The sequence below is a fragment of the Pinus tabuliformis genome, chromosome 7 (genome assembly GCF_031772625.1).
Source record: "Pinus tabuliformis cultivar Carrire ecotype Pingquan chromosome 7, CPIR1, whole genome shotgun sequence".
Taxonomy (NCBI): domain Eukaryota; kingdom Viridiplantae; phylum Streptophyta; class Pinopsida; order Pinales; family Pinaceae; genus Pinus; species Pinus tabuliformis.
The window spans coordinates 1,140,433,266-1,140,577,444 of record NC_142293.1 but is presented as its reverse complement, the minus strand read 5'-3'; the positions used below and the strand labels follow the sequence as shown (position 1 = coordinate 1,140,577,444).

General features: G+C 35.5%; 1 pseudogene; it reads left to right on the top strand.

Annotated features, from left to right (window-relative positions):
• The first annotated feature begins 6,686 nt into the window (after positions 1 to 6,686).
• On the top strand, positions 6,687 to 7,608 carry LOC149251538 (F-box protein At4g05010-like; annotated as a pseudogene).
• The last annotated feature ends 136,571 nt before the right edge of the window (positions 7,609 to 144,179 follow it).

Below are 144,179 nucleotides of genomic sequence, written 5' to 3'. Positions count from 1 at the left end.
TTGACCTTACATACTTTAATTTGCAATCCATTTGGTTCTCAATCATAGCTTCAAAGATCTTAAACTTTTCAATTTAATGATAATTCTCCTTTAAAAATGCAACTGGTCATAATCAAATATAGCTCACTACTTGGAGTTTTAGTTCTTTTGGTCCCACAAAAAATTGTGTGAACTATCTGTGGTGGACCGGGGATGAATTTCTTTGGTTTTGAAGGGAACTTATATTAGCTTACCATTTTGACATGATTTACACATCGTATTTTTAGGCTTGTAACTTTTTGGAAAGTCATGTATTGCTCTGATCTTTACCTCTTCCATTCTCCAAACTCATCATATCACTTCTTGTTTATAGAATCTCCTCTTCTTGAACTTATTTTTCTTCTTTCCTTTCACATATTTCTTCCTCTCTTTATAGTCATAGTGATTCATTCCTTTCTAATATGGACATTTTGATGCATAATCACCTACTTTTCCACTTTTAAAATTGAAAGGTAACTAACCTTTGTACTTCCCATATCATATTTATTATTTTCTAAATAACTTTTCCTCATATTCATCAAATTCATAGTTCAAGTCTTCTAGATTTTCTTTCTCTTTTTGTTAGCTTGAAGGAAGCCTCCCTTGATGTAGATTTTCCTTTTGAAGTTTTCTTTACATAGGTTATCATTATTCCATGTAGCCAATCCAATGTCAATGTGTTGATATCATGCAACTCCTCAATGGCTGATACTTTTGCATCAAATCTAGCTGTAAAAAATCTCAACACCTTTTGAACTATAAAGGAATCATCCATCATTTCAGCAAGCCCTTTGATGATGTTTACTATCTTGTTCACTTGAAGAAATAATTTTTTTATATCCTCATCTTCTTTCATTCTTAATCCTTCAAATTGCATCATGAAACCTTGGAGTTTGTCTTTCTTTACTTTGTTGTCACCTTCATAGAAAATTATCAACTTATCCCATATATCTTTGACTATTGTATAATGCATGACTTTAAATAACTGAAACTTTGGCAAATGAATCATGATTGCATTAAATTATTTAGTATTGTTAGTGAAATCAAACTTCCCATCCTTACTAATCAATACATACATAATTTTATAGCCATTTTGTATTGTATTCCAGGCATCTTAACTAAGACACATTATGTAAGTTCTCATATATACCTTCCATAATGCATAATTTGTTCCAGTGAACATGGGGGCTTCATTGGTGGAATATCCATCCTAATTATCCATTGTCTCGGATCTACCTCCCAGTTGTTAGACTATTCCTAAAGGAATTTCCTCTTATATTAATTGTTAGAAACCAGAAAAATACTAAAAGTTGGGGGGGGGGGGGGGAATGAATATGTATTATATCCAATTTTAACAATTGTAAACAACAACCAATATTTCAATTTATTCAAAAATCAATCATACAAGAAACACATAGAAACTCATAGAGACACTAGATGTACGTAGAAACCCATAAAGGGGCAAAATCATGAAACATATATCTGAATACTGTTGTTGCATCAAATTTTCTAGCTCCAACCAAAAGGAGACACTCATCCCCTGAATTTACAAGCACCTAATTGAAGGAAGCACAAACTCCCTGATATTTATAGGCCCTAGCCTGAAAGAAGCACCAAATCCTTGATGTTATAGAGGCTCCAACCAGAAGGAAGCACCAACTCTCTAATGTTTTACTGGATCCAACACCTAGCAAGTCCTTCTTTCATAAAATTTTCAAAATTAGATCCATGGGTGTTATTTATATATCTTTGTTTTGTACAATTACCCTATTTTATGATTCAATTTCGATTCCAGGTCCATCGCTTGGCTTCATGAACATTATCTTCACAATTTTTTGCAATTACACGCCTCCAACAAACTTCATTTCACTCCTTTATTCCTTTGTGCCACAGAATATCATAGATAATCATTTTCATAGACTTCACATATGATTGAAGATTGCTCACTCACTAAAAACCTCCAATCTCTTTCTCTTATTTATATTCTACAATATCAATCAAATAGGGTAGGGTTGACAAGCAAGCTTGTGACTTGTATTAGTTTTTGCTTTTCCTTGTTGGAAATCTGGCCTGGATTACCTGAATATAACTTGATTCCTTGGATATTTGGCGCTTAGATACAAAACCATATGAGATAATTGTATTCTAGGAAATCTAGATCCAAGACCTTATGAGCATTGAAAATTATAGTACACTTGGATTATTTTTTACCTTGGTTACAACCTTTAGCATGAAAAAACATTATTTACCCCATAGAACCAGGAGCTAGGACCACTGGCTAAAACACCCTTATTTCGCTTCAGGATCTGAGTCCATCAATAAAATTCTATACTCCTAGATCATTGAATATCCATATGGAACAATATACAAAACCATGACATCTTGGAGCTTTGTCATGGCATCTAACTAAATCTAGATCTTAAAAAAATAAATGTGTTGATATCACTCACCCCTATATTTCTTGAAACCCTATATATCTTTGAAACCCTAGCTATCCAAACATCTTCTTAGTCCAAACGCATTTTGTAGTGTTGTTATGGATTTACTCATCAACTACTGCTGACTTTCCCAAATCGTTCCCCAGGTCCCCAAGTGAGCTCACTAAACCAACCTCACAAAACATCTAGGGTCATGATGTCAGGGATTAAGTCTAATCCCTAATTAGGTTAGTTTAATCTTTATTTAAACAAATCATCGGGTAATCCAATAACACACCAGTCCAAGGAAAAATTCAATAGATGACATTGTCATGTCATGTGTACCTCCTACATTATGTCCATGTCACGACTGTGTAGATAACCACGTTACTCTATGATCTAGATCTTTAACTACTGCTCATCGCTCGTCATTGGTTGACATGTTCTATTCATGGGTCAATGTGTGGTGACTAATGGTTAGGACCATCATTTGATGGCCTTGCACTTCAAGGTTTTCTATCTAGTGCTTATCACTCGCCACTCTACTTCCTATCATCATTCAAAATGCTTGTTTCCATGAAAATCATTATTACTAAAAATATTTCCAAAACTTCTCCTTGGTGCAAATCTTAGGGTTCTACCACATCACCTACTACATCACAATATGTCATATGTCAATCCATATCAACCAATCAGAGTGTGCCATGAGTTCACTATAGACACTTACCTTCCACTATACTGCCACATGTCACTTTCCAACTGTTCATTTAGCCATCCAAAAACACAAAATTCACCTACCACATGTCGCAAGAACATCTTTCCATGTCACTATCTATGCCACCTGTCAGGCCACCTAGCATTTATGTGGAAACGCTACTTGTCCTTCCACATGTGTCAACCACCACTTGTTGCTCACTACAATGTTGAGTGTAATTTATTTTTTCACCCGGAAGGTTGATAAGCACCTTGGTGCATAGGTCAAGCACCCTATAACTAGAGGCTATGATAGGACTCAATGGTTCGATAAGCGTTTAAGTGCTTTATCCTAGCTCCCTATGAATAGGGCCTAGGACCAGCAGGTTACCGCTCTACCATCTACTACAAATCCTCTTCCTCCTAAGCTTCATTCTATATTTTGGCACTGATCTAGTGAGGAGGGTCCCATGCTAGAACCATGAACCTTGGAACCCTACTAAAACTTCAAAGTGTGATAAGTCCTTATCCCTTAGAAGTTATACCAAGTGTCATATACCATTGTAAAAGTCTCTAAGAGGATTTTTTAACTAAGGACTTGACATCTAATTCTGAATATGGAATATGTAAACAAATTTCCTTCAAAGATAGACTACACAACCAATTGACACAATGAGCATCATGCATGAAATCTCAACGAACTCCCCCTAAACTTCACATCACTTGTTGACATCAATGACCAAATTTGATATTACTCACAACAATGGTCAGCATGATCAACACATTTTTCTTAGATGGGAGTTTGAATAGGTTTTGATATTATATTAATGAATAACTGATTTGATTGGTTAAAAAAATTATGTGTAATGTGCATGCTTGATATTAGTTGTTTTATTTTTCTTTCACTAAACAATTTATGTTAAGATCCTAGTGGTGCTTTTATTCAGTAGAATTGTAATCTACTAGGAATTAAATATAAAATTTATTGGGTCCAAGGAAATTTAATAGACTTCACCATTGAGTTGGTTGAGTAGTGGATGTACACCAACAGTGATGATACAACTAGCTTCACCCATGTTCATGAGATTAATAAGTGTGTATGTTTATAGTTGAAAGGTCTACGTGGACACATAGAGAACAATGCATGGGAGTAAATATCAATGAATCTATAACCTTGTATTAAAGGTTGGGGTTCAAACCTCTGGTATAAATATGACCCCTCTCCCCTTGTTATATCATTTCCTAATGTAATGCTTCATATCAACTAATTATCCATTTTACTATCTAATTGTTACAATATTACATTGCCTTTAAAACAAGACTTTACTTTTTTAACATCTCAAATGACAAAGTTTCCTATCTAATTTGAATATGATAGATATGATAAATTGATCCCTATAATACATTCTTTTAAAATTTAAAATGCCACCTTATTATAAATAAAAATATAACTTGCATCTCATTATATTGGATTACTTTTCATCTTTAATAAATTTAAAATTAAAAAGAAAATGGATATGCACTGATTTATAGTATCATAAATTATATGATATTACATCATATCCTCGTAAACAAACTAACAAACTAATGGTTGTACATAATGGTGTTGTGATATTTTGAAATCATAACTTCCGCAGTTCATAAGATGGGATTATGAAATTGATAATGCAGGCGTTTTATTTCAAAAACAATTAACAATTAACTATTAACTTTTTATTTCATAAACAACAAATTGATTCTTATTGGCTATGAATTAGAATCTAATGCAAACAAAAAAATCTCATAATCATACACTTGAAATTTAATACGATTTCCTTATTGAGTGGATATTGTACACGTGCCCACCCTTTTAAGTTACATGATTCAGATATGAAATTGAGTTGGACGATTTTCATTCATTAAAACAATTCACACAAACATTTTTAAAAATAAAATTGGACATAAATTCGTTAAAATTTAATAATAAAATGAAAATATAGATAATTAAATATGTATACATGTGAACATAAAACATAACATTAAAATCTTTTGTACCATTTGCATTTAAAAAGAAAATTGAAATAGGAATACAAGTTTTAATTGTGATACTTTTATGGGTCACTTTTTACATTAAAAAGCTTTATATCATCGAGAGCCCTTGTACTAGTGAAACCTCTAAAAGCATCATTATCACTAGATTGAGGATTAGCTTTATTACTTTCAATGTGTAATGCCCCACTTAAATCTTATTCTACAAATTTTGTTAATGTTTACATTATCTAAAAATATTGAGAAATATTGGTCTAATATAAAATTCATGATTTCCATTATTCAAATTCCCCACTTACCTTCTCAAATTGAATATTAGGTAGGATATGGTCTCCTTCCCTTATTTCAAAATATATGTATTCATTTCACATTCCCCAATGTACCCTCACATTTACTAAGGAGAAGACATGGTCCTCTCCATGTAATTACATCTCACATTCCCCAATGTACCATCACATTTACATGGGAGAAGACATAGTCCTCTCCATCTTATTATCAATATATATATATATATATATATATATATATATTCATTTCACATTCCCCAATGTACCCTCACATTTACTAAGGAGAAGACATGGTCCTCTCCATGTAATTACACCTCACATTCCCAAATGTACTTTTCAGATTTACTTGGGAGAAGACATGATCCTTTCCCATTAAATTCTCAATTTTATATTCATGTCACAATTCCAAATGTACTCCTAGCTTACTTGGGAGAAGAGAAGTCAACTAAGGATGGATGAGAAGTTAATGACATTAATGAGAGGTGGTTGAGGAAAGAGGGTATAAAAAGGGAAGGGGGAAGGAAGAAAAGGGGAGGGGGGTTGGAGTCTTGCTTAGGATTGTGGGGGGGGTTGGTTGTGATTGTTTGGCCTTGTTATGATTTTGGGAGACCTTGGAAACCTGTGGAGGTTTCTTGGGTTTGAGAGGAGGAAAGTATCATTATCTAGTCTTGCACATTCTTCTTGAGGACACACTATATCTGGTTGGACTTGGGCACGGAGGGCTAGGGAACCTCTGGAGGTTTCCTGGGCTAGGAATTTATTTCCTAGTTGGCTGGGAGGTAAATCCGGTTGGGTCGGTGATAAGGAGCGTTCAGCTGGAGCTATAAGACAAAGGTATCAACATCAACCACCGGAACAGGTATTTTTCCATGGACTACTCTTGTTAAGTTGATATCAATGGAATGTTCACCTTAATGTGTGTTGCTTATGATAAAATGATAAGATGCTAAATGTTTAAAGCTATGTAAGAAGGTCAGTAAGCTCATTTTATTACTTTTAAATCAGCAGGAAAATAGATCTGTTAGTGTATAATAGATTGAGGCTCTAATAATAGGAATCGGGCCCTTACACTTGGTATCAGAGCCAGGTTCAAACACTGAGACCTATGAACCAATCCACTTCTATAATTTTTAGGTTGATGTTGGATTTTATTTATAAAAAAAAACCAGGAAAAAAAAAAGGGGGCAATTCAGATGTTTAGAAGGAAACGCTAGTGCAAAGGCTCAGTGAAAGAAGTGAGACACAGATTTTCATCGTTTTCTTGATTTGAATTCGGGTTCGAAGCCTCTGGAGCGTTATAGAATTGTGTTTTTGAGTCGGACGGCGGGGGTTATAAGCACCGTGACCGCACCTTTAGGATTCATTCCATTGTTCGTTCGTTTCTTTGTATCGCAATAATTCGTGTGATTCTGTAGTAAAGCGAGAAGGGGCTTCTGTCGAAAATGTGTTGCAAAGAGGATAGTAAGGTGCGTCAATACAAGAACAAGGCTGATTAGGTCGATGCCCCTGACATGAAGGAATCAGGGGAGTGTTTGACACTCAGAAGCAAGATGGGAAGAAAGAGGAATGCGATGTCGGTAGTGGAGGATTGGCAGAAAGAAGAATGTGCTATCGATGACAGTCGGGTTAAATTTGGCTTTTCGGAAGATCGTTCTGGAACTGGGAGAGTCTTGCGCCGGAAGCCTAACGAGGAGGAAGTTTGTGTTACTCCGCTGAAACCCTCCCCTGTACTCGCTGCTAATAAAAATGAGAATTCGCCCGGAAAGAACCTGACGTCTTTACCTTTAGATGTCTTGGTAGAGGTAGTTTGTAACTTTGGGCACCACGAACTAGAGCCGTTGTGTTACGTTTCAAAGGATTTCAAAGAAGCTATTAAAGTTGCAAAGGAAACGCATTTCGCTTTTAAAACCCCGGAGCAGGGGTGGTGACATAAACGTTCGTTATTTCAAAGTATGAGCCCTGCACATTCTTCTTCCGTAAATGATAGTCAAGTGAGATTGCCTGTAACGCCTAAGGCTCCGAAACGTGTAGAGAAGCATCGAAATCCTCTGTTAAATGATAAAGATCCGGCTGAATTAAGCAGAGTGCTCTTTCTGGAAAGCAACAAGTCATCCAGCGCTAAACCCCTTTTCTCTGGTTTCTTCTTCAATTATTTGTCAGCATAGTAGAATTTCCAAGTTGTTCTAACATTTGAGAAACGAAGCTGTTTTTTTTAGCCTTAGAAAGTGTCTTCAAGGCCTGCCGCAATCTCTCCATTTCTTCTTTAGACAATATTTCTCTGCAAATAAAAACTTCATGTGCCCTTCTTCAGGCACCTTGTAACTTCCTGCAACGATATCAGTTATTAATGTTGCTAACTGTGACATCAGGGCAAGTGGTTCTACCCCTGCTTCCATAAATTCCCTTAAACACTTCACCGTCTTTACAGTGTCTGCAGACAATGCCAAATCAAGTAGATCTACCAAATTCTCATCTGGAATCAATCCAACAAGTTCCTGAACCAATGGAAGAGATATTCTCTGTCCCAAAAGACTCAATTGATCAAGTGTCACTTCAGCATCCTGCAAAGACCCATCAGACCTTGATGCTATAAGTTTTAATGCATCCTTATCTATTTCCAATTCTTCTTGTAATGCTATTGCCTGCAATTTGTTTATGATGTCAACATCCCTCAATTTGTTAAAGAAAAATTTGTGGCACCTGGTTATAATTGTATGAGGTAGCTGATCCAGATTTGTCATAATAAGAATGAAAACTACATGTCGAGGAACTTGATCAAGAATCCTTGAGATGGTATTCCAAGCTTCACTTGTCAAAGTATCACAATCATAATATCCATGTATCTGTATAGATTCGGCGAACTTAGCTATAATTTTCCTCTTCGTTCACTTGACAAGCAAAACTGATTGATGCCATTGAAATTCTGTTAACTGGTTACATAAATACATTATCTAAAGAAATTGTACAGCCATAGGTGCATAGGCATAAGAAAATAGGAACTCTTGGATTTCTTCTTAAAATCTATGTATTGAAATACTACATCAAACTCACTGGTGGTTCTTGAAATCTCCCAAAAGGGTTTCTTTTGACAAAATAGCTAAATAGAGCATGTTGGCAAAAACAACGTTACATATTCATTCACTTATAGCAGTTAAGTTAGTAGCTGGAGTCGGTTTTCACCTTGCTGTCATCCTTCAGGGAAAACTTCTTTTGCTTCAAGGGTGCCATCAGCCTGCAGGATTGTAGTCACATACGCACTATAAATTGGGGTATGCACTATATAGGCCACATTGCCCAGAAGACAGGAAAACTTTGGTCTGCCCGGGTGCGTTTCTGAATTTCTCACTGAGTGAGTAAGTAGATCCAGCCTTGTTTCAGCGAAACCTGTTATGGTTCGGGGTTTTCTTGGCTTTTGCCTTTTCATTCCTTGTTTTTGTCATGCGGAAAGAGTCAATTTTGCGGACAAAACCGACCTCCCTAGAAAACAAGGCTTTTCTAGTGACAAACAAAACAATCAAGCACTATCTTTCCCTAAATATGCATTTAAAATAAAAGCAACCAGGTGTTTAAGGCTTACCTCTAGTCCAACGCTGTTTGTAGCAGCCAAGCCTCTCCGATCCAGATGAGCTCCTTCTCCTTGAAGCCTGCATTCACTAACAAGCAAACGATTACATAGCACCTGAATAACTCATATCATAAAACATATTCATCATAAAGACCAAGGAGTTTATGAAACAAATTATATATAACAACTTGTTGAGAAAAATGAGCTTAATTGTATTAATTGGAAACAAAAGAAACCATTACAACCAGTGCCTTGGTGTTGTGCAGGTCCCTCCCAGGGTCCAGCAAGAGTTCTCCTCTACTTTGATCAGCTCACCCACTTCCAAATGAAGCTAGGAAAGGATTGGAATCTCTCCTCTCAAGCTCTATAAGGGAGTCCTAATTTCAGCAGCATCTACCCTTAGGAATGTTCAACTTTCAACCTCCCCTCCCTCTGGCCCAATGCCTGTATTTATAGTGCTTTGGAGGAAGTTAATCAGGTCCACCATCAATGGGATAAGCCCCTCTTTCAAAGGGATAGCTCCCCTCTTCATGGGATAAGTTCCTCTTTCATAGGGATGCATGAACCATCTAGAGGCGCTCAATCCATGTCAAACCATCTTCTAGAATGCTCTAGAATCGACCACAAGTAAGTTTTTTGAAGTAAAACTTGCGCCTTTTTACCTTTACAGGAGTACGCACCCACCCCTTTACAGACAGAGCGTACAAGTACGCAGGTATTGTGAACTTGAGGTGCGTACATGCAGGTAAGGGTAAGAGAAACTGCGTAACCAGAGTTATATTGAATTTTAAAGACTTTCTCTCTTTTTTGGAGTTTGACATGAGGAGCAGAGGTATAAGACTTGCCAAGGAGGACAATATGACTATTGATGGAGCCATACTGACTGCAAATAGTCATGGTGATAAATTTTAGTGTAACAGTTTCCTTGGATTCGAACTTGAGAGCTCCTGAATATGATGGCCCAGGAGAGCTGAAACCAGGCTATCTCGAATCCAGTGTTTTGGGTTTCTATTTCTGTCTAGGAGCTATGGTATAAATGTACATTGAAGTTAAAATGCATAAGAAAATTCGATGCAAATTCATATGATTTGTGGCCATTTTTAAGCCAAAAATCCTAAGAACTGAGTACGCCCATGCAACCGTGCCAGAGCTTTCAGCTCGTGCCTTGATTGCAACTGCATGCTTATTAGGCATCTAAATTATCATTTTGTTGAAGGTGTGCATTTGCTGCTTACAAAGAATCAGTTATCATAGTCTATCCATTTATATTTTGCTCATAACTGTCTTTGTGATCCAGGGGCTCTCCAAATCACTCCCAAAAGGATCCAACAAAGCTTCCTGAAAGAAAGTGTGAATGGTAAGAGCCCACTATTATATCTCTGCATAGCCTGAAGAGAGGGCAGATTCGTGAAATGCATATATGTTGGAAAAGTAACTTTTGAAAGAGATCGATCCCAATTTTGTACTTATGTCAGTCATGTTTTGCTTTGACCCATGTTCTACTGTTTTGTCATATTAGCGTGATAGCTAAAGATATTGGTAACTGATTTGCTTCCAAAATTTACAGTGGACATGTAACTAAACCGTGAGAAAGTATTGTGTGCGGGCGTGGCTACCATGTATGTTGCAAGCTTTGATGGAGTATTTTCTAAGCATATATGAATATAAATCACAGTTCTTCTTAGCATCCTGGTTGACTCCAGTCATTGCAGCATTTTGAAACATGCCACTCTGAATAAATTGACTTTTCAAAAAACCATAACACTAGCTTAATTGTCGGTATGTCTATATAGTATAGTTGTATATCCAATATTTACATCTGGCAAGAAACATAAGTTGTTTCAAACTGTTTCCTATCTTGCTATGGTTATCATATCACCAGGGACACGCTAATATCTTTACCTGTGTCTTGCTATATTTCTTTTGTGGGTAGTGACAATCATAACATTGTCAAATGAAAAGATGGAAATTCCAATTTGACTTCCATTCTTGGCTAGCAATATTAGATGAATCAGCAACTGGGCCGGTCCCATACTTGTGTGATATGGGGTCGATTCCTACCCTACTACTACCACTATAACAGCTACCATTATAACTGCTGGGTGAACAGGGCCACCCCCAGCAGGTGTTCACAGGTAAATAATAGGGGATTGAACATAAGACCTTTGTACTCACATTTACTTTACATTTTTACAAGCTTGGTAAGTGAACAACTAACAGTGTTTACAAATGAAGAATTCCAAGAGTGAACCTTTTCTTTTGTCTAAGCCATCCTTGACCTTGTTGGTTCAAGTAATATTTCATGGTTTGATTTTCTGTACCAATTTCTAGTTGTATTGGTATCAACTTAATTTCATCCATAATAGTGCCTTAGGTACGCATGTAGTTGAGATTGTGAGTGATCGAACAATAATCATGCCCTTAAAGTATAACATGAAGAACTACAACCAACAGTTAATATATCTCCCCTACAGATATAATGTGGTTGGAGGGATCTTCTTAAGGTTTACCATTAGTTTTAGGAATGACTAAGGGTAGATTAGTTGGCATATTGGCCAATTTGGATAATTATGGATAGGAACATTAATATTATCTGAGGAGATTCAAACCTGCCATATATGTAGAAGGCACTGGTTGGCATTATATCCTATATTATATCTAGCATTGGTTCTAGCCATGATAATGACTAGTGAGGAATTTAGATTAGAGAAGGATGAATTAGATGAACTAGAACTAGTTCCAAAACTAGATGAACCAACTATCCTGGAGGGGGATGAGGATTCATAATTCAATGAAGATGAACTTCCCAAACCCAAGATGCAGGTAGTGAAGGCTCGAGCGAGGAGTAAATCAAACTCAACAAGTACACATAAAGAATCCAATAATTAAAAAAGAAAAAGTTCAAAGGTCTTGTAGCCTTGTAGCCACCCACTTATTACTGTCATGTGATTATAACAATCCAAGTATTAATGAAGTTATTTTCAACTAAAAAAAAATTGGAGGCCATATACTATATGCACTGTTAAAGCATGCACAGCACAGCTCAACATGATCTTTGACCATTCCTGATCTCTTTGTTTTGCCAAGCGTTCAATTTATAAATGAGATTGAAAAAAAAAAAATTCATAATCTCCTCTCAATTTGACTTGAGGTTTATTTAATTTGGTAATCCAAGTTACATGTTCGATTATACAGATGTGAAAGTCACAGAGCCAAGTTGGAGGCTATTTCTGTTGGATTTGATCTGGTATTATACTATTTTATACAATCGATATCTTACTAGCTTGGCATATTATGAAAGAAACCAAGCAAAACACCTATTTTACATCCGGAACAGTAACAAATATCATGACCCAAACAATGGTTTAGATATGTAATCATTCCACTCATCGGGCATCCTTTCTCTATACTTTAGCAGCTTGTAATTTGCATACGTTAAAGGTATACCCCACGCATCATGATCTTTAGGTTCCTACATGGTCACTTACATCCCGTTAGAAACCTTTTCTGCCATGCATCAAAACTAACTGCAAAATGCTTCTAAGAAATAACAACCAAATAGTTCAACAGAAAGGGAATCTTAAAAACCTTAGGAGTCCTAATCAGTTTCATTTCTGCCTCCTCCAGGGTTTTGCGGCCTTTCTTTGAATTGCATTCGTTGCAAGCAGTAACCTGGTCAATAGATAAACAGGAGTCCAGGCAGAATTAAACATAACTAGAAATACAAATATGATAAGCATGAATCCAGGCACACTAACTTCAATTGATAGTCGAAATATAAATGTAATTGTTCAATTCAGTCAATAAAACTTGTCGTAACATCAATGAAACTCATCTGAAAAACATTCAAATGATATACTTTCTTCAATAATTACTTTGTTGGTGACAATCTTGAAAGCAGTAACCCAATATTTAACTCGCATATACCTCTATTATTTAAAAATAGCCTGGCTCAAAATCACCATCAAACCAAGCAATTTATAAAGTATGAAGCAGTCAAACCAGATTATTTTTTTCAACCATTTGTTATGTTTATGAAGCTAAGCAAGTAGTGACCTTTCTTGCTAATACAGCTGTAGTTGTTTTAGCACTGTACAAAACCAAAATGCTTAACAGATGGGGGATAGAGAAAATTATGGGTATGCTCTACGTGAATGACCAAATAATTTTCCATAAGTTTATCACTTAAAGATGGATTAATATGCCTGCTGCAGATTGAAATTCCTGTCCAGACTATTAGTTCAAAAGCTTTTCCATTTTATAATTTATATAACAAACCAAGCATATAGAAATATCAGTTGTTCTATGCTTTCGACCTATCTATTGCAACCCAGGTTATTTCTTGTATATTATATCAAAAAGTAAGTGCTTTAACCGACAAATAGGTCAATCCCAATTCATTAAGTTTTGTAGCCAGAGCTTGTGTTCATCTCGACTGGTTTGTTGTACAATTTCTTTTGCCTTTAGAGGCGATTACTTAAAATCAGGATTACTGCTTCATGTTTCCTACATATATGATTCAACTGAATCCCTTTTTTTTACACCTGTTGTATTTTAAGGAAGATCATTTATACTATAATTCAACCGTCTTTGAACTGTAGCCATGTGTTGTATGAATGCATGAAATACCTCCATATGATTTCCTATTTTGGTCACTGGTTTATCCTTTACCAGTCATTAATTACTGGACTGAACCCAAATTGCCCTACTCCAAATTCAGCATTCCTCAGGGATGCCTATGAGAATTACATTCCAGACCACATAATTCTCTCAAGGTTTGGGTAGGTGAGGTTCGCTGGGATCTAACTATTCATATCGTAATGCGCTATACCTGTGTTCAGTCCTGTAATATCCTCTTTCAGCCTAATTTAATGAAACCTCTGTTCTATCGTCCATATCAATGCATGTATATGTACTCCGTTAAAATGATTCTGTCTGCTGTGAGTTACTGGCATTTTCATCATTGAGGATTTGGTTTGTAAGTTAGTACCACAATCATCTTATGCAGGTAAGGAGAAACACTCAATTTCAGACCACTGTTATGTCCTTAAATATTCTGGGTCTGAAACTTTTCATGGTAAATTTTCAAGTCTAAGAAGGCGGACCAGAAGCATTTGATAATTTGCAAACTCAACAAAAGGAAACGAACCGTCTGTATTTATAACGAAGAGACAATGGCCGTCATTAATACATTGGGCAATGGATAGAGGGAAAAAAAAAATGAGCAACTAAATTCACTTGCAGAAACTAAAAAGGGGGAAAAAGTAAAAAAACTGCAGTACATTAAGTTTATACATTAACCAAATTAATTTTCAGTAGACCGAAATAGGTAATTAAGGATCAACCTCTTTATTTTGAATTCATAAAGGAGAAAAAAAGGCTATAACGTTGTAGTTTGTGGCTTCTAGAAGTTTATACATCAACCAAATTAACTTTCAGTGGACAGTTAATTGAGTTTCACCCTCTTTAATTTGAACTCATTAAGGAGAAGAGAAGCCATAACGTTGTAGCTTGTCGCTTGCCTGGAAGGCACAACATAGTTCATGTGTGTTCCACAAATATGGAACAACCAGATGTACATGATGACTGAGATAGTTAAGCTAACGAATAAATCAAACCCTTACATTTAGCAACTTTGCTGACTTCAATACCTCTTCCCAACTTTATGAGATTCGTTTCTTTAACATTTAGATTCTGAAAGAAGATTGTTTGAACATGGTGATTCAAAAATAGTTAACATCATGGATATTGTCATGGAAGCTGGAAGCTGAGCCAATTTGGATCACCAAGCACAAAGATTGCAGCATTAGTTAATGCCTGAATACCTTGTCAAAAGAAACAGATGGTCTATGCAATTGTAACCAAGGGAAAGCACTAGTACTATCATGACAATCTGGAACAACACTTTCGAATAAATATACAGTTAAATACTCCTTGTTGTAAGTTTGGCTCTATAACGGTGGTAAATCAGTAAGCCAGTTGTTGCTAATTTTGAGCTCTTTACATATTCTGAAGGTCTTTATTTCTTTCAGAATTATCATGTGACAGCAAAACCAATCTCCCGTTGCCAGAGAAGTACCTTTAAAGTTTACAAAGTTTTCATTGCTTGCAAGCTAAAATCACGCATGCAACCTGCAAATGGTCAATCATAGTTGTTGCTAATTCTGATGATGGCTAAATTTTTGGATCTACAAAATTATCACTTCTTTCTTAAAACTGAATTAGTATTTACAATTGTTTTTTTTTACAATTTCATGAGCAGAAACATTACAGGTTTATGATTAATGCTTGTTTATATTGTTCACCTTTAATATGGTGTTTTTCTCTCTCCTCGCTTCTTATATGCGAAACCTCCAAACTTCGTTCTCACACCGTTCTTGTTTCCCGTTCCGTTTCCCGTTTCTCGTTTTTGGTAACATAGGTGTCATTTATAGTTTGAACAAAACAACATTGATTCTTGGACCTTAGTTTTATCAAATCAAATTTTAACCTTATGAAATTAAGTGTCATCTCTTGTCAGTGGCATTTATGTACTGCGGTATCTTAGTGATATTGTATACGTTATGTGTTGTGGCCATGCATCACATTATGGTGAAGATTTTATAAATTCATCTTCTCTTCTCCACAAACATTAATATGCATAAAATGCATAGATTTGTTGGATGGTGAATATTGTGGAATCATATTGATCTTATTCCAAAAATCTGTTTATGTTCAGTTTATGCTAATGTCTTCTTGGTTCTTGCATTAAAATAACCATGTAACCCCTTAGTTGTTTGGAAACATGGCTTATTATTATATAAATATAAACACAAAAATTTCAAAATCAACTCTACTTTAAAAACATCTTTAATATAGGCAATTATTCCATTTGTTTAATTATTTCTCATTTGACAGCTCATATTGTGAGCTGCATTATATATCATGAAATTGTTTTAATACTAGTAAACAATGATTTAAAAAAAAAAATTAAATTGAACCTTTGATATGTAAAGGACATTTCTCTCAAATTACAAAAAAAAAGAGTATGAAAATCATGCTGGAAACAATTTTTGAAGTTTTGAGTCTTTTATTTTCAAGATTAACTAATTGGTTTGGGAAAAAAAACCAACAAATTGGAAGAATGGGACTTTTATATTCACTAAGGTATTAAAGAAATTATATGCATGAAACTTATACTAGCACCTTCTAGTGGAATTGATAGTGCACTAATCCGTTGCTTGCCATTATTTTGGTTTGGTACCACCTTATAGGATATTCGGGTTCAAATGCTATTTTCCATGACGGATAGTTGAATCTATTTCAACTCTAATTGTTATTGAAGGGTTCCACAAGGATGTCACATGAGCATTTATGATGCCCCCTTTTAACGTAGATAGCCACCTACGTTAAGGTTCTTCCATGTTGTTATTTATGAACATTATACACATTTGGTTGGACACGTGAAGATCAATTGATGGATTTGGTATTGATGATGGAAATGTTGGATGTATGACCAAATGTGTGACTTACTTGGTTACAATTTATCTAGTGCATAACTTGTCAGAGTTATTGTTGCATCGTATAGGCTTATATAGATATGATTTATCTAATCAATGACTTAGTGGAATTATGATTTATCTGATGTAAGATTTATTTCCAATATGAACAACAAAAATTGACACGTGGATACTGGGCTTAATAAACATGATGTTTAAGATCATGTATCTATATCTATTTTGTGGTTGTATATATGCATGGATGAGAACTAAACTACAGGTTGGAAAGAACTGTATGATGACCAAGATCTACTATTCCATTGGGGAAGGTTGAGATGACCAATGAGGAAAGGTACGATGTACATTGTTCTATTACATTTGGTATCTACTTGATATGCACTCTTATGACATGAGTAAAATGCAAATGACAGGTGGCAAGATGACCTGACTGGATTATTCGATGACAAGTCCAACCAGCTCTGTAGTGTGGTTCGTGCTCTGAAGGAGGGGTGGAGGTGTTTCCCACCGTGTATCCTCCGAAACCTGGAATCGTGGGGAGGACAGCTGAACACTCCCCCTAGACGTGTGATGACGATTGCCAGATGCCTGTTGGGGAAAGTTCGGTCGAGGTATTCGACGCTTCCACCATGTCGGTTTTATCAGTGGTTAGTATGGCCATTGCCACTGATAGAGCAGCAGAGGATGGATAGGGTGGCAACGGAAGTAGGTCAGGATGGATAGGAGGAAATAGATCAGTTGGAGACTCTTGATGGGAAGTAATGTCATTGTCTCACTTATCAAATTTTAATGCTATAACTCTCTCTGGTTTGCTATGCTTTCAAACTCCTTGTATCTTTTCATTCTAACTTCGGGACGAAGTTTTCTGAAGGAGGGGTATATGTAATGCCCCACTTAAATCCTATCCTACAAATTTTGTTAATGTTTACATTATCTAAAAATATTGAGAAATATTGGTCTAATATAAAATTCATGATTTCCATTATTCAAATTCCCCACTTACCTTCTCAAATTGAATATTAGGTAGGATATGGTCTCCTTCCATTATTTTAAAATATATGTATTCATTTCACATTCCCCAATGTACCCTCACATTTACTAAGGAGAAGACATGGTCCTCTCCATGTAATTACATCTCACATTCCCCAATGTACCATCACATTTACTTGGGAGAAGACATAGTCTTCTCCATCTTATTACCAATATATATATATATATATATATATATATATATATATATATCATTTCACATTCCCCAATGTACCCTCACATTTACTAAGGAGAAGACATGGTCCTCTCCATGTAATTACACCTCACATTCCCAAATGTACTTTTCAGATTTACTTGGGAGAAGACATGATCCTTTCCCATTAAATTCTCAATTTTATATTCATGTCACAATTCCAAATGTACTCCTAGCTTACTTGGGAGAAGAGAAGTCAACTAAGGATGGGTGAGAAGTTAATGACATTAATGAGAGGTGGTTGAGGAAAGAGGGTATAAAAAGGGAAGGGGGAAGGAAGAAAAGGGGAGGGGGGTTGGAGTCTTGCTTAGGATTGTGGGGGGGGGTTGGTTGTGATTGTTTGGCCTTGTTATGATTTTGGGAGACCTTGGAAACCTGTGGAGGTTTCTTGGGTTTGAGAGGAGGAAAGTATCATTATCTAGTCTTGCACATTCTTCTTGAGGACACACTATATCTGGTTGGACTTGGGCACGGAGGGCTAGGGAACTTGTGGAGGTTTCCTGGGCTAGGAATTTATTTCCTAGTTGGCTGGGAGGTAAATCCGGTTGGGTCGGTGATAAGGAGCATTCAGCTGGAGCTATAAGACAAAGGTATCATCATCAACCACCGGAACATGTATTTTTCCATGGACTACTCTTGTTAAGTTGATATCAATGGAATGCTCACCTTAATATATGTTGCTTATGATAAAATGATAAGATGTTAAATGTTTAAAGCTATGTAAGAAGGTCAGTAAGCTCATTTTATTACTTTTAAATCAGCAGGAAAATAGATCTGTTAGTGTATAATAGATTGAGGCTCTAATAATAGGAATCAGGCCCTTACACAATGTCAAGATCATGTTCATTTTTTTATGCATTTGGACGAGGGTTGGAACATGGAATAGAAGAATTATATGACCTTTTAGCCACATTACTTAGAGGCAATTGCAAGTTATTGTAAATATAAATTTCAATATCTTCTAATTTTCTAGATAACAATCTATTATTTTTTTGGAATGAATATGGTCAAAGGAATAATAATTCCTTTCATAAACTAATGCACTTGATCCTTACCCTAAGGCACAAGTTGCAAATGTTTGTAATTCTAGGGTCCTTGATGCATCAAAATCACACCATACTACTAGAGCACTTTTGACCCTATCATACTTTGCTACTTTAGTTCTAAATATCTCTTCTAACTTGTATTCGCTAATTTGTGTTCTCACCAAAGATACAATTGATGGATATGGAATTAGCATGTCAGTTGCCTCATAAATTTCACTCATGACTTCATATTGATTTCTTGATACCCCAAATAATATAGCGTCCAAATAGCACGTTGTTGCTAGTAAAGGGATACATATCATCTTCCATTTTGAATCAATTACCTCCCAAATCTCCTGGCAATAACTTCCATATTTTCAAAAACACTTGCAATGGCTTTCATACAACCATCCATGCCCTCATAAATAAAACCCATATGAGGTTGGTTACCTTCAAACATGCATATCACATCAACAATTGTGTTGTAGATGAATTTATCCTATAGCTATGGGGGACTATTAACATATTGAAATCAAAGAAATATGAACTTTAATTTATAAGATTAGCCTACATTATACATTATATAACTACCATTTGGCAATAAGGAGGACCTACCTAGTCTTTATGGCTACTTAAAGACAAGTTCCTTGATGTTGATCATTTCTTTACTTCTCCTCGATCCAATTCAAGCTTCAATACTTTCACATGCGACGATAGTGACATGAAGGGCCTATATCAAGTGATAACCCAACAAATGATATCGACCATTAATGTGGGAATCTGGAGGTAAGGTTTTCAACATGATGAGGATGTATGAGGCTTACCTATTGGATGTAGACTATATAGACTCCCCATCTTAAGGAGGATGAAATTCCATTGGTGCCAAAATGAAACAAGGGTTACTGGGCAAGGAAATCCATGTGAAGAAAGTTATTATAGCCAAGCAATGGTAAATGAAAGAGCGGTTAGGTTCAACCACTTTCCAAAATGGGGTGGATCTTATGCAAAATTCGAAGGGTAGGAAAAGATAAAATACAATGCTAGAAAATGACACACACATACCTAAATGCCATTATAGAGAATATATCTACTAGGGAACCACCAACAATGTGTGAGAAATGATGTAGTTGATAGTGCCTTCCACACATGCAAACATAACATAGGGGATAAAAAATTCTTAAATCTAAATAAAAAATATCCATATGGTATACAAGGGTCCTACTCTAATGTGATTAGAAGAGATCTCATACTAGTGTTACCTTAACCCATCAATTGAAGTAGGCCATGGGGCTCATAATTAGGTGACATTAGGGAACATGGGACGTGAGTGAGTGTCATGGGAATTTCCACAAAGAGCACAATCTGCGTCTAGTTTAAGTCACAAGCTAGGTTGTATGGGACCAATCTAGGCAAGAGCATTGCCCTAAACATCCTTGGAGGTAGATTGAGGGAATAGTTGATGCCAAATACCAAAGGTATGAAAAGAGGTATTTTAAGGCTAGGCATCCATAGAAGAGGATATGATTTCTTGAGATTGTATAGCATTTGTGTTAAAGGTTACGGAAATAAACTCATTGTTAATATCTCATGTGGTAGAAAGATCAATGGAATTTGGGTTGGGGATAAAGCCCAAAGAATCTTGGTCAAAAATAAGAGGTGGGCTAAGTTGAGAGGGAGGAAAAATAGTGTCCGTGGAGATGGAATCAAAGGGTCTATTGATAGAGTGGGTGGGCCCTTGCATAAAATCAATGGGAAAATTCATGACCTCAAAGAATTCTTCATCATCGAGGAAGAGTGTCGCTAGTACAAACAAGTCACCTTAGCACGAGAAAGGAGCATCGAGAATAATGGTGTACAAACAATCTGACTGGGCATAAATTAGATCATATTGTTGGGATTTTTGAATGGCTTCCTCTCAGTTTTAGGCATGCTCATGGTGACGAGGTTGGTGATAGGAGGAAATAAGGACTTCAAGAACCAATTCATGAGGAATTGGTCATTATTTCCAATCTTACACGAACAATGTTGCCTAGGCCATTCATGACTATGATCAATGATATGGGTAGTAGTAGTTTGACAAGAAATGGTAACTATTTCAATTCCTATGTAATCACAAACTAGTCATTGAAAAAGGTCAAGAATAGTTGGGAATCGAATTAGAAGTTATATGGGTATTAGCAAGCTGATCAATATACCATATAGCGATGACACCCATGAGAGTGCATTGAAACAACCTAAGGCTAATTGAATCATATATAACAATATTTAATGAGCATCAAATGTAAAACAAAATAATGTGATTGTAAGAGAATCTCTAACACAACTCTCTAATTTTTTAAAAAATATTTTGGAAATGGAATCAAAATTTCTATAGATATTAGCCAGCTAATCAATATACCATACAATGACAATACCTATGAGAATGCATTGAAACAACCTAATGCTAATTAAACCATGATCATCAAATGTTAAACAATGAAAAGATTCTCTAACACAACTCTTAAAAAATATCATATAGAAACACCTCTATGCCACTAATAAATTAGAATTACAAAACATAACCTAATCACAAATTTCAGCATCTTCCTAATAACCCATAATCTCGTCCATCTATCATTTCATGTTAATGACCATTCAAATATTTTGACCCACAAGTGCAAGTTTGATTTGGCCCACATGTGTAAGGTTGTGATTAAGTGTGACTCAATATTTAATTTTGACAATGTGGAGTTATAGCATCACATGCACTTAGGTGGAAAAACTATATGCTTTTGAAGCGTTGGAAAGATTCTAAGAATAAGAAGAAGAATACAAGTGGGGTACCCACCCGTAGACTACCCACAAGTTAGAAAATAGGCTTATTGAATTTATATAATCTCTTAGATGCTTCGAGAAATGGAAAAATAAACGCGTAACCCATAACCTTTAATGAAAGTGATGGGTGATCTTAAATTTAAATAACTAGGAGCGGAAATAGCCGCATTGTAAGTACATATAGATAATCATGTGAAAATAAATAATCATTTTAATTAAAAAATGACCAGATTTATAAAGTACATAGAAAAACTGAAAACATAAACGAGACCTGAATAACAATATGTTTGGAGAAATTTCATTTTCACTACGCGAAAAGTAAATTATAATGATATTATAATGGTTAATTTAATTTATTAATTAATTGTTGAAGGTTTTTTATTTTAATTTAAGGTGGATGAGGATTTTTTGATTTTATTTTTAATTTTTTAATTGATGGGTTAGATTGATTCTCAAGGGAATATGCTCAACATATGTTTAGTCTCAATGCTTATCAACGACTATAGTGTATTGAAGAGTTTGTTAAGTTGCATTGACTTTTAATAAAATTAAAAAATTAGATTTGTGTCACATGGTTCCTCACCCATCAATTTCCTAGGGATTTGAGATTATTCCATTCTAATAAGTTTCTCATTATTATTTATAACATTCATTTATATAAACGAATTTTATTTAACAAAATGGTCCATTACTTTTAATAAATTTTAAAAATTATATTTGTGCCATGTGGCTCCCTGCCCACCAATTTCCTAGGGATTTGAGATTATTCCAATTCTAATAAGTTCCTCCATGATAAGTTCCTCATTATTATTTATAACATTAATTTATAATTCCTTTTTTTCTTAAGTTAAAGTTGACCCATAACCTTTTTATACATGGTTAATCAAGTAAATGTGTGCATTAGTAAGACATTCTTTGTGTTGCAATAGGTTTTTTGGTTAGGTTATGAAGCTTTCAGCTATATCTTTTCTTCTTCTTCTTCTTCTTTTTTTTCAGTCAAAGAAACTTCATTATATTATCATAGCATCAAATTCAACAAAATACATCATCGCCACAACATCAAAATACATCACTACTGCCTCACAAGGCTATGTTGCAGGCTTAAGAGCTGGCACGGGCCTTGCTCTGAACAATATGAAGCTTGAAAAGAAGCCAAGACAACCCGTGTCATTGGTTATTGCCAATACAAAAGGAGAACAAAAACATTTCTCAGGAATACACATTAAGGAGGGGTGTTGGGCGGAAACGTGGGAGAAGCAGTAAATAACACAACCCACTCATGCGTATGATAGTTTATGTGTTCCACCTGAGTCTCCAAGGCATAAAGATGGTCGTTTGTGTGCTGGAGCTATCGTTGAAGGCCTTCTATGGAGTTTAGGATCTCATTTTGCATATGTTGGAGGTCATTAATATAAGCCACCAGTTCATTCCTGTCATCATACCTCTGCTCCCTCAGAGTTTCCATGCTGAGCTGGATGTTGTTCAGCTGGGCCGCAATGGACTCCAGGGTGTCCGAAGCCTCGACATGGCCCGGGGAGCGGCCTAGGGACATGGCAATGTCTGCATCAAAATGGCGGTTCTCAGTCGACTCTAAGTCTGAGCTAGGCTCTCCATGGTGCAGACGTTCATCCATATGATGGTTGGCACCCCCCTTCGGGCGCATCCTCTCTGTCTAGGCATGCAGCCAACACCACCACCACCAGTCACACCACCACGGGGAGGATACTGCTTGTCCTATGAAGCCCACCACACAAGTCGAATTTGAACTAAACACAATAAAACTTCACTTATCGTTCCTGAGCTGGGGAGCCCTAAGCAGCAAATGCGAGCACCATGACCATAATCTGCCAGGGAGTAGGGAGGTGTGTCGTTGTTCCCAGAATTGGGCAAGCCATTCCAGCGAAGGTGCCAAAACCCGTGCTCCCCACCACATTGACTCTCTAGAGGAGATGCGACGAACCATAGATATATCCAAACTGAGAATGGCATGACATTTTCTCCCCACCCACATTCTCCAACCCCAAAATGGTACCACCTATCACACCAGCTAGAGAAGTCCTTCCCCAGATCCCATGGCCAAATTGTCTACAAGTTCTAGTTCTCCACACGCCCACATGCGACGAACTCGCCCTGAACTGTCGCCCTAAGCCACAGCTTGAGCCAGGACACCAACAACCTGCAGCTTTGTCTCACCCAACACTCTCTCCTCAACGCCCAACATTTACAACTAGCCACCCTCCTACCTCTACACTGCATTATGTAATACTCGCAGGGAGAAGTGTCCGGGTCATGGGGGCTTCACTCAATGAACCTGTAACATAGCACGTGCGTTCATGGCATACTAAACAATACCCTTAATTTGACTACATATTGGAAAATACCTCTAAAAGTCACATTATTTAACCCCTTAACAATATGAACCCAATACACCTTCCCAATTTAAAAATCCCCTACTTTCACTAGATATTGTAGGTTTCCAATATTTCATTAGCATTTTTTATACCCCTTTATATTTTTTCATTAACTTTGAGCTCCATTTTTTATACCTGTCAATATTAAAACCCTTTACCCCCTATTATATGTTCAATATATTGTGTCATTTTTTCCTCAATATATATCCCCCAATATGAACCCATGTGGTATGATATTTCTCCCCCAATGAAGCCCCTGTGGTACGGGTCCCAACGGCCCACTAATTCGTTCGTACAACACTTGGAGGCCCATTTGGCTCCACTATCCAATGCGTCGCCATCTATCTCTCGTCGTAAGAAGCCTCCGACTATATCGATCACATTAATAGTTTTATGGAAAATTTAATTTATCAATTAATAATAAATTTAACTTTAAGATTATGATTAAGTTAAATATCAAACTAATGTATAAATTTCTTTTGTTATAAGATAAATAACTTTATTTTAAGTGATGATATGATAATTAAAATTTTATAAATATATATTTTATCTAAATTCATAAATGTTAAAAAAAATAATATATATATAATTAATTAAAATATATCTATATTGATTATTTTTTGGGGGAAAAATTTGTAAAACAAAAAATTAGACACTTTTTAGCATTTGCATATTCTACCCAATGCAAACCGTCAGTACCCATTATAACATATAATGTGACGAGGACAATAACTCACGGATCTCCCAAAGGTAGATAGCTCAACTACTCAAACACAAACACGAGAGCTTGCAATTTTTCAATAACTCACGGATCTCCCAAAAGGTAGATAGCTCAACTACCCAAACACAAACACTAGAGGCATTTTTCAATTTTCTTTCTTATATTATGATTTTTAAAATGTTTTAACATTTTCATTAATAAATTTGCATATAATACACATTTCATCCATACTACGTTGTAAAGTGAAATTTTTTTCTCTCAATGTTATAAGGAATTAATAAATGACCAAGAAAATGCAAGTATGATGTTATAAACAATATTAATGACTTTATTTACAATGTTAACAATAAAATTGTTTCATTAACAACATTATTTATTACTCCTGATTATTAACCAGACATGTATTTATATAATAATTTACACAAAAAGTAATTCGCTTGAAAAGAAAATGCAAAAATAAAATATCGTAAGAAACTCATGTTTAAAGGTAGAAATTTTGTCATATGAGTTATAAAAACAAATAAAATCTTATTTTAAAGGTTTCATACACAATAAAATGACAAGCATGCTAATGCAAAACATCACATTAAGTAACAATGAAACATCAAGAGAAGGCAATAATGTTTATCATTAGGGGGTCGACACCATATATTTAATTGGAGGTTATAAATTTACTAATATCTATTTTTTTATACGATTCTCTCTATAGTAAGTTTAGTGATCCAAAATGTATCATGACACAATTTGTCATCTATTTTTGCACTTTATAGGTGGAAAAACTTGAGTTATTAGTTTATATATTAGAAATACGAGAATGAGTATGAGTCAAATATAAGCGGTTCTAAACTAACTAATAGTACAAAGTGGCATGTAATTTGATTTTAGTATAGATGGTCGCAGGTTTGACTGCAAAATAGAAGGAATATGAGGCTAATTTATGATCTTCCATGTGAAAATAGAAAAACCAATCACATGCATACTTAGATTGGGAAAGATAAATTACTTGTCTAGTTTATTATACTTGGAAGCCAAGAAAATAATGCAAAGAACCTCAATCTACTATTTCAAATTTATTCTTAAGGTTAGATTTCAAATGGTTAGAGAGTTTAGGGTTAGTACCAGTGAGGATAGGGTCATCAACATAAAAAGAAAAAAAGTATTATGAGACATTGTTGTACTTTCCTAGTATATACATTGGGGTAATCACATCTAGAAAACAAAGTCTCAAGAAGAAAGTCATCCTTCTTAGTATACCAAGCCTGAGAGTTTGCTTATGACCATAGAGATAGTTCTTAAGCTAATAAAGAAGTTTGGATTCATATTGAATGTATCCAGGGGCTTGTTCCATGTAAATTTCCTCTTACAACTTCCCATACAAGAAGCTACATTTAAGATTTATTTGATGGGCATCCCATTATGTGAAGCAATAAGGGTTAAAACAATATGAATATAATTCATTTTGGATACATGAGAAAATGTTATGTTCAACTTGAGAGAATCCTTTGGTAACTAATTAGGCCTTACGTATTTCAACATTTCCATCTAATGTGTACTGAGTTCGATACACCCATTTAAACTGACAAGTTTTATTCCTATTAGAAGATGTACAAGATGCCAAGTATCATTTAGAATTAAGGAATTATATTCTTCATTTGTTGTTATGTCCCAATCTATATGGCGAAATATAGATCATGAGTTTTGAAACTTGTTCCAAAAGAGATCAGGCTCTTGGATTTGTGAACATGTGCATCATTGATATGTAGGATCATTGGCAAGATCATCGGCTATTTCTCATGTTGAGTCAATATATCTAAGAAGTTATGGTGTTGGTATGAGTTCATGTTCAATGGAATCAACTGGAGGAAGGTGAATAGGAAAAGGTGGATTTCCATCTTCACTATCATCATTTAAGGAAGAAACTAGAATAGGACTAGAAGGTAATACAAATGCCAAATATGGCTTGTGGGATGAAGATGGCACAAACATCAAAGTTTGTAGGTTGAGATATTTTCATCAAACTTACATCTCTTTTGATATTAGTTTCATTGGAATGGGGTTGAAGAATTCTGAAACATTTTATATCTATAGAATATATAGAAAAAAAACACTTCTCACTTTTAGGTTGTAATGCTTTCCTTTTCTCGCTAGGAAAGTGAACCCAAGCTTCACTAACAAACACAAGCATGTGGCTCATATTTTTCTTAATTTTAGTCCATGCTTATTTTAATGTTATATCCTATAAATCCTTTGTGGGAATGAAATTAATTATGTCATTGACACAACTTATAGCTTCTACATAATAGGGAAGACATAATCCCTTATATTGGATCATATAATTTATCATTTCCTTTAAGGTTTAGTTCTTTCTCTTAGCGACACCATTTTTGTATGATGGGTATCGAATAGTATGTTGCATTTGAGTGCCTAATTTAATGCAATGAGTTGTAAATTTGTTGTTAACATATCACTTCCATTCTTTTTTATTAACCTTTGCAATTGTTGTCTATATTGTTTTTCTACAAGGGGCTTGTAGGCAAAAAATATGCCAAAATATTTATTCTTAAGTTTTAATAAGTAAACCTAAGTGTATATGGGTAAGTCATCAATGAAAATTAAGAATTACTTACACCCAATGAAAGAAGAAAAATAATTGAGACAACCTAAATCACTAAGAACAAGCTACATTGGGGACAATACATGCCAAGGGACACATTTGTCAAAATTGTCATAGTGATCCTTGCCAAGAACACAACCAACAAAAATTTCATCTCTACAACAAACAAGAGGACATAAAGTCACCATATTTTGATTACTTACAATAAACAATAGTTTATAAGAATAACCACTTATGCCAAAGTTTACTCAAGCTGTCACTATGAGCAACACAAACTATTATAAAAATGATGACCCAAAGTTGTCAAATCAGTACAACCTTGCAATATCTTCAGTAATATCAATTTCTAGAATATGTTTAGGATGTTTTAAATATTTCATTGCAACTTAGTTAAATGAAAACTATACTATTTTAATTCACCTAAATGAACAATTTGATATACTTATAGAAGGTTGCAAGAGAGGCTTGGAACACCATAAGTACATACCATGTACACAAACATGACCGTAGAGAAGAACTCTAAGATAGATAAGAGAGATAAATTACACAATAACTCCTTAAATAATAAGAGAAATATATCCAAATACCCAAATATATACATACATCCAAATCATGTGTCCTCAATAATGACTACCTGATCCCTATATATACATATTTAAACATTGCATATGTGACCCCTTCATCACTATGGTGACCCTATTATAGATACATTTACATGTTACATGTACGTTTAACTCGACATATACCCTCCCTTGGCGTCATACCATAGACATTTAACCAAATATATTTCCCCTCTGGGGGTGATAACATAGTACCCTCTTTCAAAAATCTTTGTCCTCAAAGATTTGCAGTTATGCATGTTACATGCGATGAAACCAAATAATAAAATTTCCCTTACAAATAAAATACATAAAATACCAAAAGTGCGCACCATATATGCAAATGTGAGCATGGAGCACAATTCCAAGATAGACCAGAGAGTTAAGTTACATAATAACTCATTAAGGAATAGGAGAAATACCTCTAAATACCCAAATAAATTCATATTACTAAATCACATGTCCTCAATAATGACTACATGGTCTCTTTGTATACCTATTCAAAGTTACACATGTATCCCCTTCATTACTATGGTAACCCTATAACATACACATTTAACCACTTATATGCCTCCCACCTTGGGTTCATATCATATAAATTTAAACCAATAGATTCCCCCTTTGGGGTGATAACATAGTGCTCTCCATAAAAAAATGTGTCCTCAATTCTTTGTAGTTAAGGGTGTTACATGTGATGAAACCAAATAATAGGATTTCCTTATATTCCCACATTCATCTTGCCATTAATGATGATCAAACCATCAAAGCTCATTTTTTTTGTCTTAATCCTTGAGGGTTGGTTATTGCATAATTTTATTTCCTTTGATTCCATGTTGTGTTGTTGTGACTTCCCCGATTTGTAGTAATTGTTAGTATTTTATAATATTCTATCGAATAATAAATTTTTGATGCATTTCATGGATATTTATGAGTATTCCAACTTATTCCCTCATAATGTTGATATTGATCTTTTTTTCTCCCATGAAATCTTTCATGGTAGTGAGGATATTGATATGTTTTCACACTTGATTATTATGTTTCATTCGGGATACCCATTTCATTTGTCTTCCTTTTAGATATAATGGCCTTCTCTATCCTCTTTGACTGGTCTTTGATTACTCTATCCTTTGAGATAATACTATCATATTTGACACACACATTCTCTAGACAGAGTTAAACTTCTTTAGTTATCTTTTAGTTTCCTTCTTGAATCTTGTCATGTTTCTTTCTTTTGAAGCTGCAATGTGACCCCATATATCAAATACCAACAATTTCTTCAATTATAGAATGCATTTTTTATTTTATCTCATCCATGTCTAGGGCTTCTTCAATATTCTTGTAAATTTCCTATTCAAGTCCTTTGGCAGTCTCTTCATCAAACATCCTTGTTTCTTCTTGAATTTGGCAAATGTTTCTTTTGTTCTTTCAATCTCGTGACATCATGATCGATTAAATTTCAATTTTGGTTTCATAATCAACATATTTCTTCATCTTTCTTTTTCTAATTTACCTTTGAATTGTTCCCTTTTCAATTCCCCTTGTTACTCTTTTCCTACTTTAATTTTCAATCACATTAATGAATGCATCATTAAGGTTTTGTAAGTTATAGCTTATCGTGATTTATCCTTATTATTGATATATGTTTTCTATTCTTTTAACTCATCTTGAATGTTATGCATCTCCTCAATTTTTATTTCCTTGATCCATTTATCCAAGAAGAGTTTCCAAATACTTCTCATGTGCTATTTAGTGTATTATCTTTATTAATACTCATCCACTACTTCAAAGCTTTGAAGACAAGGATAATTTATTTTCCTTGAAGGATTCATACTATTTTCATTCATCATCCTTAAACATTCCTCAATATTGATTTCATCTTTATCTTCATCTCTTCTAAATCCAGTTATTTCCATTTATTCTTAATTGAGGTCTAACTGAAACCCTCAACTTACAAATTCAATATATTAATAATAGTGATATCAAATACTTATGTTACTCTTTTATTTTTTCTCTTTGCAGTGGAATTTATATCACCTCAATTAGACATACCAATAAAAAATCGTGATAGTGTTAATTTAGCATACCTTTTAAAACTGTGTTCTAGAGTTTATCCTTCTAGTTGATTTTTCATATGATCTTTCTTTGTAAACTAGACCCTTCTAAGTCTAAAATTTTGTTCTATAGTACTTTGATATGTTTTCTATACAATTACACATGTTTGACTAAGATTTGATGTGCAAAGAGAAAGTTATGATAATTTTCCCAAAACTTGTTTATTTTTGGGCCTCTCTGGAGAATATACTTTTACTTCATGACATATCTCAAAATTTTCAAATATGATTCTCAATTTTTTATTTTAGGTACTTCAAAATGTCTCCTAAGAGTCTTCAAAATTTCACAATTTTAAACTTCTATGAAACAAAATTACATCAAAAATACTAATATGGCTCATTTGAAATTGAATTCTAGACTAGTTACCAAATGTTATGCTCACATTTTTCTTTTGCATTAATATATTTCCTCGAATGGTCATGTTAGTTGGGGCCATCGACTATTTATATGTTTAATGTTTTTAACAACATAAAAACACTATTGTGTTGATATTTAATATGGTTGTGTGAGTGGTTGTGTAAGGTGGTCATTCTATGTGGAAATATCGTATTTTGTCAAACATGGTATCAAAGACCATTTGAAGACTTACTCCCATTATTGATTGGGATCTTGAACCTATGCTACTTCATGTATCAAAGTATTTGTGAGTTCTACTATTTCTAAGAATTTGTAGGCTAAGTAGATTCTTCCATTATTTTCAAAATGCTACTTTTAGGTGGAAACATTTTTTGTTCCACTCAGAATGGTTTCCGTTTGCCTAAGCTATGACCATTTTTGTTATAAGTGGAGGTATAAATTTTGATTTTTCCCTTTTAAAAGAAATTCTAAGTTAATATTTTAGTTGTATTATTTATTCCTAATGGGCTACTCTTTTGAATTTCAGTATGTGTCTTGTCATATGCTCTATGTGATATCAATAAATAAAAAAAGAAAGTGGAAAGCGTTTTGTTTTGTTGCATATGCTCTTTCATCTATACTTTACGCAAGCTCAACAATTCAAGAACATAGAAAAAACTTGCATTTTCAAGACAATTTAACCAATATCTAACTGTATTATTGTAAAATTTATTTTATTAATATTATTATTTTCTGAATAACTTTTTTGTCTTCAGGTGGCCTTATTGAAGCATTTTTTGAGCAAAACACGGGTTTTGGGGTAAACATATACTTTTTTTTTTAACCAGAGGAATCAACAATTGGGCCAATCTTGTACTCACGTGACAGGGTCAATTCCAGCCACTACCACTATAACGTCTAAGTGAACAACATCGCCCCTAGCATGTGGCCCACAGGTAAATTTGGGGATTTGAACTTGGAATATCTTCTAACATAATACTTCATTTACAAAGAGATCGTGAGTTGACCTACCCCGAGGGGCTTGGGTAAACATATACACTTAGAGAAAAAAAGTAAAATAAATAAATAATCTTACTTATTTTTCATAACCGTTGTTCTATATTTAATATTCATTCATTTAACTGAAAGTTGTTTTATTAAATAAAAAGCCTTCTCTTCAAATCTTCTTCTTCTTTTCAGTGTGTTTTTAAAAAAATCATTCAATGTTGAGTTATTTGATAAGTGAGACTTTATTGTAAAGTACATTTCACTTAATTTATAAAAATGAATGATTAATTTATTTTCTAAATTTTTGTATTGAAATTTAATTAATAAAGTAACTTTATTGTAAAAATGGATTTTATTTTATAAAAGTGGGGCACTTCATAAATACCTTATTTATAAAAGTGAGCTTATAACAAAAATTAAATTTCATTTAAGCTATAAAAATGAATCACTATAAAAGAAAAACTTTATTGTTCTTTTTCAATGTACTTTTACACGCAACATTAATTTATAAGGCAATTTCATTATTTTTTAAGTTAAAAATCCATTCCTTAACTATTGTGACAAAAAAGGCCTTGTAAACCAATAACTAAGGGAAACTAGTGAAAACTACAAAGATATAGGAGACTAGGAAAACTTAAAAGCTAAGCAACATAACATAATTGACTAATAGTACTTGGAAGTTAGGTCGAAAAAGAAGCATCCAAGTCAATGGGATGGTTGGCCTATTTTTTGTAGATAGACATTGTTTGGCCTAAAGGTGAGCCCAAATCCAAGCATTGCAGCCTTACTTTGTCATCAAGAAGAAGCTCCTTCATGTCATCCATTTTTTCATATTGTTGTCCCTGGACTCATGCCTGTCCACCAATACTTTTCCCATAGAGATATTTATATGCCGATATAAATAAACTATGTAGATATATTGATTTTGACACCCTCTGGTATTTCCCATGTTTGGGATCCACGTATCCAAATTGCCCATCACTTCCAATTCTGGGTTTCTTTGCCTCTCTTGTCTAACACTTTCTACTACTAACCAATTTCATCCTAGATATCCATTGGTGGGTACGAGTGATAGCTTTGGATCGAGGCTTAAGCTATAAAATGTGCTTGGGATCCCCCCAACTTCCCTCTTCCTCTGCCACCTCACCTACATTGAGATTTCTAGTGAGACAATGTAGCAAGAGGTAGAAACACTCACGCAAAATAGAAGTGAATCAAGGTTGAGGGCTAGAGAAAATGTAGGATAAGAAACCAAAGAATACCATCTAACGAGGCACTATGTGAGCTAGAAAAATAAACATAGAGATCCTCATCTAAATCTATCGTAGGTAAGGGACATATAAATTCCCAAGGAAAATTCTCTACCATCAAGTTATACACCATGAATCCGCAGGAAAAAACCACGATAGTCTAAGGAAGAAGCTAAGGAGCAGTTTCTAAAATGTAAATGACAAGATTTTCGAGGATCCTAGTTGGGAAAAATCACACGATCATTCTAGAAACATATCCTGCATAAGCACATCAATATGATAATCCATATAGGGTGGAAAGTTAGATATCTAATACAATCCTTTAATGAGTGACATGACGGATATGATGGTGGCAACCTTGGCACGTAGCCTAGGCTTATCGTCTAGTTGTCACCTCACTCTGTTGTGTTAGCGCCCTAATTTAGGTTAAAGTAATTTCAGTATAAAAATTCTCTATTATTTTATAAAAGTGGTAACTTCATAAATAACTTATTTACAAAAATGAGCTTATAGATAAAGTTAAAGAATGAAGGTATTTTTTTGCCTTAACTCATCAAAAGTGTTATCCATTTTTTAAGTTTCTTTTTATATGCAACTTACATTTATAAAGTAATTTCATTTTAAAAATGATTGTCACTTATTTTATGATCACGATAATGATTAACATTCAATAATACCAATATAGTTTATTGGAACTTAAGAAAACCACTTTATAGATCACTTATCTATAGATGTAAGATTAGAGCCTAAATTAATTTCACTTAAATTATAAAAATGAATCACTATAAAAGAAAAAATTTATTGTTTATGTTTTAAATTAGTTTTACATGTAATTTTAAATATCTTGGCATGCATGTTATGTTACATGCACGCCATCCCATATTCACTCTAACTAAATGCATTTTGTTTGGTGGGCGGTTAGTCATACTTGCACGGGTCCTTTATTATTACTTACATGTAATTTTATTAGTCTCTAGGTAAAATTAACACCTAATGTCTTCCTATTACTCGCTTATTTTCGCTCACAAAGGGTCCAAGTCTTATCCTACTGTCATTCACACTCATCTTCCCTGGTATTTATGTCTTTGTTGATAGTGCTCGACCTACCAACATTCAAGGGGTCTCCCCGATATTTGGTCCCAATTAGACCTCACATCGTTCGGGATAGGAGCCTCATTAAAAATATGGCCTGGTTTTCAGTTTCTTAAATATTTTCCGTGGCTCTAACTGTTAGTAAGAGAGAGGAATGCAAATGTGCCTTCGAAAAGCGAGTGTGCCTAGTGAGTGTTTGGTTATAAGTGTTTCAAGGTTCTTCTACTATGGAGGGAGAAAACAAATTTACTGTCTAAGAGAGAGGTAATAGTACCACCCTAGTAGAGACATACGTAACCAAGAAGTATCCATCTAACATCTAATAGAATAGTCCACAAAGATGCGACGATCATTATAACAACCAATCAACCAAAGAGATTTGTCTAATATCTAGCATAATAGTCCACAAGGATGTGACAACAATAATAACCATTACAACACATTCTCAATATGATAAGTACTAAAATAACCAAAATAGTTCAACTACTTTAGCACAGACGAAAGAAAACATGAATTACAAATATCCACAGAATAGTCTTACAAATATTCATAATCCATGCATGAAGAATGTGGTTTCCATGAGACTTCTGATATTAAGTAAAAGTTCAAAGAAGCATGTATACAATGAACACCACTAGCTCCAATAGTGGAGTGTTGGAGCCACTCCTTGATCCTCAAAAGAACTAGCTTCTCTCTTTAATGCCTTGCAGAAGGAGCAAAGGTAAAAAGTATTTTGCTCATACAATGAGGGTGTATATATAAACAATGAGGTGATGTTTCACCTTCCTTGTGACTCTTTAAATATGCTCATGATTGTTTGAATTCCTATGACTTTTTAGCTATACATGACTCTTCATATTCTGAATGTGTCCTTTGGACTTCCACTTTACAATATATTTTGAATAGATAATTACATAATCCATAGTAATGATGTGGCATATTAAAGCTCATGACATGGCATGGCATGACATGACACTGTTGACATTGACTGCTTGATGACATGGAAATGTCAAGCCACTTCTATTTCTTCTTGCTACATGTCTTCTTGAGGATGCCCTTCTATCCACCTCCTTATGGCTTAGAGGTAAGGAGTCTTCAACAATATCAAGTCTTGAGTTGTGGTCACAAACTGGTGTCCCTTTTGTCTTCTCTTGTTTGATCAGCTTGTTTAATCAACTACAAAGATGTAATTTAGCATGTTTCCCTTCTTCATCTCCTCCATCAGCATCCTGTCATGGTATGGTAAGATAGTTGCATCTGTAATTCACTCATGACGAGACGACATCAGTATGATAAACCCCTAGTCTAATATGGTACAAGTTGATCCAATGACTGAGCCAAAACCAGATGGAAGCCTGAGAGAGAAACTTAGTGACTATACAATTACGTAGCTTAGGTAGTTAGGGGTGGAGCTTGAGCCTTGAGACTACGCAATGCGTAGTTCAGGTTGGACTAAGGAGGGAAACTACGCAATTTGGGAGGTCAAGGTGACAGGCTGAGGGGATGGGCATTGGTTCACCCTATTGCACAATTCTGGAAGGTAAAGGAGGTTAGGTAACTACACAATTGCATAGCTTGGGAGCTCAAGGGCTGAGCTTGAGCTCAAAGACTGCGCAATGTGCAATTAAGGCCAGGCTAGAGGGCTGGATTGCTCAATTCTAGGGGCTAAGGTCCAGGTTTTAGCAATGGAACTACACAGTGTGTAGTCCTGGGAGGTAGGAACTACGCATTGCGCAATTTCAAGGGACAAGGTTGTAGGTTGAGGGTTGCAACTGTGCAATTTGTAGTTGGGAAAGGCTGGATCAAGCTCAGTTGCTAGGAAATTTCTGAAATTTGGCTAAGTGTGGGGTTAGTGAACTGATGTGATCAGTGAAATGACTTTACTCTGACCACAAACCTTGAGAACTTGACGATAAAATAACATAGATCACCCATGATACATGAACCAAACATTTCCCTTAGTGTAACAACTTTGTGATGACTTACGACAAGCGTCACAACAAAGATACACTTTGCGACAAAAGTGACAACACTTGTGTGACAGTCCTTAAAAATTTGGGAATGAGTGTGATGGATGTTTGAATTGTTAGATCAAATAATTCAGACAAATATAACCCTTGAAACCACAAAAATAAGCTTATACACATTATGTGACAACTAAAATGCGAAAAGATGACATTTTGGCTTTCTTGCAAAAGGGACCAAAACACTTACAGAAAACACATGGAATGGACTGATCCAGATCTTGAGGGGAGGCCCCCAAGATCTAAAAGATTGAAATGGATCTTGGGGGAAAGACCCCAAGATCTGAAAAAAAATTGAAATGCCAGAAGAAAAAAAGAGAGGAGAATGCCCAATAAACAAAAACGATAAAGAAACTTTTTATTAAAACCAATAATAATTGTAAAGGCTACATTGTGCGGACAATCTGTCCTTTTACAAAATGTGACTTGTTACTCATAGTATTTTTCAGTTACAATACCACGGGTCAATTCCATGGGTGAATGAATACCATGGGTGGATTTTACAATACCACGGGCAGATGCGATTTACAATACCATGGGTAAATTCCATGGGTGAATGAATACCATGGGTGGATTTTACAATACCATGGGCAGATGCCATTTACAATACCATGGGTAAATTCCATGGGTCAATGAATAAAATGGGTGGATGAGTACCATGGGTTGATGCCATTTTCCATTTGGATCATTCCTCCCTCCTTAAGAAGCAATGGTCCCCATTACGTAAAGTTCCCTCCTGTGAAGCCTTTGTTGAATATGAAGAGCCACTGAAGATAAGGGTTTGATGTGGTTAACCAAAAACCCTGATAAAAAAAGATCCGAGGATAGAGATACCCTGTAATGCTTGTGACCAACTGTGATTCTGACAGTGTGCGGCCTAGCAAATGGACTTCAATGACAAGGATTTTATGCAGTTGACCCGTAACCATGATGTTGGTTGCTGATGAAGTAGCAAGTGTCTACATAGCCTGGGGTGGGAGGGAACGTCTCCAAATAACCCAAGCCGAATGCTGCTATGTTGAAACTGATGAATGTGAAGCAGGTGCCTACTAAAGTGGGGTGGGAGAGCACGTCTCTAATGGAAACCCACTCCAAATGCTGCTCTAGAATTAAAATGGACATAACTCGGCCAATATAACTTAGAATATTTATTATAACCTGTTTTTTGAAGCAGAAGGATCATTTTTCATCTTCCCATGAGTTGGAAATCCTTATCTGGACACTCTAAGATCTCAGATTCGCACTGCAACAGTTCCGCTGTCACAAAAGTTGTGATAAAATAGTTGATTTTAAATCAACGATATCTCCCACATACGAACTCCGATTCGACCCATTTTTTTTGAAATTGGGTGATTTTTTGAGAGGAATCCAGATCTGGTATTTGTTTTTGTAAATTTTGTACCAAATGTTTCAGATCTGATCTGCAAAGTCACTGCCCAAAAAAATTCCTGCAAAAAAATGAGAAAAGAAAAATTCTTCTTGCTTGACCCAAGAAAGTGCTCTGTGGGGGTTGTAGCACATGCCTGAAGTTTGTTGAATATTGCTGCAAAATTTGAAACTGAAATATGCATCAAACCCTCATTCCCATGGAATCATAACCTGCTCTGATACCACTGATCCAGATCTTGAGGGGAGGCCCCCAAGATCTAAAAGATTGAAATGGATCTTGGGGGAAAGACCCCAAGATCTGAAAAAAATTGAAATGCCAGAAGAAAAAAAGAGATGATAATGCCCAATAAACAAAAACCATAAAGAATCTTTTTATTAAAACCGATAATAACTGTAAAGGCTACATTGTGGCGGACAATCTGTCATTTTACAAAATGTGACTTGTTACTTATAGTATTTTTCAGTTACAATACCACGGGTCAATTCCATGGGTGAATGAATACCATGGGTGAATTTTACAATACCACGAGAAGATGCCATTTACAATACCATGGGTAAATTCCATGGGTGAATGAATACCATGGGTGGATTTTAGAATACCACGGGAAGATGCCATTTACAATACCATGGGTCAATGAATAATATGGGTGTATGAGTACCATGGGTTGATGCCATTTTCCATTTGGATCATGGACTTCAATGTTTGTGACGATAATATGCAAGACCAAGGTAGGATCCAAAAATTTTTTGTGGGCAAAAAATTTGGAGGGTGTTGTAGCAGCGACAACACTGGGAAACACACTGGTGGAATTCTGATTTCTTCGTCTTAGTTAACTCTTTTGTGCAGGGTCTTAGTTCTTGAGGGAGTATTGATTCATCATGTAGATCACTTTGGCTTCCCTACTTACCCTATGAATAAAAATCATCCCCTTTGTGCCTTTCTCGGTTGAACACAAGCATAAGACTCAGTAATATCGCAATGTTTTGAATCAGAAAGGGTAGTGGATTTCACAAGCTTGAGATTTTCAAAGTATAGTTTTTTCATCTTAAGTGTTGCTCCACTTCTAGCAGGCTTGGATAGTACCCCGGCGAAGTCACTACAGGAACACAAACATTGTTCCACTACTAGTGAGCTTGGATAGTACCCTGACAGATTTTGCTTTCTTCACCTCTCTGTGTAGGAAGCTTTTCTCTTCTTTAACCTTTATTTATATATTTAAGAGGATTGTGCATTGGCACTTATTAATTTTATGGGTGGAAGAGGGATCTCGACTTATTGAGAGAAGGAGAGGTTGTTCCTTCAAAGAATCATATAGAGAATTGTGATTTAGTTTTGTTCGTTTAGATTTTTCCCCTTTTCCTCATCTACTGATTGGATAAGCATGAAAATCCTGAAACAAAAGAACTAATTGTGGCATAACATTTCCAGAATAGACGCAAGATCATGGTTCGACCAAAACTCTCCTTATGGATGGATCATATTTTTTTTTTCAGAACTTCATCAACCAAAATATGTGACACAGAAAAAAGGAGGAAGAAAGTTAGCCAAATGTTGTGGTGTCACAAGACTTTTTTCAATTTAGCCACAAGAAAATAAGTTGGAAAACATGTTCAAACACTATGCTTATTCACACAAATGAAAACAAAACAAGACCAACAAAAAAATAAGAAAGAAAAGAAACTATGTACATAGGGTAGGGAAAAACCCCATATTTTCATTGAAAATAATGTTTTAGGCATTTTCCATTAACAAGAAGAGACTCAATCCTCTGATCTAGTGATTGCAGACGATATGTGTGTTGGCCAAGATTTTCATGTATGATGAATGGTCGGATCCACAGGGATTGGAACTTATTATTTTTTCCTTTGTCCTCATGGGATTTGTCCCACTTCAAGACTAAGTCACCCACACTGAATTCATTCTTCCCAACAGACTTCTTGTCGAACCACCTTTTGATACGACTCTCGTGAATTGAATTTTTTTAGTTTCATTGCTTCCTGCAGCTTGTGAAGAGTGCCTATCCTACCCTGAATCAATAAGCATGGATTGCCCTGGGATTCTTTTGAAATTTGAGGGCTAGGAAAGTAGATGTTCGGGTGTAGGAATGCTTCTTTTCCGTACACTAGGAAATAAGGAGACATGTTCTGAGAAGGTTTTGGCATGGCTCAGACAACCCATAAATAATTCACCAAAGCGAAGTGCCAGTTCCTCTGCTCAAAGAAAATGTTCTTCTTGATAATGCGGATGAAGTTTTTATTTGTATACTTCGAAAGACAATTTCCCTATAGATAGTAGTTAAATGAATGTTTCAATACGATTCCATTTTACAATGCAAAATCATATAATTTTAATGATTAGAAATACATTTCATTGTAAAATACAATTGAAGTTGGAATGCCGAACCTAGAGATGATGTTTTGTTTAAAGAACTTGATGAATTCCTGGTCATTCACTTGTTTGAGTGGAACTACTATTGTCCACTGTGTAAAGTAGTATATGGCAGTTAGAATGTAGTTGTGTTTCTTTGACGAGTGTGGAAAGATTTCACCAATCACATCTAAGCCCCATTGTTGAGATGGTCCTTCCACTACAATAGTCTGCAATGGGGTGGCTGGCTTCTTTTCTCTGCCAACACACTTTTGGTAGACTGGACACTTGTGGGCATAGGCGTGAGAATATTTGAATAATGTGGGCCAATAGAAACTAACCCACATAACCTTATGCATATTTTTGTTACCCGTAAATTATCCCCGGCTGGTTCATCATGAAGATCACACAATACTTTCTCTGAGCCATGCACTTCCAAGCATTTGAGAAAAACTTTGTTATGGTGCTTCCCGAAAAGCACCCCATGCACCAACTGATAAGATAATGATTTGGGTTTGAGTGCCCTCTTCTTCTGTGTGGATAAGTGATAGGTAAAGGTTCTATTCTCAAGATATTGGCATACATCTATGTACCAATTGCGATGGTAGTAGGGGAGGCTCACTCAACATTATACATTTCGATTTCATGCTCCCAACCGAACAGATATTATTCTTTCACATCTATTGCTTTTGCTACTAGTTGACATAGGCCATGTACCTTGATTGTATGAACTGGATTTAATTCTAAGTCATACTCATGTAACCAATCATCCAATTCACTCTTCTCTCACATAGCATTTGCTAAACAAATAGTGATATCACCATTGGGAGTGGCACAAAGATAATGCAATGGTTCTTTAAGAGATAGGGTCAGAAGTGCGTCACTACCTTATAAATTATGTATTCCTTCTTATCAATGGTAGGGTAGTTGATTTTGGGTCCCTAAAGTTTGGCACTTATGAAAGATATTGGTTGCTCATTATTCTGATCATCCTTTTGGGTAAGCACTGCGACAAGAGAAGTATCAGAACCAAAAGTGATGGCAGAAAATATTTGCTGAAATATAGGCTATACAAAGTGGGTTCTCCTTCAATAGCTTACTTGATATGGGAAAACGTGTCAGTTTCCCTTTTATCCGATTTGTATATCGCATCCTTATTCACCATCTCATGCATGGGTATAACTATTTGATCATAATCAGAGATGAATTTGCAGAGAAAATTGATCTTTCCTATGAAGGACTACATAGTTTTATTGTTCATTGGAAAGGGAATATATGTAATGGCTTTGACCCTTTCTAAGTCTACTTTAATCCCACTCTTTTCGGGTCTACTTTAATCCCACTCTTTGGATCACCCTAAATGGTTTCACCAAGCTGTGGCCCTCATTCGTTAAGGGCATCATTGTAGGAGATGCACTTCCAATTTATAGGCTATGGGATGATTTCATATAGGAGGATGTTTTGGAGGAATCTCTAGTAGACCAACATAATGGTGATGATGAAAACCTTTACCTTACCAACTAGGGAAAAAGGGGAAAAGTGAAGGTAAACAAGAATATATTGGAGAGATGACTCCATGGTTTTGGAAGAAGAAGGATTTGAGAAAAATAAATTGTTTTGTGTACCACAAGTGTGAGAATCATGCCTCACAATGTTTTGAATGGAAGAAGGGTAAGGGAAATTTGCAGCAGGTAGTAACATCTATATATACTCAATTCAATGTGTTTTCTAAAAAGTTCAAGAAGGATTTCTCACTGGTATCTTTCCTTTCTAACATAGTTACTAAGGGTTCCCAGTTTGTGGACAATGGTGCTTCTCATCACATGATGGGATCATAGGAAGTATTCATAATTTTTTTGAGGAAAAAATTATATCTACATGTGAAACTTGGAAACAATGTCAAGTATGGCATAGAGGGAGTTGGAACCAACTTGTATTATATGGATTGAGGAGGTCCTTTGGAGGTGAAGGATGTTATGCATGTTCTAGGGATAGACAAGAATTCATTCTTAGTCTCATACATGGAGGATAAGTGTTATGTCAGCTATTTTCAGGATGGATGGGTTCTTATTTTATTGAGAGAATTTATCCTTGACTCAAGATGAGTAATTGCAGGTAGAGAGGGTAATTTGTATATGCTAAAGGATCAAACTATATAATCACTAGTTTATGATAGTGAAATCATGTGTAGCTTCAGTATAGAAGGATGAGTCACTTGCATCACATAAAACTTCCCATACTGAGGAATATTTTTTTTGGTCTTACAAAGTTTAGGAACAACAAGGGGTGTGCAAGGAATGTGCACTTGGAAAATATGCCAAGTCTACTTTTCCAAGCAATGAGACTAGACCCAATGGGATCTTGGATATAGTACATACATATATGTATTTTCTTATGTTGGTAACATTAATGAATGGTTCCAATCACTATGTGACCTTCATTAATGATTCACTAGGAGGAAATGGATCTACTTCATGAGGACCAAGGATGAGATCTTTAGCTGATTATAGGAGATTAAATATCTCTTGGAAAATTAGATAAGAAGGAATATCATAGACTTGAGACAAAATAATGGGGGTGAGTATGCCTCTAATGACCTCAAATATTTTTGCAATTATGGGATTAAGAAAGAGATGACAATACCATACAACCCAAATAGAATGGGTTTACTGAGATGAAGAATGTGGCTATAGTTGGAGTTTCCACGGTGATGATTCATGACTAGGATATACCCATGTTTATTTAGGAAAAGGAATGAAATATGAAATTTTATATGCAAAACAAGAGACCTCATAAGGTCTTGAGGGATAAGACTCCAAAGGAGGCTTTCTTCATAGTGGAGCTAGAGATTGGAAACTTTCACATTTTCAGTTATCTAGTATATAATCAATTACCAGAGAAGAAGATGACAAAGATGGAGCCCTCAATTGAGAAGGGAATTTTTGTGGGGAATATTGAGACTTCAAAGGCATATATGGCTTCAATTACAGGGAAGAGGAAGATCATAGTGAGAAGGGATGTTAGGTTCAAGGAGGGATTAGCATCCAGAAGTCTCATGGGGATGACACTAGTAATCAAAAAGGAGAAGGAGCAAGAGGCTTCAAAGGTAGAGTAACATGCATATTCTTCCAGTTTAGGATTCAACCTTCAGGTGAGAGGAGTTAGTATTTCCTTCTAGTTTTGTCAAGAAACCCAAGAGGTTTGAGTAAACATTGAGGGATACTCAAGCGCATGTGGAGGCCCTAGGAGCTTATTCAAGGAGAGAAAACCTTAAAATAAGTTTCTAAATTACATGGAACTAATCAGAAACATCCTTGAAGAGGTAAAGAACTAAGAGTTTTAGAGACCCATGATAGAGGATGATGCATGGGATATTATGCTTGGACGAAAGGATAAATTATTTTTAGGTGGCTCTTCAAGAATTACCTCCCTCTCTATGAGAGAGTGTTGATGTTTGTAGCTCAATCAAGTACTTTTTCACAGGGATAAGTGTCTAGGCATGGAGAATCCATCCAAATTCTATTTAGGATACATTCTTAATTATTGAGTAATTTTATTTTTTGATTTAGCCTAAGTCTAACTTAGGAAATGCACATAATTAATTATGTTCTTTATTGAGCTAAATAAACTAAGTGAAAGTAAATTATTTACTTTAATGAATATGTTTTAATCTCAATTGTCGCTCTCAAGTGAGTTAGGATTTAATCCTAGCCATCCATCACGTTGGAGGTTCACGTTGTGGATTTAGATCAATGAGAAATTATATAAGCAAGGCTAAGGAGAATAGAAGACACAAAAAAATGAGTGAGCATGAGATTTTACAAGACCTCTCAGTGATTGTGTGGAGGAGTTTCATCAAAGTATGTTGGGCCCAAGGAAGGTGCAAGGGTGCATCATGTGAGCACCAAATCAGGAAAGTATATCAATGGACTGATAAAGGGAATGATTAGCCAAATTACATACAACGTATGTTGTATTTGTAAATTTCTCATAGAGTAATATTTTTGGAAACCAAGATAATACTAAAATGGGGTGGGGGGGGGGGATTAGTATTGTAGCCAATTTTAACAATTGTAAATAATAACGAGTATTTAAATTTATTCAAAAATCAATCATAAGCAACATAAAGAAATTCATAGAGACATTTGATGTATGTGGAAACCCATAAAGGGAGAAAACAACAAAACTTAGATCTAAATAGCATTATTACATTAAATCTTTTAGATCCAACCAGAAGGAAACACCTATCCTTTGAATTTACAAGAACCTACTTGAAGGAATTGTTAACTCCCTGATATTTATAGGCTCTAACCTAAAATAAGTACCCTCTCCTTCATGTCTTAGAGGCTCTGGCCTAAAGAAACCAACAACTCCTTGATGTTTTACAGGCTCCAGCCTATTTTACCTAGCATATCCTTCTTTCATAAAATTTTCAATCTCAAATCCACAATTGTTTTTTATATAACTTTTATTTTGTATAGTTACCCTATTCTACGATTCAATTCTTGTTCCAATTCCTCTAGTCAACTTTCAATACATTCTCTTGACAATCTTTTCACAATTTTCATCTCCAACAAACTTCTGTAGAATTTCTTGCAAATTCTCTACAAATCTACCTCTGAGATCTATGTAGAAAATCTGACTGTAGATTAACTCGATAATGCAATATACCAAAGCAAAATACTATAATCTACTTCTACTATCAAACTTGTGGAAGCTTAAAGATATAGTTGAATCAGATTTGAACACATATAACCATAAGAAGAAGAATCAATACACATGAAACACAGAAAATACTAAGGGGAAAGCCTCAGCTAAAAACCCCGCTATCTGTATTATCATACAAGGTGGAAAAACATCAGAATTACACAAAGCTTTTGCTCTCATAGCTAGCCAGCTCTCAGTACAATCCTCCTGGATGCTCACAGATAAACAAGGCTTCTCACAAACCTTCTCCTTTGCCTCCAAGCCTCCTATTTCCTTGCGCAGTTTCTCCTGGGTGATCCTACTATTACCCAGTGTATCACTGATCTCACACCCTGTAAAATTGCACAATCCTCAAGGAACCTTGTTCCTTCTGCATGGATGAGTTTCCTTTATAGGAAAATTCCTCCAATTGATAGTACAATGTCCTTGTCTTTAATCTCAACTGGGTCTTAGTCTGAACTAACATGCATGAGTTATTTGTGAGAGAATATTCAATTATCCAGAGTACACTAGTTTCATGCATGCATGCATTAACTGACTAAACTCACAATTAGTTCCTCAAATTGTTTGGAACTAATTTAACTGGACTTATCTCCTTAATTTAAGGGATAACTGTTGCATGACTTCACAAAGACTTCTAGCTTGAATTTCTCCAACTAATTAATTCAAGATGAATTAATTAATTATTTTTCAAGCAGCAGGTGAGACTAAATTGGAATTTTAATTCTCAATTTTAATTCAAGGACAAATTAAAATTGGAATATTCTGAATGCTGTTTTTAGCATTTTGTGTTGCTATTCTCAACAAATTCATTTCACTCCTTTATTTCTTTGTATCATAGAATATCATATATAATCCTTTTGACAAACTTCATAGATGATCAAATATTTCTCACTCACTAAAAACACCAATCTATTTCTCTTATTTATATTCTATAGGATCAATCAGATATGGTAGGGTCGACAAGCAAACAAATCACTTTTATTAGTTTTTATTTTTACTTGCTAGAAATATGGTCCGGATGACTTGGATATAGCTTGATTCCTTGGTTCTTTAGGGATTAGATTAAAAATCATATGATATAGTCATATTCCAAAAACTCCAAATCTAGGACCTTATGAGAAATGAAAATTATAGTAAACCTAGATTCTTTCAACCCACATTACAATCTTTAGCATCAAAATTCATTATTTACCCCATAGAACTAGGAGTGGTGACTACATGTTAAAACACCTTGATATCATATCTTGGATCTAGGTCTGTAAAGAAACTTCTATACTCTCGGATCACCATACATAAATATGGTGTAGCATATGAAACCATGACCTCTTGGAACTTTGTTGTGGTGCTTTCTAGATCCAAATCTATGCCAAAACAAATATGTTGTTATTTCTTACCCCTGGATTTCTTGAAACCCCATATATCTTTGAAACCATAGATATCTGGATATGTTCTTATTGTAAACTCCTTTACCATCTTGTTGAGGATTTTCCTGTCAAATTTCATTGACTTTTCCATATTGGTCCCTAGGTCCCTAGGCAAACTCATTTAACTAACCTCACAAACCATTTAGGACCATGAGACTAGGGATTAAATTTAATCTCGAGTTAGGTTAAATTAATCTTTAATTAAACAAATCACCAGGTAATTCAGTAGGCACCAACAAAAATTGACATTTCATTGCCATGTCACAAGTGCATCCCACATGACATCCATGCAATCACTATGTATATAGCCATACCACTTGATGACCTTAAGTAATACCTTAATCTTTAACTATTTCTCACCATTGGTCGACGTGTTCTATTTCTTGGATAGTGAGCGATTGTTAATGGCCATGAACATCATTTGATGGTGTTTCACTTCAACGTTTTTTATATAATGCTTATTGCTCACTACTCTGTTGCATATCATTGTTCATAATGCTTGTTCCCATGATCATTTGGTGATGGCAAATGGTTGATGGCCCCACCTTCATAAGTATATGAAAACCATTAAAATCATTAATATTGAAAATCTTTGCAAAACCAATCCTTAGTGTAGATCATGAGGTTCTACCAAATCATTTTATATGTCACAGTCATCCATATGCCAATCCACATCAACCAATTAGATCATGCCATTTATTCTTTGTCGACACTTACCTAATATTGTATTTCCATGTGTCACTTTCCAACTAGTCATTCGACTATCTAAAAACACCAAATTCACATACCATGTGTCGCAATACATGTTGCTATGTCATCATATCTACCACTTGTTTCACCACCTGGAATTTATGTGGAGACACCAATTGTCCCTCCATGAGTGTCAACCATTTCTCATCGCTCATTGCAATGTTAAGTGCAATTTAGTTTTCGTCCGGTGGGATGATAAGCACCTTGGTGCTAAGGATGAGCACCTCATAGCAAAGGGCTATGACTAGGAGCTTTGTTGACCTGTCACCTGCCACTTGCTACCTCGTTGATGTTTATTCTTTAAAAATATCTGACGATCCAACAGGAACCTAAGAAATTTAGCCTAGTTCCCTATGATCAGGGGCTTGGACTGGAAGCTTACTTCTATATCTCTTATCACCTGTCACAACTTCCTCCTAAGCTTTGTTCTATATTTTGGTGTTGATCTAGTGAGGAGGGGTTCATGCTAGAACCCTGCTAAAATTTCAAAGTGTGATAACTCCTTATCCCTTAGGAGTTATACCAAGTTCCATATACCATTATAAAGGTCTCTGGGAGGACTATTCAACTAAGGACTTGACATGTACATTTGAAAAAGGAACCTATAGAAAAATTTCCTTAAAAGATAATCTACACAACCAAGTTACATGATGAGCATATGCATGACATCACATGTTTCCAACAATGACCAAACTTGACATTAATGAAAACAACTATTAATATGCTCAACAATATCCCCATTTTGTTTAAATGACATCACCAAATGCTCCTGGTCACTGATGGAAACACCACTACTTGGAAATGCTCCCCTTATTGGGTTGAAGAGATTGTTATTGTCTTCTCACTCTCCCCCTTTTCTTCTGAAGATCTAGTAGTTGATCACTCTCCATTTGAAATACATCTATACATATTTCATATCATCACCAATGTTTTCTTACTCTCCCCTTTTTACATCAATCAGTAAGGGTTTAGGTGTTCTCTTTTTGATGATTCTCCCCTTGGAAAGATATAATAGGTTGCTCAATATTCTGCCCCTAAAACCATTTGGTATAGATGTAATAACATCATGACATTATGTTATTTTCTCGATAACCATTTACTATTCCCACTAATCTAAAAGACTCCCCTGAATTTGGTTTCTTCTTGAGTCATTACAGTTATCCTCGTACATATTTGAACTAATTCCCCCCCTTTTTTTGCTTGTGAAGAAAGCTAATGAAGAGCAGAGTGAGATAACATTCCCAACTTCTTCCTTAAATACTCAAAAGGTTCTTGGGCAAGAGGTTTGGTGAAGATATCAGCAACTTGTTCCTTGGTTGAGATATATTCCAGCTTCACGATTTGATCAGTCACATGTTCTCAATGAAAGAGGTACTTTATGAGGATATACTTGGTTTTTGAATGAAAGAAAATATTTTGGGATATGTTGATTTCACTTGTGTTTTCATAAATTATTGGAATGATTTTATCATAAGTAACCTTTAAATCCTGTAAATTCAGTTTCATCCACAAAATTTAACTGCAAATATTTGTAGTTGTTATATATTTAGCTTTAACAATAAAAAAGGAGATAGATGATTTCTTTTTTCTCAACCCATCTAGTAAGAAATTCCCAAGAAATAAAGCACCACCACTTTTGCTTTTCCTATCATCTATATTTCCAACCCAATCAACATATGTGTATGTAGTTAGTGAAAAATATTGTCCCTTTGGATACCATAGACCATAGCCCATTGTGGCTTTTAAATATCTTATAATCTTCTTGGTATCTAACATATGACTTTGTTTGGGGGTTGATGGATACCTTGTAACTACAACAAAATTTTCGTAATATCTAGTTGTGAGGATGTTAGGTACAAAATACTACTAATTATTGATCTATACAATTTTTGATCTACCTCTGGTGACTCATCATCTTTTCTAACCTTACATGTAGTGACCATAGGAGTACTAAATAGATAACATTCTTCCATCCCAAACTTCTTCAAAATTTATTTGAGATACTTTCTTTAGGAAATGAATATACCTTTATTTGATTAGGTAATATGAAATCTAAGAAAAAATGAGAGTTCCCCAAGCATGGACATCTCAAACTCAGTTTGCATATCTGCTGCAATTTTTTTACTAAGTGAATCTACATCACTACCAAAAATGATGTCATCAACATAAACAACAATAATTAGAATATTTTCATTTTAAGTTTTAATATATAGGTTATTGTTAAATGTACCTCTTTTGAATCCTTGTTGTATATACTAGTCTAATCTGGAATATAATGCCCTTGATGCATGTTTCATTCCATAAAATGCCTTCTTTAATTTACATAATTCATTATGATTTTTAGATAGTTGAAATCATTTAGGTTGTTCTATGTAAAACTCTTCTATAATCTCACCTTTCAAAAATTTCGATTTTACATCTATTTGATATACTTTAAAAGAATTGTGACATGGAAAGGCTAAAAACATTTGAATTTCATCTTATCTTGCTAAAGGAGTGAAAGTCTCATCAAAATCAATTCCTTCAATCTAAGCATAGCCCTTTCATACTAATTTGGCCTTATTTCTTACCACCTATCCACTCTCATTTAATTTTCTCTTGATGATACATTTTGTGTCTATAAAATTTGTATTTAATGGTCTTGGAACAAATCCCAGGTCCATTTTTTCTCAATATGATCAGGTTCCTCTTTCGTAGATTTTATCCAATGCTCATCTTTATTGAACTAAAGAAAATGTTTTGGTTCAATCTTGGATGTCATAGCAATGTGTGTTTGGCAAGGGGAATTCATTAATCTTATTCGATTATGAACCCGTGCTTCCTTATCACATCACCCTCATTTTTATCTATGGAATGATTTTTTTGTAAATATCTTGAAGGAATTTTTGGGTGAGAGAATTATGCCTACGCTTCTTCCTCTTCTCTTGATTCTTCAAGCTATTTTGCTTCATCTTCATTGTTCGTCTTGTTAAGTGAACTAATAAATCTTGGTTTCTTTCTTTTGAGAGATAATTCCTCATCTACCTTTACATCATTGCAGTCAGTTTTGCACATCATTTTATTGTAACATATATATCCCTTTCTCTTATTAGAATATCCCAAAAATATTCCTTCATTAGCCCTTGCATTTATTTTCCAACATTATCATCATTTTTTTTAAATAACACTTGCACGCAAAGACTGTGAAGTGATTTCTTGTGGTTTGTTTTTCATAAAATAATTCATATGGTGTCTTGTCACTATTTGTATTAAAGTTAGCTTTATTTAAAAAGTGAATTGTTGTATGAACAGTTTCATCCCAACAAGTGTTTGGAAAATTTATCTCATATGTCACTACTCTTTCCAATTGCTACAATGATCTATTTTTTATTTCATCTACACCATTCTACTAAAGGGTGTTAGTGATAGTAAATTTTCTTCTTATGCCAAGTTCTTGAAAAAAGTGATTAAACTCATTTGAAGCTCCCCACCTCTATTTGACCTTACACACTTTAATTTGCAATCCATTTGGTTCTTGACCATAGCATTGAAGATCTTAAACTTTTCAATTGCTTTAGAATTTTGCTTTAAAAATGAAACCCATGTAAGTCTAGAATAATCATCATTGATCATCATGAAATATAACTCAATGCTTCAAATTTTAGTTCTTGTGGGCCCAAAAAAAACTGTGTGAACTAGTTGTGGTGGCCTAATGGATGAATTTTCTTTGGTTTTGAAGTGAACTATGATTTTATTACCAATTTTACATGATTTACATGATGTATTTTTTGGTCTGGAAATTTATGGAAAGTCTTGTATCACTCTGAATGTTACCTCTTCCATTGTCCAAACTCATTATATCACTTCTTTCTTATAGAATCTCCTCTTCTTGAACATATTTTTCTTCGTTCCTTTCACATGTTTCTTCCTCTGTTTATGGTCATAGTCATTCATTTCTTCATTATATGGAAATTTAGATGCATAATGACCTACTTTTCCACATTTAAAACATTTGAAAGGTAACTTACCATTGTACTTCCCAGATCAACTTTTAATTTTCTAAATAACTTTGCCTCATCTTCATCAGATTCATAGCTCAAGTCTTCTAGGTGTTCTTTTCTTTTTTTGTTAGCTTGAAGGAAGCCTCCCTTTATGTATATTTTCCTTCTGAAGTTTTCATTACATAGGCTATCATTATTCCATGCAGTCAATCCAACGTCAATGTGTTGATATCATGCAACTCCTAGATGGTTGATACTTTTGCATCAAATCTAGTTGTCAGATATCTCAGCACCTTTTTAACTACAAAGGATAATCCATGGTTTCATCAATCCCTCTCATGATGTTTACTATCTCATCCACTTGAAGAAATAATTTTTTTGTATCCTCATCTTCTTTCATTAGTAATGCTTCAAATTGCATTATGAAACCTTGGACTTTGCATTACTTTACTTTGTTGCCACCTTCATATAAAATTATCAACTTATCCCATATATCTTTGGCTATTGTACAATGCACGACTTTAAACAACTTAGACTTTGGAAAATGAATCATGATTGCATTTATTTATTTAGCATTGTTAGTGAAATCAAACTTATCATGCTTACAAATCAATGCGTACAAAATTTTATAGCCATTTTGTATTGTGTTCTAGACATTTGAACTAAGAGACATTATGTAAGTTCTCATATATACCTTCCAGAATGCGTAATTTGTTCTAGCGAACATGGGGGATTCATTGGTGGAATGCCCATCCTAGTTAGGAATTGTCTCGGATATAACTCCCAGTTGTTAGACTATTCTTGAAGGAATTGCCTCTAATACTAATTGTTAGAAACTAGGAAAATACTAAAAGTTGTGGAGGGGGGGGGGAGTGAATATGCATTATATCCAATTTTAACAATTATAAACATAACCAGTATTTCAATTCAATAAAAAATCAATCATATAAGAAACATGTAGAAACTCATAGAGATAGTAGATGTACGTAGAAACCCATAAAAGGGGGAAACCATGAAATATATATATGAATATTGTTGTTGCATCAAATTTTCTAGATCCAACCAAAAGGAGGCACTCATCCCTTGAATTTAAAAGCACCTACTTGAAGGAAGCACTAACTCTATGATATTTATGGGCCCCATATTGAAATAAGCACCAAATCCTTGATGTTATATAGGCTCCAACTAGAAGGAAATACAAACTCCCTGATGTTTTACTGGCTCCAACACTTAGCAAATCGTTTTTTCATAAAATTTTCAAAATTAGGTCCACATGTGTTATTTATAAATCTTTGTTTTGTATGATTACCCTATTTTATGATTCAATTCCCATTCCAAGTCCTTTGCTTGGCTTCATAGACATTATCTTCACAATATTTTGCAATTACATGTCTCAAATAAACTTCATTTCACTCCTTTGTTCCTTTCTACCACAGAATATCATAGATAATCCTTTTCATAGACTTCAGATATGATTGAAGATTTCTCACTCACTAAAAATCACCAATCTCTTTCTCTTATTTATATTCTACAAGATCAATAAAATATGGTAGGGTTGCCAAGAAAACTTGTGACTTGTATTAGTTTTTTTTTTCCTTGTTGGAAATTTGGTCTGGATGACCTGAATATAACTTGATTCCTTGGATCTTTGGGGCTTAGATACAAAATCATAAGAGATAATTGTATTCTAGAAAATGAAGATCCCAGACCTTATGAGCATTGCAAATTACAATACACCTAGATTATTTTTGACTTGGGTTACAACCTTTAGTATGAAAATTCGTTATTTACCCCATAGAACCAGGAGCTAGGACTACTGGCTAAAAAACCATTATTTTGTTTTAGGATCTGGGTCCATCAATAAACTTATATACTCCTAGATAATCGAATATCTGGATGCAACAACATACAAAACCATGACATCTTGGAACTTTGTTGTTGCACCCAACTAAATCTGAATCCTTGAAAAATAAATGTGTTGATATCGCTCATCCCTAGATTTCTTGAAACCCCAAATATCTTTGAAACCCTATCTATCCAAACATCTTCTTAGTTCAAACTCCTTTATAGTGTTGTTATGAATTTTCCCATCAACTATTGTTGATTTCCCCATCTCGCTCCCCAGGTCCCCAAGTGAGATCATTTAACCAACCTCACAAAACATCTAGGGTCATGATGTCAGGGATTAAGTATAATTTGTAATTAGGTTAGCTTAATATTTATTTAAATAAATCATCAGGTAATTCAATAACACACCAGTCTAAGGAAAAATAAATAGCACGCTAATGTGTAGGTTTTAACCCCATATAAAAATTACCTGCATACAAATTCTAAAACACAGAAAATAAACAATGCAAGAGCATAACACATAAAACACATATACACAGAGATTTTCCCCTGGATCCCAAAACCGGGACTACCAGCTTGATTTTTCATTATGTTCCTTTCAATGTTACAACACATATTTATACATGCCGAAGCATCTAATACCATGGACCGAAAACCATCGCATCCAAAACCATGGACTGAAAACCATCGTGTCCAAAACCATGTGCAAACATCATGCACAAAACCATAGGTAGGTCCGCCCGACGTAACATAGGGTCCAAAAACAAAATTTTCCAGGGTGTTGCCTCAGACCATATAGAGTGGGGTTACCTACACCCCTCAACCCCCTGTGACTCCCCCCACTATGCAATCGATGCAACGAAGGGGGGGCTTCGTCCCCTTTCTAACCCCCCGGTTAACTACATGGGCTAGTCGTGGAAAGAATATAAAACAACCCAACATTCTCCCACTTGTTGCTTTCTTTCCATAAGGGGTCACAAGAGAGCTTTGTCATTTATCCAACCTTGCAATGCCCATTGTTTCTCTACATCGAGAGAACTTCTCAGAGCTCACAAATTGTGTTAATGCATCTGCAGTATTCTTCAAAGTGTCCACCTTTACCAACAACACCTTTTTGTCTTCTATCATATCCCTCACAAAGTGATACTGAACATCAATGTGCTTTGTCTTTGAATGATATGCAGGGTTATTTGCCAAGAAAATTGCACTTTGGCTGTCACAGTCTATCCTTATAGCTCCCTGTACTAACCCCATACTTGAACACAATCTCTGCAACCAAACTGCTTCCTTACTTGCATGAGTGGCTACCATGTATTTTGCCTCTGTAGTTGATAGTGCCACTACAGATTGTTTCTTACTCATCCAACTGAATGCACCTCCAAATAGGTTAAACACATACCCACTTGTAGATCTTCTCTAATCCAGATATCCAGCCTAGTTTGCATCAACAAAGCCATGAATATCCAACACTCTGTCCAATCCTGGTCTTCCTTGGTAGCACAAATCGTAATTACTAGTGCCATGCAAATACCTGAAAACCCGCTTCATTGTTGTTCAGTGCTCCTTCCCTAGTTTTGACATAAACCTGCTCAATACTCCCACTGCATGTGTAATGTCTGGTCTAGTACATACCCTTGCATACATCAGGCTACCGAATGCACTTGCATATGGAACACGGGACATGTCCTCTTTCTCTTCTTGTGTCTTGGGACACTATTCAGCAGATAACCTCACACCTACAAGAATAGGAATCTTCACTGGTTTACTATCCTGCATATTAAACCTCTGCAATATTGTCTCGACATACTTCCTCTAGTTTAACCAGAGCTTCCTCTTTGTCCGATCTCTTTTAATTTCCATGCCCAAAATATAGTTTGCAGCACCAAGATCTTTCATGTCGAATTTGGAGGACAAATGGGTCTTCAAATTTTGGATAATTTCTTTGTCATTTCCAACCAACAACATATCATCCACATACAAGACCAGATAAATAACACAGTCACCAATTAATTTAAAATACACACAGTGATCTGCTTTGCTTCTGGTGAATCCAAGTCCTCGTATAAATGTATCAAATTTCTGATACCACATCCTTGGTGACTGTTTTAACCCATACAGAGACTTCTTTAACTTGCATACCAGTCCTTTCTTACCCTTCACTGCAAAGCCTTCAAGTTGCTTCATGTAGATCTCCTCTTCTAGATCCCCGTGAAGAAACATTGTCTTCACATCCATCTATTCTACCTCAAAATCAAAAGCAGTAGCAACATATAAAAGTAATCTAATAGAAGTTACCTTGGCAACAGGAGAAAAAATATCACCAAAATCAATTCTTGGCACCTAGGAATAACGTTTTTCTACCAACCGAGCTTTGTATTTCTCCACCTTTGCTTCTGCATTTGTCTTCTTCTTGAACACCCATTTGTCGCCAATGGGTTTCCTTCCAGCCAGCAACTCCACCAGATCCCAAGCCTCATTTTTGTGCAAAGATGCCATTTCATCAACCATGGCCTCTTTCCAGAGTTTTCCATCCTCTGAATCTACTACTTCCTTCACAGTTTTGGGATCATCATGAGTAATATATAAAGAAAAATTTGAACAGAAAGAAGATGGACTATACCTTTCTCGCTGCCTTCTTTCTCGAACTGATCTTATCACACCCAAAGTTTGTGGCTCTTCATTTTTTGATTCCTCCTTTGCTGTAGAGTCTGATTCTTCCTCCTTTAGCTCAAAATCTATCTTCTCAGGTTCCTTTGATTGGACATCATGTTTAATAACATATTTCACCTCTCTGAACACCACATCTCGACTATACACAACCTTCCTTGTTACCAGGTTCCAAAGCTTATAACCCTTTAAACCATCCTTATACCCAATACAGATGCACTTTTCAGATTTACTATCCAACTTGGTTCGTTTCTCCTTTGGAACATGTACATATGCATCACATCCAAATACCCTCAGATGTGAAAGAAAGGGTTTCTTACTAGTCCATACCTCTTGTGGAGTCTTATCCTCCAACGCTAATGAAGGTGATCTATTGACCAGGTAACATGCTGTCTCCATTGCCTCTACCCAGAATTCCTGTCCTAACCCAGCACCACTAAGCATGCTTCTTGCCCTTTCCATCAACGTCTTTTTCATTCTTTCTGCAACTCCATTTTGCTGAGGTGTATATGGAGTAGTCTTTTGCCGTTCTATACCACACTTCTTACAGAATTCTTCAAATTCCTTACTACAAAACTCTCCATCGTTATCTGTCCTCAACACCTTTATCTTCTTCTCTGTCTGGTTTTCCACTAGAGCCTTAAATTATTTAAACCTGTCAAAGACTTCATATTTCTTCTTAAGGAAATATATCCATGTATTCCTTGAGAAGTCATCTATAAATGATACATAGTACACAGACTTACCCAGTGATGGAACCTTCACAGATCCAAACACATCACCGTGCACAAGCTCTAATATCTGTTTCACACTCTTACCACCAGAGGGGAAACTCACTCGATTATACTTCCCATATACACAATTTTCACAAAAATCAAAATCCAGAGAGCTATTACACATACCTTCTACCATACCTTTACCATGAATTATTCGAAGGCCCTTCTCTCCAATATGTCCAAGCCTTTGATGCCACAACATGGTCTTCCCTCCAGAGACCACTAAATTTTCTACTCCACTTTTATGAACCACAGAACTGTTGCACCGATTAACAACAGTGCTACCTTGCAGCTTGTACATAGTTCTAATTCGAACTCCCTGCATCAATACCAATTCCCCTAGAACCATCTTGCAGGTATCCTTTTCGAACATTGTTTTTACACCTACATCATCCAGCTTGCTTACAAAAATCATATTTCTGGCTAATGTAGGAATATGCAGAACACCCGGAAGTGTTCTAACCCTTCCACCTTGCAACTTCAACTTTACTTTTCTACAACCAATGATTCTAGCCTTCCTGTCATCCCCCAAGAAGACATCACCACCATCATATTTATCATACTTGCAGAACCACTCTCTTTGGGGAGTGAAGTGAAAGGATGCACTTGAGTTAATCAACCGTGCCTCGTGATCTACATGTGTACTTGAAGAAGCCAAGTACACATCCCCACCTTCATCTGAGGTGGTTTTGGCTTCTGCAGAAGGAGCATCATCAGATCCTTTTCCTTTATCAGGAGCTTTAGATTTACAGTCCATTTTGTAGTGCCCTTCCTTTCCTCTTTTCCAACACACCACCTTTATAGGTTTTCCTGGAGATTTATATCTCCCTCTAGATTTAGACCTCCCACTCGATGACTTATTTTTGTTTCTATTCTGGGACTGTCCTCGTACAAACAAGGCATCACCATTCTGGCTCTCCATATTTTTCCGTCTCATTTCCTCCGTCAGCAAGGATGAGACTATTTCATCAAATTACAAGGTAGTTGCATTGCTACCTATTGCAATAACCAAACTATCCCACGAATCTGGTAGAGAACACAACAAATTGATGCACTTATCTTCACCTAAAATTTTAATATCAATAGATGATAACTGACTTACCACAGTATTAAATGCGTTCTGATGCTCTATCACCGACTCTCCATCTTTCATCCTCAAGTTATACATATTTTTCCATAGGAACAATTTATTTACAAGAGAGTTAGATTGGTATAAAGTGCCTAACTTGTCCCACAAAGCCTTCGCCGTAGCTTCCCTTGATACATTCAACAATACTGAATTTGAGACACACAATTGTATTGTTCTCTTTGCCTTCCGATTCAACTTCTTTCATTCTTCATCAGACACTCCCGTTGGTTTAGTACCTAGATCTACCATGATCCACTGATATTTATCCACCAATAGATCCTCCATCTTGAGTTTCCACAACTCAAAACTCTGAAAATTAAATTTCTCGATCTCTATCTTTCCACTGCTCACCATCTTCTTTCACCACCAGAATCGATCCCGCAGATCTCCCACTGAACAAGGTCTACCACAGGGCTGAGCGAAACCCCTTAGCAACAAAGGCATCCCCTTGAAGCCAAAACATCTCTGATACCAAATGTAGGTTTTAACCTTGTACAAAAATTACCTGCATACGAATTCTAGAACACAGAAAATAAACAATGCGAGAGCATAACACATAAAACACATATACACAGAGATTTTCCTCTGGATCCCAAAACCGAGACTACCAGCTTGATTTTTCATTATGTTCCTTTCAATGTTACAATACATATTTATACATGTCAAAGCATCGAATACCATCGACCAAAAACCATCGCGTCCAAAACCATGGACCGAAAATCATCATGTCCAAAACCATGTGCAAAAATCATGCACAAAACGATAGGAAGGTCCGCCCGACCTAACATAGGGTCCAAAAACAAAATTTTCTGGGGTGCTGCCCCCGACCCCATAGAGTGGGGTTACCTGCACCCCTTAAACCCCTTGTGACACCCCCCCCGCTACGCAATTGACGCAATGAAGAGGGGGCTTCGCCCCCTTTCTAACCCCCCAGTTAACTATGTGGACTAGTCGTGGAAGGAATATAACACAGCCCATCACAATGAATATTTCCATGGCATTATCATGTCATGTGTACCTCCTACATGATGTCCACATCACGACTATGTAGATAGGCATGTTACTCTACGACCGAAAATTTTATGTGGACACATGGAGAACAATGCATGGGAGTAAATATCAATCTATAATCTCATATTAAAGATTGGCGTTCAAACCTTTAATGGAAATATGCTCCATCTCCCCATGTTATATTGTTTCCTAATATGATGCTTCATGTCAATAAGTTGTCCATTTTACTATCCTATTGTCACAATATATGCATTGCCTTTAAGGTAAGAATTTTATTTTTAACATCCCAAATGAAAAAAATTTCACCTTGGATAATTAGTTTCTCGTTGTATTAACACATTTTGTTGTACTTGTAATGGTTGTTCTACAAAGCTTATTTTTCTTGATACAAAATGCTCTATACATTTTGTTCAAAAATATATTGCATGCATAAGCAATAATATCATTTTCCATAGTTGTTAAATAGAGAAAAATGATATATATATATATATATATATATATTATAAGTTAAGGTAAAAAGATATATAATTTTCATACCTAATTTGAATATGATAAATAAGATAAGTTGATCCCTATAATATATTCTTTTAAAATTTAAAATACCGCCTTATTATGAGTAAGAATATAACTTGCATCTCATTATATTGGATTACTTTTCATTTTTAATAAATTTAAAAAGAAAATGAATGCACTGATTTATAATATCATAAATTATAAATTATATGATATTACATCATATCCTCATAAACAAACTAACAAACTTTGTAGATAATGGTGTTGTGATATTTTGTGATATTCTCTTAAATTTTGCGGTTCATAAGAATAATCATGATCACAGTACAGATCACCTTTAATAATAATCACGGTTATGGAGGTTGTGCCCAGCTGTTAATTCTAATACATAAATAGTTTTAAGATGTATACATAGTTTCATATAAAAGTTGGTAAAAAAATAAAATAAAATAAAATAAAATAAAATAATATATATATATATATAAAAGTTTCTTTTAAGGGATTTTTTCAATTGATTTCTGATTTAAACTAATTATTATCGAACGTTTTATTTCAAAAACAATTAACTCTTAACCCGGATTTTTTATTTCATAAACAACAAAATCATTTTAATGCCAACACCATTGAATTTTCTATTTCAAACAAAAAAATCTCATAATTAAATTCAAACAACTATGAACTTTAATTTATAATATTAGCCTATTGTCTACTTTATATAATTACCATTTGGTTATAAGGAGGACCTACTTAGTCTTTATGGATACTCGAAGACAAATCTCTTGATGTTGATATTTTTTTACTTCTCCTCGATCCAATTCAAGCTTCAATACTTGCACACGTGATAATAGTGAAGTGAAGGGTTTACATGAAGTGTGTAATGATCTACCTACAACTATAAATAAAGTACGAATATTAACATACATAGCTACGTATGCATAGACCCGCATGTATCGCACTATATATAAGTTGGTTACTACAGGGAGAGATATAAATTAATGTAATGAATTAATACCTCACCAGAATATCATATATATCAAATTAAGTAGGTAATACATATACCACCTTATATATATATCCTTAAACTAAAAGAACATGTTAATTTTAATTTACAAATTAAAATTAAAATTAAAATTAATAAAATAATAAAATTAATTAATTAAAATTATAAACTTTAATAAAATCAAATGAGATTTGATTTTATAAAAGTTACACAACAAAACAACGACACGGAGATGGGAGGAAGGCAGTGTGTTATGAAACCAACTCACAAAATGATAGAAAAGATAGATCAACGCCTTATAAATAAGCCTCTTCGAGGGGGCAACCTCCTTTACATTACACAAATGAACAATTATTAGATGAATGACAAGACCTCCTTTCTATATATACGAGTCTAAGGGGTCATAATATAATCAGAGCCGACATAACAATAGTAATTTAAGGGCACAATAATAACAATAGTGGGCTTCTATGGGACACAATAATAACAATATGGGGACTACATGGGTACAAAAATATAATAAGCGGGTTGTACTAATAACAATAAGGGGTTACACTAGTAGTATAGGGGCCTAACATGCCCCTCTCCTTCGAGAAGTGTTGTCCTCAATGCTTGAGTATTTCTTGATGCTTCTGTATAAAACTTTTGTGCTCTCATGTGGAATTTTTAACGGGTAAGTTCTTCCACTTGATGAGATACTCTGAAATTGATCGATTTCGTAGCTGTCGGGTTCTTGTTTCTATGACTGCTCCAGGTTCCAATATGATTTTTCCTTCCTCTTCAAGTTCTGGCAATATTGTTTGAATTGGGATCTTCTACAACTTTTGAATGAGTGGCCACACTTCTTTGTCCTTCTTCCATTCATCCCTTTCTTTTTTTATCCAATCTGGTTGGATAATAGAAATAACACAAAACAATGCTTCCACATCATAATCCTTTCTTGAGAGTGCACCTGCAACAAAATTTTTCTTCACTTTTTTGTAGATGATGTCAAAGTCATAACCCAACATATTTGTGACCCATTTTTTCTGTTCTTCTGAAGATAATATTTTTTCTAAAAAGTATTTAAGACTATCATCATCCATTTTCACCTTGAAGTGTCTTCCCATTGGGTAAGGTCGCCGTTTCTTAAGTGCATGTAGTATTGCCAACATTTCCTTCTCATAAATAGCTTTCTTGAGATGTAGTCGTAAAAGTACCCAATCACCGAAATCAAAACTTTTTTCACTGTGATGTTGATCTCCCTGTTGTTTCATTCGATTCTGCACCAAAGTGGCGTTATCCTTTAAAAGTTGGAGAACTTGTTGTTGATGCTCGATGTGATCTTTCACTGCTTGAACCTTTTTCTTCTTGATATGTCCTTCTATCTTGAGAGCTTGATGAGTGGTAATTTCTTCCAATGCTTCACAAGATATGGTCAGATTCATTTCTTGATGCTCGATGTGATCTTTCACTTCTTGAACATTTTTCTTCTTGATATGTCCTTCTACCTTGATAGTTTGAGGAGTGGTAATTCCGGCCAATGCATTACAATATATGGTTGGATTCATTTCTTCTTTCTCGATGTGATCTTGCACTTCTTAAACCTTTTTCTTCTTGATATGTCCTTCTATCTTGAGATTTTGAGGAGTGGTAATTCTTGGCAATGCTTTACAAGATATGTTCGGATTCATTTCTTCTTTCTCTGGGGTTGGTTCCTGATGTATATCCTCTTCTTTTGATGTTTCTTGATCCTTTTCTTCCTCCTCTTCATAATCTATGTAAAATAATTTCTTCTCAGCACACTTATGACCTTTAGTGCATTTGCTATCACAATTGTAACAAAGCCCTTTTTCTCTTTTTTCTTCCAATTGTTGTGGTGTAAACCTTGTAGGTTGTAGAAGGCTAGGAGAAAAAAAACTTCCATAATTATAGTCGTGAGTGGTGGGATTCCTTGTTTCCATAATTTCGGTTTCAATTTTTCTTGCCCACCCGAATGCCTTCTCCAATGAATCAGGAGCCCAAAGACGAACCTCATGTTGAATGTTATCCTTTAAAGTACCTACGAAGACATCAATCCTTTGCTTCTCTGGAATATCATTTACCCTTATATTCAATTTTTGAAAGTCCTCAATGTGATCTGCCATTGAACACTTTTGTTTGAGATTTATCAATTGGCTAAAGAAGGTGTTTTTCTTTGTATCCTCATAATCGTAACAAGTGGTTTACGAGAACAAAGCCCTTTATACCATAAAAATTGATCCAGTTCTAAATATGAAGATGCAATATGTACCTTTTGTAACAGTTGCACCTCATGTAGATCAAAATATTGATCCATCTGTAGTATCCAATTTACCAGATCCTTGCCATCAAACTTCCTCATATCGCCTTTTCTTGATTTTAGGATCTCGATCTTGAAATGACTGTAACTCTGTAATTTCGGATCTTCAAGTTATGAAATCATGACTTGTAGTAGCCCTCTATGTCACCTTTATAATGCCACCAGTCTGATCAAAATTGGATTCTCCACGAAAGAGTTATGCACAATCTCCCAAGATGACCTGATTATATACCTTTTCAGAAGAGAAAAATTATATGAAGTGCCACGTGTCACTGTTTTGACCTTCAGATCTGAAAACTATACATAGGAAACTACAGTCCGTCCTCTTTCTGTAACTTCTTACGAACTTATAATTTGGTGCTTAGAGAGACAATTATGATGATTTTCCCCAAGTCACCTGTTTAGAATGTAATTCGGGAGTCTGCAAAAACCTTAACTTAGATCATATCTCCGTAAATGTAGCAATACAAGCTTTGAAATTTGGACCCAAACTTCAGAACGATTTATTCTCAAATGGGTTTTTTTTGTAGCTTTTGAAACATCACAGAAAAAGAGTTATAGCAAAAATTCCACGATGTCCTGTTTGGAGCAGCAAAACCCTAGAATCCAAAGCTCTAATACCAAATGTTATGAAACCAGCTCACAAAATGATAGAAAAGATAGATCAATGCCTTAGAAATAAGCCTATTCGAGGGGGAAACCTCCTTTACATTACACAAGTGAACAATTCTTAGATGATGCAAATGACAAGACCGCCTTTCTATATATAGGATTCTAAGGGGTCATAATATAATTAGAGCCGACATAACAATAATAATGTAAGGGCACAATAATAACAATAGTAGGCTTCTATGGGGCACAATAATAACAATATGGGGACTACGTGGGTACAACAATATAATAAGGGGGTTGTAGTAATAACAATAAGGGGTTACACTACTAGTATAGGGGCCTAACATGGTGGACGAGGAATTAAAAGGAGGAAGGAAATCTTGAGGAGGGGGAGGAAGGAGAACAATTTTAACACAGAGGTACAGGAATGAAGGAGTCTTGATTGTACTGGAGCTTTTGGGCATGGGGGAATCAAATAGCTTAGATTGGAAAGCATTATAAGACTGAGTACCTAGTTTGTACCTAGTTCGGCAGGGAGGTTTTGGCTGTTTTGGTAACGCAACCGAAACAAGAATTATAGCAGAGCAGATAGGTTGGTATTCATTAGATAAATTGTTTAAATTCTGTATTTAAATTACATATTATGGTATTTTGAATTTATGGCTATTACAAAGTGATAACCCAACAAATGATAGCAACCATTAATGTGGGAATCTAGAGGTAAGGTTTTCAACATTATGAGGAAATATGAGGCTTACCTATTGGATGTAGACTATATAGACTCCCCATCTTAAGGAGGATGAATTCCATTGGTGCCAAAATGAAACAAGGGTTATTGGGCAAGGAAATCCATGTGGAGAAAGTTACTATAGCCAAGAAATGCTAAATGAAAGAGTGGTTAGGTTCAACCACTTATCAAAATGGGGTGGATCCTATGCCAAATTCAAAGGGCGAGAAAAGATAAAATGCAATGCTAGAAAATGGCACACACATACCTAAATGTCATTGTAGAGAATATACCTACTAGGGAACCACCAATGATGTGTGAGAAATGATGTAGTTGATAGTTCCTTCCACACATGCAAACATAACTTAGGACATAAAAATTTCTTAAATCTAAACAAAAAATATCCATATGGTGTACAAGGATCCTACTCTGATGTGATTAGAAGAGATCCCATACTAGTGCTACCTTAATCCATCAATTGAAATAGGCCATGGGGCTCATAATTAGGTGACATTAGGGAACATTGGACATGAGTGAGTGTCATGGAAGTTTCTACAAAGAGCACAATCTGTGCGCAGTTTAAGTCACAAGCTAGGTTGTATGGGACCAATTTAGGCAATAACATTGCCCCAAACATCCTTGGAAGTAGATTGAGGGAACCGTTGATGTTGTAGAAATTTTGAATAATATGACACATATTCACAAAGATTATCCTGATCATACAATTATAAGCGGAACATGTATAATACATAATCTCCTCTACGTTGATCATCAATTTACAGAAGCAGAAACATTCACAGGCGCACATAGAAGCATCAATCAAACTCATAAACACAGTATGTATCCCGGGGAAAGCATCTCGCTAAAAACTCCACACTATCTGTATATTATATTGATTGAATCATGTAACAATACAAAGAATAATACTTCTCACAAGTATCTCCACCTGTTACACACAATACAGCTCAGATTTGATCTCCAAATCTCCCCCGCTGCTTGCCTGCCTCCACTGCTCAATACTTGCTCAAGAACTGATGAGAATGGCTTCCCAAACTCGTATTTCACCTGCAAAATAGTCACTCACACTTTGTTGGACGTGAGAACAAGCTATAATGTGGGCAAATACGTGAGAAAACTCATTGGCATACTCAATCCCTTTATTGTGCAAGATCTGGTGCACAACTATAGTCACAACTGATAGCAATCTGATTCTCTAACACCTGTCCCTGCTGAACTGAACATGCACTGACATGCAACTGAGTTAACTGATGTATTCTATAGTTGCATTATGAGTTAATAACTTGTGAATTAATTAATAACTAATTCACCCAACTCATCTCTAGTCTATTGATCAGTTAGACTAAATACAACTAGTTTAACAAAGCTAAACTGAACACAACTCCATCAACTGCACCTCCAGTCCACTAAACTCAACTCACTTGAGTTCTAACTGAAGTCCTGCATGCAAATATTAGTCATCCCATAGGTAACCACGTATTTCCCTTTGGGATCTGCATGTACGACATCCGTAGCTCATCCTAAAGTGCTCCAAGAGAATAAGATCAAGTTTATAGTCCAAATATTATTATGAGGCAATAATATTTGACTTTTCTATTTTTGATAGCCAGTCTAAAAATAGACTTTGATCACTCACACTGTGATCACTCACACTTTCATCAAAAATAGAAGTCCATCTATTTTTCCCAACTTGACCAATCATCCATAAACAGCAACCTGCAATCCATAGACATGATCCATATGTCTAAAAATAGACATAGTCTAAAAATAGACTTGCGCCAAAAATAGCCTGCGGGCCCACTTAGTGAAGGCGACTCTTTTCACTAAGCTCCATCATCTTGTTGCACTCTCAACAAGCATTTCTTGTTGCACACTTTTCAACAGATGTCAAATACCAAAGGTATGAAAAGAGGTAGTTTAAGGCTAGGCATCCATAGAAGAGGATATGATTTCTTGAGATTGTATAGAATCTATGTTAGAAGTTAGGGAAATAAACTCATTGTTAATATCTCGCGTAATAGGAAGATCAATGGAATTTGGGTTGGGGATAAAGCCCAAAGAATATTTGTCAAATATAAGAGGTGGGCTTAGTTGAGAGGGAGGACAAATAGTGTCTGTGGAGCTGGAAGCAAAGGATATATTGATGGAGTGGGTGGGCCCTTGTGTTGGAAATAATACTGAGAGGGGGGGTGAATCAGTATTATCAGATCAATCAAACTTTTTCTATTTCATACTCAGAAACATATACGCTACTTCAATTAAGTGAACCCGCGTGTACACGCCACTGTGTCTAATGAAACTCGCGTATATCCAGAGATCTTATAATTCAGTTATCTTAATCTTCAGTAAATGCATCAGATCATTATTAAGCATATTAACAGTAAACAGGTGCAGAATAACAGAACAGAACATCACACAAGAGCCACACACATGAACACCATGATATAAGGTGGAAACCCAATGTGGGTGAAAACCACCTGCTGCAATTCGTCTCTTTCTTCTTTAATAAGAAACTTCTTTTACAATGCACTGGTGCAGTCATTTACCAGCACGCAGGCTGCAACCTGCAGAGGGCTACAACCCTCATAGCTCTTGTACTAGCCGATCCATTTACTAGTACGTAGGTGCCAACCCTACAGAAGGCTACAACCTTCACTCGTTTTCCAGCTGCTCCTGGAAGGGAGCTACAACCCCCCTTGGCTCTTGTACTGGCTGATATGTTTACCAGTACGTAGGTGCCAGCCTACGATCTTCCCGGGACCACGTTTCATACATTTTCATACTGGATCCATGAAACAATCACCATTGTAGAACAACCTGCATCATCAATCACTGAAACACCCAATTCTGAATCACTGTAACCCTGTCAACAACAACCAGACAACATAACAACAACCAGATCCAACTTCATCTTCAAATATCATACTTCACATTGTATACGCTACTTGGATGAACCCAACCTGCGTGTATACGCTCTTTTACCAAAGCCAACCCGCGTACAGATCTGCAAATTCTAACTTATAACTCTGCAGCTATATCAGACATCAAAACATACCCAGATCATAATAATAAACATGCGTCAGTAGATCTGATCTATCCACAGTCAAACCATATGAAGATAATCATTCCAAGCCTTGAGATCTCGTTCCATCATTCATCATCCTCCACATGAGTGAAACCTTGGTTCAGATCACCAACCCATAACCAGCACTTGGATCTCACACTTCCTCAGATCTTCATCACTCACACACACTCTTGCACCTTGCCTACCTACATTTGCCTAATGATCTTCTCCTTATATAGCCTTAGGCCCTTTACAATACCACGGTCCAAAACCATAGTAACACAATACCATCAACTTCAAAACTAGGGATCAACACGTCCGTCGAGACGCCATGGTCCAAAACCATAGGCACAACTTCCAAGGACTAACCGCCATGGACCAAAGATACGTTTTCACATACACGCGCTTTTACTGAAGCCAACCTGCGTGTACACGCGACTTGGGCTTAACGAACCTGCGTGTATGACTTGTCTTGGCCTGCTATACTCAGATTTGTCCTCTGATTAAGTTGCCATCACCTGTACCACCTGTACCAACCTCTGAGCACCTGTACCAGCCTCTGAGTGAGTTGCCATCAAGGACAACACTTGAATCATAATGCCAACAATCTCCCCCTTTGGACTTGATGGCAACAACACCAAATCACTCTCCCCCTTTGACATCAAGGGCAAAGGGCGTACCAAGATATTCTCTTCTTTGGTATACCTTCTACTGTCCATACTGCTGTCCATACTCCCCCTGAGTACATGCTGAAATCTCCAAATGTGCTCCCCTTTTGTGTATGCCAAAGTGTACCAATCTATCCATCTTGCTCTTGCCGAATTGTGTTGTTCATGCTCCCCTTGACTGTAGGCAAGATCTGCAAAAGATGTTCTTCAAGAAGAACAAAGACTTATACATTATAGAAGACCTTCCTATCACCAAAAGACTTAATACATACATTCATCACCCAACCTAGTGGGGATATACCAATATTGACTCATCCATCTAATCATGTGGAGATACATTAAGAGTTTACTCATTACATCATTCATCCCAGGCATAGTGGGGAAACCAACATAGGCCGTTACATGACCTTGACATCATAAAAGAGATATCACAAAAGAGATACATGACATAGTGATGAAGTATCAAGACTTATGAAAGCCACCAGCAGCATCATGATCTGTACCATAAGCATCAGCCTGCAATACCAGCAAGATGTAGCTTCATAGACTTTATCAACAACTTCTAACCATAATGCCAACAATGCATTATTTGAAGTATATGCTCCCCCTGAGCCTGTGCCATCTGTAGTTAGATCCGATCATGCATACATCAGTAATAAGCATCAAGATCTCATCATCAAGTTAGGATTAAACACTTCTAGCATCTTACAAGTATCAAAACATTTCCAAACATCCTCAGCAGACTGTAACTGTTAACCAATAGAGCATATACTGGACTGGATCATATCAGACCCCTTTTCTGAGTCTGTCCCCACTGCTTTTTCACAAACTGACATATACACGACTTTTCAGTGTGAAACTCGCGTATATACGCGGCTTTACTTCATGAAACTTGCGTATGATAATTAGAACACTGAAGTTTTACATCTTCAGCTCCCCTTGAGTCTGTTATGTCTGTGCTGTGCTGAGTACCCTGTGCTGTGCCACATCTTTCTGGTTGAACTTCCTTCTTCTTCCATATCTTCAAGCATGTTGATGATTTCTTCTTATCATGAGCTTTGTTCCTGCAATCTCTTGCTTTATGTCCAAACTTGTTACATGCATAGCATCTTACATGTTTCATATTCTTCTTATAGCAATCAGCAGCTTTGTGGCCAAATATATTGCAAGAAAAGCAATATCCATTAAAGTGCCTTGAATGTGATGATCTTTCTGCATGATGGTCTTGAAACCTTCTTCTTCTACATATGGCTGCAACATGTCCAAGATTATGACATACATAACATTCAACATTATTTATGGGAGGAGTAAAAGATTTTCTTTGAGGAGTCTCTTTCCTTGATTGTTGATGAGGTTGACCTTTCATCTCCTTGTAGAGCCTTTCAGATTTTGCATTAGAGATTCTTGTCTTACTTTGTGAAACAGATTCACCTTCAATAGACTCATGAAAACCAAGACCAGTTTTGATAGCAGGGGACCTTTGACTACTAAGAATATCATCCAAGATCTTAGTACTATCTTGAAATCGTAATAGTTTATCCTTTTCTTCTAATTTACTTTTCAAGATATTTACCTCAACTTGATGTTGTTCTTCTTTGTCTAGACATTGCTTCTTCAAGGTCTCTTCAGCTTTCCTTCCTTCATCCAACTGATGCCTTAGTTTGAGGATCTCGTTTTCTTGCTCTTTATTCAGTGCTAGCAGCATTTGTCGAGTTCTGGAGGCACATTCCAACAGATCTTCTAATTTGATGATTTCTTCTTTGAGGGCATTCTCCTTTTTGCTAGGTAGATCTTGCTGATCTATGGTTTGATCAGATGCTTCATTTGTTTGTCCATCTTCATTCTGAGGTGATTCAGGATCTGAATTCAACGGCAGGTTGTCATTGTTCCTTTGAGCTGCCTTCTTCTTCTGACGTGCTTTCTTCCCCATTGTTCTACGAATCTCCTTCAAGCGATCAAGCTTCTCTGAAGGACCTGCTCTGATACCAATTGTTGGAAATAATACTGAGAGGGGGGGTGAATCAGTATTATCAGATCAATCAAACTTTTTCTATTTCATACTCAAAAACATATACGCTACTTCAATTAAGTGAACCCGCGTGTACACGCCACTGTGTCTAATGAAACTCGCGTATATCCAGAGATCTTATAATTCAGTTATCTTAATCTTCAGTAAATGCATCAGATCATTATTAAGCATATTAACAGTAAACAGGTGCAGAATAACAGAACAGAACATCACACAAGAGCCACACACATGAACACCATGATATAAGGTGGAAACCCAATGTGGGTGAAAACCACCTGCTGCAATTCGTCTCTTTCTTCTTTAATAAGAAACTTCTTTTACAATGCACTGGTGCAGTCATTTACCAGCACGCAGGCTGCAACCTGCAGAGGGCTACAACCCTCATAGCTCTTGTACTAGCCGATCCATTTACTAGTACGTAGGTGCCAACCCTACAGAAGGCTACAACCTTCACTCGTTTTCCAGCTGCTCCTGGAAGGGAGCTACAACCACCCTTGGCTCTTGTACTGGCTGATATGTTTACCAGTACGTAGGTGCCAGCCTACGATCTTCCCGGGACCACGTTTCATACATTTTCATACTGGATCCATGAAACAATCACCATTGTAGAACAACCTGCATCATCAATCACTGAAACACCCAATTCTGAATCACTGTAACCCTGTCAACAACAACCAGACAACATAACAACAACCAGATCCAACTTCATCTTCAAATATCATACTTCACATTGTATACGCTACTTGGATGAACCCAACCTGCGTGTATACGCTCTTTTACCAAAGCCAACCCGTGTACAGATCTGCAAATTCTAACTTATAACTCTGCAGCTATATCAGACATCAAAACATACCCAGATCATAATAATAAACATGCGTCAGTAGATCTGATCTATCCACAGTCAAACCATATGAAGATAATCATTCCAAGCCTTGAGATCTCGTTCCATCATTCATCATCCTCCACATGAGTGAAACCTTGGTTCAGATCACCAACCCATAACCAGCACTTGGATCTCACACTTCCTCAGATCTTCATCACTCACACACACTCTTGCACCTTGCCTACCTACATTTGCCTAATGATCTTCTCCTTATATAGCCTTAGGCCCTTTACAATACCACGGTCCAAAACCATAGTAACACAATACCATCAACTTCAAAACTAGGGATCAACACGTCCGTCGAGACGCCATGGTCCAAAACCATAGGCACAACTTCCAAGGACTAACCGCCATGGACCAAAGATACGTTTTCACATACACGCGCTTTTACTGAAGCCAACCTGCGTGTACACGCGACTTGGGCTTAACGAACCTGCGTGTATGACTTGTCTTGGCCTGCTATACTCAGATTTGTCCTCTGATTAAGTTGCCATCACCTGTACCACCTGTACCAACCTCTGAGCACCTGTACCAGCCTCTGAGTGAGTTGCCATCAAGGACAACACTTGAATCATAATGCCAACAATCTCCCCCTTTGGACTTGATGGCAACAACACCAAATCACTCTCCCCCTTTGACATCAAGGGCAAAGGGCGTACCAAGATATTCTCTTCTTTGGTATACCTTCTACTGTCCATACTGCTGTCCATACTCCCCCTGAGTACATGCTGAAATCTCCAAATGTGCTCCCCTTTTGTGTATGCCAAAGTGTACCAATCTATCCATCCTGCTCTTTCCGAATTGTGTTGTTCATGCTCCCCTTGACTGTAGGCAAGATCTGCAAAAGATGTTCTTCAAGAAGAACAAAGACTTATACATTATAGAAGACCTTCCTATCACCAAAAGACTTAATACATACATTCATCACCCAACCTAGTGGGGATATACCAATATTGACTCATCCATCTAATCATGTGGAGATACATTAAGAGTTTACTCATTACATCATTCATCCCAGGCATAGTGGGGAAACCAACATAGGCCGTTACATGACCTTGACATCATAAAAGAGATATCACAAAAGAGATACATGACATAGTGATGAAGTATCAAGACTTATGAAAGCCACCAGCAGCATCATGATCTGTACCATAAGCATCAGCCTGCAATACCAGCAAGATGTAGCTTCATAGACTTTATCAACAACTTCTAATCATAATGCCAACAATGCATTATTTGAAGTATATGCTCCCCCTGAGCCTGTGCCATCTGTAGTTAGATCCGATCATGCATACATCAGTAATAAGCATCAAGATCTCATCATCAAGTTAGGATTAAACACTTCTAGCATCTTACAAGTATCAAAACATTTCCAAACATCCTCAGCAGACTGTAACTGTTAACCAATAGAGCATATACTGGACTGGATCATATCAGACCCCTTTTCTGAGTCTGTCCTCACTGCTTTTTCACAAACTGACATATACGCGACTTTTCAGTGTGAAACTCGCGTATATACGCGGCTTTACTTCATGAAACTTGCGTATGATAATTAGAACACTGAAGTTTTACATCTTCAGCTCCCCTTGAGTCTGTTATGTCTGTGCTGTGCTGAGTACCCTGTGCTGTGCCACATCTTTCTGGCTGAACTTCCTTCTTCTTCCATATCTTCAAGCATGTTGATGATTTCTTCTTATCATGAGCTTTGTTCCTGCAATCTCTTGCTTTATGTCCAAACTTGTTACATGCATAGCATCTTACATGTTTCATATTCTTCTTATAGCAATCAGCAGCTTTGTGGCCAAATATATTGCAAGAAAAGCAATATCCATTAAAGTGCCTTGAATGTGATGATCTTTCTGCATGATGGTCTTGAAACCTTCTTCTTCTACATATGGCTGCAACATGTCCAAGATTATGACATACATAACATTCAACATTATTCATGGGAGGAGTAAAAGATTTTCTTTGAGGAGTCTCTTTCCTTGATTGTTGATGAGGTTGACCTTTCATCTCCTTGTAGAGCCTTTCAGATTTTGCATTAGAGATTCTTGTCTTACTTTGTGAAACAGATTCACCTTCAATAGACTCATGAAAACCAAGACCAGTTTTGATAGCAGGGGACCTTTGACTACTAAGAATATCATCCAAGATCTTAGTACTATCTTGAAATCGTAATAGTTTATCCTTTTCTTCTAATTTACTTTTCAAGATATTTACCTCAACTTGATGTTGTTCTTCTTTGTCTAGACATTGCTTCTTCAAGGTCTCTTCAGCTTTCCTTCCTTCATCCAACTGATGCCTTAGTTTGAGGATCTCGTTTTCTTGCTCTTTATTCAGTGCTAGCAGCATTTGTCGAGTTCTGGAGGCACATTCCAACAGATCTTCTAATTTGATGATTTCTTCTTTGAGGGCATTCTCCTTTTTGCTAGGTAGATCTTGCTGATCTATGGTTTGATCTGATGCTTCATTTGTTTGTCCATCTTCATTCTGAGGTGATTCAGGATCTGAATTCAACGGCAGGTTGTCATTGTTCCTTTGAGCTGCCTTCTTCTTCTGACGTGCTTTCTTCCCCATTGTTCTACGAATCTCCTTCAAACGATCAAGCTTCTCTGAAGGACCTGCTCTGATACCAATTGTTGGAAATAATACTGAGAGGGGGGGTGAATCAGTATTATCAGATCAATCAAACTTTTTCTATTTCATACTCAGAAACATATACGCTACTTCAATTAAGTGAACCCGCGTGTACACGCCACTGTGTCTAATGAAACTCGCGTATATCCAGAGATCTTATAATTCAGTTATCTTAATCTTCAGTAAATGCATCAGATCATTATTAAGCATATTAACAGTAAACAGGTGCAGAATAACAGAACAGAACATCACACAAGAGCCACACACATGAACACCATGATATAAGGTGGAAACCCAATGTGGGTGAAAACCACCTGCTGCAATTCGTCTCTTTCTTCTTTAATAAGAAACTTCTTTTACAATGCACTGGTGCAGTCATTTACCAGCACGCAGGCTGCAACCTGCAGAGGGCTACAACCCTCATAGCTCTTGTACTAGCCGATCCATTTACTAGTACGTAGGTGCCAACCCTACAGAAGGCTACAACCTTCACTCGTTTTCCAGCTGCTCCTGGAAGGGAGCTACAACCCCCCTTGGCTCTTGTACTGGCTGATATGTTTACCAGTACGTAGGTGCCAGCCTACGATCTTCCCGGGACCACGTTTCATACATTTTCATACTGGATCCATGAAACAATCACCATTGTAGAACAACCTGCATCATCAATCACTGAAACACCCAATTCTGAATCACTGTAACCCTGTCAACAACAACCAGACAACATAACAACAACCAGATCCAACTTCATCTTCAAATATCATACTTCACATTGTATACGCTACTTGGATGAACCCAACCTGCGTGTATACGCTCTTTTACCAAAGCCAACCCGCGTACAGATCTGCAAATTCTAACTTATAACTCTGCAGCTATATCAGACATCAAAACATACCCAGATCATAATAATAAACATGCGTCAGTAGATCTGATCTATCCACAGTCAAACCATATGAAGATAATCATTCCAAGCCTTGAGATCTCGTTCCATCATTCATCATCCTCCACATGAGTGAAACCTTGGTTCAGATCACCAACCCATAACCAACACTTGGATCTCACACTTCCTCAGATCTTCATCACTCACACACACTCTTGCACCTTGCCTACCTACATTTGCCTAATGATCTTCTCCTTATATAGCCTTAGGCCCTTTACAATACCACGGTCCAAAACCATAGTAACACAATACCATCAACTTCAAAACTAGGGATCAACACGTCCGTCGAGACGCCATGGTCCAAAACCATAGGCACAACTTCCAAGGACTAACCGCCATGGACCAAAGATACGTTTTCACATAAACGCGCTTTTACTGAAGCCAACCTGCGTGTACACGCGACTTGGGCTTAACGAACCTGCGTGTATGACTTGTCTTGGCCTGCTATACTCAGATTTGTCCTCTGATTAAGTTGCCATCACCTGTACCACCTGTACCAACCTCTGAGCACCTGTACCAGCCTCTGAGTGAGTTGCCATCAAGGACAACACTTGAATCATAATGCCAACACCTTGCATAAAATCAAAGGGAAAATTCATGGCCTCAAAGAATTGTTCATCATTGAGGAAGAATGTAGGTTAGGAGACATGTACCATACCATAATTGGGGCACAAAATAAGGAAAAATACCTCCAAGCATGGGTAGGTCAAAATAGCTAATAAACCATAGGGGAGAGGAGGTGGTGCTAGAGCTGTGGTTGGGACTCGATGGGAGTGCAATAGAAGGTGAAATTCTATCATCTCAAACTATGGAGGGATGATCATAGTATGAAAGTTGATTAATGGTGACCATGTTCTTCTAGAGGGAATTTCATGACCCAAAATAGTGAATACACCACAACATTCATGGCATAGACATAATTGCTTCTAAGGAGGATACAATAATCCATTAGACCAATCATAAAAATGGTATCAATCAACAGAATCATATTACTTAAGCCAATGGGGAGATTAAGTAGGATCCCAAAGGTGGGATAGAGTCTACCATCAAAAGCTCGTAACTTGGTGGTTTATGTAACAATAGTAAGAGAACTTAAATGTTTCCAAGTTGAGTAGGATATAATACTTGAAGATGCCCCTCATTCACTACACATACATGAGCTAAGAATTTATTAATGACAACCTGGAATTGAGATTTGGTGGACAATGGTAGAGGTATTTTATAATATTGGTCAACCTAATCAAAGAGGATATCCTATGATGGATGGGGATGAGCTCCCCCAGTGTGTTTACAAGGATAAGGTCCAATGAACATCATGATGCTAGACGTGGGATGGGTACCCCTAATTCTATTGGGTTGGGTCATAGTAGTGAGATAAATATGGATGGATGGTGAGTTACCCACTTGAGGGGTAATTATTGAGGTTGATGCCTATTGAGTAGCTATTGAACCATATGATGGGAAAGGATTTTGCAACACATTAGGTTGCAACATTTAAGGTAGGTTAGGTTGAGTAATAGGCTAACTTTTAATAGCTATGAATTTATTAATTAATTCCTTCAAATAAAGAAACATTTAGATAAGTAGAGACCAATGGTTGTAATATTCGAAAACACCACAAAGGGTACAAGGGCTAATAGTACTAAGTTGAGGGGTTTTCCCTTATTCTATTTGGACATTAGGGTCTTGGTTCTAATTTTTGGTAGTTTGGTTTCCTCGAAAAAAATTGGCAAGTGATGTTATTTTTTTATATTATGAATTTTAAAATGTTTTAATATTTTGATTAATAAATTTGCTTATAATATATATTTCATCCATACTAAGTTGTGAAGTGCACAAGGTTTATCTCAATGTTATAAGGAATCAATAAATGACAAAGAAAGTGCAAATATGATGCTATAAACAATATTAATGATTTTATTTACAATGCTAATAATAAAGTTGTTTTATTTTAATGTTAGAAACAACATTATTTATTACTCTACATTATTATTTACATGATAATTTACACAAAAAGTAACTTGTTTAAAAAGGAACATGCAAAAATAAATTATCACAAGAAACTCATTCTCGAAGGTAGAAACTTTGTCATATGACTTATAAAAGAAACTAAAGTCTTATCTTAAAGGTAGCATACACAATAAAATGACAAGCATGCCAATGCAAAGCATCACATTAGGTAACAATGAAACATCAAGGATGGGGTAACAATGTTTATCCTTAGGGGGGTGCTGACACCATATATTCAATTTGGAGGTTATAAACCCACCAATATCCATTATTATATATCATTCTCTCGTGTGTAAGTTTAGTGATCCAAAATGTATCATGACATAATTTTTCATCTATTTTTGTAATTTCTAGGTGGAAAAACTTGAGTTATTAGCTTATACATAAGAAATACTAGAATGAGTATGAGTCAAATATAAGAGGCAACAAACTAACTAACGGTACAAAGTGGCATGTACTTTGATTCTAGTATAGGTGGTAGCAGGTTTGACTGCGAAATAGAAGGAATATGAGGATGGTTTATGATCTTCCATGTGAAAACAACAAAAGCAATTACATGCATACTTAGATTGGGAAAGAGAAATTCCTTCTCTAGTTTGTAATACTTGGAAGCCAAAAAAATAATGCAAAGAACCTAAGTCTACCATTTCAAATTTCTTCTTAAGGTTAGATTTCAAATGGTTAGAAAGATTAGGGTCAGTACCAGTGAGGATAGGGCCATCAACATAAAAAGAAAAAAAAATATTATGAGATATTGTTGTACTTTCCTAGTACAGACATTGGGGTAATCACATTTAGAAAACAAAGTCTTGAGAAGAAAGTCATCCTTCTTAGTATACCAGGCCTGAGAGCTTTCTTAAGACCATAGATATATTTATTAATATAATACACAAGGTTGGATTCATATTCAACGTAGCCAGGGGCTTGTTCCATGTAAATTTTCTCTTATAATTTCCCATGCAAGAAGGTATATTTAACATTCATTTGATGGGCCTCCCATTATGTGAAGCGGTAAGGGTTAAAAAAAATATGAATATAATTCATTTTGGATACATGAGAAAGTGTTATGTTCAAGTTGAGAGAATCCTTTGGTAACTAACTAGGCCTTATGTATTTCAACATTCCCATCTAATGTGTACTCAATTCTATACACCCTTTTACATATGACAAGTTTTATTCCTATTACATGATGTAAAAGATCCCAAGTATCATTTAGAATTAAGGAATGCTATTCTTCATTCATTTTTATGTCCCAATCTATATGTCCAGATATAGATCACGCGTTTCGAAACTTGTTCCAAAAGAGATCAGGCTCTTGGATTTGTGAACATGTGCATCATTGATCTATAGGATCATTGGCAAGATCATCGGCTATTTCTCATTTTGAATCAATCTAAGAAGTTATGGTGTTGGTATGAGTTCATGTTCAATGGAATCAACTAGAGGAAGTTGAATAGGAAAAGGTGGATTTCCATCTTCAATATCATCATTTAAGGAAGAAACTAGAATAGGACTAGAAGATAATACAAATGCCAAAGATGGCTTGTGGGACGAAGATGGCACAAACATCAAATCTTGTAGGTTGAGATACTTTCGTAAAAATTACATCTCTTTTGATATTAATTTCATTGGAATGGGGTTGAAGAATTCTGAATCATTTTATATCTTTAGAATATATAGAAAAAACACTTCTCACTTTTAGGTTGTAATGCTTTCCTTTTCTCACTAGAAAAGTGAACCCAAGCTTCACTATCAAACACAAGCAAGTGGCTCATATTTTGCTCAATTCTAGTCCATGCTTATTTTAATGTTATATCCTATAAATCATTTGTGGGGGCAAAAAAAAAAGGTCATTGGCACAACTTATAGCTTCTACATAATAGAGAAACTTAATCCCTTATATTGGATCATATAATTTATCATTTCCTTTAAGGTTTAGTTCTTTCTCTTAGAGACACCATTTTTTTTATGGTGGATATCAAATAATATGTTGCATTTGAGTGCCTAATTTAGTACAATGAGTTGTATATTTGTTGTTAACATATCACTTCCATTATTTTTTATTAACCTTTGCAATTGTTGTCTAGATTGTTTTTCTACAAGGGCCTTGTAGACAAAAAATATGGCAAAATATTTATTCTTAAGTTTTAGTAAGTAAACCTAAGTGTATATGGGTAAGTAATCAATGAAAATTAAGAATTACTTACACCCAATGAAAGAAGAAAAATAATTAAGACCACCTAAATCACTATGAACAAGCTACATTCAGGACAAGACATGCCAAGAGACACATTTGTCAAAATTGTCATAGTGATCCTTGCCAAGAACACAACCAATACAAATTTCATCTCTACAACAAACAAGAGGATGTCAAGTCACCATATTTTGATTACTTATAATGAACAATAATTTATAAGAATAACCACTTATGCCAAATTTTACTGAAGCTGTCACTATGAGCAACACAAACTATTTGAAAGATCATGACCCAAAGTTGTCAAATTAGTACAACTTTGCAATATCATCAATAATATCAATTTCTAGAATATGTTTAGGAAATTTTAAATATTTCATTGCAACTTAGTTAAATGAAAAATATATTATTTTACCTTCACCTAAATGAGCAATTTGATATACTTATAGAAGGTTGCAGGAGAGTTTTGGAACACCATAAGTACATACCATGTACATAAACATGAGCGTAGAGCATAACTCTAAGATAGATAAGAGAGATAAATTACACAATACCTCCTTAAATAATAGGAGAAATGTCTCCAAATACCCGAATATATACATACATCCAAATCACGTGTCCTCAATAATGACTATCTAGTCCCTATATATACATATTTAAACATTGGATATGTGGTCCCTTCATCACTATGGTGACCCTATTATAGATACATTTACATGTTACATGTACATTTAACCCGACATATACCCTCCCTTGGCATCATACCATAGACATTTAACCAAATATATTTCCACTCTGGGGGTGATAACATAGTACCCTCTTTCAAAAAGCTTTGTCCTCAAATATTTGTAGTTATGCGTGTTACATGTGATGAAACCAAATAATAGAATTTCCCTTATGAATAAAATACATAAAATACCAAAAGTGTGCACCATATATGCAAATGTGAGCATGGAGCACAATTCCAAGATAGATCAGAGAGTTAAGTTACATAATAACTCATTAAAGAATAGGAGAAATACCTCTAAATACCCAAATAAATTCATACAATTAAATCACATGTCCTCAATAATGACTACATGATCTCTTTGTATACTTATTAAAAGTTACACATGTATCCCCTTCATCGCTATGATAACCCTATAAAATACACATTTAGCCACTTATATGCCTCCCACCTTGGGTTCATATCATATAAAATTAAACCAATAGATTCCCCCTACGGGGTGATAACATAGTGCTCTCCATAAAAAGTTTTGTCCTCAATTCTTTGTAGTTAAGGGTGTTACATGTGATGAAACCAAATAATGGGATTTCCTTATATTCCCACATTCATCTTGCCATTAATGATGATCAAACCCTCAAAGCTCATTTTTTTTTTTGTCTTAATCCTTGATGGTTGGTTATTGCATAATTTTATTTCCTTTGATTCCATGTTGTGTTTTTGTGACTTCCCCGATTTGTAGTAATTGTTAGTATTTTATAATATTCTATGGAATAACAATTTTTTGATGCATTTCATGGATATTGATGAGTATTCCAACTGTTCCCTCATAATGTTGATATTGATCTTTTTTTCTCCCATGAAATCTTTCATGGTAGTGAGGATATTGATATGGCTTCACACTTGATTATTATGTTTCATTCGAGATACCCATTTCATTTGTCTTCCTTTTAGATATAATGGACTTCTCTACCCTCTTTGATTGGTCTTTGATTACTCTAGCCTTTGAGATAATACTATCATATTCGACACACACATTCTCTAGAAGGAGTTAAACTTCTTCAGGTATCTTTTGGTGTCCTTGAATCTTGTCATGTTTCTTTTTTTTGAAGCTGTAATGTGACCCCATCTATAAAATATCAACACTTTTCTTCAATTATAGAATTTTTTATTTTATCGCATACATGTCTAGGGCTTCTAGGGCTTCTTCAATATTCTTGTAAATTTCATCTTCAAGTCCTTTGGTAGTCTCTTCATCAAAGATCCTTGTTTATTCTTGAATTTGACAAAAGTTTCTTTTCTTCTTTCAATCTTGTGACATCACGATCGATTAAATTTCAATTGTGGTTTCATAATCAACATATTTCTTCATATTTATTTTTCTAATTTACCTTTGAATTTTTTCTTTTTCAATTCCCCTTGTTACTCTTTTCTTACTTTAATTTTCAATCACGTTAATGAATGCATCATTAAGGTTTTGTAAGTTATAGCTTATCATCCTTATTCTTAATATATGTCTTTTTATTCTTTTAACTCGTCTTGAATTTTATGCATCTCCTCCATGTTTATTTTCTTGATCCATTTATCCAAGAAGAGTTTTCCAAATGCTTCTCATGTTCTATTTAGTGTATTATTGATCTATTTTTGTATGATTAGTTTTGTTGTGCTAATAACAATTACAGATTTAAAATTATGTGCTTGCTTATTGCTCCTTGTGCTGAGGTTTCCTTAGTTGTTTGTGCATACAATCAATTAAATTTCCTTAAGTTTAAAGTGAAATTCATGAGAAAAAGAGGTTCAGACATAAATACTAAACATCAAACATGTACAGTGCAGCAAACCATCAAAGAGACACATTAACACAGTGTTTTGATGAAGGAGTTCACCCCTCCTGGGCTATATCTCCTTGGTCCATCTTCCCTGGCTTGGGCCTCTGTATTAGCTCAATGTGGAAAAAATTATGTTTAAAAATCTCTATGTCTCTTGATACCTTCACCAATGTATTCAGAATGTCCAAATTAGCCAAAAATGACTATTAGATCTCTAAAACCCGACTCTAGCTGATATGGGCATGACCTCCTTCCCTAGTGGCCCTGGGCTTCCCTGTTAAGTCCTTATACTACTAGTGTAACCCCTTATTGTTATTGGTGCAACCCCCTTATTGTATTATTGTTCCCATATAGTCCCCATGTTGTTATTATTATGCCCCATAGAAGCCCACTATTGTTATTGTTGTGCCCCTACAATATTATTGTTATGTAGGCTCTGATTGTATTGGGACCCCTTAGACTCCTATATATAAAGGAGGTCTTATCATTTATATCATACAGGAATTGTTCATTTGTGTAATGTAAAGGAGGTTGCCCCTTTGAAGAGGCTGTTTTTTAAGTCGCTGATCTATCTTTTCTATCTTTTTGTGAGTTGGTTTCATAACATTTGGTATCAAAGCTTTGGATTCTAGGGTTCGCTGCTCCAAATAGGTCATTGTGGAATTTTTGCTATAACATTTTTGCTACAAAGCTTCAAAAGCTAAAACAAAAACCCATCTGAAGTCGTTCTGAACCTAAGGTATGAATTTCAGATCTTGTCTCGCTATATTTTCAGAGATATGATCCGAGGAAGTTAGGGTTCTTGCAAGCTCCAGAAGTCCATCACAAATAGGTCATCATGGAATATTTTCGATAATTTTTTTTCTGCAAAGGTTTAGACTCTGAAATTAAAACCCATTTGAGCTGAAATACTTTTGAAGCTCGAGCCCAAATTTCAGATCTTGTTTAGCTACATTGTAGGAGATATGATCCAAGACATTTAGGGTTTTTGCAGGCTCCCGAATTACATCCCAAACAGGTGACCTTGGGAAAATTGTCATAACTTTTCCTCTGAGAATCAGATTGAAATTTTGTAAGCCATTATAGAAAGAGGACAACCTATAATCTTCTTTATATATTTTTCAATTTTTAAGCTCAAAACAGTGAAATGTGGCACTTCATATAAGTTCACTCTACTGAGAAAGTATATAATCAAGTCATCTTGGGAGATTGAGCATAACTCTTCCTTGGAGAATCCAATTGTGATTAGACTGGTGGCATTGGAAAGAGGACATAGAGGGAAATTGTAGGTCACAATTTCAGATCTTGGAGATCCAAAATTTCAAAGATACAACAGATTCAAGATCGAGCTGCTAAAAGCAAGAAAAAGAATGACTTGAATCAAGAAAATAGAAACACCTACTAAGAAAAATTGGATGGATGATTTGAAGAATGGGATCGAAGCTAAGATAAATAGTTTTAAATGTGCCATGGAAGCTAATATCGATGGTAGGGAAGCATATTTGAAGAAAGGAATAGAGGATGTGAAGAAAGACATGGAAGGTTTGAAGGAAGGTGGGACAAAACTGCTACAAGAAATGCATCCTAATGACGAAAAGGTAGTAGTGGAAACTCACGATGAGAAAAATAAATGTTAATCATGATTTAATATAATATAACATTGGATTGAATACCAACCATATTCCAAAGATTGATATGAAGAAGTTTGATGGCAAGGATCCCATAACATGGATACTACAGATGGAGAAGTATTTTGATCTACATGATGTGCAACTGTTACAAAAGGTACGTATTGCATGTTTATATTTAGAACCGAATAAATTTTTATGGTATAAAGGGATTTTTTCTCGTAAACCACTTGTCACCTGGTCAATTTTCATAGAGGAAATGATAACACATTATGAGGATACAAAGAGCAACACCTTCTTTAGCCAAATGATAAATCTCAAACAAAAGGGTTCAATGGTAAAGCACATTGAGGACTTCCAAAAATTGAATATAAGAGTAAATGATATTCCAGAGAAGTAGAGGATTGATGTCTTCATAGGGAATTTAAAGGATAACATTCAACATGAGGTTTTTTTTTGGGAACCTGATTCATTAGAGAAGGCATTCAGGTTGGCAAGAAAAATTGAAAGAAAAATTATGGTAACAAGAAATCATACCACTCACAATTATAAATATGGAAGTGTTGTTGCTCCTAGCCTTCCACAACCTACAAGGATGACACCACAACAATTGGAAGAAAAAGGAGAAAATTACCTTTGTTACAGTTGTGATATAAAATACAATAAAGGTCATAAGTGTGCGGAGAAGAAATTATTTTACTTTGATTGTGAAGAGGAGGAAGAAAAGGATCAAGAATTGTCAAAAGAAGAGGATATACACCAGGAACCAACCCTAGAGAAAGAAGAAATGAATCCAACCATATCTTGTAATGCATTGGAAGGAATTACCACTCCTCAAACTCTCAAGATAAAAGGACATATCAAGAAGAAAAAGGATAACCTCACTTTCACGCATAATCGAATGAAACAACAAGAAAATCAACATCACAACGAAAGAAGTTTTGACATAGATGATTGGGTATTTTTACGACTACAGCCATACAAACAAATGTCCCTCAATCAAGCTAAGAAGGATAATACATTATCACCAAAGTACTATGGTCCTTATAAAGTGCTGCAAAAAATTGGTACTATGGCATACAAATTGGAGCTTCTTGCATCTTCCCGAGTGCCCCCAGTTTTCCATGTTTCATGCTTAAAGAAGGTTATAGGTGAAAAGGTCCTAGTTCAAACAATATTGTTGAAACTTGACAAGGAAGGAAAAATCATATTTGAACCTGAAGTAGTCACAGAAACAGGAGCCCGACAGCCACAAAATCGATCAATTTCAGAGTATCTTATCAAGTGGAAGAACTTACCCACTGAAGATTCCACATGGGAGGACGAAAATTTTATATAGAAACATCCAAAACTACTTAAGCGTTGAGTACAACACTTTTTTAAGGAGAGGGGAATGTTAGGTCCCTATACTACTAGTGTAACTCCTTATTGTTATTAGTGCAAACCCCTTATTACATTATTGTGCCCATATAGTCCCCATGTTGTTATTATTATGCCCCATAGAAGCCCATTATTGTTATTGTTGTGCCCCTACAATATTATTGTTATGTAGGCTCTGATTGTATTGGGACTCCATTAGACTCCTATATAGAATGAGGTCTTATCATTTGTATCATCCAAGAATTGTTTATTAGTGTAATGTAAATGAAGTTGCCCCCTCGAAGAGGTTGACTTTTAAGTCAATGATCTTTATTTTCTATCTTTTTGTGAGCTAGTTTCATAACATTCCCTGAACTTACCTATGGAAAAATCACCTGTAGAAGTCTTCTATATCCTCTGAAACCTATACCAATGAGTTTAGAAGGTCCTAATTAGCCAAGAACACCTCTTTCTGAGCTCAATTTGGTCAAAAATTGCTCAAGATATGTTTCATTCAATTTTTCCCTAGGAAACCCTGCTAAAACTAGAGAAGACTCCAGTCAGCACCACCAAAACTGCGAGTCTTGCCGAATTTGGTGCTCCTTCGAAATCGCTACTAACTTTAATTATAGATTGATTAACACTAAGCATGATTAGGGGCGCTAATTGTGTTGGCCCGTGGTTTTTAGAGTATGGTCGTATGGAGAGGGGGCTGGCCTGCAGGGATGGCTTCCTCCTCTCCCACCATCAGATCTGTTGCAGCTTTAAATAAAGTATGGTGGCATCGTTTAAACAACACGTTGTTGGCTCAGTTGGTATGTAATGGAGTTTGGGAGGGGGAGGTCATGGGTTCGACCCGCCCTCCACCCATTCCTTAAACATTTTGTCACCATATGTGACATTGCAATTCATATATATTTGGACTTATAACTTTTCTCCATTCACATTCAGACTTTGGACTTGACCATACGATAAAATTTAAAATGCACAACTATATACGTATTATGTGGATTTGGTTATAGTTTGGATTTGTAATGTTTGTATCTAATATATAATATAATATATGATTTAAATCATATATATGTATATGTATATGTATATGTATATGTATATGTATATATATATATATATCGATATATATATATATATATATATATATATATATATATATATATATATATATATATATATATATATATATAATACAATACAATTTCCACATAATTCACCATGAACCAATAATTCCACCTTGGAGGACACTGGGCAATTTCACCTTCACACAACCAAACTGGCGAATCCTGAAGTGACACTTGTCATAGCCTCATTGGGAAAAAACTAAAGAAGATTCCCATCATGTTGATTGTACTGCCATGTCACCATTAGGTCATGTTCTACAATTTTTTTTAGTTTTTTAGGAAAAAAAACAGCAGGCGTTTTCTCGTTCATCCAGACTCGGTTTTCAATGAAATAAATTGTGTTACGATCGTCATGAAGAGATAGACGTAGTCGTACATTTTTCGAGCCAATCTAAGAAATTTGATTTGTGAGCTAAATATTGAGCACCTGATCATTCCTCCCCACTAAAATCCTTTTGGACCCAAAAAAAATACTATTATCTGAAAAATAGATGAGGGTATAGTCCCCTCACCTTTCTAAGCTTGATCCAATTGGCTTTTGATGAATTTGTTTCCTTAAGCTCCTCTCCAAGAAAATCAACATTCACTTGCCTTGAGGACCCCATTCTTCTGACACGGATGGCGTCTTGTTGAAACTGATTCAGAAATCTTGTAGGAATGCATTCAGAATGTGAAATCTGAACATTCTTTCCTTGTTCAACAAATTGAAGCCTCTTTTTGCAAAACTGACACTAGCTTGCACCGTCAACTTGAAACCTGTGATTGACATAATACTTGTACTTGTCTTTACCCTCTTCAAGCTAATCTTGCACTGTTTGTTGCACCATTTTCAGTCATTCATAGAAACTCATGGTTTTGTCCATGTTGCTATCAATATCAACATCATTCTTACCAAGATGACATAACAAAATATAATGCAAATGGATGACAAATTTCACTAGTTGGTTTACATGACTGAAGCTTGATTGTACATCTTGAAAATATGAAATTTTCTGAACATAAATTTCATGTAAAACATAATGACGCCTGAATACAACATTTGCATAACCAATAGACCTAAAAGGCATAACAATAAACGTGTTGCTTATACCTATTTTGTACCTGTTATCACTCAGAATTTTGGTTATCACTCAGAATTTTTCCCTAGAAGTTATTAAAATAAGGAATAATCTGAGGTAACCACAAACCAATTCTTTTAGACTTAGGTTCTACCCAACCTGAGTCCAGAGAGGGCTCTCTCTTTATAATTTAACTTTGTTTTTATTAGATTTTAGGCTAGTTCTTAGTGTTCATGAGGATTTAGATTTTGATTGAAAATTGGGTGGTGGAATTCTTGGAACAGATAGATAGAGCTAGGTTTTTAAGCCATTGGGCTATGGAGTCAATCAAAGGAAAGCTTAACCACACTAGATCATTAAAGGGATTGTTTATAGGGCAGGCTAGCAAAGAAAAAGGCAAATCTTCAAAGGGTTGATGGATGGAATGATTCTAACCAAGGTAAAAGGGAAATGAAGAATCCTTAGATCAGGATCAGAATGAGGAACAGAGGGTGATCATCAACAAAGAGTAATTAAGAATTATTTGCTACATAGACTACAGGGAAAACTCCGGAAGTAAGTGAGCATTTAATAATTCCCTAACTAAGATAGTTTAGCAAAAAACATTAAGAAGGTAAACAATCAAAACAGAGTGCACTAAAGCAAGTTCTGAAATATCATTCCTAGTTTACCATTCAGATTTCAAAGAAACACATATGATTATTAATAAACATAAGGAAAAACAGTAATACACATAGAGAATAATTATTTGATTTTCTCTTAACACAAGAATCCTGTAAAATATCTGAACTTTATTCCATGCTCCAGCAAGCCAATCCAGTTTTGATACAATAGAACTTTGATTTTAGATGCAAGTCTACAAAAATGTCTTTGAATCCACACTAAATACTTCGAAATGAGAAGTATTTATACAAAAAATATTACAAAATATCTCATCACAGTTTGATATTTAATTAAGGAAATAAAAATATCTTCAAGCATGAAGATAGAGAGAGATGGAAAATTGCATCATGTTGTCCCTCTTATTTTGGTAGTGTTGGTTGTTGCAGTTGAATTTGATCCCTTTTAGGCTGGCAGATTGTGTACGCTGGAATCATCTTGGTCTTTGGTTTTTTAATGATACTCTTTAACCTGCTACTCTTTGACACTATTTACCTGTTTCATCTGGCTGCCATTCAAATTTATTGTGGTAACTTATAGTAAATCTGTCATTTTCTTCCACAATTCATCTTTAGGTAATTATACTTTGAGCATCCTTCTATAGATCTTTCCTGCCTTAATGTATTTGGCAAAATTTGTTTTGGTGACAAATAGATGTTTCACGTCATTTTCTAGGAAAAACATATTTTCTAAAGTATCATACCATACTTTCCCTGTTGGCAAGGCTTTGATTCCCAAAGTGCTTGCTTGTTCCTTAGACAACTTCCTTAATCTGTCAATGTAATCCAATTGGGTCATTAGCTTATCATGGATGACCATATGACTTGGAAGGCCTTTATCCTTCAAAATTTGAAGCTTTGCCATGAATCTGTCAATGCCCACCTGCTTGTTATGGCATTTTTCCTCCAGGTTAAGCATAAGGTTTCTTTTAGAAAGAACCTTTTTGACTTCTATAATGGCTTCAGTTTTGTCCTCCACACCAAGCTCATTTAGTTCATGCATGTTCTTGCTATTCAAGAAATGGATGAGTCAATTAGCATCCTTAGGCTGGTCTCCTAAGTCTTCCTTTACCTTTTGAATTGTTTCGTTGGCCACTTTCACCAGTTTTGTTTTCTCAAATATTACTTGAATTGATGGCCAAATATCATTGACAAAGTCAATGATGTTGGCCCAGAGCATCTCCTTAGTCTGTCCTAATGGATTTTGTAGAGTTAGATCCTTCTCTAGGACCTTAACCTTTTCACCCATCCTTAGGGGTTTCTGTGTTTCTTCCTTTTGTTGTATTTGGGCAAACTTGCAGTCAGTTTCTAAGCTTGCCACTTTCTCCTTAAGCCTCTTAAGTTCTGTGGCCTGGATGAACATTTCCTCCATGGATTTCACTAGCTCTGTTGTCTTTTATATTGAAGTACCTGCTATTGTAGGCTTAGTTGTGACTGGTAGTACTATGGCAAGTGGAGCTATTGGTGCCAAGGATGCTGCCAGTGTTGAGGGAACTACAGTTGTTACTGTGGGAATGGCAGTTGTAGAAGTGGTGGCTAGTTCACTTTGTTTGGACTGAATCAGTGTGTCAAATTCTTTCTCTATTTCTTTCCACTGGTCATTTAGCTTTAGGACCAAGTCCATAAGCTCCTATTTTCCTTTTTGGGTCTCTAGGACTTCTGCTATCTGTGGGTGATGCAGTGGAGGAATATTAAGTTGCTTCTTCAAAGCAGCTATGTCATCATTTTTCTTTTTGATCAATCTTTCAGTGGCCTTCACATCTTTGGGATCACGTCCCAACTCAATGATTAAGTCCTCTAAGGACTTGATTTTGGCGTCCTTTGCCTGTGAAGAGGCCTTTCCAATTGGAATTAAGCTAATATGTTATTTAGGGAATTCTGCAATTGATGAGTTGCGATGGCTTTCCCTGTCAAGGTGGAGTAAATCATCTACCCAATCTATTTGTGCAGCTCAATCTCGTCGATAAAATGTATGTCCTTTGCCAACACTTCAAAATCTATCTTTTGGAAGTCAACTGCTGTCCTTGGTTGTTGAGTAGTGGACTTCATAAAAGTCATCTGCATTTTTCTCTCTTTCACATCATACACTGACATTAGCCTTGTCTGTTTTGTAGGTGCCATCTTAAGGTACTATGCATAAGTTTAGGATTTTAGCCTCTCATTCCTGGCCTTTATATCTTTGTATCTTTCTCTAATGTCTTGATCTCTATTAGTTGGCATCCTAAAGGAGGACACTTCAGCACTCTGTTGCCTTTCCAACATTTGAGTGTTTGATGTGGAAGGCTCTAGTGTTCCCCCAGAAGGAGTGGCAGGCCTGCCTCTTTCTCTTGTTGTGCTGGTGGCCCCCACTATTTCTTCCATGAATTCCTATTCTGAAATAGGATTCAACCTCTGCCTTTTGACTAGGCTGGTTTCTGTATATGTTTGTATGGTTGCTGTGCCTGATGTAGTGGCCTCTTCCCTATTTCTTTTGAGGCTTTTCTCCTCGTTTAGAGGAGTTTGAAAGTTAGGGGGAGTACTCATAGTGGGCTACTTTATACCTGTTTGACCTAATTCCTATGATATGTCTGGCTCCTTTGACTCTTCTTCTATATGAGATTCACTTTGTACCTATGATTCTCCCTGGGCCTGTGATTCAGTTTATGCTTGTGATTCTATTTGGACTTGAGATTCTCCTGGAACCTGTAGGAAAGAACCTTAATTAAGACTTTTCTCTAAATCAATTAGAGAATTTTCAACTACTACTTCAGTGCTTTACCTTTCTACTAAAGTATTCTCCACCCATTCTAATTGGTTTGCATATTTCTCTATCTCAGGGATTCAGTGGTGAATGTAGGGAGCCATCTTGTTTTTATGTCTTCTATTGCAGATGAAGTCACAGGGGTCATATCTCCATATGAAGCTTTGTTTTATTTTGAGTCTCTGAAGGATCTCTTTTGATTCTCTTCCAGCTTCTCTGCTATTGCATACAAAGGGGCCTAGTTGATCTTTGATTCTGAGCTGGGCCTTCTTTTTGGCCTTAACAAAATGTACCTCATCTAAGTTGATTATTTTCTTGTAGTACTCCAGAGAAAATAACCTCATTGGGAGGTATCTGGGTAGTTTATATGGGGCCAACTCATAGCCATAGATCCTAATTTCCGTGTGATTTTGGTACAAGTTCCAATCTCCCACTTTGTGTTGTTTTGACAGCTGAAGGACCCTCCTGATATCTGAACTGATTCTTGGAGGAGGACTTCCTAGCAGCATGGTCACTACTGGATGTACAAAAAGATCAATGAAATCTGTGTATGGATAAGGGGAATCATGCTTATGTATCAAAGGAGTCCAAAAAATTACTGACCTAGGATGACCTTTAGTGTCAAGCTTTTGGAGAGTGAAAGGGAACTTGTTAGCTTGTAATATAAGAAAAGATGGTAAGAAACTGAAGAATACTTAAACACTCTTTCATTACTCATTCTCAGAAATTGTTCATGCATCTTATCAGATATGTACTTGGCATAATTATACATGACAACGGGGGGCTATCCTAGAGTAAAAATGGACATGAAGGCTAAGATGATTTCATCTATGTATTCACTAGTTGTATAGCCTAAAGCACAAGAGAAAATTGCTACTATATCCTAACCAAATGGGGAAAATATGGTAGCCACATATGGGGGAGGGTCTTTTGGGATGTGATTTTCCTCCCTGATGAAGGTTTGGAGCATTTCAGCAAGTTTGTCAGTGGCAAGCTTGGGAAATATGTCTAGTAGGTCTCCAATTGAAATAGGGGTTAAGTTCTGCCCTGGTTGTAGTTGGAGCATTTCATTGATTGACTCAGTAGTGATGGTGAAAAGTATGGTGTGGTTAGGGGACATCGCTGCTCTTTGATCGGGAATGTAGTTTGCATGGCAATAATGGACAATCTTTGGAAATATGTGCACCTCAGGGAATTGGTATTTGGGCAAATTAAACTCCCAAAGACCTATTTTATTTGCATGGTTGAGGTGTTGGTCTCTGTATCGACAGTACAGTTTGATAGGGGATTCATGGACAGAGGTGTCCTTGATTTGGAAGTCTTTATCAGTAAGAGGAAGGTGGTCCAGATCTAGGTGAAGAGTAGTGATTGGCTTGACATCCATGGTAATTGGGGCAGTCATTCTTAGTTCTTGTGGATTTAAGAATGGGGGAAAGCAAATTTTCAGTCTTTGAGGTAATCGGGGTTCAATTCCAGGTGGGTTTTATTTAAATTTCCTTTTAATTTCAATTAAGAAAACTTCAGAGATTGGTTTGGAAATTTAATAGGGCTTTCAATGGATTCTGGAGTAAATACCTAGAATTGATGAAAACAGGGTGTGAACCAGGTAACTGGAAATTCTGAATGGTTGAAAAGGCTTCAACCAGGCTGGAAGGCAATCTGGGAGCTTTTGGCGTCTTCAGAGTGCAGGTGTACATGGGTTGATGGCTTTCAACGTTCACAGGTGCGTGCATGGAAAATTACAGTTAAAACGATAAAAACAATGATTTGGGGCTTTTTTTGGATTTATGTGCAAAAAGTCAATTTGGCAGGTACGGGTGAATAGTGACCATTTGTTGCGTAGTGGGATGAACAGTGACAGTTTTGGTGGGTAGCAGGCTGGCAATAAGTGGTTTACTTTGCACAGCCTTTGGGCGCTTGGTGGTATTGAGGGGAGGCCGCTTGATTCCACTCATTGAGTGCCATATCACCTCAAGGGCTCAACAGAAAACAACCCATTTTGGGCGGGTATCTTTCGGACTTCGGGCCCTTCCAAAATCGACGTGGGCCATCGGATGGGGAGGGTGGAGATCGTACAGTGGTCGGATGCGGGAGTTGCATGGAGGGTAATGGAGGGGTGCGACAGGCATTTAAACACAGTGGTTTTAGTTTAATGAGGGGTTAAGGTGGGGATTAAAATATCAGACGAGTTTTGATTAGTTAATGGGTTGACTTTAATTAATCGCAAATCGATTAATTATGTCACTTGTTGGGTTGGGTAATATAAATTTTATATTTCAAACTTAGGGGTAGGGATATTAATATTAAAGGGGTTTAATAAAATATATGGGAAAGGGGTTTTTTTCGGGAATTAACATATAAATAATGTTAAAAGTTAATATGAAAATTGCGGGGGATAAATGAAGTGTGCTATGCATAATGTGTTTTTGTAATTCCATTTGCTTTTTACATAGAAAATTATAACTTAGGCTAAGTGCATTTTGTGGGTTTTTCATAAAAAAGGGGTACCCTAGGGGTGATTGCTTTTCCTTAGGAAAATGGTATTTTAACCTTAGGAAAGGGATTTATTAGGGGAAAATGAATGAATTGAAGGGGGTGAATGTTTATCAGGGGATTTTAGTACTTAAGATATATAAGTCATTGGGTCGAGCGTCCGGTCCCTCCAGAAGTCAGAGAAATGCTCTGAGCCCCTTTGACTTAAGATTTTGGGTACGTCAACCTTATTGTGGGAAATTGGTTAACTAAAGGGTGAAATGAGTGAGGGGAAATTAGTTAATTTGACTCTGTGAACTTTATGTCAGTCCAGTTTCTCATTCATACTTAGAACTTTCATGATGAGGTTAATAAATATGGTTTTGTCTAACAATCATCACAATTCTGCAAACTTTCTTCTACTTACCCATCTACTCATCCTACCATTTTTACTTCTCTTTATTAGGGTGCATTTAAGCTAGCAAACCCTTATCAAATATATATATATTTTTTTTACAATGGTAATCTAGCTAAATCTAACCTTATTACATCCAAGGGCTTAAATTAAATAGTTGAGATCCTTTTTATTTCCTCGACCTAATCTACTTATCTGCCAAGATTACACTGTTTGGTCAGATTTTTATTCTCTATCTATAACCATGAAATTGAAACATGAAATGGCCAAGTTTGAACATTTTAACTATCATGGATTGTGGCATAGGTTACAAACTGCACACAATCATTTATTCTGCATAAAAAGTAAATAGTAGTGGCATTTTGACTAGCACATTTTCATGGTATTTTCTTTTCTTGGGGTTCATATTTTTCATCTTTTTTTACCTTTTTATTGTTTTTGTCCTTTGATTTTACTTTTAGGACATACCCTCTTTACATTTTTTAATTTCTTAAATATGGAAAACATTTGGAAAAAAGCAAAGGTATGTACATATTACAGGTTTAATCTTAGCCATTCAAAAATTATGACTCCTATTGGTATAGGAACCTAACAGTGGCTCCACTTGGGGATGGCATTTCCTGGTGAAATGTCAAGAACTTCAATGGCCTTCTGAATTGCTATTTATGACAGTAAACAGTAAAACCTTTGAAGCTTACGACCTTCTCTTCGAGCTTCAACTCCAAAGAATCACTATCCAATCAACTCTAAACTTTGAAAAACAAACTATGTACAAATGATTAGTGGAATCAGTAACTAGGTTCAATGTAGTGTTTAAGCATTCGACCATTAACTGGTCGTCCTTCCGCTTCTGTGCCATCCATTTCTCTAAGGAAGAAAGAATTATTACCTCTGAATGCATAGATGATATATGGGTCTTTCCATAGGAAATCAAATTTCCCATGTTTACCTTTATCCTCTCTTCTTGAGTCCCATTTCAAAACTTTGTCTGCTAGGTAAAACTCTTCTGCCTTAGTCCTTTTATCAAAAGCCTTCTTGATCCTTTCCTACATAACTTGAGATCTGATGTACACTTCTTCCCTGGTCTATTGCAAATGAATTGTTTGGTTGATTCTTCTTTGAATGGCATTTGGTTCAACCTGCAACTCTTGGAGCAACTTCATCACTAGTGTTCCCAAGGAAGATGGGAAAATAGCTTCCATTCCATAAACTAATTGATAAGGACTAGTACCAATGGATTTCTTTGTGGTTAGCCTGTCTGCCCATAAGGCATTCACTAGCTTCTTGTTCCATGTTTTCTTGTTTTCTTCTAACATTTTTTGTTGATGTTTACCAAACTTTTATTTGAGGACTCTACTAGTCCATTTCCTTGGGGGTAATAAGCTATGAAATGACTCAATGTTATATGGTACTTATTACAAAAATCAATCATTCTCTTAGATTTGAAGGCTGCTGCATTATCAGTGATGTTTTTGGTTGGGCACCCAAATCTAGATAGGATGTTGGATTCAAGGAAGGTTATAATAACAATATCAGTGGCTTGCCTTGATGGTATGGCTTTTATCCATTTGGTAAAGTAATCTGTAGCAGTGAGGATCCATTTGTGTTGGGCAGAGGAAGGTGGGTGGATTTCACTAATGAAGTCAAGACCCCATTGTTGAAAAGGTGCTTCAGTAGATATTGGTTTTAGGGGTAGGGGTAAAAGCTTTTTCTTTCCTTCAAAAATTTGGCATTTATGACATGAGGTTACAAATTTCTTTACATCAGAAAACAAAGTGGGCCAATAGAAACTGACTCTAAGAATCTTGTCAACAGTGGTTTTCCAGTAAAGATATCCTCCACAATCACCTGCATGAAAATCTTGTAACACCTTGTCAAATTCTTCTTTCAATAAATAGTTAACAAGGATACCTTCATGATTCCTCCAAAACAAAGCATTGTCAATTATGCAAAATTTTAAAGATTTCATTTTTAAAAACCTACTTTTGGTCTTGGATAATTCAGGAGTAGCTTGTAAATTTTGTAAAACATATATGATGTCAGCATGTCACGGTGATTCAATAAAGGCCTGGCTAATTAGGGGAGTCGCCATCTCTTCTCTATTATCCATTTTTGCAATAAAATTTATGTCTAGGGCCTGACAATTTTATTCAACCATGAGCTTGGCTAAACCTTGGCCTTTGATTAACCTTTTTGGCTTGATTTCTAAGTCATATTCTAATATAGTAGCAATCCATTTACCTCTTTTTCCATATGAACCATCCTTTGTTAGGATATCCTTGACTACTGCATTGGGGACATAGGCTATTATATCAGCATATAAAATGTAAACTCTAAAACCTTTGATAGCTTTGACCAAAGCAAAAGCTTGCTTTTCCATTATATTGTACTTTAAAGGGGCATCTCTTAGGGCTTTGCTAAAAAAGGCAATAGGTTGTTCATAACCCTCATCATTTTTCTGTAGTAGGACTGCAACAATTATGTGTTTTGAGGCAAAAGAGAATATAATGAAATCCCTATCAAAATTTGGACTGATCAACACTAGTGTTTTTATTAAGGTTAGTTTAATATCTTCAAAAGACTTCTTAGCCTCAACTGTCCATTTTATGGTCGAACATTTATTCAACATGTTATTCAATGATCTATTTAATTCTGCTAAGTTAGAAATAAATATTCTAAGAAAGTTTATTTTTCCTAAAAAGGCCTATAATTCTCTGATGCTCCTAGGATGTTGTATTAGTAAGATGGCTTCAATTCTTGTAGGGTTTATTCGGATACCATCTTTAGAGATTATGTGGCCTAAAAATTTACCCTCTTCTAACCCAAATACCTATTTTTTAGGATTTAGAGAAATTGCATACTTTCTACATTTGATGAAAACCTGCCTTAGATGATCTAAGTGTTATTTATCATATTTTGAGAATACAGTGATATCATCTAAGTATATTACTAGGAAGTCATGGATTTCCTTAGCAAAAGCTATATCCATAGCTCTTTGAAAGGTGGCCCCTGCATTTTTTAATCCAAAAGGCATCTTCACATACATGAATGTACCCCAAGGAGTAGCGAATGAGTTTTTACCTGGTCATCTGGGTGAACTAAAATTTGATTGTAACTAGAAAACCCATCCAATAATGAGATTCTGGTTGACCCTACTACCCTTTGTAATATATGATCCATTTTAGGGAGAGGGTAATTGTCTTTAAGTGAAACTTTATTGAGATTCCTAAGATCAACACACGGCCTAATCTCACCAATGTTTTTCCTTGTGGGCACGAAATTTGAAACCCAATCAGAGAACCTAATCGGTGCTATTATTTTGGCTTCATACATTCTTCTGATTTCCTTTTCAATAGAAGGCAATAGAATAGGATTAATCCTCCTAAGCTTCTATCTAAAAGCTTTTTGGTTTTCTTTTATGGGGATAGTGTTGTATTATACTAGTGTCATAGGACTTGAGGTCCTCATAACTCCAAGCAAAGACATCTTGGAATTCCTTTAGCAATTCTATGTACTTCACTTTTCCAGTAGGAGGTAAAGACTTTGAAAGTTTTATCAATTTTGGATTTTCCTCAGTCCCTATGTTGTACTCCTCTATATCAGATTTTAGGGGTTCCATCTTTGGTTTTCTAGGGACATCATTTGAATCAAACAAGTCTTCCAAAGGAGTTAATCCTTTGGGAAAAAAGTTGTCTTTGAGATTAATGATTTCAGAATCTTTGTTAATTATTTCTTCAATTTCAACTTGATTTAGATTTAGTACATATGATTTTGTAAACTTTGTGGGATGGAATATATCTATCTCTTCATCTTCCAATTTGTTAATTTCTATTTTATCTGTAAAATCAAGATCTAATGTTATGTCAGTATCTATGTTGCTATTTACAAATTCTCCCTCTATAGATAAAAAATTATTTATTTGTTTGTCATTAGTGAATACTTGCCAGTTTTTCAAGTTGTCTGGGATAGCAGGTCTGTGCCTAACCTCAATAGTGTACTGATGGTTAGGTTGAAATGGTAACTTACAAGTGCTTGCGACCATTGCTAAACTATGAGCCTGCATATTATGTTTCCTTGGAATGACTGCAAGCTTAGTTTCTATAAAAGTGTTCAATATTTCTACAACTATTCCTCTATAAAAACTTAATCTAAGGTCTTTGGTCATATATATAGCATTAATTTGTTTGATAACCAACTCATAATCTCCTATAATAGAAACTCTTATAGCTCCTAACATTTTAACCAATTTGAGACCTAAAAGAAGTGCTTCATACTCAGCGATGTTGTTGGTGCATTTGAAACTCACTCTGTAGGCGTGGCCCTCTGAGTAATCATTCTCTAAATTGTAAATCCACACTCCTACTCCTGCTCCTAACTTGTTCACTGATCCATCGAATTCAAGATGCCATAGCATTTCATGTTCATAATTCTTACTGTATGGGGGGACAAAATATTCTTTGGTTAAGGTATCTTGATCATCTTTCTTATCTGAAAGCTCTTGAGTTTGGAAAATTTGATTTGGACTGTAACTACAATTTCTTTTAGTTCTGAAATAGTGTTGTTTGAAGCAGTTTCTTGTGTTTGTTCATCATTGTACAGAATAAAAGAATCGATGTCAGAATGCATGGAATATATAGGAAATTTTTGAGACCTAGCCTGGCTACTCACTACATATTTCATTAGGGTCTCTCTGTACAGTTTTTTAGGACGTCCAAAGACTGAAATTATGGCATATGACATGTCAAGTTGCAAAGGTCCTTAGAGTTTAGCCCCCCATGATCTAGACAATAGCATGCCATATTTAGATGGTATATCAACAACAACTATGTCCATGAGAATTGTCTTAGCAGGATATCTCACTAAGGAAACACACAGGTCTTTAATCAGCTCTAGTCACTTTACTTGATTTGAATCAAATGAAAATAGGTCCTTGTAAGGCCTAGTGATGTCTAAGTTCAATTTTTCCATAACAGATTTAGGCATTAAATTGTGTGAAGCTCTAGAATCTAACATTGCATTATGTAAGATCTTATCATGAATGTTAAGGCTAATATAAAATGGTGGTATCCCTCTATCTAATAGTTTTCCATTAACATCAGGATCGAATATAAGCTCAGGTTGATCATTAAGTAAGTTAACAGAGTCTTCATTCTCAACGAAGTTTAAAGATTTGATTATTTGAGATTTGTAAGTTTCATTTTTAATCAACTCTGTTAAGGGTACTGAGATTTTTAGCTTATCCACCTCTGCTCCCAAATTGAAAGGCAAAGGGGTTTTCTCTATTTAGGGATTTAGAATTTTCAAGGCAAGATTTGGAGTAGGTTGGTCTTCTTTTTCTACATTTGAAGTTTTTTCTGTGGATTTTCTAATATGATGTTTGGAGATTCCTCCACTGTCTCCTTGGAGGGGATTGAAGTGGATGGTTGATTATCAGGGGGTTGTTCATTGGTGATATCTACAATGGTGGGACTAGAAGGATTCTGATTTGGTCTAGAGAGGATTTGGAAAGTTTTTGTAACTGGAACTACTTTGATTTTCTTAGGTTGATTTGTTACTACTTTCTTGTTTTGGTCAAGAGTATCAGTGTTCTTTTTACTCCTCAAGTTGTACTGTTTGTGAACTTAAAAGATAGCAGAATCATACCATTGCTTGTAATCAAATGATTCTCCTGATTGGGTTTGCAACTACTGAAGCATATGTAGTTCCTGATCATCTTGAGTCAAAAAGACAGTTTCCTCCTCATATAATCACATTGAGTTAATTTGTGTGTCTTGTTTAAGGTCTTCTGAATGGGAAGTTTCAGCATAGTTTTCTTGAAAAGGAGGCCTAATATTCTGCTCAAGTCCATTTTTTCCAGTGTTTTGATTTTGATTCTTTCTAAAGTTTGGATTTCTCATTGGAGGTGTCTGTTGATTATCCCAGTGAGGCTTCCTTTCAATATTCTCTATCCTATCCATCAGTTTTTCCATTCCTTTGGCTAGGGAATATATTTTAAGGTCAAAGGATGAGGCTTCATCTTTCAACGGTCCTCTCCTTTCATTCCTAACCCTAGCTCTTTTTGCTAACAAATTAGCTTCTACACTAACTGCTACTCTCTGCATGTCTTCTAAAGTTGGTGGATTTCTCTCTCTAAGTTAGAAGGCCATATCAGTATCAAACCCATCAGGAAACTTTATCAGAGCTAAGCTAGGTGGGGGTCTGAGATTGACTGGTATTGCATTATATATGTTGTTGAATCTAGTACAGTAATCCTGGATTGTTTCATTTGGTCCTCTCTTGATGTTTTCATATTCTGAAAGGATCTGCATAGGGTTCTTTTTCTTTTCCCATCTATTTAAAAATTATTGATAAAATACTTCTAAAGTGTCTATGCTATTAGCAGGTAAAGATCTAAACCATGTTCTTACATCACCAGCTAGAGTCTGAGCAAACAGTCTCATTTGGACATCTCCAATATCAATTTCATGTAATTCAAAGAAATTTGTCATTTTGTTTGTGTGTTGTTGTGCTGTGTAAGTTCCTATGCCATCAAATTGGACAATTTTGTTCTGGTAATCTTGTGGCATGGCACCTCATGGAGTAGGCAACGTAAGAGGAGCATATATATTTGCCATATCTCTAAGTTTGGCAGGAATAAGAAGTGGAGTTTGGGTACCAAGAGATGATACAATGGGTGATGGGGAACTAGGAGTAATGGGTGACTGATGTGTAATGGTAGATTGGTGGGGAAGTGAAGGTATAAATGGAGGTGTGGAATGAACTTCAGAGATGGAAGGGAATAATGGTGAACTAAAGGGAGTTGAAACTATTTCAAAAAGCTCATGGATCTTAATAGTAGTAAGGGATGACTGAGGGGAATTTAGAATATATTGATCAATTGACAAGTTTTCCCTTTGGACTTCAAGTTCTACTGTAAATTTTGGATCTAGAACTATGTCATCAAGTGCACTTTCAGACCTGGTTCTAAATAGGGAAAGGTCAAATGACTCGTCAAAGGGGAGGTCTTCTAAAAACAACCACTCATCAGGGCATGAATATGCTTTAATTGAAGGTGTAGGACTGACTGAAATTTCTTGTCTTCTGGATATTCTTGAAATCAGATTAGGATTATCAAATACTTGGGGAGGGTTTGGATCAGGATTGGCCCTAGTATAGTGAGTTCTCCTTGAAGCCAGAATTTCAAATTTTTCTAGTTACTTTCCTTTTATGAATTTTTTATGTAAATAACTTCTAATAAACCCTTCAAGAGGCTTGAAATAAAGATTTGAAATTTCTCAAAGGTTTATTAAGACTGAGGATTTGAATTCCCCAGTATGGTTGCCACTATGTTATCACTCAAAAGTTTTCCCTATAAGTTATTAAAAGAGGGAATAATCTGAGGTAACCACAAACCAAATCTTTTAGACTCGGGTTCTAGCCAACCTGAGTCCAGAGAGGGCTCTCTCTTTATAATTTAACTTTGATTTTATTAGATTTTAGGCTAGTTCTTAATGTTCATGAGGATTTATATTTTGATTGGAAATAGGGTGGTGGAATTCTTGGAACATATGGATAGAGGTAGGTTTTTAAGCCATTGGGATATGGAGTCAATCAAAGGAAAGCTTAACTAGACCAGATCATTAAAGGGATTGTTTACAAGGCAGGCTAACAAAGCAAAAGGAAAATCTTCAAAGGGCTGATGGATGTAATGATTCTAACCAGGGTAAAAGGGCAATGAAGAATCCTTAGATTTGGATTAGAATGAGGAACAGAGGGTGATCATCAACAAAGAGAAATTGAGAATTCTTTTCTACATAGACCACTGGGAAAAACTACGGAAGTAAGGGAGCATTTAAGAATTCGCTAACTAAGATAGTTTAGCAGAAAACATTAAGAAGGTAAACAGTCAAACCAGAGTGCACTAAAGCAAGTTCTGAAATATCATTCCTAGTTTACCATTCAGATTTCATAGAAACACATATGATTATTAATAAACATAAGGAAAAGAAATAATACACATGAGAGAATACTTATTTGATTTTCGTTTAACACAAGAATCTTGTAAAATGTCTGAACTTTATTCCATGATCCAGCAAGCCAATCTAGTTTTGATAGAATAGCACTTTGATTTTAGATGCAAGTCTACAAAAATGTCTTTGAATCCACACTAAATACTTCAAAATGAGAAGTATTTATACAAAAAATGTTACAAAATATCTCAGAACAATTTGAGATTTCATTAAGGAAATAAAAATATCTTCAAGCATGAAGATAGAAATAGATGGAAAACTGCATCATATTGTCCCTCTTTTTGTGGTAGTGTTGGTTGTTGTATTTGAATTTGAGCCCTTTTAGGCTAGCTGATTGTGTACGCTGGAATCATATTGGTCTTTGGTTTTTTACTGATACTCTTTAACCTGCTATTCTTTGACCCTGTTTACCTGTTTCATCTGGTTGCCATTCAGATTTATTGTTGTAACTTATAGTAAATCTGTCATTTTCTCCCACCATTCATTTTCAGGTAATTTTACTTTGAGCATCCTTCTATAGATCTCGTCTGCCTCATTGTATTTGGAAAAATTTGGCTTGGTGACAAATAGATGTTTCACCTCATGCTCTAGGAAAAACAGATTTTCTAAAGTATCATACAGTACTTTCCCTGTTGGCAAGGCTTTGGTTCCCGAAGTGCTTGCCTGTTCCTTGGAAAACTTCCTTAATTTGTCAACGTAATTCAATTGGGTCATTAGCTTGTCATGGATGACCATACGACTTAGAAGGCCTTTATCCCTCAAAATTTGAAACTTTACCATGAATCTGTCAATGCCCACCTGCATGTTATGGCATTTTTCCTCTAGGTTTAGCATACGGTTTCTTTTAGAAATAACCTTTTTGACTTCTATGATGGCTTCAATTTTGTTCTCCACACCAAGCTCATTTAGTTCATTCCTGTTCTTGCTGTTCAAGAAATGGATGAGTCAATTAGCATCCTCAAGCTAGTCTCCTAAGTCTTCCTTTACCTTTTGAATTGCTTCGGTGGCCACTTTCACCAGTTCTGTTTGCTCAAATATTACTTGAATTGATGGCCAAATATCATTGACAGAGTCAATGATATTGGCCCAGAGCATCTCCTTAGTTTGTCCTAGTGGCTTTTGTAGAGTTAAATCCTTCTCTAGGACCTTAATCTTTTCACCCATTCTTAAGGCTTTCTGTGTTTCTTCCTTCTACTGTATTTGGGCAAGCTTGCAGTCAGTTTCCAAGCTTGCCACTTTCTCCTTAAGCCTCTTAAGTTATGTGGCCTAGATGGACATTTCCTCCATGGCTTTCACTAGCTTTGCTCTCTTATCTATTGAAGTACCTGATGTTGTAGGCTTAGTTGTGATTGGCAGTGTTGTGGCAGGTGGAGCTGTTGGTGCTAAGGATGTTCCCAGTGTTGAGGGAACTGCAGTTGTTACTGTGGGAATGGCAGTTGTAGAAGTGGTGGCCAGTTCACTTTGTTTGAACTGAATTAGTGTGTCCAATTCTTTCTCTGTTTCTTTCAACTGGTCATTTAGCTTTAGGAGCAAGTCCATAAGCTCGTCTTGTCCTTTTTGGGTCTCTATGACTTCTGTTGTATGTGGGTGATGCAATGGAGGAATCTTAAGTTGCTAATTCAAAGCAACTATGTCATCATTTTTCTTTTTGATCAAACTTTTAGTGGCCTTCACATCATTGGGATCATGTCCCAACTTAATGATTAAGTCCTCTAAGAACTTGATTCTGGTGTCCTTTTCATGTGAAGAGGCCTTTTCCAATTGGAATTGAGTTGATATGTTATTTATGGAATTCTGCAATTGATGAGCTGCAATGGATTTCCCTGTCAAGGTGGAGTAAATCATCTCCCCAGTCTGTTTGTGCAGCTCAATCTGGTTGATAGGATGTATGTCCTTTGCTAGCACTTCAAAATCTATCTTTTGGAAGTCAGTTGATGTCCTTGGTTGTTGAGTAGTGGGCTTCATAAAAGTAATCTACATTTTGCCCTCTTTCACATCATACATTGGCATTAGCCTTATCTGGTTTGTAGATGCCATCTTAAGGTACTGTGCGTAAGTTTGGGCTTTTAGCCTCTCATTCCTGGCCTTTATATCTTTGTATCTTTCTCTAATGTCTTGATCTCTGTCAGCTGGCATCCTAAAGGAGGACACTTCAGCACTCTGTTGGCTTTCCAACATCTGAGTGTTTGATGTGGAAGGCTCTAGTGTGCCCCCAGAAGGAGTGGCAGGCCTGCTTCTTTCTCTTTCCTTGCTGGTGGCCCCCACTGTTTCTTCCATGAATATCTATTCTTAAATAGGATTTAACCTCTACCTTTTGACTAGGCTGGTTTCTGTATATGTTTGTATGGTTGTTGTGCCTGATGTAGTGGCCTCTTCCCTATTCCTTTTGAGGCTTTTCTCCTCGTTTAGAGGAGTTTTCAAGTTAGGGGGAGTACTCATAGTGGGATACTTTATACCTGTTTGACCTAGTTCCTATGATATGTCTGGCTGCTCTGACTCTTCTTCTATATGAGATTCACTTTGTACCTATGATTCTCCCTGGGCCTGTGATTCAATTTATGCTTGTGATTCTATTTGGACTTGAGATTCTCCTGGAACCTGTAGGAAAGAACCTTAATTAAGACTTTTCTCTAAATCAATTAGAGAATTTTCAACTACTACTTCAGTGCTTTACCTTTCTACTAAAGTATTCTCCACCCATTCTAATTGGTTTGCATATTTCTCTATCTCAGGGATTCAGTGGTGAATGTAGGGAGCCATCTTGTTTTTATGTCTTCTATTGCAAATGAAGTCACAGGGGTCATATCTCCATATGAAGCTTTGTTTTATTTTGAGTCTCTAAAGGATCTCTTTTGATTCTCTTCCAGCTTCTCTGCTATTGCATACAAAGGGGCCTAGTTGATCTTTGATTCTGAGATGGGCCTTCTTTTTGGCCTTAACAAAATGTACCTCATCTAAGTTGATTATTTTCTTGTAGTACTCCAGAGCAAATAACCTCATTGGGAGGTATCCAGGTAGTTTATATGGGGCCAAATCACAGCCATAGATCCTAATTTTCATGTGATTTTGGTACAAGTACCAATCTCCCACTTTGTGTTGTTTTGATAGTTGAAGGACCCTCATGATATATGAACTGATTCTTGGAGGACTTCCTAGCAGCATGGTCACTATTGGATGTCCAAAAAGATCAATGAAATCAGTGTATGGATAAGGGGAATCATGCTTATGTATCAAAGGAGTCCAAAAAATTATTGACCTAGGATGACCTTTAGTGTCAAGCTTTTGGAGAGTGAAAGGGAACTTGTCAGCTTGGTAATATAAGAAAAGGTGGTACAAAACTAAAGAATACTTAAACACTCTTTCATTACTCATTCTCAGAAATTGTTCATGCATCTTATTAGCTATGTACCTGGCATACTTATACATGACAATAGGGAGTTGTCCTGGAGTGAAAATGGACGTGAAGGCTAAGATGATTTCATCTATGTATTCAGTAGTTGTATAGCCTAAAAGACAAGAGATCATTGCTACTATATCCTGACCAAATGGGGAAAATATGGTAGCCACATATGGGGGAGGGTATTTTGGGATGTGATTTTCCTCCCTGATGAAGGTTTGGAGCATTTCAGCAAGTTTGGCAGTGGTAAGCTTGGGGAATCTATCTAGTACGTCTCCAATTGAAATAGGGGTTAAGTTCTAACCTGGTTGTAGTTGGAGGATTTCATTGATTGAATCAACAATGATGGTGAAAAGTATGGTGTGGTCAGGGAACATCACTGCTCTTTGACTGGGAATGTAGTTTGCATGGAAATGATGGAAAATCTCTGGAAAGATGTGCACCTCAGGGAATTGGTATTTGGGAAAATTAGACTCCCAAAGACCTATTTTATTGGCGTGGTTGAGGTGTTGGTCTCTATATCGACAATACAGTTTGATAGGGGATTCATGGACAGAGGTGTCCTTGGTTTGGAAATCTTTATCAACAAGAGGAAGATGGTCCAGGTCCAGGTGAGGAGCAGTGATTGGCCTGACATCCATGGCAATTGGGACAACCATTCTTAGTTCTTGTGGATTTAAGAATGGGGGAAACCAAATTTCAGTCTTTGAGGTAATGGGGGTTTAATTCCAGGTGGGTTTTATTTAAATTTCCTTTTAATTTCAATTAAGAAAAATTCAGAGACTGGTTTGGAAATTTAATAGGGCTTTCAATGGATTCTAGCTTAAATACCTGGAATTGATGTAAACATGGTGTGAACTAGGTAACTATAAATTCTGAATGGTTGAAAAGGCGTCAATCAGGCTCGAAGGCAATCTGGGAGCTTTTGGTGTCTTTAGAGTGTAGGTGTACGTGGGTTGATGGCTTTCAACGTTCATAGGTGTGTGCATGGAAAATTACAGTTAAAACGATAAAAACAATGATTTGGGGCTTTTTTGGATTTATGCACAAAAAGTTAATTTGGCAGGTATGGGTGAATAGTGAATGTTTGTCGCATAGCAGAATGAACAGTGACAGTTTTTGTGGGTAGCGGGCTGGCAGTAAGTGGTTTACTTCGCACAGCCTTTGGGCCCTTGGCAGTATTGAGGGGAGGCCACCCGATTCCACTCATCGAGCGCCACGTTGCCTCGGGGACCCAGCGGAAACCAACCCATTTCGGGTAGGTATCTTTCGGACTTTGGGCCCTCCCGAAATCAACGTGGGCCATCAGATGGGGAGGGGGGAGATTGTGTGGTGGTTGGGTGCGGGAGTTGCACGGAGGGTAATGGAGGGGTCGGGCGGGCATTTAAACATGGTGGTTTTAGTTTAATGAAGGGTTAAGGTGGGGATTAAAATATCAGACGAGTTTTGATTGGTTAATGGGTTGACTTTAAATAAATGCAGATCGATTAATTATATCATTTTTCGGGGTTGGGTAATATAAATTTTATATTTCAAACTTAGGGGTAGGGATATTAATATTAAATGGGTTTAATAAAATTTACGGGAAATGGGTTTTTTCGGCAATTAACATATAAATAATGTTAAAATTTAATATGAAAATTGCGGGGGATAAATGAAATGCGCTAAGCATAATGTGTTTTTGTAATTCCGTTTGATTTTTACATAGAACATTATAACTTAATCTAAGTGCATTTTGTGGGTTTTTCATAAAAAAGGGGTATCCCTGGGGGTGACTGCTTTTCCTTAGGAAAATGGTATTTTAACCTTAGGAAAGGGATTTATTAGGGGAAAATGAATGAATTAAAGGGGGTGAATGTTTGTGAGGGGATTTTAGTACTTAAGATCTATAAGTCAATGGGCCAAGGGTCCGGTCCCTCTAGAAGTCAGAGAAATGCTCTGAGTCCCTTTGACTTAAGATTTTGGGTATTTCAACCTTAGTGTGGGAAATTAGTTAAGTAAAGGGTGAAATGAGTGATGGGAAATTAGTTAATTTGACTTTGTGAACTTTATGCCAGTCCAATTTCTCATTCATACTTAGAACTTTCATGATGAGGGTAATAAATATGTGTTTGTCTAACAATCATCACAATTCTACAACCTTTCTTCTACTTACCCATCTACTCATCCTACCATTTCTACTTCTCTTTATTAGGGTGCATTTAAGCTAGCAAACCCTTATCAAATATTTTCTTTTCTTTACAATGGTAATCTAGCTAAATCTAACCTTATCACATCCAAGGGCTCAGATTAAATAGTTGAACTCCTTTTTATTTCCTCTAGCTAATCTACATATCTGCCAAGATTACACTGTTTGGTCAGATTTTTATTCTCTATCTATAAACATGAAATTGAAACATGAAATTGAAACATGAAATGGCCAATTTTAAACATTTTGACTATCATGGATTGTGGCATAGGTTACAAACTGCACATAATCATTTATTCCGCATAAAAAGTAAATAGTAGTGGCATTTTGACTAGCACACTTTCATGGTCTTTTCTTTTCTTGGGGTTCATATTTTTCATCTTTTTTTACCTTTTTGTTCTTTTTGTCCTTTGATTTTTCTTTTAGGACATACCCTCTTTATATTTTTCAATTTCTTAAATATGGGAAACATTTGCAAAAAAGCAAAGGTATGTACATATTATAGGTTTAATCTCAGCCATTCAAAAATTATGACTCCTATTGGTATAGGAACCTAATAGTACCTTCGAACCAAGTGAAATTTTTGAGCAGTATCCATCCAATGAAAGTGCATGGATCATTGCAGCTTAATATTTACACCATGAAAATATTCTGAATAAAATAAGATGGTGGATTTGCTTGCATAAATCTGAAACTCAAATGAACATTTCAAGTTTGAAAGAGCATAAAAAAGAATTGAACTGATATTTTGGTTTGAAGCAACACATGCCTCTTGCTTTTTGCCTCCCCACTAGAAGACTTTGCATACACTAACAATGCATGCCAAGGAGCTTCGAAAGAAGAAATGTCAACAACAACTCTCCTCCAACATTGGGCTACTCCCAACAAACCTCTTATGAAAATTATGATCTTGGGTGTTGACCAATCAACAATGGCATCCAACTTGGAGAGGCTTGCCTTCAACTTACCTCCTCCAATATCATGACCCAAATGCATCAAAGAAGTGAAACCCAACTTTTACTTTGATATCTTCAAAACATCAAACAATTTTCCTTCATAGATGACATGTGCATAAGAAAAATTTCTAAACATGTTTATGTCACCCATGTGGACAATTTCTTCAAGAAATGACTCTTTTTTTTCATAATTCAAATACATGTATGTAATAGAAGTGCTACAAAGAACATACAACATTAACAACCATACAAACCATTCTTGTTTGGTGTTATGTATATTCTTGCACTGACCTCTCTTTACAATTTTTCTTTGGTGAAAACTACTCCTTTTGTCCTCTTTCTTGAAATACGTACCATTCCTCTTTGGAACCATAACCATGGGTGCACAACATGGCATAAGGGATGATTGAATAAGCCCATTTTTCAACAAATATTTGCATTGCATTGGTGTCTTTACACTTTGCAATTTTGTCAACCCTAGCATGCTAACATCACAAAGAGAAACCTCTTGCTGCAAAGATATTTCATATGAAGTTTCCTTCTCATTGAAGGACAATTCTTTCACAACCTGAAATACTTCATCACTCTGATGAACTGAACTAACCAATTCAGAATTGAAACTTGCATTACATGCAACAACCTTTTCATAAAAAATATCATCGTTTGGCTTGAACATGTGAAGTACTAAACTTTTACTTGAATTCACTAGTCTTTTTTCCTCCCCTACATTAACAACTGATACGTTTACTTTTTGTGATGGGCTCTCACTATATAATCCACACCATCCTTGAACAAGTGATACTCATTTTCATGGCAGTAAAATACTACTTTCCAATCATACAAATATGGACTACCCAAAGCCACACCTGAAATATCATGTGATACCACTTCTAACTCTACTTTGTCAACAAAATTTGTAGTGATTACAAACTTAAACAAACATTTTCTTGTAACCTGTAAACAGGTGTCTCTTGTTATCCATCCGAAAGGGTATGGTTTATGGTGAGGTACAACTTAAATATTCAATCTTTTGACTAAGTGTTCATAGATTATATTCGCTTGTGACCCACTATCGAAGAGTGTGTCAATTTTGGTGTGTTTGGATATGACCCTAACATGAAATAACTCAATTCATCTCTTTTCATCTGGAGTAGTAGTAGTATTACAATTTTGTGAAATAGTGCTTGCAATATCTTGTTTTCCTTTGATTCCCATGACAATGATTTTGTTTTCATCACTTGATTCAGAACCTAAATCTTCTTGAGTGATAGCATTGGTTTTCTGGATCCCTTTATTGTTGAACTTATTTGGTCTCATTTCTGCATGGAGTTTCTAGCAATTATCCTCATTATGTCCCTCTTTTGAACAATGTTTATAGATAACTTTCTCCCCTTCTTTCTTCACACTTGCATTTTTCTTCCCTTTCCATTTTCCTCCTTTCTCTTTCTCCTTACCCTTAGGTGGAGTTTTATTACTACTCTCTTCATAAGTGTTCTTTCCTTTAGATTCAAGATGTGTGGCTTGCACACATACTTCATCTAAATTGTTTGGATTAAACATAAGAATAGTGTATTTAAGATAGGAATGTAAACCCCCAATATATTTCAGCAGTGTGTCTTTGGAATTCAAATTCACTCCTAATAACAAAGCCCTTTTCCTAAACTCCTATGCATAATCTTGGACTGTCTGACCTTTAAGCTGCCTAAAATTCTTCCAACTCATAATGGATTTTTTTATATAGGATAAAGGATAAAACTATCTTTTAATTGCATAAACAAATTCAACCCAAGTGACGGATATCTTACCATGGATTTTCATTTCCTCTTGAGTCTTTGCTTCCCACCAAACTAGTGCAGCTCCTTCTAGCCTCAGTGAAGCCAACTGGATCTTTATGTCATCTTCTTGAAGGTTCTGAATTCTACGTATACCTCCAACTGTCTAATCCAATTGTCCAAGTTTTCTACATTCACCTCTCATTGTACATGGGAAATTCGAATTTTATGTCCAATTTCGGTAATGGAGTCTTTCCTTTTGGGGTTTTGGAATGAGTATGGGCAGTTTCAGTGGTGGTAATGGAAGATTACGTTGTGTGATATGATGGAGATGATGAGCAATATGATGATGATGATGGAGATGGAGGTGGATTTCCACCATTCCCTTTGGAATCCTTCTTCTCATATTTTTTGTCCTATGAGCTTCCTTCTCCATGTGGAGGTTTAGAAATCTCTTCAACCATTATAGTGTTCCTCTCTTCATAGAGGACTTTAACCATCTCAGTCAAAGTATAGAAAGCTTTATTTAATTCTTCCTCTTCTAAATAGGGACCTTCAGTCTCTCTTCTCCAGACATAATGGCTATGGATTCAGGCTCAAACATTTTTACTGCTTGTACCTCTTCAATCTCAATTGAAGGAAAAACTTGAGGAGTTTCAAGTGCAGTTGGAATTGGAACTTTGGGTGGTGAGATTGTGGCCTTGTGGCTCTCCTTCTTTTGGGCATTACCTCAAGTGTTGCAACCAATATATTCCCTTCTCCTTTCTACAACTTTAACCATGTAAGCATCACAATTTTGCAACCATTAAAACCCTAATTGCACAAACTCAAGCAATCAAGTAATTCAACCTTTGCTCTGATACCAACTTAATCTATTTTTGTATGATTAGTTTTGCTATGCTAATAGCAATTACAAATTTATATTTATGTGCTTGCTTATTGCTCCTTCTATTGAGGTTTGCTTAGTTGTTTGTGCATACAGTCAGTTAAATTTCCTTAAGTTTAAAGTGAAATTCATGAGAAAAATAACTTTGGAAAGAAATAATGGAAAAAAAAACATGTACAGTGTAGCAAACCATCAAAGAGACACATTAACACAGTGTTTTGATGAAGGAGTTCACCCCTCCTCGGCTACATCTCCTTGGTCCAGCTTCCATGGCTTGGGCCTCTATATTAGCTCAATGTGGCAAAAAATTTGTTTACAAATCTCTCTATACTACGGAAACCTACACCAATGTGTTCAGAATGTCCAAATTAGCCAAAAATGACTATTAGATCGTTAAAAACTGACTCTGGTTGATATGAGCATGACCTCCTTCCCTGGTGGCCATGAGCTTCCTTGAACTTACCTGTGGAAAAATCACCTATAGAAGTCTTCTATTTCCTTTGAAACATGTAACAATAAGTTCAAAAGGTCCTAATTAGCCAAGAACACCTCTTTATGAGCTCAATTTGGTCGAAAATTGCTCAATATATGCTTCGTTCAATTTTTCCCTAGGAAACCCCACTAAAAATGGAGAAGGCTCTAGTTAGCACTGCCAAAATGGGTAGTCCCACCGAATTTAGCACTCCTCCAAAACTGCCACTAAGTTTAATTACGGATTAATTAATGCTAAGCATGATTAGGGGCACTAATCGCACTTAGTAGTTTGCGCTGGCCCTTGGTTTTTGGATTGTGGTCGTATGGAGAGGGGACTGGCCCCGTAGGGCTGGCTCCCTCCTCTCCTACCGTAAAATCCATTGTAGCTTTAAATAGCATATGGTGGCATCATTTAAACAAATGCGTTGTTGGTTCAGTTGGTATGTAATGGAGTTTGGGAGGGGGAGGTCATGGTTTCGACTGACACTCCGCCCATCCCTTAAACATTTTGTCACCATATACGACATTGCGATCCATATATATTTAGACTTTGGACTTGACCATATGATAAAGTTTAAAATGCGTGATCATATATGTATTATGCAGATTTGGTTATAGTTTTGATTTGTAATGTATGTATCTATATATATATATATATATATATATATATATATATATATATATATATATATATATATATATATATATATATATATATATATATATATACAATTTCCACATAATTCACCATGAACCAATTTCCACCTTGGAGGACATTGGGCAATTTCACCTTCGCACAACCAAACTAGCGAATCTTGAAGTGACACTTGTCACAACCACATTGGGAAAAAATTGAAGAAGATTATCATCATGCTGACTCTACTACCATGTCATCATTTTGTTCTGTTCTGCAATTTTTTTTTAGCTATTTAGGAAAACGAACAACAAGTCTTTTCTCCTTCATTTAGACTCGATTTTCAGTGAAACGAATTGCGTTGCGATCGTCTTGACAAGACAGACATAGTCATACACTTTTCGATCCAATATGAGAACTTTGATTTTTGAGCTAAATACTGAGCACGTGATCAATTATCTTTATTAATACTCATCCACTACTTCAAAGCTTTAAAGACAAGGATACTTTATTTCCCTTGAAGGCTTCATACTATTTTCCTTTACCATCCTTAGACATTCCTCAATATTGATTTCATCTTTATCTTCAACTCTTCTAAATCTAGTTATTTCCATTTATTCTTAATTGAGGTCTAATCGAAACCCTCAACATACAAATTCAATATATTAGTAATAGTGATATAAAATACTTATGATAATTTTTTAGTAATACTCTTTTATTTTTTCTCTTTCCAGTGGATTTTATATCACTTGAATTAGACATACCAATCAAAAATTATGATAGTCTTAATTTAGCATACCTTTTAAAATCGTGTTCTAGAGTTTGTCCTTCTATTTGATTTTTCTTATGATATATCTCTGTAAACTAGACCCTTCTACGTCTAAAATTTTGATCTATAGTACTTTGATATGTTTTCTATACAATTCCACATGTTTGACTAAGATTTGATGTGCCAAGAGAAAGTTATGATAACTTTCCCAAAACTTGCTGAGTTTTGGACGTCTTTGGAGGATATACTTTTACATTATGACATATCTCAAATTTTTCAAATATGATTCTAAAATTTCTGTTTTAGGTACTTCAAAATGTCTCCTAAGAGTCTTCAAAATTTCACAGTCTAAAACTTCTATGAAACAAAATTACATAAAAAATACTAATATGAATCATTTGAAATTGAATTCTAGACTACTCACCAAATGTTATGCTTACATTTTTCTTTTGCATTAATATATTTCCTCGAATGGTCATGTTAGTTGGGGTCATGGACTATTTATATGTTTAATGGTTTTAACTACATAAAAATACTATTGCATTGATATTTAATATGGTTGTGTGAGTGGTTGTGCAAGGTGTTCATTCTATGTCGAAATATCATATTTTGTCAAAAATGGTATCAAAGAACATTTGAAGACTTACTCCCGTTATTGATTGGGATCTTGAACCTATGTTACTTCATCTATGAAAGTATTTATGAGTTCTACTATTTCTATGAATTTGTAGGCTAAGTAGACTGTTCCATTATTTTCAAAATGCTACTTTTAGCTGGAAACATTTTTTGTTCCACTCAGAATGGTTTCCATTTTCCTAAGATATGACCATTTTTGTTATAAGTGGAGGTATAAATTTTGATTTTTCCCTTTTAAAAGAAATTCTAAGTTAATATTTTAGTTGCATTATTTATTCCTAATTTTCTACTCTTTTGAATTTCAGTATGTGTTTTATCATATGCTCTATGTGATATCAATAAATAAAAAAAGAAAGTGGAAAGTGTTTTGTCTTGTTGCATATACTCTTTGATCTATACTTTACGTAGGCTCAGCAATTCAAGTACAAAGAAAAAACTTGTATTTTCAAGACAATTTAACCAATATCTAACTTTATTATTGTAAAATTTATTATTATTATTATTATTATTATTATTATTATTATTATTATTATTATGAATATTTTTTTGTCTTCGGGTGGCCTTATTGAAGCATTTTTTGAGCAAAACAAGGGTTTTGGGGTAAACATATACAATTTTTTTAACTACAACAATCAACAACTGGGCCAATCTCGTACTCACGTGACATGAGGTCAATTCCAACAACTACCACTATAACGTCTAAGTGAACAACATCGCCCTTAGCATGTGGCCCGTGGGTAAACTTGGGGGATTTGAACTTGGAATATCTTCTAACATAATACTTCATTTACAAGGAGATCGTGAGTTGACCTACCCCGAGGGGCTTGGTTAAACAGATACACTTAGAGAAAAAAATTAAAATAAATAAATAATCTTACTCATCTATCATAACCTTTGTTCTATATTTAATATTCATTCATCTAATTGAAATTTTTTTTATTAAATAAAAAGCCTTCTATTCAAATCTTCTTCTTCTTTTTTAGTTTGTTTTTCAAATAATCATTCAATGTTGAGTTATTTGATAAGTGAGACTTTATTGTAAAGTACATTTCACTTACTTTATAAAAATGGATGATTATTTTTTTTTCTAATATTTTTGTATCGGAATTTAATTAATAAAGTAATTTTATTGTAAAAATGAATTTTATTTTATAAAAGTGGATCACTTCATAAATACCTTATCTATAAAAGTGAGTTTATAACAAAAAATAAATTTCACTTAAATTATAAAAATGAATCACTATAAAAGAAAAACTTTATATTTCTTTTTCAAAGTATTTTTACATGCAACTTTAATTTGTAAGGTAATTTCGTTTTTTTTTTAAGTTAAAAATCCATTCCTTAACTATTGTGACATTATTGTGACAAAAAAGGCCTTGTAAACCAATAACCAAGGGAAACTAGTGAAAACTACAAAGATATAGGAGACTAGGAAAACTTAAAAGCCAAGCAACATAACATAATTGACTAATAGTACTTGGAAGTTACGTCGAAAAGGAAGCATCCAAGTCAATAGGATGGTTGGCCTGTTTTTTGGAGATATACATTGTTGGGCCTAGAGGTTAGCCAAAATACAAGCATTGTAGCCTTACTTTATCATCAAGAAGAAGCTCCTTCATGTCATCCATTTTTTTCATATTGTTGTTCCTGGACTCATGCCTATCCACCAATACTTTTCCCATAGAGAGATTTATATTCCAATATAAATAAACCATGTATATGTATTGATTTTGACACCCTCTGATGTTGCCCATGCTTGGGATCCATATATCCAAATCGCCCATCACTTCCAAGTCTAGGTTTCTTTTCCTCTCTTGTCTATCACTTGCTACTACTACACCAATTTTATCCTAGATATCCATTGGTGGGTGCGAGTGATAGATTTGGATCAAGGCTTAAGCTCTAAAATGTGCTTGGGATCCCCCCAACTTCCCTCTTCCTCTGCCACCTCACCTATGTCAAGCTTTCTAGCGAGATAATGTATCAGGAGGTAGAAACACTCACGCAAAATAGAAGTGAATCAAGGTTGAGGGCTAGAGAAAATGTAGGATAAGAAACTAAAGGATACCATCTAGCGAGGCACTATGCGAGCTAGAAAAATAAACATAGATATCCTTATCTAAATCCATCATAGGTAAGGGAAAAATAAATTCCCAAGGAAAATGCTCTACCATCAAGTTATACACCATGAATCTGCAGGAAAAAACCATGGTAGTAAAAGGAAGCAACCAAGGAGTAGTTTCTAAATTGTAAATGGCAAGCTTGTCGAGGATCCTAGTTGGGAAAAATCACATGATGATTCTAGAAACATATCCTGCATAAGCACATCAATATGATAATCCATATAGGGTGGAAAGTTAGATATCTAATACAATCCTTTAATGAGTGACATGACGAGTATGATGGTGGCAACCTTGGCACGTAGCCTAGGCTTATCGTCTAGTTTTCACCTCACTCTGTTGTGTTAGCACCCTAATTTAGGGTAAAGTAATTTTAGAATAAAAATGATTCTCTATTATTTTATAGAAGTTGTAACTTCATAAATAACTTATTTACAAAAATGAGCTTATAAACAAAATTAAAGAATGAAGGTATTTTTTTTCTTAATCATCAAAATTGTTATACATTTTTTAAGCTACTTTTTACATGAAACTTACATTTATAAAGTAATTTCATTGTAAAAATGATATTCACTTATTTTATGATCATGATAATAATTAACATTCACTAATACCAATATAGTTTATTGGAACTTAAGAAAACCATTTTATAGATAACTTATCTATATAAGTAAGCTTAAAGCCTAAATTAATTTCACTTAAATTATAAAAATGAATCACTATAAAAGAAAAACTTTGTTTTTTATATTTTAAATTAGTTTTACATGTAATTTTAACTATATTGGCATGCATGTTATGCTACATGCACACTATTCAATATTCTCTCTAACTAAATGCATTTTGCTTGGTGCGTGGTTAGTCATACTTGCACGGGTCCTTTATTGTTGCTTACATGTTTTGTTGTTAGTCTTTGGGTAAAATTAATGCATATTGTCTTTGCATTACTCTCTCATTTGCGCTCCTGAAGGGTCCAACTCTAATCCTAATGACATTCACACTCATCTTCCCTGGTATTGATGTCTCTCTTGACAGTGTTGGACCTGCCAACATTCAAGGAGTCTCCCTGATATTTGGTCCCAATTAGACCTCACATTGTTTGGGATAGGAGCCTCGTTTGAAATATGGCCATGTTTGCAGTTTCTTAAATATTTTCCATGGCTCTAGTTGTCAGTAAGAGAGAGGAATGCAAATGTGCCTTCGAAAAGAAAGTGAGTGTGCCTAGTGAGTGTTTGGTTATAATTGTGTCAAGGTTCTTCTACTACGGAGGGAGAAAAAAATTGATTGTTTAAAAGAGAGGTAATAATACCACCCTAGTAGAGACATACATAACCAAGAAGTATCTTCCTAACATCCAACAGAACAGTCCACAAAGATGTGATGGTCATTATAAAAACCAATCAACCAAAGAGGTTTGTCTAATATCTAATGGAATAGTCCACAAGGATGTGACAATAATAATAACCATTACAACACATTATCAATATGATAAGTACTAAAATAATTGAAATAGTTCAACTACTTTAGCACAGATGAAAGAAAACATGAATTACAAATATCCAAAGAATAGTCTTACAAATATTCATAATCCATGCATGAAGAACATGGTTTCCATGAGGTTTATGATATTAAGTAAAAGTTCCAAGAAACATGTATACAATAAACACCACTAGCTCCAATAGTGAAGTGTTGGAGCCAGTACTTGCCCCCCAAAAGAACTAGCTTCTCTCTCTAATGCCTTGCAGAAGAAGCCAAGGTGAAAAGTCTTTTGCTCATACAATGAGGGTGTATATATAAACAATGAGGTGATGCTTCATCTTCCTTGTGACTCTTTGAATACCCTCATGATTGTTTGATTTCCTATGACTTTTCAACTTTATATGACTCTTCATATTCTAAATGTGTCCTTTGGAATTCCACTTTACATTATATTTTGAATAGATAATTACATAATCCACAGTAATGATGTGACATATTAAAACTCAGGACATGACATGACACTATTGGCATGGACTTCTTGATGACATGGAAATGTCGAGCCACTTCTATTGTTGCTTGCTACATGTCTGCTTGAGGATTCCCTTCTATCCACCACCTTATGACTTAGAGGGTCTTCAACAATATCAAGTCTTCAGTTGTGGTCACAAACTGGTGTCCCTTTTGTCTTCTGTTGTTTGATCAGCTTGCATAATTAACTACAAAGATTTAATTTAGCATGTCTCCCTTCTTCATATCCTCCATCATCATCCTGTCATGGTATGGTAAGATAGTTGCATATGTAATTCACTCATGATGAGACAACATTAGTCTAATAAAACCCTAGTCTAAGATGGTACATGTTGATCCATTGATTGAACCAAAACCAGATGGCAGGTTGAGAGAGAAGCTCAATGACTATGCAATTGAATAGCTGAGGCAGTTACAAGTGGATCTCGGGCCTTAATACTACACAATGCATAGTTCAGGCTAGACTAAGGAAGGAAACTCTGCAATCTGGGAGGTCAGGGTGACAGGTTGAGGGGATGGGAACTGGTTCACCCTATTGCCTAGTTCTAGAAGGTAAAGGAGTTTGGGTAACTACACAATTGCATAGCTCGTGAGCTCAAGGGCTGAGCTTGAGCTCAGAGACTATGCAATGCGTAGTTAAGGCCAAGATGGAGGACTGGATTGCTCAATTCTAGGGGCCAAGGTCCAGGCTTGAGCACTGGAACTGCGCAATGTGTAATCCTAGGAGGTAGGTACTGCAAATTGAGCAGTTTCAAGGGACAAGGTTGTATCTTGAGGGTTGCAACTGCGTAATGTGTAGTTGGGGAAGGCCGGATCAACCTAAGTTGCTAGGAAATTTCGGAAATTTGGCTAAGTGTCGGGTTAGTGAACTGATGTGATCAGTGACATGACTTTACTATGACCACATACCTAAATAACTTGACAATAAAACTACATGGATCACCCATGACACATGAACCACACATTTCCCTCAATGTGACAACTTTGTGATGACTTACGACAAGGGCCACACCAAAGATACACTTTGCGACGATAGTGATGACACTTATGCGACAGTGCTTAAAAATTTTGGAATGAGTGCAATGGATGTTTACATGGTTAGATCAACTCATTCACACAGATATAACCCATTGAAACCACAAAAACAAGCTTATACACATTATGCGATAGATAACATGCAAAAAGACGACATTTTGGATTTCTTGCAAAAGGGACCAAAACACTTATAGAAAACACATGGAATGTACTTCAATGTCTGTGATGCTAGTATGCAAGACCAAGGTAGGATCCAAAATTTGGTGTAGGAAAAATTTTTGGAGGGTGTTGTATCAACGACAACACTTGGCAACACACTAGTGGAATTCCAACTTCTCTGTCTCAGTTAACTCTTTTGTGCAGGGTCTTAGTTCTTAAGGGAGTATTAATTCATCATGTAGATCACTTTGGCTTCCCTACTTGCTCTATGAATAAAAATGGTCCCCCTTGTTCCTTTCTCGGTTGAACACAAGCATAAGATTCAACAATATCGCAATGTTTTGAATAAGAAAGGGTAGTGGAGTTCACGAGCTTGAGATTTTCAGAGTATAGTTTTTTCATCTTAAGTGTTGCTCCACTTCCAGCAGGCCTGGGTAGTACCCCGACAAAGTCACTATAGGAACACAAACATTGCTCCGCTACTAGTGAGCCTGGATAGTACCTCGACAATGTTTCTTTCTTCACCTCTCTGTGTAGGAAGCTTTTCTCTTCTTTCACCTTTATTTATATATTTAAGAGGATTGTGCATTGGCACTTATTCATTTTGTCGGTGGAAGAGGGATCCTGAATTATTGAGAGAAGGAGAGGTTGTTCGTTTAGAGAAGAATATAGAGACATGTGATTTAGGTTTGTTGGTTTAGATTTTTCCCCTTTTCCTCATCTACTTATTGGATAAGCATGAAAAAACCAGAACATAAGAACTAATTGTGGCATAATGTTTCCAAAATAGACACAAGATCATGGTTCGACCAAAACTCTCCTTACAAATGGATCAGATTTTTTTCGAAACTTCATCGACCAAAATATGTGACCCATAAAAAAGGAGGAAGAAAGTTAACCAAATGTTGTGGTGTCACAAGACTCTTTTCAATTTAGCCACAAGCAAATAAGTCAGAAAACATGTTCACACACGATGCTTATTTACACACAAAAAAAGAAAAACAAGACCAACTAAAAAACAAGAAAGAAAAGAAACTATGTCCATAGGATAGGGTACAACCCGAGAGTGTCATTCAAAATAATGTTTTAAGTATTTTCCATTAACATGAAGAGACTCAATCCTTTGATCTAGTGATTTCAGACGATATGTGTTTTGGCCAAGATTTCCGTGTATGATGAATGGTCGAATCCACAGGGATTGGAACTTAGTGTTTTTTCCTTTGTCCTCATGGGATTTGTCCAACTTCAAGACTAAGTCACCCACACTGAATTCATTCTTCCCAACAGACTTCTTGTTGAAGCACCTTTCGATACGACTTTGGTGAAGTCAAATTTTATATTTTTCTTTTTTCCTTTATTCCTGTAGCTTGTGAATAGTGTCTATCCTACCCTGAACCAATAAGCATGGCTTGTCATAGGATTATTTTGACAGTTGAAGGCTAGGAAAGTAGATGTTCAAGGGTAGGACTACTTCTTTTCCATACACTAGGAAGTAAGGATACGTGTTTAGAGAAGGTTTTGGCATGACTCGGTCAGCCCATAAAGAACTCACTGAAGTGGAGTGTCAGTTCCTCTGTTTAGATAAAATGGTCTTCTTGATAATGCGGATGTGGTTTTTATTTATATACTTAGCAAGAACATTTCCCTACAGATAGTAGTTAGATGAATGTTTCAATACGATTCCATTTTACAATGCAAAATCATATAATTTTAATGATTAGAAATACATTGCATTGTAAAAAACAAGTGAAGTCAGAATGCCGAACCTAGAGATGATGTTTTGTTTAAAGAAGTTGATGAATTCCTGATCATTCACTTGTTTGAGTGGAACTACTATTGTTGACTGCATAAAGCAGCCTATGGTAGTGAGAATGTAGTGATGTTTCTTTGATGAGTGTGGAAATATTTCACCAATCAAATCTAAACCCCATTGTTGAAATGGTTCTTCCACTACAATAGCTTGTAATGGGTCGGTTAACTTATTTCCTCTGCCAACACACTTTTGATAGACTGAACACTTGCAGGCATAGGCATGAGAATATTTGAATAATGTGGGCCAATAGAAACTGACCCACATAACCTTATGCACAGTTTTGTTACCCATAAAGTATCCCTCGGTTTGTCCATCATTGAGATCACACAATACTTTCTCTAAGCCATGCGCTTCCAAGCATTTGAGTAAAACTCTGTTATGGTGCTTGCTGAAAAGCACCCCATGCACCAACTGATAAGATAATTCTTTGGGTTTGAGTGCCCTCTTCTTCTGTGTGGATAAGTGATAGGTAAAGGTTTCATGCTCATGAGACTAGCACACATCTGTGTACCAAGAGTTTGTGATGGTAGTGGGGGAAGCTCGCTCAACATTATACATTTAGATTTCATGCTCCTAATCGAATGGATCTTATTCTTCTGCATCTACTTCTTATACTGCTAGATGACATAGACTGTGGCCCTTGATTGTATGAACTGGATTGAATTCTAAGTCAGATTCATGTAAACCAGTCATCCATTTCACTCTTCTCTCACTTAGAGTTTGCTGAACAAATAGTGGTCTCACTGTTGGGTGTGGCACAAAGATATTGCAATGGTTCTTTAAGAGATAGGGTCAGAAGTGCTTCACTGCCTTATAAATTATGTATTCCTTCTTATCAATGGCAGGGTAGTTGATTTTGGGTCCCTAAAGGTCGACACTCATGAAAGATATTGGTCGCTCATTATTCTAATCATCCTTTTGAGTAAGCATTGTGGAAATAGAAGTATCAGAACCAAAGGTTTAGAGCAGAAAATATTTGCTGAAATATAGGCTATACAAAGCGGGTTCTTCTTCAATAGCTTACTTGATATGGGAAAATGTGTCATTTTCCATTTTATCCCATGTGTCTATCGCATCCTTATTCACCATCTCCTGCATGGGTTTAACAATTTGAGAATAATCAGAGATGAATTTGCGGAGAAAATTGATCTTTCCTAGGAAGGACTACATAGTTTTATTGTTCAATGGGAAGGGAATATGTGCAATGGCTTTGATCCTTTTCAGGTCTAATTTAATCCCACTCTTTCCAAGTCTACTTTAATCCCACTCTTTGGATCACATTAAATGGTTTCACCAAGCCGTGGCCCTCATTTGTCAAGGGCATCATTATAGGAGATGCACTTCCAATTTATAGGCTATGGGATGATTTCATATAGGAGGATATTTTGGAGGAATCTTTAGTAGACCAACATAATGGTGATGATGAAAACCTTTACCTTACCAACTAGGGAAAGAATGGAAAAATGAAGGTAAACAAGAATATATTGGAGAGATGACTCCATGGTTTTGGAAGAAGAAGGATTTGACAAAAAAAAAAATTTGTGTACCACAAGAGTGAGCTCCATGCCTCACAATTTCTTGAATGGAGGAATGGTAAGGGAAATTCGCAGCATGTAGTAGCATCTATATATACTCAATTCATTATGTTTGCAAAAAACTTCAAGAGGGATTTCTCACTGATATCTTTCCTTTCTAACATAGTTACTAAGGGTTCCTGGTTTGTGGATAGTAGTGCTTCTCATCACATGATGGGATCGTAGGAATTATTCATAAATTTTTTGAGGAAAACTTATATCTACATGTGGAACTTGGAAACAATGTCAAGTATGGCATAAAGGGAGTTGGAACCAACTTGTATTAGATGGATGGATGAGGTCCTTTGGAGGTGAAGGATGTTATGTATGTTCTAGGGATAGATAAGAATTCATTCTTAGTCTCGTCCATGGAGGACAACTGTTATGTCATCTATTTTCAGGATGGATGGGTTCTTCTTTTCTTGAGAGAATCTATCCTTGATTCAATATGAGTAATTGTAGGTAGAGAGGGTAATTTGTATATGCTAAAGGATCAACCTATATAAGCACTAATTTATGATAGTGAAATCACGTGTAGGTTCAGTATAGAAGGATGAGTCACTTGCATCACATAAAATTTCCCATACTGAGGAAGATTTTTGTTGGTCTTACAAAGTTTAGGAAAAACAAGGGGTGTGCAAGGAATGTGCACTTGGAAAATATTCCAAGTCTACCTTTCCAAGCAATGAGACTAGAACCAAGGGGATCTTGGATCTAGTACATACATATATGTATCGTATGATGTTGGTAACATTAATGAATGGTTCCAATCACTATGTGACCTTCATCAATGATTTCACTAGGAGGAAATGGATCTACTTCATGAGGACCAAGGATGCGACCTTTAGCTGATTATAGGAGATTAAAGATCTCATGGAAAATTAGATATGAAGGAATATCATAGACTTGAGGTCAAATAATGAGGGTGAGTATACCTCCAATGACCTCAAATATTTTGGCGAGTAAGGGATTAGAGGGAGATGACAATACCATACAACCAAAAATAGAATGGGGTTACTGAGATGAAGAATGGGGCCATAGTTGGAGTTGCCATGATGATGATTCATGACTAGGATATACTCATGTTTATTTGGGAAAAGGAATGAAATATTAAAGTGTATATGCAAAACAATAGTCCTCATAAGATCTTGTGGGATAAGACTCCAAAGGAGGCTTTCTTCATAGTGGAGCTAGAGATTGGAAACTTTCACATTTTCAATTATCTAGTATATAATCATGTACCAGAGAAGAAGATAACAAATATGGAGCCCTCAATTGAGAAGGGATTTTTTTTGGGGAATATTGAGACTTCAAAGGCATATGGGGCTTCAATTATAGGGAAGAGGGAAATCATAGTGAGAAGGGATGTTAGGTTCAAGGAGTGATTAGCATCCATGAAGTCTCATGGGGATGCCAATAGTAATCACAAAGGAGAAGGAGAAGGTGGCTTCAAAGGTAGAGTAGAATGCATATTATTCTAGTTTAGGATTCAACCTTCAGATGAGAGGAGTCAGTATTTCCTTCTAGTTTTGTCAGGAAACCTAGGCAGTTTGGGTAAACATTGAGGGATACTCAAGAGCATGTGGAGGCCCGAGGACCTTATTCAGGGAGAGAAAACCTTAAAATAAGTTTCTAAAATACATGGAACTAATGAGGAACATCCTTGAAGAGGTAATGAACTAGGTGTTTTGGAGACCCATGATAGAGGATGATGCATGGGATATTATGCTGGGACCAAAGGGTAAACTGTTTCAGGTGGCTCTGCAAGAATTACCTCCCTCGCTAAGAGAGAGTGTTGAGGTTTGTAGCTCAAGAAAGTAATTTTTCGAAGGGATAAGTGTCTAGGCATGTAGAATCCATCCAAATTCTATTTAGGATACTTTCTTAATTATTGAGTAAGTTTATTTTGTGATTTAGCCTAAGTCTAACTTAGGAAATGCACATAATTAATTATGTTGTTTATTGAGCTAAATAAACTAAGTGAAAGTAAATTATTTACTTTAATGAATATGTTTTAATCTCAATTGTTGATCTCAAGTGAGTTAGGATTTAATCCTATCCATCCATCATGTTGGAGGTTCGCGTTATGGATTTAGCTCAATGATAAATTATATAAGCAAGGCTAAGGAGAATAGAAGACACAAAAAAATGAGTGAGCACGAGATTTTAGAGGACATCTCAATGATTGTGTGGAGGAGTTTCATCAAAGTATGTTGGATCCAAGGAAGGTGCAAGGGTGCATCATATGAGCACAAAATCAGGCAAGTAGATCAAAGGACTGATAAAGGGAATGATTAGCCAAATTACATCCAACGTATGTTGGATTTGTAAATTTCTCATAGAGTCATTTTGTTGGAAACCAAGATAATACTAAAATGGGGCGGGGGTGGGGGGGGGTGAATTAGTATTATAGCCAATCTTAACAATTGTAAACAATAACCAATATTTCAATTTATTCAAAAATCAATCATATAAGAAGCACATAGAAATTCATAGAGATATCTGATGTATGCGGAAACCCATAAAGGGAGAAAACAACAAAAATTAAATCTAAATAGTGTTGTTACATTAAATATTTTAGATTCAACCAGAAGGAAACACCTATCCCCTGAATTTACAAGAACCTACTTGAATGAAGTGTTAACTCCTTGATATTTACAGGCTCTAACCTAAAAGAAGTACCATCTCCTTCATGTCTTAGAGGCTCTAGCTTGAAGGAACCACCAACTCCTTGATTTTTTATAGGATCCCACCTATTTTACCTAGTATATCATTCTTTCATAAAATTTTCAATCTCAAATCCATAATTGTTCTTTACATAACTTTTATTTTGTATAGTTACCCTATTCTACGATTCAATTCTTGTTCCAAGTCCTCTAGTCAACTTTCAATACATTCTCTTGACAATCTTTTCACAATTTTCATCTCCAACAGACTTCATTTCACTCCTTTATTCCTTTGCTTCATAGAATATCATAGATAATCATTTTCACAAACTTCATAGATGATCAAATATTTCTCACTCACTAGAAACACCAATCTATTTCTCTTATTTATATTCTATAGGATCAATCGACTATAGGATCAATCGACTATGGTAGGGCCGACAAGAAAAAAAAAAACACTTTTATTAGTTTTTATTTTTACTTGCTAGAAATATGGTCCAGATGACTTGGATATAACTTGATTCCTTGGTTCTTTAGGGATTATATAAAAAACCATATGATATAATCATATTCCAAAAACTCCAAATCTAGGACCTTGTGAGAAATGCAAATTATAGTACACCCAGATTATTTCAACCCACATTACAATCTTTAGCATCAAAATTCATTATTTATCCCATAGAACTAGGAGTGGTGACTACATTTTAAAACACCTTGATATCATATCTTGGATCTAGGTCTATAAAGAAACTTCTCTATTCTCGGATCACCATACATCCATATGGTGTATCATATGAAACCATGACCTCTTGGAACTTTGTTGTGGTTCTTTCTAGATCCAGATCTATGCCAAAACAAATATGTTGATATTGCTCACCCCCTGGATTTCTTGAAACCCCATATATATTTGAAACCGTAGATATCTGGACATATTCTCAGTGTAAAATCCTTTACCATGTTGTTGAGGATTTTCCTGTCAACTTTCATTGACTTTTCCATATTGGTCCCTAGTTCCCTAAGCGAACTCATTTAACTAACCTCACAAACTATCCAGGATCATGAGACTAGGGATTAAAGTTAATCTCCAGTTAGGTTAAATTAATCCTCAATTTAAAAAATCATGAGGTAATTCAGTAGGCACCAACAAAAATTGACATGTCATGTGCATCCCACATGACATCCATGTCATCACTATTTATATAGCCATGCCACTCAATGACCTTAAGCAAGAACTCAAGCTTTAACTATTTCTCACCATTGGTCGACGTGTTTTGTTTCTTGGCTGGTGAGTGATTGTTGATGGCACTGACCATCATTTGATGGTTCTACACTTCAATGTTTTTTGTATAATGCTTATTGCTCACTTTTATGTTGCGTATCATTGTTTATAATGCTTATTCCCGTGATTGTTGGGGGATGGGAAATGGTTAATGGCCCCACCTTCATAAGTCTATGAAAAACCATTAAAATCATTAATATTGAAAATCTTTGCAAAATCAATCTCTTAGTGTAGATCCTGAGGTTCTACGAAATCATTTTCTATGCCACAGTCATCAATATGCCAATCCACATCAACCAATTAGATCATGCCATTTCTTCTTTGTTGACACTTACGTTATATTGTATTTCCATGTGTCACTTTCCAACTAGTCATGCGGCTATCCAAAAACACCATATTCACGTACCATGTGTTGCAATACATGTTGCCATGGAATCTTCTCTACCACTTGTTGCACCACTTGGTATTTATGTGGAGACACCACCTGTCCTTCCATGTGTGTCAACCACTTCTCATTGTTCACTGCAATGTTAAGTGCAATTTAGTTTTCATCCAGTGGGATGATAAGCACCTTGGTGCTAAGGATGAGCACCTCATAAAAAATGGCTATGATTAGGAGCTTTGTTGACCTGTCACCTACCACTTATTGCTTGCTACCTCATTGATGTTTATGCTTTAAAAAGCCTCGACGATCCAACAGTAACCTAGGAAATTTAGCCTAGTTCCCTATGATCAAGGGCTTTGGATGGAAGCTTACTGCTCTATCTCTTATCGCCTATCATAACTTCCTATTGAGCTTTTTTCTATATTTTTGTGTCGATCTAGTGAGGAGGGGCTCATGTTGGAACCCTGCTAAAATTTCAAAGTGTGATAACTCCTTATCCCTTAGGAGTTATACCAAGTTCCATATACCATTAGAAAGGTCTCTAAGAGGACTATTCAACTAAGGAATTAACATGTACATTTAAAAAAGGAACCTATAGAATTTTTTTTCCTTAAAATATAATCTACACAACCAAGTTACATGACGAGCATATGCATGACATCGCAATAAGCTCCCCATAAACTTGACATCACGTGTTGCCAACGATGACCAAACTTGACATTAATGAAAACAACTATTAATATGCTCAACAATATCCCCCTTTTGTTTTAATGACAACATCACCAAATTCTCCTGGTCACTGATGGAAACACCACCACTTGGAAATACTCCCCTTATGGGGCTGAAGAGATTGTTATTGTCTTCTCACTCTCCCCCTTTGCTTTTGAAGATCTAGTAGTTGCTCACTCTCCATTTGCAATACCTCTATACATATTTAATCTCATCACCAATGTTTTCTTACTCTCCCCCTTTTACATCAATCAATAAGTGTTTAGGCATTCTCTTTCTGATGATTCTCCCCTTGGAAAGATACAATAGGTTGCTCAATATTTTGCCCCTAAAACAATTTGGTGTAGATGTAATAACATCATGACATTATTCTATGTTCCTGCTAACCATTTAGTTTTCCTACTAATCTAAAAGACTCCCCTGAATTTGGTTTCTTCTTGAGTCATTACAACCATCCTCGTACATATTTGAATTAGTTCCCCCCCATTTTTTTTCTTGCGAAGAAAGCTAATGAAGAGAAGAGTGAGATACCATTCCAACCTTCTTCCTTAAATACTCAAAAGGTTCTCAGGCAAGAGGTTTGGTGAAGATATCAGCAACTTGTTCCTTGGTTGAGATATATTCCAACTTCACAATTTGATTAGTCACATGTTCTCTATGAAAATGGTATTTTATGAGGATATACTTGGTTTTTGAATGAAAGATGAGATTCTTGGATATGTTGATTTCACTTGTGTTGTCATAAATTATTGGAATGAGTTTATCATAAGTAACCTTTAAATCCTGTAAAAAAAAATTCATCCACAAAATTTAACTGCAACTATTTGTAGTTGTTATATATTTAGCTTTAGCAATAAAAAGGGAGATAGATGATTTCTCTTTTCTCAACCCATCTAGTAAGAAATTCCCAAGAAACAAAGCACCACCACTTTTTCTTTTCCTATCATCTACATTTCCAACCCAATCAACATCTATGTATGTAGTTAGTGAAAAATATTGTCCCTTTGGATACCATAGACCATAGTCCATTGTGGCTTTTAAATATCTTATAATCTTCTTGGTAGCTATCATATGACTTTGTTTGGGGGTTGATGGATACCTTGTAACTACAACAACACTTTTCATAATATCTAGTTATGGGGATGTTAAGTACAAAATGCTGCTTATTATTGATCTATACAATATTTGATCTACCTCTGGTGACTCATCATCTTTTCTAACCTTACATCTAGTGACCATAGGAGTACTGAATAAATAACATTCTTCCGTCCCAAACTTCTTCAAAATTTATTTGAGATACTTTCTTTAGGAAATGGATATACCTTTATCTAATTGAATAATATTCAATCCAAGAAAAAATGAGAGTTCCCCAACCATGGGCATCTCAAACTTAGTTTTCCTATCTACTGCAATTTTTTTACTAAGTGAGTCTACGTCACTACCAAAAATGATGTCATCAACATAAACAACAATAATTAGAATATTTTCATTTTAAGTTTTAATATATAGGTTATTGTTAAATGTACCTCTTTCGAATCCTTGTTGTTGTATATACTAGTCGAATCTAGAATATCATGCCCTTGATGCTTGTTTAAGTCCATAAAATGCCTTCTTTAATTTACATACTTCATCAGGATTTTTAGATAGTTGAAGTCCTTTAGGTTGTTCTACGTAAAACTATTTTATAATCTCACCTTTCAAAAAATTTGATTTTACATCTATTTGATATACTTTAAAAAATTTGTGATGTGGAAAGGATAAAAAGATTTGAATTTCATCTTATCTTGCTACAAGAGCGAAAGTCTCATCAAAATCAATTCCTTCAATCTAAGCATAGCCTTTTCATACTAATTTGGCCTTATTTCTTACCACCTATCCACTCTCATTTAATTTTCTCTTGATGATACATTTTGTGTCTATAACATTTGTATTTAATGGTCTTGGAACAATTCCTAGGTCCATTTTCTCTCAATATATCAAGTTCCTCATTCGTAGCTTTTATCCAATGATCATATTAACTGAACTAAAGAAAATATTTTTGTTCAATTGTGGATGACATAGCAATGTGTGTTTGGTAAGGGGAATTCATTAATCTTATTCGATTATGAACCCCTGCTTCCTTATCACATCACCCTCATTTTGATCTGTGGGATGATTCTTTTGTAAATATCTTGAAGGAATTTTTGGGTGAGAGAATTATGCCTATGCTTCTTCCTCTTCTCTTGATTCTTCAACCTATTTTGCTTCACCTTCATTGTTCGTCTTGTTAGGTGGACTAATAAATATTAGTTTCTTTCTTTTGAGAGATAATTCCTCATCTACCTTTACTTCATTGCAGTTAGTTTTGCACATCCTTTTATTGTAACATATGTATCCCTTGTTCTTATTATAATATCCCAAAAATATTCCTTCATTAGTCCTTGCATTTATTTTTTAACATTATCATCATTTTTTTTAAATAGCACTTGCACCCAAAGACTGTGAAGTGATTTCTTGTGGTTTGTTTTTCATACCATAATTCATATGGGGTCTTGTCACTATTTGGCCTAAAGTTAGCTTTATTTAAAAAGTGAATTATGAACAGTTTTAGCCCAAAAAGTGTTTGGAAAATTTATTTCATCTATCGCTACTCTTGCCAATTGCTACAATGATCTAGTTTTATTTCAGCTACACCATTATACTAAAGGGTGTTAGTGATAGTAAATTGTCTTCTTATGCCATGTTCTTGAAAAAAGTGATTAATTCATTTGAAGTGAACTCCTCACCTCTATTTGAACTTACACACTTTAATTTGCAATCCATTTGGTTCTCGACCATAACATTGAAGATCTTAAACTTTTCAATTGCTTTAGAATTCTCCTTTAAAAATGAAACCCATGTAAGTCTAGAATAATCCTCACTAATCATCATGAAATATAGCTCACTGCTTCAAATTTAGTTCTTGTGGGCCCACACAAGACTGTGTGAACTAGTTGTGGTGACCTAATGGATGAATTTTCTTTGGTTTTGAAGTGAACTCTGATTTTATTACCAATTTGACGTGATTTACACATTGTATTGTTTGGCCTGGAAATTTATGGCAAGCCATGTATCACTCTGACTGTTACCTTTTTCATTGTCCAAACTCGTCATATCACTTCTTGTTTATAGAATCCCCTCTTCTTGAACTTATTTTTCTTCTCTCCTTTCACATATTTCTTCCTTTGTTTATGGTTATAGTTGTTCATTTCTTCCTTATATGGACATTTAGATGCATAATGACCTACTTTTCCACATTTGAAACATTTGAAAGGTAACTTGCCATTGTACTTCCCAGATCATCTTTTTAATTTTCTAAAGAACTTTGCCTCATCTTCATCAGATTCATAACTCAAGTCTTCTAGGTGTTCTTTTCTCTTTTTTTTTAGCTTGAAGGAAGCCTCCCTTTATGTATATTTTCCTTTCGAATTTTGCATTACATAGGGTATCATTATTCCATGTAGTCGATCCAATGTCAATGTGTTGATATCATGCAACTTCTAAATGGTTGATACTTTTGCATCAAATCTAGTTGTCAAATATCTCACCACCTTTTGAACTATAAAGGAATAATCCATGGTTTCATCAATACCTCTCATGATGTTTACTATCTCGTCCACTTGAAGAAATAATTTTTTTATATCCTCATCTTCTTTCATTCTTAATGCTTCAAATTGCATTATGAAACCTTGGACTTTTCATTTCTTTACATTGTTGCCACCTTCATATAAAATTATCAACTTATCCCATATATCTTTGGCTATTGTACAATGCATGACTTTAAACAACTTAGACTTTGGAAATTGAATCATGATTGCATTAATTTATTTAGCATTGTTAGTGAAAGCAAACTTCTCATCCTTACTAATCAATACGTACAAAATTTTATAGCCATTTTGTATTGTGTTCTAGACATTTGAATTAAGAGACAATATGTAAGTTCTCATCTTTACCTTCCAGAATGCATAATTTGTTCCAGCGAACATGGGGGATTCACTAGTGGAATATCCATCCTATTTAGGCATTGTCTCATATATAACTCCCAATTGTTAGATTATTCTTGAAGGAATTTCCTCTGATACTAATTGCTAGAAACTAGGAAAATACTAAAAGTTGTGGGGGGGGGGGGGGGGGGGGGGAGTGAATATGTATTATATCCAATTTTAAAAATTGTAGATATAACTAATATTTCAATTTATTCAAAAATGAATCATATAAGAAACACATATAAACTCATAAAGACACTAGATGTATGTAGAAACCCATAAAAGGGGGAAACCATGAAATATATATCTGAATATTGTTGTTGCATCAATTTTTCTAGCTCCAACCAAAAGGAGACACTCATCCCCTAAATTTAATAGCACCTACTTGTAGGAAGCACTAACCACCTGATATTCATAGGCCCTATATTGAAATAGGCACCAAATCCTTGATGTTATATAGGCTCCAACTAGAAGGAAGTATGAACTCCTTGATGTTTTACTAGCTCCAACACTTAGGAAATCCTTTTTTCATCAAATTTTCAAAATTAGGTCCATATGTGTTATTTATAAATTTTTGTTTTGTATGATTACCCTATTTTATGATTCAATTCCCATTCCAAGTCCTTTGCTTGGCTTTGTAGGCAATCTCTTCACAATATTTTGCAATTGCATGTCTCCAACAAACTTGATTTCACTCCTTTGTTCCTTCGTGCCACAGAATATCATAGATAATATTTTTCATAGACTTCAAATATGATTGAAGATTGCTCACTCACTAAAAATCACCAATCTCTTTCTCTTATTTATATTCTACAAGATCAATCGAATATGGTAGGGTTTCCAAGAAAACTTGTGGCTTGTATTAGTTTTTGTTTTTCCTTGTTGGAAATTTGGTTTGAATGACCTGAATATAACTTGATTCCTTGGCTCTTTGGGGCTTAGATACAAAACAATATGAGATAATTTTATTCTAGAAAATAAAGATCCAATACCTTATGAGCATTGAAAATTACAGTACACCTAGATTATTTTTTACCTGGATTACAACCTTTAGTATGAAAATTCATTATTTACCCCATAGAACTAGGAGCTAGGACCACTGGCTAAAACACCATTATTTCGTTTCACGATATGGGTCCATCAATAAACTTCTATACTCCTAGATCGTCGAATATTTGGATGGAACAACATACAAAACCATGACCTCTTAGGACTTTGTTGAGGCACCCAACTAAATCTAAATCCTAGAAAAAATAAATGTGTTGATATCGCTCACCCCTAGATTTCTTAAAACCCCGAATATATTTGAAACCCTAGCTATCCAAACATATTCTTAGTTCAAACTCCTTTATAGTGTTGTTATGAATTTTCCCATCAACTATTGTTGATTTTCCCATCTCGTTCCCCAGGTCCCCAAGTGAGCTCATTTAACCAACCTCGCAAATTATCTGGGGTCATGATGTCAGGGATTAAGTATAATCCCTAATTAGGTTAACTTAATCTTTATTTAAACAAATTATCAGGTAATTCAATAACACACCAGTCTGAGGAAAAAATCAATAGCACACCAATGAATATTTCCATGACATTGTCATGTCATGTGTACCTCCTACATGATGTCCACCTCACGACTATGTAGATAGGCATGTTACTATACGACCTAAAAGTTTACATAGACACATGGAGAACAATGCATGAGAGTAAATATCAATTGATCTATAATCTCGTATTAAAGATTGGGGTTCAAACCTCTAATGTGAATATGACCCATCTCCCCTTGTTATATTGTTTCCTAATGTGATGCTTCATGCCAATAAGTTGTCCATTTTACTATCCTATTGTCACAATATACGCATTGCCTTTAAAGCAAGACTTTACTTTTTTAAATCCTAAATGACAAAATTTTCACCTTGGACAATTAGTTGCTCGGTGTATTAGCTCATTTTTCTTGTACTTGTAATGGTTGTTCTACGAAGCTTGTTTTTCTTAATACAAAATGCTCTATACATTTTGTTCAAAAATATATTACATGCATAACCAATAATATCATTGTCAATAGTTGTTGAATAGAGAAAAATGATATACATATTATAATTTAATGTAAGAAGATATATAGTTTTCATACCTAATTTGAATATGATAAATAAGATAAGTTGATTATGATATATTCTTTTAAAATTAAAAATACCACCTTATTATAAGTAAAAAATATAACTTGCATCTCATTATATTGGATTACTTTTCATCTTTAATAAATTTAAAAGGAAAATGAATGCACTGATTTATAATATCAAACAAACTAACAAACTAGGTTGTACATAATGGTGTTGTGATATTTTTTGATACCCTCATAACTTCTGCAATTCATAAGATGGGACTACGAACTTGATAATGGAGGTCGGGTACAGATCACCTTTAATAATAATCATGATTATGGAGGTTGTGCCCCGCTGTTAATTCTAATGTATAAATAGTTTTGAGATGTATACTTGGTTTTATATAAAAGTTGGTAAATCAATAAAAAAATAAAATATGTTTTAAGTTTTTTTAATTATTCTTTTGAATTGATTTCCCATTTAAGCTAACTATTCAAAAAACAACAAAATAATTCTAATGCAAACAAAAAAAATCTTCTAAATCTCATAATCATACACATGAAATTGGCATTTAAGCGGACACCACCATGATATATATATATATATATATATATATATATATATATATATATTTCTTTTTTTTCCAACCATCATCTGGTGAGAGGTCGGATCGAAAATATAATATCAATGTCAATGGATAACCATAAAATACAATTTCCTTATTTAGTGGATATTGAGTTGGACGATTTTGATTCAATAAAAGAATTTGACATTGACATTTTAAAAAATAAAATTTGACATAAATTCATTGAAATTTAATAATAAAATGAAAATATAGATAATTAAATATGTATAATAAAGATAAAATTAGCATGTGAACTTGATTAAATATGTATTTCAAAAACACATCATTTTATAAAAAATTTAAAAGCATGTTCATAAAACATAACATTAAAATGTTTTATACAATTTTGCATTTGAAAAAAATTGAAATAGGAATAGTAGTTTTAGTTTTATTTGTGATATTTTTATGGTTTATTTGTTACATTAAAAGTTTTATATCATCCAAAGTGTTTGTGGTGGTAGTGAAACCACTAAAAGCATGCTTACATTGAGGATTATCTTTATCACTCTCAATGTCAAGATCATGTTCATTTTCTTATTCTTCATCCTTTTATATATCTGGAAGAGGGTTGAAACATGGAATAAAAGAATTATATGATTTTTTAGCCACACTATTTAAAGGCAATTGCAAGCATCAAGAGTGTTTGTGGTGGTAGTGAAACCACTAAAAGCATGCTTATCACTACATTGAGGATTATCTCTATCACTCTCAATGTCAAGATCATGTTCATTTTCTTATTCTTCATCTTTTTATATATTTGGAAGAGGGTTGAAACATGGAATAAAAGAATTATATGATTTTTTAGCCACACTATTTAAAGGCAATTGCAAGCTATTATAAATATAAATTTCAATATCTTTTAATTTTCTAGATAACCATTTATTATTTGCTTGGAATGAATATGGTTAAAGAAACAATAATTCCTTTCGCCAACTAATGCACTTGATCCTTGCCTCAAGGCAAAAGTTGCAAATGTTTGTAATTCTAGGGTCCTTGATGCATAAAATTCACACCATACTACCAGAGCACTTTTGACCCTATCATACTTCGCTACTTTAGTTCCAAATATCCCTTCTAACGTGTATTCCCTAATTTGTGTTCTCACCAAACCTACAATTGATGGATATGGATTTAGCATGTCAGTCACCTCATAAATTCCACTCATGACTTCTTTTCCATTAATTTCCTTCATTTTCCTCCTCACATGCAACCTGTGACCTTTCACCTTCCTTTTCTACTAATTTTCATCATTTTCATAAATAAAATGTCAATTAATGCCTTACGCCTTTCCAAATCCTTTTCCAATTTGCTTAGCCATAATAAACTGAATGAACACCCACTAGGATGTTTTTTTCCACCATTCAACTTGGAATATGTGAGACTGTGTCCTTATATAATTTTACATGAATTTTTAACCAGGGATGTTACAGAACCCTCCCCCTTTGGGGAACGCGTCCTCGATGTTCAGTGACACCTATAACCAACAAGACCACTGAAAACAAAACATATTGCCCATGGAGCTTTATAAAATAGCTCGTTGCAGTATTTACAATGACCATCTGCTAAAACATGAAAAACATACCATTTAATGGACCTTTATAACACAACTCATTACGGTATTTACAATAATAACTACATATACACGCATACACATTTTCTTCAACTAGTAAATAACCACAATCTGTGGATATTTATAAACCATCTCAATATAGTATTTAAAATAATATACACATATACAGTTTTTCTCAACCATCAAATAAAAAGGATATGATGCATGTATCAATCAACAAGTGAATCCAGAGGCTCACACATCCACCCTCAAAAGTAGTACTAGGATTCACCTCCTTCCCAGGAAGTCTAGAATCCACTGCCAAAGTCAAAGCAGCATCCAATGTAAAGTGATATAATCCCATGCCACTTGTCCTCTCAGTGAACAGTTATTGGCTCATTTTTACAGGGCGCACTCCCAATGTGCATCTGATTCCATCTTACAATGCTAATGACTAAAACTATTCCATCCCCGTCCTTCCCTTCTATGCTAGATAGTCCCTCGGGCAATCCGGTCACCCCCTTTCGTGTAGTCACACACCTTCCAAGATTTGTTGGCACCGCGATTTTGGGTATTCCATCCCTTGGCAAGGCTTCCTCGCATTGGAAGATACAAAAACCAAGGCATATCCCTTCCTTAAAACCATCATACCAACTATAGAATGCTCATGGAAATCAATGGACACTATTGGGTACCAGTGTCCCACAACGGCCTTGCTCCTAAATTATTTACCAGCATACTTCTTCCTTTTCCAATTCCTTTTTCTGATGTTTCTAATGCTTGCAGCCGGTTTCAACCACCCAACTGGAAATTTCCATGCTTCTTGTACCAAACACATAACTTCCATTAGATTTAAACTAAGTTGAAATGAATTCACATCATACCTCATTGGTAGCTCCTCAATAAGGTACACTTGCAATCATGTTTGCTTCCTGTCACAACAAGTCAAACTAGCATCTTTTACCAAATCATCATGTATAAACATATCACACCAGGTTAGCTCAAAACACAACCATCATAGATAAAAATCATAAATCACATGTAACCAACATAAACCATAATCATAGATCACATGTAATCATCATAGACCATAATCATAAATCTCATGCATAATAAAACTGAAATAAAAAACTGATACTTATCCTTTAATCAATCCTTAACTTCTACCTTTGTCCTTATTTTGTATGCAAATTGGATCAATTGCCACACCCGACAAACACCCAATGCCTTCTCCTCAACCATGTGCACATACACATAGTGTGCATCACACACATACAACCACACACGACATACAACATCATGCAATATGTTATGGAACCAACTCACAAAAAGAACAAAAGATAGTTGAACGCCTTACAATTCAACCTATTCAAGGGGGCAACCTCCTTTACATTACACAAATGAACAATTCTTAAATGATTCAAATGACAAGACCTCCTTTCTATATATAGGAGTCTACGGGGTCATAATATAATTAGAGCTGACATAACAATAATAATGTAAGAGCATAATAATAACAATAGTGGGCTTCTATGGGGCACTATAGTAACAATATGGGGACTACATAGGTACAACAATATAATAAGGGGGTTGTACTAATAGCAATAAGGGGTTACACTAGTAGTATATGGGCCTAACATGCCCCTCTCCTTCAAAAAGTGTTGTCCTCAACGCTTGAGTAGTTCTTGATGCTTCTGTATAAAATTCTTGTCCTCCCATGTGGAATCTTCAGTGGGTAAGTTCTTCCACTTCATGAGATAATCTGAAATTGATCGATTTCATAGCTATCAAGTTCTTGTTTCTGTGATTGCTCCAGGTTCCAATATGATTTTTCCTTCCTCTTCAAGTTCTGGCAATATTGTTTGAATTGGGATCTTCTGCAACTTTTGAATGAGTAGCCATACTTCTTCATCCTTCTTCCATTCATCCCTTGCTTAGTTTATCCAATTTAGTTGGATAATAGAAATATCACAAAACAATGCTTCCACATCCTCATCCTTTCTTGAGAGTGCATCTCGAACAAAAAATTTCTTCCCTTTTTTGTAGATGATGTCAAAGTCCTAACCCAACATATTTGTGACCCATTTTTTATGTTCTTCTAAAGATAATATTTGTTCTAAAACGATTTAAGACTCTCATGATCCATTTTTACCTTGAAGTGTCTTCCCATTGGGTAAGGTCACCATTTCTTAAGTGCATGTAGTATTGCCAACATTTCCTTCTCATAAATAGCTTGCTTGAGATGTAGATATAAAAATACCCAATCGCCTACATCAAAATGTTTTTCACTGTGATGTTGATCTACCTATTGTTTCATTCGATTATGCACCAAAGTGTCGTTATCCTTTAAAAGTTTGAGAACTTGTTGTTGATGCTCAATATGATCTTTCACTGCTTGAACCTTTTTATTCTTGATATTTCCTTCTATCTTGAGAGTTTGAGGATGTTAATTTCTTCCAATGCTTTACAAGATATGGTCGGATTCATTTCTTGATGCTCAATGTGATCTTTCACTTCTTGAACATTTTTCTTCTTGATATGTCTTTCTATCTTAATAGTTTGAGGAGTAGTAATTTCAGCCAATACATTACAAGATATGGTTGGATTCATTTCTTCTTTTTCGATGTGATATTTCACTTCTTGAACCTTTTTCTTCTTGATATGTCCTTCTATCATGAGAGTTTGTGTGGTAATTCTTGCCAATTCTTTACAAGATATGGTGGGATTCATTTCTTCTTTCTCTGGGGTTGGATCCTGGTGTATATCCTCTTCTTTTAATGTTTCTTGATCATTTTCTTCCTCCTCTTCATACTCTATGTAAAATAATTTCTTCTCAGCACACTTATGACCTTTAGTGCATTTTCTATCACAATTGTAACAAAGCCCTTTTTCTCTTTTTTCTTCCAATTGTTGTGGTGTAAGCCTTGTAGGTTGTGGAAGGCTAGGAGAAGAAACACTTCCAACTCAAATGCCTCCTCCAATGAATCAGGTTCCCAAAAATGAACCTCATGTTGAATGTTATCCTTTAAAGTCCCTATGAAGACATCAATCCATTGCTTCTCTAGAATATAATTTACAATTCTAGTCAATTTTTGAAAGTCCTCAATGTGCTCTTCCATTAAACCCTTTTGTTTGAGATTTATCAATTGGCTGAAGAAGGATTTTCTCTTTGTATCCTCATAATGTGCTATCATTTCCTCTGTGAAAACTGACCACATAACAAGTGGTTTACGAGAACAAAACCCTTTATACCATAAAAATTGAGCTGGTTCTAAATATGAAGATGCAATACATACCTTTTGTAACAGTGGTACACCATGTAGATCAAAATATTGCTCCATCTGAACTATCCAATTTACCGGATCCTTTCCATCAAACTTCCTCATATTGCCTTTTCTTGATTTTAGGAGCTTGATCTTGAAACCACTATAACTCTGTAATTTCTGTTCTTCCAGTTCTGAAATTGCGACCTGTAGTATACCTCTGCATCCTCTTTCCAATGCCACCATTCTGATCGAATTTAGATTCTCCAAGAAAGAGTTATGCACAATCTTCCAAGATGACTTGATTATATACCTTTTCAGAAGAGTGGACTTGTATGAAGTTCCACGTGTCACTGTGTTAACCTTAGGATCTGAAAAATATACACAGGAAACTACAGTCCGTCCTCTTTCTCTTCTTACGAAATTTCAATTTGATGCTCAAAACAAAAGTTATGATGATTTTCCTCTGGTCACCTGTTTGGAATGTAATTCGAGAGTCTGCAAAAAGGCCAACTTCCTCAGATCATATCTTCGTAAATATAGCATGGAAAGCTTTGAAATTCAGACCCAAGCTTCAGAATGATGTAAACCGAAATGGGTTTTTTTCAGCATCTAAAACATCACAGAAAAAAAGTTATAGTGCAAATGCCATGATGACCTGTTTGGAGCAGTGAAACCCTAGAAACCAAAGCTCTGATACCAAATGTTATGGAACCAACTCACAAAAAGATAGAAAAGATAGTTGAATGCCTTACAATTCAGCCTCTTCAAGGGGGCAACCTCCTTTACATTACACAAATGAACAATTCTTAGATGATTCAAATGACAAGACCTCCTTTCTATATATAGGAGTCTAAGGGGTCATAATATAATCAGAGCCGACATAACAATAATAATGTAAGGGCACAATAATAACGATAGTGGGCTTCTATGGGGCACAATAGTAATGATATGGGGACTACATGGGTACAACAATATAACAATGGGGTTGTACTAATAACAATAAGGGGTTACACTAGTAGCATAGGGGCCTAACACAATACATGCATCTATACCTAACACACAACACATACACCTACACCCAGTGTACAACACAACACAATACATGTGCCTACACCTGATGTACACCACTACCCAATACATACACCTAAACCTGATGTACAACACAATACATACATCTATACCTAATGTACAACACCACACAATACATATACATACACATAATACAACATAACGAATACACATGTCAGGATACCATGACTACACAATGCACATACATTGTACCGCATGCCCACAACATAGCACGTATGACATGCACACAATACCACATGTACACCAGTACCATATGTACAACATTTATAGAGTACCACATGTATAAAGCACTACCTACAAAATGTGTACACAATGCCACAAGTACATTGTACCACCTGTACAACATGTACACAACACCAGATGTACATAGCACCACATCCATGACATGTACACAACACCATATGCACAACATGAACACAACATCACCTGCACACAACACCATATGTACAACATGTACACAATGCCAGATGTAAAATCATGCACAAAACACCATATGTACATAGCACTATGTATGCAACATGTACATAGAACCCTATGTACACAACACTGCATGTCCAACATGTGCACAACGTCATATGCACACAACACCGCATATCCATCATGCGCATAGTATAATATGTGCATAGCACCATCTATACCCAACACTACATATGCAATATTTGCACAACATTATTTGTACCACCCCGTACATAACATTTCATAAACAACATATACCCATTGTTGGGTCCTGAAAATGTCATTCATTTCCATTACACTTTCACTATTATGTCCATTATATCACCTCCATTTCACTACTATGTCACCACATTCATCCCACTTTCATTATCATTAGGTCACATTTATGTTTTTCCAAACTTTATTAATTCTAAGCCTTTTTAAGTGAATTTGTGGTTAAAAATTAGAAAATAGTGTGCATATGCTTATACCTAACAAGTGGGTTGAGATTTTTGACATGTGTAGGATAAAAGGAGGCTTCTAGAAGACGTTTATGTGGCACCTTAAGGCCAAATTCGAATTTGAGTGGAGGGAATCATGAGATCATGAGGATATGTGTCACATATCCTAACTGTATTGAAACTCTAAGAAGACATGTGTCTTATCAGTTCCTATTTTGATTAGGACTCTAGAGGTAGAGGGAGAGATCCATAGACTCTCATTAATGAGATGGTTTCTCATCTTTTTGTATAAATAGGAGATCTCTCTCCTTCATTTGTTAGTTTAGCTTTTTAGTTCTTAAGCTTGTAGCTTTTGGTAGCTCTTTAGCTTGGAGCTTGTAGTTCTTCTTTGATGGCTTTGGAAAGCTTTGGAGAGCTTTGTTGTACTTTGTGATTTTGAAGAATTTGAATAAAGCTTTGATGTTCTAAACATGGAAGGAGATGTGAAGTAGATGTCATGGAGCATATTAGAATGTAAGGTAGAGTAGATTTTGTTTTGTAGTTTTGCTTTGATTTCATTCAAGTATGTCATTTGATTGCTTTCAAGTCTGATAGTTTATATTTTCCATTCATGCAATTTTAATTAATGCAAGTGTGTTCAACCGGTTGATTGTAGATTAGTTTTTCTTTACTTGTTCTTGTATTTGCTTATTAGTTTTTGCATCAAGTGGTGATCTGAGACTTGCTTCCTCTGCTGAACTTTAGCTTTTAATTCCAGTTGTTATGCTTTTATTTTAGTGAGATTTGTTTACTGCTTTTAGATAATTTAGATATCAGTTCTTCATGCTATATGATGATATCTCCGGTGCCTTTAGCTTAACCCCGTTTTAGAAGTTAATTGGCGAGCTATTGTGATTATAGGTGAAGTAATTTGATTTTTCTTTCATTAGCCTGCAAGTAGATAGTTTAGATATCAGTTCTTCATGCTACATGATGATATCTCTGGTGCCTTTAGCTTAACCCCATTTTAGAAGTTAATTGGCGAGCTATTCTGATTGTAGGTGAGGTAAATGATTTTGCTTTCATTAGTCTGAAAGTAAATAGTTTAAATGTCATTCTTTCATGCCATATGATGATATTTCTGGTGTCTTTAGCTTAACCCTGTTTTAGAAGTTAATTGACGAAATATTGTGATTATGGGTGAAATCAGTGACTAGTTTCCAGCTTCCTCACTTTTTGGTTTTGAATGCAGTAGTTTAGATTTTATTTCTTTAATTAGATGAAAAACAGAGACAGTAACCTCATTTTCAACACTTCATCTTTTGCTTGATTTATGTAGTTGCATGTTTACACGTTTTTTCAAGTTCTGATTTTATAAATAGCATGTTTTGAGAACTTTGAAGTGCTAAGTTTGGAAATTATCATAACAAGCATGAAACTTGTCTTCAACTGTACATCCACACTTGATCTTTAAAAGCATTCTTAAAACTTTAGACTAGGATTTCCATTGCATTATAACACTTTATGAGACCAACAAGAACAAAACCCCAAAACAACATAAACTATAAAACAACGAAGTAAGAAAAAAAGGTTAACTAAGCACATATGGTGCACCACACTTCATCAGTTTACAATACCCGGATTGATAATTTATGTAGAGAAATTTAAGACGTTAAATTGACTAGAAACCTACACTATATATACAAAACACCACATGTGCACAACATCAAATATGCAATATGTACAACATATACAACATATGCACAACAATACTACCACACATCCAAAACCACACTATCTCTACCAAGCAACCTTGCTTCCAGTTTCTTATCCATGCTTGTCCTAGCATGTCGCACACCACTTTCATTTTACTGATGTATCCCTTGGTATAGCCTGCCCATAACATAAACATAATATAATCACATAATATCAACTCACAACCACATGATACTGACCTCATATATTTGTCATGACTACTCTTCCACTTGATTCCTCATAAACCAAGAACCTCTTCATACCATTCACCTACATAAGCAACCCTTCTTCCACAATAATGATCCTTGATGTCCTTGTCGGACAGTGACACACACACACACACACACACACACACACACACACATATATACATATATCGTTAACATAAATAGATCATGATCATGTCAGACAACAACATACATACACACATATATGCATATAAAATTAGCATTAAAAAATACTTCAGACATAGACATACATACATACATATATGTACATATAAATATTAACCTTAATAATCATGATCACAACATAATTACTAGATATCCTAAGGTCAAGGTTAAGAGAACTCCCTTCATACATGAAACACATGTGCAACATCAAAAACAACAGTTCCCAAAATAGCCAAGGCATATGATGCCTCAAATCGATTCACCTTACCTTTCTTGACTACCTTTCCCATGACTGTCCTGCCATCATCCATTTACAATAATGGACCCAACCAGTCCAACTAGTTGTCATACTCTTGCCTTCAACTACACTTATATATGCACCGAGCTTCATCCAAGTCTTACCTTCCCTGTCGGGTACCACACAGCTCTCCCCAAGCTCCATTAACTTCCTCCCCCAACCAATTCCCAAGACTCTCAAAACAATAAATGCAAGACTGAGAAGCAAACAAGAACAAAACTATGGAAAACCAACAACAATACGACACCAAAAACAAAGTGGCATGGTCATGTAAAAGACACAAACCAAACCACAATCAAGTACAACGAATCACCAAAAGACCAAAAGCACAAGACTTACAACATATTCCATGACTCAATCACCATGGTTCCTAGTGCTTCCAAGGGAAAAAACAACCCGACCCTTCTTCATAATTTCATGGCAGTCTCTTTCCATGCAATCCCCTGCATCATACTGCCATAAACACGTAAGTATCAGTGCATAAATAAGCATCCCAATAGTCATCTTACCTTGTTGTGCCAAGTACGTTTCTTGTAACTTAACACATCCATTGCATCTCTCAAGGGACTCCAATTCCCTTGACATATCCACCTATAACTAGAGACCAGCTAATATACCTATCAAGTACATGTTCATGAATCTAGCACATATCCACATAATGTCAGACAAGATTAAGGTTAAGAATACTTATTGTATGCAAAACACTCATTCATCTGGAATTAGGGTTTCAAAACATAGCCAAAGGAAATCTTACACAATTCCTTTCTTTTACCTTTTTACCTTGTTGCAATTGAGGCTTACTATGTATTGTCACATCACCCAACTATTAGTTATATAAACACATCAATTGTTACCTTGTCACGTTAATACCAAGCATATTTCCCTACAACTTCTCACACATGTCAGTCTCACCTTCCAAAGATCAAGAAATCATTTATATTAATTTGAAATCAACCTTTACCAAGCCTAAAAACCATGTCATACTCAACAATTAACTCACATTCATCAGTCATAATACATAATGCTACAACTATCACCTACTTACACTCAAGTACATACCAATTGTCTCAACACATACGTATTAGTATAACCATCTTAAAACATGATTGTTTCTGCAAAAAATATTATAGACACATACTCATATCATTCAAGTTACCAAACAATTAGACAACATATATATGACATAAGAAAGCTCATGCCTTAATGTATCTCAGGGGAGGCTATCTTGTTTGTTCAATCAATCCAGATTGGAATGATATAACTTCACGACATATCAACTCAAACATAAATAAGGTCATGCTATCCATAATATTCACTAGCTAACATGTTCATATCATAAGCTCATAAGTATTTGTCGTTCATGTATAACAATAACATATGTATGATCAGTCTAGATTAGTACAACACAATGTCACAAATAAGTTAACTCTTACTTGAATTTCATAACCCTAACCATCTTCATAGGCCAATCCAATTTAGCATGATACATATAACATCAAGATATTAATGTAATCACTCTAATCATCAAGTTACTAGCATATAACAACAAGAAGTTATCACCCACGGGGCTTTGGATTGATGGTGAATGGGTGTACTGTTAAGACACTCCTTGTGATAGGTCACCGATTCAAATCCCCCGTGGGTGCTTAGGTAGTATTATATAGAAAAAGAAAACAACAACAAGTTATATATCGCGCTCATTAACAACATATAACCTAATCAACAATCTAACTATCATATAACAACAACAAGCTAACCTATAACATACTCATCAACAACACATCACATAATCATCAAGTTACCTAACCTTAAAAAACAATATCAATGCATACAACCAAAGATTACTATCATTCATGACTATCTGACACATGTGCATATGACTACACTAATCAACTAGCACCTATCCGGTACGTAACCATGACATCAATAGAATGAAAGGAATACACATAACCCTAATAATAAATGAAAAACATGTATATAACCCTAATGTATATAACAATCCATTAACTAACATACCGACATGCCAAACATACAATACATGTATGACGATATGCTCTTATCCGAAGGTCTAATATTGCAACCTCGTTCTGATGATCTACATCTCCTACTTTATCTCATCCAACGCATTAGCATCATAACATACAAATATGATCATGATTACCAAATTCCATACAATGACTTCACAATGCATGTATAACGTATTATGCATGCATAACCATAGCAATGCATGCACAACAACCTATAGACACTGGCATGCATAACAAATGCATATACAACCGTACAATCATGGTGACACATTCCACAACAACACCATCAACTTTCACATGGAAACATCACTACAACCATGATCAACACCATGTAAATGCAACATGCACATGGACTACAAGCATAAGGAACACATATGCCACCAACATGAATGCATGACCAACAAGCCGCCCATCCAGTCCGAGGGGTGAACCATTCTCTAATACCACTATGTAACACCCTCCTCCTATTGGTAGGCTAAACTGTCCTATTTTTTAACCTCTATCCTACTTTGGACACATCACCTAAACCTCTGTTTTAACCTAAGAACCTATTCATTCCTATATCTTTTTTTGAAATTATGCACATTCCTGCACCCTCTTTGTATTTTCATATTTAAAGGCTTGTCATGGAATTAATTACTTATTTATGGATTTAATACCTTTAATTACCCTTGCAACTAATATTTGTCTTTCCTAAATTATTTGATAAATAAATGTATTAATCGTTGTGATAGAATGGTCGAGTGCATGTAGGATTCCTGCACCAGGTGGTGGATGCTTGCACTCCCATGACAACTCACTAATAAATGGGTATCTTTAATAAAGGACTAGTTGACCTCAATTTGGGCTCGGAGCGGGAGAGAAATCAACGGATTGAGGATCAGGACCTCCGCCAGATATATTAGATTAGTATTTTGTAAATAGTCGAAAGGATTAGTTAAGCTATTGTTATGATTTTGTTATGGTTGTAGGCCTGAAGGCTTGTATATAATGTAAAACTCTGATAGGAATTAAGGGGCGATGCTATGGTAAAATTTTGCTAAGAGATTATAATTATTTTGGAGTATCGCCTCTCTAGGCTAGATCATAGATCCAAGATGTATTTTTTCTTCTGAAACTAATATAAAGGAATGTGCCAGTACAAAGTTCCATTTTCCATTTGCGTTGTGATGAATCTTTGACCGACTGCGTTTCTTGATTTCGTAATAAGGAAACGAGCTAGTTGGCCAGGATCCAGCCAACCCAGCTCGTTCTCTCTTTATTTAAAGGTGTGTTAATTTA